The sequence below is a fragment of the Zalophus californianus genome, chromosome 2, assembly GCF_009762305.2.
Source record: "Zalophus californianus isolate mZalCal1 chromosome 2, mZalCal1.pri.v2, whole genome shotgun sequence".
Classification (NCBI taxonomy): domain Eukaryota; kingdom Metazoa; phylum Chordata; class Mammalia; order Carnivora; family Otariidae; genus Zalophus; species Zalophus californianus.
In genome coordinates, this window is record NC_045596.1 from 32,646,934 (window position 1) to 32,781,305 (window position 134,372).

Below are 134,372 nucleotides of genomic sequence, written 5' to 3' on the forward strand. Positions count from 1 at the left end.
CTATCTCCAGGAAATTATATATTTCACAAATTTTGCTATTTTAAAGAAAACTTAAGTATCACAGAGACACTGACCATGCCAGAGCAATTTTACCATTTTTACATGTATATGGGGATTAATGATCTTTAGTATCTGGGTGCATTCCAGGTCATAAGACAAAAGCAAATCTTTACTTTTGTATGTGTTCAGTATAGTTACACGTCTAGCTCCTTTGAAGTAATACAGGTCTGCTCAAATATATAATTAACACTGTTGCATATTATTCCCTCAAAGGAAATGTCTACTAACCCTGTATTCTAGGAAGAAATAAAAAAAAGAATAAGTAAAGCAATGCAATTGCAACCTAATTTCCTAGAGATTCTCAGAATCCCTACTTCTGAATATTGGCCCCGCTGCTATTACATCCATATTTTTCTTGTAACTTAAAGTTCTCTCTGTAGAAGGCCTTTAGTTAGGGGTAAAAAGTCTTACAAAGAAACTGTTTAATAAAGGATGTAAACATTTTACTAAGCAAAAGATGCTAGCTTCATTGCCCACAAAAGCCAAACAGAAAACAATACATTACTAACGTTTTCTATTTATTCATTAATAAAAAGTGCATAGTACAAGCCCTTTATCCCAGTCCAAGTACTCAGTAAAAGATTACAATAAACCCTGGATGGCACAGACATGATTTGTTTGGCATGATTTAAACATTTAAAAACAGCAATTAATATTTAGTACAATCACATGACCACTTTCGCTTTTAACAAAGTAATCATCAGACATGGTAACAAATACATATGCTTTTTCATTTAGAAATATTATGTTAAGACTAAACCTACTATTGCAACAACAAAAATTTAACCCCTTATGTGTAATCTCTTCATTTCTCCTTCAAGTTGCTGTTTTGTGTCTTAAGCTGATGAGCTGGTCAAATTTTAGCACGTTTATTTAGAGTGACAGGCTTTAATTCAGAGTGGTAAATTTCCAAGGTTCCTTTGAAAATAAAAGAATTCAGTAATTCTATAAACACTATCACATCACATACCACAATGACACCAAAAGTAACAATGGAATAGCTGAACCTAACAGTTACTTCAGAAAATCTCTGCAAGTTATTTAAAATATGACTTGCTGGCCATGGGATAGTGCTTGGATAGATACATGATAAAATCTTTTACTATACACTGTTCCAATGTTAACTTTTTCCATATGGAAAGCAAGAAAACATTAGTTTGCATAAGGGACATTACATGACTCTAAAACAAAATAAACTTAAAGTTATTTGTGGATTATTTAAGAGCCAAAAGTGATTAAAATATGAAGCTTTATCTTTCTTTTTTCCAGATTATTTAAAAATGATTGTAGCCACAGTTCCGGTGAATGTTTATAAGCCAAGTAATGAATAAGAGTGTGCTCAATAAAAAGGCCACATGTAGAAGCTTTAGGAATTAAATAGAATAATATAAATTACTAGTTAGGTTAACAGGAACACTTTATATGCAGTAGTATGCGGTCTTTCTCAGGAATGTAGAGAAATTTTACAAGCAAAAAAACCAAAACTAAGTATTTCTCTAGGAACTTTTGTTGCTAATTAAATAGATGGTCCATATAGAAAAGGTTAATATACTAGATGTACTGTCAATTAAGTGTATGTGACAGAAAGGAAGAACCAGGAATAAGAACCTAGATTTGTAAGTCTCTAACACTAGACATTCTGTTTCCATGTCAAGCCCAACTGGCTTCAACCAAAGCCAATTCTCAATTACTTGTGAGCCATAGATTCAGTGAATGCATCAGTATCTCTGCCAGAGGTTGGCTTTCTAGCAGCTTAGAGAACAGACTGGTAGGATGTATGTGAAAGCCTTCAAAGTCCAGGGACCAAGAGCAGAAAAGGGAATGCTTATAGAGATTTAACTCCATCTCATGCCATCCCTGCCCTTTCTGCATTGAATACTCTAACAGCTATAAAGCTGGGAAGGCTTCCAGTAGGCCACAGCAAGAGGAAGAACCTCAAATCTATGGTGCTCATTTGACTTACCTGTGTTATGATACCCCTCAATTACCCCACAAGTAATTAAGAGTAGGTGATACTATGTCAAGAAGTTGAGTACAAAGCTAAGATGCACAGAAGGAATGCAAGCAGTCAATATTGGATTACATAATGAAATGATGCCCTTAAAAAGTTTATGGCCTAAAATGTATATAATAATAAAGGGACAAAGAATACCCTAGGAGCATCACATAATTTTATCAGAGACTCTATTAACAGTAAAATGATATAGAGAAGTTTATTAATTCATACAAGTAATTTCTCAGATCGATACAGTGAAAAGCTAGAGTGATCTGGGGGGGAAATCCTTACACTGATAGCAAAATATCTTCTAGCCCCCATAAACCACCTGTAATCACTTGCTAAGAAAAAAATTCCATAACCACATAGGTGATGCAGACTTGTCTTTATCCCATTTGTATTCATTTTCTTTCAAACTGAGCAAAACAATGCAACCTTTTACTTTTTATACATTTCAAAATTTTACTTATATTAATGCTCCTCTCCAACCCAATCCATCTTATTACTAAACAAGAATGAGATAAGGGGTGAGAAAAAGATCCTTGATTGCTTTTTCATTTTCCTCCTTTTCCCTTGGAGTAAACCATCAAATATTTTCTGAAGTCAGAAGGATAACAAAAGACTCAATTTTTTCTTCACAGAAAAAAACAGACTAAATAAGTAAATAGCATTCAAATGTCAGTAACCAAACAGGCCCCCAATATAGCTTTAAGATAGTTCCATTTAGCAGGGAAGTGTTAGAACAGAAAAGGTTCCTGAGAGGCACCCATTTAACAAATAAATTATAGCTTAAATTATTACTGTATAGAATATACCTGGCAAAGGCAGAAAGCATTAACTTTTTTCCTCCTTTCATGAACCTTATAAGGCTATAATGGACTGTAAATCACCCACTATATTTAAATCATGTTTAAAGTTCTCCTAATATTAGACATTTTTGTGGGAATAAAAAACTTAGTAAACAACTTTTCATTTCTTCTCCCCTCTTTTTCTAGCCACACAAGCCAGTTGTAGTGGATGACACAGATTTGTAAAATATTCCAAAGGCTGCCACAGTCCCAAGAACTAGAAAAAACTGCCACCCACAAATAAACTATTAAGGTAAATGCAAATACAGTGTGGTTCTAATTTTTTCATACAATCTCAGACAACCCCAAGTAACTTTATAAATACCTTATGAAAAAAAAGTAATTTTAAAACCTATCAAAACTGTTTAAAATATTTAAAGGCAGGATCTCAAATTTCCTTCAATCAGGCCAGAAATCATCACAAAAAATTATGACCACAGTTACAAACAGAATGAGTGGAATGTTTAAGTTTAGGATAACCAAAAAAGCCCATGTAACTTTTTTAATATAATCACTTACTCAAATATACTGTAAAAAGGAATGGTGATAACACAGGAAGCAAAAATAAGCTTTCAAGTGAAATTTCTAGAAGCTCATGAAAACAATACCATCCCATATTGCAGATGCAAAAGGAAAAACAGTCTAATGGGGTTAAGAGTACTCTGGTCATCTTCGTTCATTTGGTCGTGCAAGGTGTTAACTATTTTCACTTCCCATATCACAAAGTTAGTCCACAGGAGGGGCTGGTGGATCTTGTCCCTGGCATTAGAAAGACAGAAATTATGGAACTGACTTCTTAAATCCCAGTGCCACCAATCTAACACATATAGTAAGAACTGAGCAGCATGCCTCCCCCCACCCTCCAATCCCTAATCATATACTTATTTGAACTTTTCATATGTTTTTGCACAAGGGAACACTAGCTTAACACTATAATTCACCAATGTTTGTCTTATTTCTCCCTGTGGCATGGAAGAAAGGAAAACTATGTAAAAGTAAAATGATATGGATGAAACTGCTCTCCCTGACAGCTCCAGAGATGACATTTAAACCAATAAAGGTAGTATCATCCCTCTTGCTTAAGGTGCCTGGGCACATTACAAAGTGAAAGAAGAGACTTTTGCTTCTCACTACAGAATGTCAATGAGGAAGCATGTGGCTGCAGTTGCTACTGGCAGGCATCCTATGACCACAAAGGGAGCCCACTTTGGAAGGAAGCTGATGGAATGAAGAAAGAAAGTCAGTCTTTGATGATACTGTTAAACAATCTAAAACCCTGACCCTACCTCTCTGGATTTTCTAATGTATAAACCAATACAGCCACTTGTTTAAACCAGGTGGAGCTGATCTTTGTTACTGGCAAGAGAAGGTATTTGAACTGGAAAGGAAAGATCAGAGCTTTTAGGAATCTTCAGGAAGATTCCATTTATTTACTCTGACATGTTATATGTGGCCCTGGTTGAGGGTGGTCAATTTTCTACTTGAAATTAGTATGTTTTCTTGCTTACTCCTAGGGCAGTGGGCCTACTACCCAAGAACTGCTGGCCTACAATGAAGTAAGGTTTAGGAGGTGTCATCTTAAATTTCTGTCCCTTTTGATGGCTTCTAGGCCAGCTTATTAAGTTGGATTTCTTTAGATGCAAATGTTGAGGAAGTTGCTCTTTGATATGAAAGTAATAAAACTGTACCTAGAAAGTAAGAAAAAACACTGAGGAGAAAGCATCTTATCAGGACAATATATAAGCTATTTTATGGATAACTTCTCCAAGAGAAACAAAAAATAAATTTAAGGCAAATTTTTATATAGTGCTAATGATGTATTCTTTCATAAAGTCAGCATGGCTACATATCTAAATGTTCTATTCCTAAACAAACCAAAGCACTGACCAATCATCATTCCAGATTTGCTTTCTCCTACGTAAGGAAATAGTTTAACTAAAACTTCTAATATTAGCAATACAAGACTGTGGAAAAAAAAAATTATTTTAGGAATTCCACATGGTGAAGGTTGGAGAAGGGAATTAGTGGGATAATTTGGTGTTCAACAAGTGAATTCATCATGTAAATATCTTTAAAGAGGTAACACCCAAGTCAAATAGAAAAGAAAAAAATATAAATACAGGTTCTCAAAACAATTACAAGGAATCCTTCAATGAAGTTTCTGTTAAAGACAGCACCAAAAACCCCCTGTTGGGTCACTTTATTTATCATATTTTTTATCTAGAAGGTTCTAAAAATGGTAGTAATCATGACTATCAAGATTTACCAACATGAATGAGCCTACCTCTCCTCTGTCAGTTCAGTTGACCTATTATGATGCAGAACTGGAAGAGTTTAAGAGAATTTGGATGGGAAAACAAGAGGAAAATGGGATTTCACCAGATAGGCTCAGGGCCTCTACTGTATTTAATAGCTAGGACAGAAGGGGAGAAAACGAAGTAGAGGGAAAAACATTTGAACTGTAGCTAGTAAGAGAATTTAGGGAGCTGGAACCATGAGAAGCGAGGGATCAACTGTGAGGAACTAGGGAGTGGAAGACTGAGATTTGAGAAATACTGCTATGGATTATTATGAACTGGATCATTTTTTTATTAAAGAAAGACTGGAATGTGAGTGAAGATTGGAATGTATTTTAAAATTCTTTTTGGGCTACTGGTCTGTGCTTTTCTCTGTATGTAACTGCACGAAGACTAAGCCATTTGGGGTTGCAAGATTTACAAGGACTACACTGGAAGAACTTATTCCGTGAGTTAAATCTTCCCTTTGCTAATTCTAGTATTTCAGTCAAAACAAATTCCTTCCATTCCAGGCCACACCCATCCCCTACCCAAATGAATTTCTAATCCACAACACTTACATTATGAGGACTGGTTGGCTTGCCAGTTAGGTTGGATCCTCTTAGATTAGGAGGTCTCAGTAGAAACAAGATCACTGCAATAACCATCCAGGCCATCAAGATCATGGTAATACTGATGCCATTATCACCAGAGGGCCCTGGTACTAAAGACAAACAAAAAATATATTTGCAACAAAAACCGCAGCATGGTTATAATATTGTTAGATGATGTAAAAAGAAATCCTAATGTTTAAATGCTAATTTCAAAAATTGTATATTAAAATTGTATAAATAATTTTAAGAAATGCAATTATGAAATATTACATCTTCAATTTCCCTTTCCTCTTGTGAGAAAATCTAAATAGTAAACAGTATAAATAGTCATAGGACAAAACCTATTATATAAGGATTTTAATATAGTGGTTCTTAATATTTTGGTGTGATAGAATTCTTTGGGAGTTTAAAAAAATTAAGGACTCTTTCTACTCTAAGAACCCATATGTACACACTCAATTTTGCATATAATTTGGGAAGGTTCATGAACTCACAAAACCACCAATCCTGAGATCTACAAAACCCAGGTTAAGACCACCTGATGTACAGTAAAAACACTCTACTTCAGGAGGGGAAAGTTCTGTATTTTAATTATAGAAGCAGCATGAAAAAATACCAGAGTGTAAGGAAAAGGGACCATTTGGGTTGTATAATACATAAATTAAAGATCCCTTTCACGATATTCTCAAACAAAGAGATAATAATTTGGCCTTCTTTTTTTGCAAAAAGAAGTTGGATTCAGATCTAGATAATCTAAAGTCTATGCATTTATCAAGAGAAAAAAGTCAGGGCTGTGTGTGATGGTAGTAGTCTCTCCCAGCTCCTTAAGGCAGCCATATCTTATTTAATCCATTGTAACAAGTATCTAGCATAGTGCCTGGCCCACAGTATGAGCTTAACAAATTTCTGATAAATAAAACAGACTTATAGTTGATGTACATTAGAGAACTCAGTTGTCAAAAATGAAAATTATAGATTAGATTTCTAAAGAAAAACAGTATATCTACATGGTTACTAAAATAGCTCATCAGGACTGTAACTGTAGTTTTGGTCTCCCTGCCTGGAGAAAAAGTAAAAGAAATCCAGACAAGAAGTTGAAACTAAGCTGATACACTGCATTGGGGTACGTGGGCCCAGGTCTCACTCCCAAGAAAGGGAAGGGATGGGTGGCCTTACATGAGGCCAAAGGATTAGTGACCAAAGGGAACAAAAGCCAAGCACACTGCTGGGCTGGCCCAAGAGCAGGCTGGACAGGAATGCGGCCCCTTGTTCAAACCCCCATCACTTCCCCAGAAACAGATAACATAACTCCAGGTCACCAAAATTGCATAATCACACAATGCATCAGTGTTTTTTTCCTCTATATCCATATCCACTCCTTTCTTTGTTCTCTCCTACTATACTAAACCTGCCTCCCCTCATAACTAAGACAAATTTCTCCACTTAAGCTTTGAATCCCATCACTCTTTTAGAGATCTTATCCACTATCCTCTCTCTCAGGTATTCAACACCCCACTCCGTTCCAGCCATCCTGTAAATCACTTAAACACAATCAAGTTTCCACCCTCTTAGGGAAAAAAAAATCCCTCCCTCAAACCCTTTCCCTGTCCAGCTATCAAAGCTAACATCTTAAGAAATGACTATATTTCACTACCCCCCATTCACTCTTCAGGTGGGTACCCACCTCCATCCTGCAAACAGCTCTTCAAAAGGTCACCTATACACCTCCATGCTGGGAAGCCTCATGGATAATTACAGTGCTCATTTTCCATGACCGGTCTCTCCTTTTAAAGCACAGTCTTCCTTTGTCTTCTTGCCTTACCACTGCGTACTTTTCTGTCTTACACTTCCCACTCCATACATGTTTGTTTTCCTCTTCCTGGCTTTTAAATTTTGGAATTCTCATGGTCAATTTTAGATTCCTTTCTCTTCTTGCTCCACACACGGTCATCCTCAGCAGTGGTTTCATTTACTTTCTATATGCAGACCACCTCTAAATTTATATATACCAACCCCAGCTCTTCTGAACTTCAGACCAAATATCCAACTGTATGTCTACAACTATTTTTTTTATCTTCATACCAACAGTTTTTTTTTTAAAGATTTTATTTATTTATTTGACAGAGAGAGAGCACAAGCAGGGGGAGCATCAGGCAGAGGCAGAGGGAGAAGGAGGCTCCCCGCTGAGTACAGAGCCTGATGTGGGACTCGATCCCAGGACCCCAGGATCATGACCTGAACCGAAGGCAGACACCCACCCGAGCCACCCAAGCGCCCTTTCATACCAACAGTTCTTAAACTGTAGTATACGTTCCAGCGATTCAGCAGCTTCTTAAAAATGCAGATGATTAAATCCCACCTTGCACTTAAAATACTCAATATCCCAAACTAAAATCATGAAAATCTCTTCTAGCCCCATCCTCCATGCCCCATGAAGTTGGGTCTCCATTAGGCCAAAAATTTAAGAAAACATCTATTGTTCTCTCTCAGTGACCTTCTATTTACTCCATTTTGAAGTTTTCTGTCAATTTTAATTCCTAAATATCACTCAAACCTTTTTTCTTTTTTTTGAGAGAGAGAGAGAGCATGTGTGCATGCACATATGAGTGGGGCAGGGGGAGGGGCAGAGGGAGAGGGAGAGAGAGAATCTTAAGCAGACTCCACGCTCAGTGCAGAGCCGATGAAGGACTCGATCTTATGACCCTGAGATCATGACCTGAGCTAAAATCAAAGAGTCAGACGCTTAACCAAATGAGCCACCCAGGCACCCCCATCAAATTTACTTATAGTGGCATTCCATACCTGCTGAAGCTAGCATCACTTCTTGTCTGGTTTATTGTGACAGCCTCTTAACAGATCTCCCTATACCTATTCTTGCCTTCTCTAATTCTATCCTCTATGCTGCTCCAAGAGTGCTGTTTTTAAAAAAGCAAATACTATTATTTTTATTACTAAATAATAGCTAAAATTTGAGTGGTTACTTTGAACCAGACATCATCTCTGTTAATCCTTTTAAATTTTTTTTTTAAGTAGGCTACACAGGGCTTGAACTCACAATCCTGAGATCAGGATCTGAGCTGAGATCAAGAGTCGGACGCTTAACCAACTGAGCCACCCAGGCGCCCCAAATATTAATCCTAACAATCTTATTTTATGGTAATTACTATCATATTTTCATTTTCTAGATGAGGAAACTGGGGAAAAAGGAGATTAAATACCAATGTCATACAGTTAGTATGTGGCCAAACTGGGATTTTAATACAGCTGGTCTCATTCCAGAGCCTGTGTTCTTAATCCCTTTGCCACGTCAGAATCTCCGACAATACTGCAGAGTGAGACAGAGCCCTGAAAGGTATTTGTCCTGTGAGTAGTAAAATTGGAAAATACAGATTTAAAAGGAATTTTTGATGAATAAATTTATAACTAGCAGTTAGGTAAAATTAGATTATTTAAAGTTAGTCAAAGAAGGATAACTGTGACTTCTACATATTATCACTTCTTATAGTGCCCCTCTCTCTCAGAAATAAAATGCCAGGTTAATTATATAGAAGTACAACCTCAGGGGCACCTGGGTGACTCAGTTGTTAAGCATCTGCCTTAGGCTCAGGTCATGATCCCAGGGTTCTGGGATCGAGCCCCACATCGGGATCCGTGCTCGGCGGGAAGCCTGCTTCTCCCTCTCCCACTCTCCCTGCTTGTGTTCCTGCTGTCGCTATCTCTCTGTCAAATAAATAAATAAAATCTTAAAAAAAAAAAAAGTACAACCCCAATGTCAATTCTTATATATTATTCAATTTGGAAAATGGGTCTTTTTTTTTTTTTAAAGATTTTATTTATTTATTTGACAGAGAGAGACACAGCAAGAGAGGGAACACAAGCAGGGGGAGTGGGAGAGGGAGAAGCAGGCTTCCCGCCGAGCAGGGAGCCTGATGCGGGGCTCGATCCCAGGACCCTGGGATCATGACCTGAGCCGAAGGCAGACGCCCAACGACTGAGCCACCCAGGCTCCCCAAGTGGGTCTCTTTTTTTGAAAGATTTATTTTTTAAGTAATCTCTACACCCAACATTGCGACTCAAACTCACAACCCTGAGGATCAAGAGTTGCATGCTCTACCAACTAAGCCAGCCAGGCACCCCAAGTCTCTTAATTTTTGATACTCTTTGCACATAAAATACTCTTTAATTGAACCTCAGATCACAAATTTACTAATTCATGTCTTAGACAAAGCAGCCCTAGCAAAATGTCTACTCCTCTGTAAGACTCTCATAGTGAGGGGCGCCTGGGTGGCTCAGGCGTTAAACATCTACCTTCGGCTCAGGTCATGATCCCAGGGTCCTGGGATTGAGCCCCGCATCAGGCTCCCTGCTTGGTGGGAAGCCTGCTTCTCCCTCTCCCACTCCTCCTGCTTGTGTTCCCTCTCTCGCTATATCTCTGTCAAGTAAATATATAAAATCTTAAAAAAAGACTCTCATAGTGATATTATGGTTTTCAGTTCCCTATAGCTGTCTCCTAGCTTGGTTCTTATTGCTGCCTTTCCTTCCTGCATAATGCTGTCAGAAAATTCTGCTTAGGACACTGCTTGTAATACATCTGCTGACTCACTTTTTACTGCTGACTTCTTCAACTCTGAATTCCTCAGCCTGACCTTTCCTTGTATGACTTGGCCCTACTCATCAGATTAACTCTTAATGTTTCTCAGAAAAAGCATCCCCCTGCTCTAGTCACCCCCATTATCTTCTTCCTTCTTTAGTTAGTGGTTCCCTGGCCTGTGATGGTATCAATACCACAGATTCTATAGCCCTGCCTCACACCATCTAAATTCTGGAGCGGCTCAAGGATGGGGTCAGGAACCAACAACATTTGAAAAGCTTTCCAAATGAATCTGATGCACCAGTTCAGTGCTAGTTTGGCTGATGGCATTTGCCAATTTTGCAAAGTCAGTACTTGTGGGGTAACTCATGACTTCTCCCTGTCTGGTATGTTCTTCCAAATAACCTCCATATCACCTACATCCCTCTCTTCTGTAAAAATCGCCATTTTCTCAGTCCACTCTTTCCTTTCTACTCTGGACTACTGTGGCATTTCTAGTTTGAAGGAATGGTTTCCTATTTGTCCTCATTAGGATATTAACTTTTTTTTTTTAAGATTTTATTTATTTATTTGAGAGAGAGAGAGAAAGCACAAGCCTGGAGGAGAGGCAGAGGGAGAGGGTGAAGCAGATCTCCCACTTAGCAGGAAGTCCGATGCGGGGCTCGATCCCAGGACCCTGGGATCATGACCTGAGCCAAAGGCAGATGCTTAACCAACTAAGCCACCCAGCATCTCAGGACATTAACCTTTTATGAACTGAGACCATCTCATAGCTGTTTGACTCCATTACCTCTTAGCTATGTAATCTCTCTGTGCCTCAATTTCTTTACCTGTGAAATAGAAATATTACTATAATCTCAGAGAGTAGTTGTAAGGATTGAAATGATCAGTACATAAGGAGCAGTTAGTATAGTGCCTGGTACACAGGAGGTATTTGGTAAACACTGGCCATTACCAATATTATGCATGCAGAGAAGTCTGAGTGCAGATATAGGCTGGTGTGACTAACTAGGCTGGATAACGTGCTGAAGTGGGAATGGAAAAGGGTCAAATACAAATGGTACTAGGATGGAAGATGCACAACACATGGTGACTGACCCGACTGACAGTAGAAGGGACAAGAAAAAGAAAGTTAAGGATGCCTCTAAAATTTCTGAAGTGTAGTAATGTGTAGTAAAATTTCTCTACTTAAAAAGGTAGAAGGGGCGCCTGGGTGGCTCAGTTGGTTAAAAGTCCAATCTCAGCTCAGGTCTTGATCTTAGGGTCGTCAGTTCAAGCCCCACATTTGGCTCCATATTGGGTGTGGAGCCTACTTTAAAAAAAAAAAAAAAAAGAAGAAGGTGGTGGTGGCTGGGGTACCTGGGTGGTTCAGTTAAGCATCTGCCTTTGGCTCAGGTCATGATCTTGGGGTCCTGCGATCGAGCCCGATGTTGGGCTCCCTGCTCACAGGGAAACTGCTTCTCCCTCTCCTCCCTGCTCATGCTCTCTCTTGCTATCTCACTTCTCTGTCTCTCAAATAAATCTTTTTTTTAAAAAAAGGGCTAAATGGATATAGTTTTCCTAATCTTCAAAGTCTGATTAGATAATTTCTCTTATTCTCCAACAACTCAAGGCCCATCTCACAATAAAGAATAATAGCTGAATCAATTAGAGTTGAACCTCTTGACCACAGTCAGTGTTTTTTTGTTTATATTAGTCCCACAAAATTAAGATGGCTCTAGAACGTATTTTCACATGGGCATACTGTGCCAGCTTATTTAAATATCATTTTGGGAAATCTTTTATTTTATTTTTTTCAGAGAGAGAGAGGGGGGGAGTGAGCAAGTGGGGGGGCGGGGGAATGGAGAGAGAGAATCTTAAGCAGGCCCCAAGCTCAGTGCAGTGCCCAATGTGGGGCTCAATCTTAAGACCCTGAAATCATGACCTGAGCCAAAATCAAGAGCTGGTTCCTTAACCAACTGAGCCATCCAGGTGGCCCATGGGCAAGGTTAATAAAAATAATAAAAAAAAAAAACTAGAAACAAACCTAAATGCCTGCCAAGAGTGTCTGATTAGTAAATTATGGCACAATTATACAATGTAGTATTATGAAGCTGTAAAAAATATTTAAGGAAGTCTCCATGAGATATGCTATTTGTTTTTGCCCAGAAAAAAAAGCAGATAAAAAAACTGTGTACAAAGAAAGGGGGCAAATAATACACATTTTGCTTGTACACACGTAAGTTCTGGAAAGATACATAAAAAGCTAATGAAACCTGGAGACAGCACCTGGGTAGATGGGAGCATATAAATAGGAAGACAACTTTTCACTGTATATTAATTAACTTCTTGATTTGGGAACTATATATATAAAAAATTAAATACACTGAACTAAACAAAAAAAGTAGCCCTAAAATATTTCAGGGTTGGAGATACTGGGTATCATACTGGGTATCTGAACTGACTTGGACTTCTTGAAATATTCAGAAACAGAGATGAATGGAGTCACTGAAGGGTTTCTGTGATTATTTGCAGTCCCTTATGACAAAGCACTTCATAAAGTCTCAAAACAGGTATGCTACTCAAACTCCCATATACTACATGCAGCAAATACAAACAAGTATAAGGAACAGCTTTTTTTTTTTTAATTTTTTTAAAAGCTTTAGTTTTAAGTAACGTCTACACCCAACATGGGGCTCAAACTCACGACCCCGAGATCAAGAGTCACAAGCTCTTCTGAATGAGCCAGCCAGGCGCCCAAAGGAGCAGCTATTTTAAAGTCAGTATAGAGAGGTGAATAGGCTCTGTCCACTTTGGTTTTTATTGTGGTAACTTTTTGGCACTTACAAATATTAAGGGGCACAATCACATGGTAGATAGAAAATCTGTTCCCTCACTGCCTAGAAACTATTTGCCTTAAGAGAGTAAATACTTTTTTACTCTATGGTCTGGAAAGATCAGATCAAAAAATGTAAAGGACTCTACATCAAAGTACAGCATTCTATTTTGCTTAGGGTTTAAGTCTTTAGTTACAAGGAAATGTATTACAAATAACTTGCCAAATGGAATATTCACAATAAAACCATTAACTTAGCTGGACACCAGGAAGATGAAAGAGTAGAGAGGGATGCTCTAAAAGCTGGTAGATCCCAAAGGACTATTTCTTTAAACTGATACAGGTTTCCAGTGGAAAAGTAGAAACAGAACAACAGTAAACGTGGTGCATTAGCACCAGGAGCTTTAACTTCACAATTCTGGGGTTGTAGAGAATAATTACATTATCTTCAGCACAGTTACTGGTTTTCAAGTTGATTTACTCCAGAATTAAGTTAGTGATAGAGCCGGTTTCCATACAACACTTTATCTGAAAGGCAGTCTTTCTGAAGAGTTAGCACACTTGCTCTACAGAGCAAAACTATGGGTGAACACAACAATGAAATGGACGTTAGCTCAATATAAAGAATCATGCAGCAACTGAATCTGCTAATACATTGCAGCTAAATTCTGCTACCACACAAAGTAATAAGCTCCATATTCAATTAAATCATCTGAAATACATGCAACATGATACCATGGCAGGCACAATGGGTATTGTGATATAATAAGAAATAAAGATTTGGTTTTCATTCCAGTTCCTGGCACAGAAATCCTAAAACCCTTGGAATTTCCTGAGACATAGGAGAGAAATGTCATTTGTTGTTATTAATAATAAACCTGAGTGTATGCAAATGAGGTCACCTTGGTAGGCCCCTAGAAAGCTTCAGAATGGGGTCTGGTTGCCAGAGTTGGACCATATAATTAGAGAGCTGGAACTTTCAGCTCCACTCCCTAACCTCCAGAAGGAGAGGGGCAGGAGATTTAGTTAATCACCAATTGCCAATGATTTAACCATTCATGTCTACAAAATGGAACCTCCATAAAAACTCTAAACAGTGGGGTTCAGCTTCCTAACTGGTGAATACCTCAAGGTGCTGGGAAAGTGGCACACCCAGAGAAAACAGGGAAACTCTGTACCCCTCTACCACATTCCTTGCCCTGTGCAACCCTTCTATTTGTTCTTGAGTCGTACCCTTTATGATACACTGGTAATGTAAGCAAACTGTTTTCCTGAGTTCTGTGAGCCATTCTAGCAAATTACTGAACCTGAGGAGGGACTGTGGGAACTCCTGATTAACATATATTTATGAAAACAGCATAAACTCACTAGAGAAAATTTAGAATACAAAGAAAATTCTATTGCCCACAGGAAACAACTGCAAAAAACCATTTAAAAACATGGCTTTCAGAAAGGATTTCCACCAAATGCTAAAAGCAGCAGGGGAGAAAAACTGGCCAATATAACTAAATTAACATTTAAACTCTAGAGTTTTGTCTTTATATTTAGATTAAGGAAATGAAATTTCACTCCAAGAAATAGAGTGTATTTGGTTTAAGGTGCAGCTGGCTCAAGCATCGCAAATACCACAAATGTAATAAATACTTATTTTGCCATAAGGAGTTCAATAAGATTATTTTCAACTAGAAGAACAGGTTTTAGCTTTACCTACTAGGGGAAAATTCTGAGCTGCTTATCAGGGGGCACACTGTAGATTAATGAATGCTACTGTAAAAGCAACATAAAGAAATCAGGAGTGGAGGAACAACCACCCATCATCCCAAAAACTAACACAAAGTCCACACATTACCATTACCTTCTTGTCCAGAGGCATATGATTACCACTCTGTTGCACCAACAGACAATGTTCTGACAAAATTTCTACTTTGGGCTGAGCACTGTACTAGCTCCTATTTCTCTAAGTTGTTATATTTAAAGAATTTAATGGGACATCCAGTTTACACAGTGGTAACAGTAATTAACAGTGTAATAACAAGTCCCTTTATAATAGTACCTTACTGTGTTTTAGCTTCATATACAAAATAAAGTGGAGCTCAGCTTCAGGGATGATAAGTATAAGCAACTAGCCTATTAATAAATGCAATTTGGTAATACGCAAAAAGCCTTAAAATGTACATAAAATGTAGCAGAGGGAGTTAAAATGTTGGGATTTAGAATGGGATCAAACTTGAGTTGTTACCAACTTAAAAGAGACTCTAATAAGTTGTTATATGTAACCATAATGGTAACCATAAAACAAAAACCTACAGTAAATACACAAAAGATAAAGAGAAGGGAAAATAAGCATAACACTAAAGAACAGTCATCAAACCACAAAGGAAGAAAGCAAGAGAAGAAAGGAACAGAAAGGAACTACAAAAACAGCCCGAAAACAATGAACACAATGGAAATAAGTATATACCTATCACTAATTACTTTAACTGTAAACAAACTAAATTCTCCAATCAAAAGATATAGAGTGGTGGGGTGCCTGGCTGACTCAGTCAGTCAGTAGAGCTTGTGACTTTTGATCTCAGGGTCATGAGTTTGAGCCCCACAATGGGTGCAGAGTTTACTTGAAAAATAAAAAAAAAAGGCACAGAGTGGCTGAATGGATTAAAAAAAAAAAAAAGTGGCTCAGTTGTTAAGCATCTGCCTTCAGCTCAGGTAATATCCCAGGGTCCTGGGATCGAACCCCGCATTGGGCTCCCTGCTTGGCGGGAAGCCTGCTTCTCCCTCTCCCACTCGCCCTGCTTGTGTTCCCTCTCTTGCTGTGTCTCTGTCAAATAAATAAAATCTTAAAAAAAAAAAAACAGACTCATTTTAAATGTAATGACATACACAGACTGAAAGGAAAGGCACAGAAAAAGATGTTCCATGCAAATAAAAACCAAAAGAAAGCTGGAGTAGCTATACTTATATCAGATAAAATCAATTTTAATACAAAGACTATCAGAGACAAATAAGGGCATTACATAATGATGAAGGGTTAAATCCAATAAGAGGATATAACATTTGTAAATATTTATAGGAGCACCTAATATATAAAGCAAATATTAACAGACCAAAATGAAGAAACAGACAGCAATACAGTAATAGGGGACTTCAATACCTCACTTACACCAATGGATAGATCACCAGACAGAAAATCAATATGGAGGGGCACGTGGGTGGCTCAGTCATTAAGCAACTGCCTTCAGCTCAGGTCATGATCCCAGGGTCCTAGGATCGAGCCCCACATCGGGCTCTCTGCTTCTCCCTCTCCCAATCCCCCTGCTTGTGGTCCCTCTCTCACTGTGTCTGTCAAATAAATAAATAAATAAAATCTTAAAAAAAAAGAGAGAGAAAATCAATATGGAAACACTGGCCTTAAATGACACGCCAGACCAGATGGACTTAACTGTATATACAGAACATTCCACCCAAAAGCAACAGAATACACATTTTTCCCAAGTGCACATAGAACATTCTTTAGAACAGATCAGATGTTGACCACAAAACAAGTCTTAATAAATTTAAGAGGACTGAAATAATATCAAGCATCCTTTCCGACCACAGCAATATAAAACTAGAAATCAATTAAGACAAGGAAAGCTGGAAAATTCACAAATATGGAGAGATTAAACATGCTACTGAACAACCAGTGGGTTAAAGAAAAACAAATTTTTTTAAAGACAGTATTCACCCACTTTTATTTTATTTATGTATCTTTGTATGTATTTTTTTTTGATGTACTGTTCCATGATTGTTTGCGTATAACACCCAGTGCTCCATGCAGAACGTGCCCTCTTTAATACCCATCACCAGGCTAATCCATCCCCCCACTCCCCTCCCCTCTAGAACCCTCGTTTGTTTCTCAGAGTCCATAGTCTCTCATAGTTCATCTACCCCTCCGATTCCCCCCTTCATTTTTCCCTTCCTACTTTTTTTCTTTAACATATTTGTTTGAGAGGTACAGGTCTGTGATTCATCAGTCTTACACAATTCACAGCGCTCACCATAGCACATACCCTCCCCAATGTCTATCACCCAGCCACCCCATCCCTCCCACCCCCCACCACTCCAGCAACCTTCAGTTTGCTTCCTGAGATTAAGAATTCCTCATATCAGTGAGATCATATGATACATGTCTTTCTCTGACTCACTTACCTCGCTTAGCATAATACCTTCTAGTTCCAACCATGTCGTTGCAAATGGCAAGATTTTTTTTTTTAAGGCTACATGACAGTCCATTGTATATATATATATACCACATCTTCTTTATCCATTCATCTGTTGATGGACATCTTGGCTCTTTCCATAATTTGGCTATTTTTGACATTGCTCTATAAACACTGGGATGCACGGGTAAATACCCAGTAGTGCAATTGCTGGGTCGTAGGGTAGCTTGATTTTCAACTTTTTGAGGAACCTCCAGACTGTTTTCCAGAGTGGCTGCACCAGCTTGCATTCCCACCAACACTGTAGGAGGGTTCCCCTTTCTCTGCATCCTTACCAACATCTGTCGTTTCCTGAATTGTTAATTTTGTGAGGTGGTATCTCATTGAGGTTTTCATTTGTATTTCCCTGATGCCAAGTGATGTTGAGCACTTTTTCATGTGTCTGTTGGCCATTTGGATGTCCTCTTTGGAAAAAGGTCTGTTCATGTCTTCTGCCCATTTCTTGATTGGATTAGTTGTTCTCTGGGTGTTGAGTTTGATAAGTTCTTTATAGATTTTGGATACTAGCCCTTTATCTGATATGTCATTTGCAAATATCTTCTCCCATTCTGTCAGTTGTCTTTTGGTTTTGTGGACTGTTTCCTTTGCTGTGCAAAAGCTTTTTATCTTGATGAAGTCCCAATAGTTCATTTTTGCCCTTGCTTCCCTTGCCTTTGGCAATGTTTCTAGGAAGAAGTTGCTGCGGCTGAGGTCGAAGAGGTTGCTGCCTGCGTTCTCCTCTAGGATTTTGATGGACTCCTGTCTCACATTTAGGTCTTTCATCCATTTTGAGTCTATTTGTGTGTGGTGTAAGGAAGTGGTCCAGTTTCATTCTTCTGCATGTGGCTGTCCAATTTTCCCAACACCATTTGTTGAAGAGACTTTTCCATTGGACATTCTTTCCTGTTTTGTCAAAGATTAGTTGACCATAGAGTTGAGGGTCCATTTCTGGGCTCTCTATTCTGTTCCATTGATGTATGTGTCTGTTTTTGTGCCAGTACCATACTGTCTTGATGATTTCAGCTTTGTAATAGTTTGAAGTCCGGGATTGTGACGCCAACAGCTTTGCTTTTCTTTTTCAACATTCCTCTGGCTATTCAGGGTCTTTTCTGGATCCATACAAATTTTAGGATTATTTGTTCCATTTCTTTGAAAAAAGTAGATGGTATTTTGATGGGGATTGCATTAAATGTGTAGATTGCTCTAGGTAGCATTGACATCTTCACAATATTTGTTCTTCCAATCCATGAGCATGGAATGTTTTTCCATTTCTTTGTGTCTTCCTCAATTTCTTTCATGAGTATTTTATAGTTTTCTGAGTACAGATTCTTTGCCTCTTGGTTCGATTTATTCCTAGATATCTTATGGTTTTGGGTGCAATTGTAAATGGGATCGACTCCTTAATTTCTCTTTCTTCTGTCTTGTTGTTGGTGTATAGAAATGCAATTGATTTCTGTGCACTGATTTTATATCCTGCCACTTTACTGAATTCCTGTATGAGTTCTAGCAGTTTTTGGGGTGGAGTCTTTTGGGTTTTCCACATGAAGTATCATATCATCTGCAAAGAGTGAGTCTGACTTCTTTGCTGATTTGGATGCCTTTTATTTCTTTCTGTTGTCTGATTGCTGTGGCTAGGACTTCTAGTACTATGTTGAATAACAGTGGTGATAGTGGACATCCCTGCTGTGTTCCTGACCTTAGGGGAAAAGATCTGTTTTTCCCCACTGAGAATGATATTTGCTGTGGGTTTTTCATAGATGGCTTTTATGATATTGAGGTATGTACCCTCTATCCCTACACTGTGAAGAGTTTTAATCAAGAAAGGATGCTGTACTTTGTCAAATGCTTTTTCTGCATCTATTGAGAGGATCATATGGTTCTTGTTCTTTCTTTTATTAATGTATTGTATCACACTGATTGATTTGTGGATGTTGAACCAACCTTGCAGCCCAGGGATAAATCCCATTTGGTCGTGGTGAATAATCCTTTTAATGTACTGTTGGATCCTATTGGCTAGTATTTTAGTGAGAATTTTTGCATACGTATTCATCAGGGATATTGGTCTGTAATTGTTTTTGATGGGGTCTTTGTCTGATTTTGGGATCAAGGTAATGCTGGCCTTATAAAATGAGTTTGGAAGTTTTCCTTCCATTTCTATTTTTTGGAACAGTTTCAGGAGAACAGGTATTAATTCTTCTTTAAACGTCTGATAGAATTCCCCTGGGAAGCCATCTGGCCCTGGGCTTTTGTTTGTTGGGAGATTTTTGATGACTGCTTCAATTTCCTTAGTGGTTATAGGTCTGTTCAGGTTTTCTATTTCTTCCTGGTTCAGTTTTGGTAGGAATGCATCCATTTCTTCCAGATTATCTAATTTGCTAGCATATAGTTGCTCATAATATGCTCTTTTAATTGTATTTCTTTTGTGTTGGTTGTGATCTCTCCTCTTTCATTCATAATTTTATTTATTTGGGTCATTTCTCTTTTCTTTTTGATAAGCCTGGCCAGGGGTTTATCAATTTTATTAATTCTTTCAAAGAATCAGCTCCTAATTTCATTGATCTGTTCTACTGTTCTTTGGGTTTCTATTTCATTGATTTCTGCTTTGATCTTTATTATTTCTTTTCTCCTGCTGGGTTTAGGCTTTATTTACTGTTCTTTCTCCAGCTCCTTTAGGTGTAGGGTTAGGTTGTGTATTTGAGACCTTTCTTGTTTCTTGAAAAAGGCTTGTATTGCTATATACTTTCCTCTTAGGACCACCGTGGCTGCATCCCAAAGACTTTGAACAGTTGTGTTTTCATTTTCATTTGTTTCCATGATTTTTTTTTTAATTTTCTTTAATTTCCTGGTTGACCCATTCATTCTTTAGTAGGATGCTCTTTAGCCTCCATGTATTTGAGTTCTTTCCAACTTTCCTCTTGTGATTGAGTTCTAGTTTCAAAGCATTGTGGTCCGAAAATATGCAGGGAATGATCCCAATCTTTTGGTACTACTTGGGACCTGATTTGTGACCCAGGATGTGATCTATTCTGGAGAATGTTCCATGGGCACTTGAGAAGAATGTGTATTCTGCTGCTTTGGGATGGAATGTTCTGAATCTATCTGTGAAATCCATTTGCTCCAGTGTGTCATTTAAAGTCTTTATTTCCTTGTTGATCTTTTGCTTAGATGATTTGTCCATTTCAGTGAAGGAGGTGTTAAAGTCCCCTACTATTATTGCATTGTTGTCCATGTATTTCTTTGATTTTGTTATTAATTGGCTCATATAATTGGCTGCTCCCGTGTTAGGGGCATAGATATTTACAACTGTTAGATCTTCTTGTTGGATAGACCCTTTAAGTATGATATACTGTCCTTCCTCATCTCTTATTATGGTCTTTGGTTTAAAATCCAATTTGTCTGATATAAGAATTGCCACTCCAGCTTTCTTTTGATGTCCATTAGCATGGTAAATGGTTTTCCGCCCCCTCACTTTCAATCTGGAGGGGTCTTTGCCTCTAAAATGAGTCTCTTGCAGACAGCATATCGATCAGTCTTATTTTTTTACCCAATCTGATACCCTCTGTCTTTTGATTGGGGCATTTAGCCCATTTACATTCAGGGTAACTATTGAAAGATATGAATTTAGTGTCACTGTATTGCCTGTAAGGTGACTGTTACTGTATATTATCTCTGTTCCTTTATTATCTCTGTTCCTTTCTAGTCTATGTTACTTTCAGGCTCTCGCTTTGCTTAGAGAACCCCTTTCAATATTTCTTGTAGGGCTGGTTTTGTGTTTGCAAATTCTTTTAGTTTTTGTTTGTCCTGGAAGCTTTTTCTCTCTCCTTTTATTTTCAATGACAGCCTAGCTGGATATAATATTCTTGGCTGCATATTTTTCTCATCTAGTGCTATGAATATATCGTGTCAATTGTTTCTGGCCTGCCAGGTCTCTGTGAATAGATCTGTTGCCAATCGAATGTTTTTACCATTGTAGGTTACAGACATCTTGTCCCGAGCTGCTTTCAGGATTTTCTCTTCATTTCTGAGACTTTTGAGTTTTACTATTAGATGTCAGGGTGTTGAACTATTTTTACTGATTTTGAGGGAGGTTCTCTGTGCCTCCTGGATTTTGATGCCTGTTTCCTTCCCCAAATTAGGGAAGTTCTCTGCTATAATTTGCTCCAATATACCTTTTGCCCATCTCTCTCCTTCTTCTTCTGGGATCCCAATTATTCTAATACTATTTCGTCTTATAGTATCACTTATCTCTTGAATTCTGCCCTCGTGATCCAGTAGTTGTTTATCTCTTTTTCTCAGCTTCTTTATTCTCCATCATTTGGTCTTCTATATCACTAATTCTCTCTTCTGCCTCATTTATCCTAGCAGTTAGGGCCTCCATTTTTTATTGCACCTCATTATTAGACTTTTTGATTTCGACTTGGTTAGATTTTTAGTTCTTTTATTTCTCCAGTAAGGGTTTCTCTAGTAACTTCCATGCTTTTTTTTTTAATTGTCATTTCCTTTTATTTTTTTTTAAAGATTTTTATTTATTTATTCATGAGAGACAGAGAGAGAGAGGCAGAGGGAGAAGCAGGCTCCCAAGGAGCAGGGAGCCCGATGTGGGACTCGATCCCAGGACTCTAGAGGTGAAGGCAGACGCTTAACCATCTGAGCCACCCAGGCGCCCTCTTCCATGCTTTTTTTCAAGCCCAGCTAGTATCTTTATAATCGTCAATCTGAACTCTAGTTCCGACACCTTACTAATGTCTGTATTGATTAGGTCCCTGGTAGTCGGTACTGCCTCTTGTTTTTTGGAGGTGGGTGTTTCCATCTTGTCATTTTGTCCAGAGGGGAATAGCTGAGAGAACAAAATGCTAACAGGATAACAATGACCCCAGAAAAATATACACTAAGCAAATCAGAAGAGTCCCGAAACCGGGGGAAAAGAAAGGGAAAAAAAGAAAAGAAAAAGGAAAAAAGGATATGATCAAATATGATCTGGCTGGTGAATAGATCAGTACCACACACTAGATTTTGGGTGTATTTTCGTCTGTTAGAAGAAACTGCCTCCCAAAATTTTGAGGAAAGAAAAACTTATATATGTACAAAAATAAGGGTAAATACAATGAAGGGATGAAATATGACTGTAAAGATGAAAATTATAAAAGATTTTATAAAAGGAATTGATAAGAAATTGGTTGAAAAAAGAAATTTTTAAAAAAAGGGAGAGAATGTGATCAGGCAGGAGACTAGAACAAAGCCATACACTAGAGATTTAGGGTATATTTTGGTCTGTTAGAAGAAACTGTATCCCAAAATTTTAAAGAGATAACAACTTACATATATACCAAAAATAAGTTTAACTACAATGAAGGCATAGAATATGAATCTTCCAGAAAGTGGTTGCTATTCTGTTCAGAGAGTTGCTGCTCTTCTTCGATTTGTTGAGTTCATAGGTGTTCAGAATGGTTTGATAGTTATCTAGCTGAATTCCTGGGACCAGACGAAATTTAGGTCTCCTACCCCTCCACCATCTTGCTCATCCTCCCTATTTATTATTTTTGAAAGTAGGCTCCATACCCAACATGGGGCTTGAACTCAGGACCCTGAGATCAAAAGTTACATGCTCTACCAACTAAGCCAGCTAGTCACCCCAGAAAAAATTTTTATAAAATCAAAAAATATCCCAAAACAAACAAAAATGGAAGTATAACATTTTATGGGATGCAGCAAAAGCAGTTCTAGGAGGGAAGTTCACAGTAATAAATGCCCACCTCAAGAAATAAGAAAAGTCTCAATCTAATTTTACACCTCAAAAGCTATTAAAAAAAGAACAAATGAAGCCCAGAGTCAGTAGATGTAAGGAAATAACAAAGACTAGAATAGAAATAAATGATACAGGGGCGCCTGGGTGGCTCAGTCGTTAAGTGTCTGCCTTCGGCTCAGGTCATGATCCCAGGGGCCTGGGATCAAGCCCTGCATCGGGCTCCCTGCTTGGTGGGAAGCCTGCTTCTCCCTCTCCCACTCCCCCTACTTGTGTTTCCTCTTTCACTGTGTCTCTTTCTGTCAAATAAATAAATAAAATCTAAAAAAAAAAGAAAAAGTTAACAGAAAAGATCAATACAACTTAGAGCTGATTCTCTGAAAAGATAAACAAAACTGATATTTATTCAGACTAACCAAAAAAAGAGGGACAGGACTTAACTAAAATCAGAAATGAAAGAGGAGATGTTACAACTGATACTAAAGAAATATAAAGGATCATAACAGACTACTATGAATAATCATACACCAACAAATTGGAGAACCTAGAAGAAATGAATAAATTCCTAGAAACATAGAGCCTGCATGATAAAACAAGACTGTATCATGAAACAGAAAATCTGAACAGACTGATAACTAGTAAGGAGACTGAATCAGTAATCAAAAATCTCCCAACAAACAAAAGTCCAGCACCAGATGGCTTCACTGGTGAGTTCTACCAAAGATTTAAAGAAGTATTAATACAGTACTTCTCAAACTCATCTAAAAATAGAAGAGAAGTTAACACTACTAAACTCATTTTATGAAGCAAACATTACCCTGATATGAAAACCAACAAGGACGCCACAAGAAAAAAAGTTACAGGCTAATGTCCCTTATGAACACAGATGCAAAAATCCTCAACAAAATATTAGCAAATGGAATTCAACAAGTCATTAAAAAGATCATACATCATGATCAAGTGGGATTTACTCCACGGATGTAAGGTTGGCTCAACATCCACAAATCAGTCAATGTGATATACTACATTAAAAAATTAAGGATAAAAATCGTATGTTCATCTCGATAGATACAGGAAAAGCGTTTGACAAAACTAAACATTCATTTATGACAAAAACTCTCAACAAAGTGGAAATGTCCCTCAACATAATAAAGCCTACAGCTAACACCATACTTCACTGTGAAACCTGAAACCTTTTCCTCCAAAATCAGGAACACGACAAAGATGTTCACTCTTGCCACTTTTATTCAACATGGCATTGGAAATCCTAGCCAGAGCAATTAGGTAAGAAAAAGAAATAAAAGGCAACCAAATTTAAAAGAAAGAAGTAAAAGTGTCACTATTAGCAGATGACATTATATATAGAAGACCCTAAATATGCCATCAAAAAAGATGTTAGAATAAACAAAGTCAGTAATATTGTAAGATACAAAATCAATACACAAATCTGTTGTGTTTCTATATGCTAATAACAAACTAGCAAAAAGAGAAATTAAAAAAATAATATCATTTGGGCGCCTGGGTGGCTCAGTCGTTAAGTGTCTGCCTTTGGCTCAGGTCATGATCCCAGAGTTCTGGGATCGGGACCCCTTCTGGCTCCCTACTCAGTGGGGAGCCTGTTTCTCCCTCTACCCCTGACTCTTGCTTTCTCTCACTCTACACACACACACACACACACACACACACACACACACACACACACACAATCTCAGTGGAATAGAATAGAGCCCAGAAATGAACATGCATATATGATTAATTAATTTACAACAAAGGAGTCAAAAATATACAATGGGGAGGGGCGCCTGGGTGGCTCAGTCATTAAGCGTCTGCCTTCGGCTCAGGTCATGATCCCAGGGTCCTGGGATCGAGTCCCGCATTGGGCTCCCTGCTCCGCTGGAAGCCTGCTTCTCCCTCTCCCACTCCCCTGCTTGTGTTCCCTCTCTTGCTGTGTCTATCTCTGTCAAATAAATAATAAAATCTTTTAAAAAAATATATACAATGGGGAAAGGATAATCTCTTCAATAAATGGTATTAGAAAACTGGACAGCCACATGCAAAAGAATGAAACCGGACCACTATCTTATACCATACACAAAAATTATCTCAGAATGGATCAAAGATTTGAAAGTAGACCTGAAACCACAAAACTCCTAGAAGAAAATACAGGCAAATTATCTCCTTGACAAAGGTCTTGTCAATGACCTTATGAATCTGACACCAAAAGTAAAACCAACAAAAGCAAAAATAAACAAGTGGGACTAATAAAAACTAAAAGACTTTTTTTTTTTAAGATTTTATTTATTTATTTGACAGAGAGAAAGACAGCACAAGCAGGCAGAGTGGCAGACAGAGGGAGAGGGAGAAGCAGGCTCCCTGTAGGGCTCAGTCCCAAGACCCTGAGATCATGACCTGAGTCAAAGGCAGATGCCTCACTGACTCAGCCACCCAGGTGCCCCAAACTAAAAGACTTCTGCACAGCAAAGAAAACAACCAACAAAATAAAAAGGTAACCTATTGCATACAAGAAAATATTTGCTCTTTAAAAAAAAGGGGGGGGTGCCTGGGTGGTACAGTGAGTTAAGCATGCAACTCTTGGTTTCAGCTCAGGTCGATCTCAGGGTCATGAGATCGAGCCCTGCGTTGGGTTCCATGCTCAGCAAAGAGTCTGCTTAAGACTCTCTCTCCCTTTCTCTCTGCCCCTTCCCACTGAGCATGTGCTCTCTCTAAAATAAATCTTTAAAAAAAAATATTTGCAAATCATATAAGGTGTTAATATCCAAAATATATAAAGAACCCATACAACTCAATAGCAAAAACAAACCATCTGATTTAAAAATCATCAGAAGACTTGAATAGGCATTTTCCCAAAGAAGACACAGATGGCCAACAAGTCAAAATCACTAATTATCAGGAAATGCAAACAAAACCATAATGAGGTATCATCTCATACCTGTTAGAAAGTCTATTACCCAAAAGACAAGACATAAGTGTTGGTGAGGAGACAGAGAAAAGGAACCCTTGTGCACTGTTGGTAGGAATGTAAATTGGTACAGCCACTATGACAGTATGTAGGTTCCTCAAAAAATTTAAACAAAAACTACCATTATATGATCCAGCAATTCCACTTCTTGGTTTTTTCCAAAGAAAATGAAAACATTAATTCAAAAAGATATATGCACGCCCATGTTCACTGCAGCACTATTTACAATAGCTAAGAAATGTAAACAATCTAAGTGTCCATCAATGAATGAATGGAAAAAGAACTTGCAGTATATATATACACAATAGAATATTATTCAGCCATAAAAAATAATGAATTTTTGCCATTTGTGACAACATGGATGGATGTGAAATAAGCAAGACAGAGAAAGACAAATACCACATTATCTCACTTATATGTGGAATCTAACAAAACAAAACAAGCTCTCAGACACAAAGAAACTACTGGTGGTTGCCAGAGGGAGGTGAAGGGTAGGAGAAGATGAAGTGGAAAGAAAAAGTAAAAAACAATTTAATTAATTAAAAAATGTGCATACAAAGGATGTTTGTTCAACTATTATTTGTAATAGCAAAAGATGTATCAGCAGCCTAAGATTCCAACAAAAGGAAATAATTTAAACACTGGTATATCCTGGGGCGCCTGGGTAGCTCAGTCAGCTAAGCATCCAACTCTTGATTTCAGCGCAGGTCATGATGTCACAGTCATGAGATCAAGCCCGAAGTCGGGCTCCACACTCAGCAGGGAGTCTGCTTGAGATTATCCCTCTCCCTGTGCCCCTCCCCCACTTGCTCGCAGGCGCTCAGGCTCTAAAATCAATCTTCTTTAAAAAAAATAAACAAACACTGGTATAGCCCCATAAAGTACTATTATTTAGTCAGTTACTATTTTTTAAGATAAATATATACTGATATGTTTATAATACAGTAGTGAAAAACAACACATACAAAGTATCCCATTTTCGTAAGTGTATCTGAAATTAACTGTGCCAGGTTTCACCCTCCTATTAATATCATACTTCTATTCTTAGTCAAATTATGGTCTAAGACAGAACTGGCTTAAATGTTAGTTATTAATTCCCCCCAAGTCATTTGTGTCCTAAAAAAAAGATGTCTCACCTAACAGCCACCAAATCTAGGGGCACCTGGGTAGCTCATTCGGTTGAGCCTTCAACTCTGGGTTTTGGCTCAGGTCATGATCCTAGGGGTTGTGAGATTGAGCCCCAAATCAGCTCCATGCTCAGGGGGGAGTTTGCTTGAGATTCTCTCCCCTTTTCCTCGCCCCCTGCCCCTCCCCCTACTCACAGACACACATGCTCACTCCCTCCCTAAAATAAATCTAAAAAAAAAAATAGCCACCAAGTCTCTCAGCTATATTCACAATGCAGGATCCATCTTCCTGCTCTCATTCTCACTTTACCATCAACACTGCCCAAAAAGCCGCATTAAGAAACCTCCCAACTGCCTATACTCTCTCGAGAATGACAATGTCAGAGCCAAAAGGCCCAAAGTTTCCAAACCATAGGAAAGAATGGCTTCCTTCCTTCATTCAGAAGTTCCCAAAGCTGCCAACAGATGCAAAGAGATGCTAGAGAAAGGGTGAGGGGTTTGTGCTAGCAGCCTTGATGGTCCGGTTCAACCAGCTAAAAGTGCACTGTTACACATATGTTTGCCAAGAAAAAGGTCTGAAAGGTTCTGCACCAAGCTGTCAATAATGGTTATCTTTTAGTATTGTGGAAGTTTTTTCTTATCTATGATTTTAAAATTTTCTTCAATGACCAGAGTTTTTCGAGGCAAAAAAAAATTTTTTAAGTTAAAAAATGAAATATTTAAGTAGGAAATACATTATTGAAAACCATTTCCTTAAACAGCAAACTGTAAGAAAAATTTCCAACAAATATTCACAGTTATCGGTCCTCTAATTCTGCCCCCAATGCCAAGGTTCCTCCTGTCTCACCATTACTTACATTCCTGAAGACATTCTGTGTCTGTGCAGTAGGACTGGGACTGCCTCAACTACAATGAATAAGAAGAAAGGAAAGTTAGCCATTGGACTTAACCAAAAATGGATAATCTTTATTAGAAAAATCATGTTTTATTTTTTAATGAATACTACCATAGTAGATATACTGTACCTTCAGAATCAAATACAAACACAGACTACATTGAAGAGCAGTCCAGCTTTGGGGGACTTTTTTCTACTCAAAATAATTTTCAAATATACTGTGATCTAGTGTAATTCACTCATCTAAATTAAGGAATTTAAAAAAAAAAAATCACCTGTGACAGAAACTCCTGCTGCATGTTTTAGACTTCTCAAAGGAAAAGCACTAAACTGTAGAGAAAGACTACTAGAAAGAGTAAACCTTGTTAATGAGATTTTTTTTTTCTCATTGACAATTAGAAGCAGATAGAGAAAAAACAGATTCTATTTGTAGAAAGTTCATCTTTGAAAGGGAGCAACATATTTTTTCCCCTTTTTGCTTATATCTGCATAAACAGTGGCTGGATAAATAAGAAACTAATAAAAATGGATACCACAGGGATTGAGAGAGGATGGAGGAGCAGACTCTGACAGAGATGAAAGCTAAAGTTTTTAATGTCTATCTTTTTACAAAATTTAATTTTGGAATAATGTGATTATCAATTTTAAAAAGAAAATTTAAAAAGAAAAAACCGATTGTAAACATCATCCTTTTATGTTCACCCTATGCTGAAGCATTTTAGGATGTTTAGAAATGATAATATGGGGAGCCTGGGTGGCTCAGATGGTTAAGCGTCTGCCTTCGGCTCAGGTCATGATCCCAGGGTCCTGGGATCGAATCCCGCATCGGGCTCCCTGCTCCTTGGGAGCCTGCTTCTCCCTCTGCCTCCCTCCCTCTCTGTCTCTCATGAATAAATAAATTTAAAAAAAAAAAGAAATAATATGATAAATCAAAGAGAATGAGGAGCATGTAACTTTTCAAATCAGCTTTGTTACTATGTAATAACACCCTCCCTCCATTACAGCAATGACTCATTGCTTGGGAAAGCAACAACGGAGGGCGCCTGGGTGGCTCAGTTGGTTAAGCGACTGCCTTCGGCTCAGGTCATGATCCAGGAGTCCCTGGATCGCGTCCCACATCAGGCTCCCCGCTTGGCGGAGAGTCTGCTTCTCCCTCTGACCCTCCCCCCTCTCATGTGCTCTCTCTCTCTCATTCTCTCTGTCTCAAATAAATAAATTTTTAAAAAATCTTTAAAAAAAAAAAAAAGAAAGAAAGCAACAACGGAGCGGTTGTGCCTAGCTGGTTAAGTATGAGTTCTGCAGAAAGACCTGCACTTCAAGTCTGAAACTGCAACTTTCTAGAGTTTCAAGGCCTTGGGCAAGGTCTTTAACACTTCTAAGCTTTAGTTTCCTCACCTGGTAAACGGGGATAATGCTACCTATATTTGAGTACTAGGGAGGATTAAAATAGATAATGCATGTGAAATGTAGTAAGAACCCAAGGAATGTTAGCTATTATAACTACTGTGCCACACCAATTACAACCTCATCTAAACAATTACTGCAATTAACAACTACACAAATCATTTTGTAAACTGTTCTCTAAGATGACTGGACTTGCTTTGGTGTGTACCTAAAAGTCATCCTACTTGAATTAAAATGGGAAAAAAGATCTTAATGTAAAAATATGCTGTATATCCTAGCCCTAAATATGAAAGGAATTAATCAAAACCTCTTTAAAAATTATACATTCTATGGCCATTATCAAAAAGACAAAAAACAAGCGTTGGCAAAGATGTGGAGAAAAGGGAGCCCTAGCACTGTTGGTGGGAATGCAAGCTGGTGCAGCCACTATGGAAAACAGTATGGAAGTTCCTCAAAAAATTAAAAATAGAATCACCATATGATTCAGCAATTCCACTTCTGGGTATTTACCTGAAGAAAAGGAAAATACTAATTTGAAAATATATGTACCCCCCCACTTCACTGCAGCATTATTTACCATAGCCAAGACATGGAAGCAATCTAAATGTCCATCAATGTACAAATGGATAAGGAAAATGTGGCAAATATATATACAATGGAATATTATTCAGCCATTTAAAAAAAACGAAATCTTGCCATTTGCAACAACATGGATGGACCTTGAAGACAATAGGCTAAGTGAAGAAAGTCACAAAGAAAAAGATAAATACTGTATGACCCAGATCCATCAGAGGAATCACTGTGTGACAGCTCTAACCTGATGAAATGCATTTCTTAAGTAATAAGCCTTGAATGCTAAAATGATTCCTTGATCCATGGGCTGCAGATTGGGTGCTGTGTTAGCAGGCATGAAAACAACATTCACCTTGTCGCAGATTACCATCACAGCTCTTGAGTAACCAGGTGCATGGTCCATGAGCAGTAATGTTTTGAAAGGAATCTCTTTTTTCTGAGCAGTAAGTCTCAGCAGTGGGTTTAAAATATTCAGTAAACCATGCTGTGAACAGATGTGCTGTCATGCAGGCTTTGTTGTTCCACTTATAGAGTACCAGCAGAATAGAATTAGAATAATTCTTAAGAACCCTAGAATTTGGGGAACAGTAAACGAGCACTAGCTTCAACTTGAAGTCACCATCTACATTAGCCTCTCATAAGACAGTCAGCTTGTCCTTTGAAGCCAGGCACTGACTTCTCCTCTTTGGCTAAGAAAAGTCCTAAATGGTGTCTTCTTCCAATAGAAGCTGTTTCATCTACATTGACAATCTACTGTTTAGTGTAGTTACTGTCATTGACTATCTTAGCTAGATCTCCTGGGTAACTTGCTGCAGCTTCCAGGTCAACACCAGGGGCTTTACTTTACCTTGCACTTTTTGTTATAGAGATGACCTCTTTCCTTAAAACTCATGAACCAACCTCTGTTAGCTTCAGACTTTTCTTCTGTAGCTTCTTCACCTCTCTCAGACTTTGTGGCATTGAAGAGAGTTAGGATCTTGCTCTGGATTAGGCTTTTGCTTAAGGGAAGATCGTGGCTGGTTGGTCTTCTATCCAGACCACTCAAACTTTCCCCATTATCAGCAATAAGGCTGTTTTGCTTTCTTATCATTCATGTGGTCACTGGAATAGAACTTTTAATTTTCTTTCAAGAACTTTTCTTTTGCATTCACAGCTTGGCTAACTGGCACAAGAGGCCTAGCCTTCAGTCTATCTCGGTTTTTGACATGCCTTTCTCACTAAGCTTAATCATTTCTAGTTTTTAAATTAAAGTGTGAGATGTGGGACTCTTCCTTTCACTTGAACACTTAGAGGTCATCGTAGGGTTATTCACTGACCCAATGTCAATACAGTTGTGTCTCAGGGAATAACGAGGACTGAGGAGAGGGAGAGAGATGGGGGGGTGGAGGGGAGTGGATAGCTAGTTGGTGTAGCAGTCAGAACACACAACATCTATGTATTAAGTTTGCCATCTTATATGGGTGCAGTTCATGGTGCCCCCAAATCAATTATAATAGTAACATCAAAGACTACTGACCACAGATCACCATAATAAACACGACAATAATGATAAAGCTTGAAATATTACAAGAATTACCCAAATGTGACACAGAGACACGAAGTGAGCAAATGCAGATAGAAAAATGGTACTGATAAGACCTGACTCAATGCAGAGTTGCTACAAACCTTCAATTTGTAAAAAACCCAGTTTGTGCAAAGTGCAATAAAGTGCAATAAAATGAGGTATGCCTGTAGTTTAACTAAAACGTAGCCACACTCATTCATTTACATATTGTCTATGGCTGCTTTCACTACAACAGCTGAGGTGAGTATAGAGACATGAAGCCTAAAATACTTACTACCTTGCCCTTAAATCACTGAACCTAGAAAATAACACATGGGATAAGAGAAAAAAACAAGTATTTCTGTGTAGCTATATAAAAATGTTCGTATAGAAATGTGACATGCTCATGAATTACATCTACATAATAATAATGACACAACAATCATTTGTTCACTTATTCAAAATATTTATCGAATGCCTATTCTGTGCCAGGTATAGTTCTAGGTACTGAGGATATGATATGAAAAAGACAAAGTTTCTACTGTTGCAGATCATACAGTCTTATGGGGGAAGTCAGACAATTAACAAATAAATATATCACAAAAATGTCAGAGAGCCTTGTAGAGAACAAAAACAGGATAGCATTATATCTAAATCAGGCAGCAGACAGAGGCAGTAACACTTAAGGGGCTATCTACATGATAGTGCAGATGAGCATTCTGGGCATTCTAGGCAGAGTAAACAACTAGGAAAGGCAATGAGGAACCACAACGCTACTGTGGCTCGAGCATAAGAGCCACATTACTTAGCTGTTGTACTTAACCCCAGAACCAAACGCTCTATGTGCTCAAATCATCACAGTATGCTATTGATGTCATTTGTCTGACTGCCTCCAACTCTTAGACATACCAATATGCAACAGATACCTTTATGGTTCATCAATGTGGAACTGGAATACTTTCTCATTATATAATATTTAAGATACATTTAAATAAAAATATTTTAATGTTAAAATTTACAAATTACTTTTAAAGTGATTTATTATAATTTAAATAATATATATATTACAATAAAAACATTATGAATACTTAGAAATTAATGTGGATTAACTCACTGCCCCATGTATTCTTTTCTAGTCTTAAAATATGCACACTTTCAAATAATTACATTTATGATAATAAATATTGGAAACTCGTATGTGGTAGGTACTGTACTAAGAACTTTAACTTGTTGTGTTCTTTAATCTTCAACCAAGGGCTGGAGGCAGTTTTTCTTTATATATTTATTTATTTGAGAGTGCACGTGCGCGGGGGGAGGAGGAGAAAGAGAGAGAGAGAGAGAGAACAAGTGGCGGGAGGAAGGGACAGAGGCAGCAGGAGAAGCAGGCTCCCTGCTGAGCAGGGAGCCCCACGTAGGGCTCGATCCCAGGACCCTGGAATCATGACCTGAGCCAAAGGCAGACGTTTAACTGACTAAGCCACCCAGGCACCCCAAGGAGGCAGGTTTTATTACTGCTATTTTACCAATGGACGAAACTTGAGTTTGGGGAAGGTCAGCTAGCTACCCAGTATGAACTCCCAATTATAAATTTTTTTTCTGAAGGCTAAATTCTTTTTTTTTTAAGATTTTATCTACCTATTTGAGAGAGCGAGCGAGCACTGGAGAGAGCAAGCACGAGTGAGGGGCAGAGGAAAAAGCAGGCTCCCCACTCAGCAAGGAGCCTGATGTGGGGCTCCATTCCAGGACCCCAGGATCATGATCTGAGCCGAAGGCAGATGCTTAGCCGAATGAGTTACCCAGGCACCCTAAAGTCTAAATTCATTTTTTTTATTATTAACATATAATGCATTATTTGTTTCAGGGGTACAGGTCTGTGATTCATCAGTCTTACACAATTCACAGCGCTCACCATAGCACATACTCTCCTCAACGTCCATCACCCAGCCACCCCATCCCTCCCACCCACCTCCACTCCAGCAACCCTCAGTTTGTTTCCTGAGATTAAGAGTCTCTTATGGTTTGTCTCCCTCTCTGGTTTTGTCTTGTTTTATTTTTCCCTCCCTTCCCCTATGATCCTGTCTTGTTTCTCAAAATCTTCGTATCAGTGAGATCATATGATACTTATCTTTCTCTGACTTATTTTGCTGAGCATGATACCCTTTAGTTCCATCCACGTTGTTGCAAATGGCAAGATTTCATTCCTTTTGATGGCTGCATAATATTCCATTGTGTATATATACCACTTCTTTATCTATTCATCTGCTGATGCACATCTTGGCTCTTTCCACAGTTTGGCTACTGTGGACATTGCTGCTATAAACATCGGGGTGCATGTACCCCTTCAGGTCCCTACATTTGTATCTTTGGGGTAAATACCCAGTAGTGCAACTGCTGGATCATAGGGTAGCTCTATTTTCAACTTTTTGAGGAACCTCCAGACTGTTTTCCAGAGTGGCTGCACCAGCTTGCATTCCCACCAACACTGTAGGAGGGTTCCCCTTTCTCCGCATCCTTGCCAACATCTGTCATTTCCTGACCTGTTAAATTTTAGGTTTTGATTTGTATTTCCCTGATGCCAAGTGATGTTGAGCACTTTTACATGTGTCTGTTGGCCATTTGGATGTCTTCTTTGGAAAAATGTTCATGTCTTCTGCCCATTTCTTGATTGGATTAGTTTTCTTTGGGTGTTAAGTTTGATAAGTTCTTTATAGATTTTGGATACTAGCCCTTTATCTGTCATTTGCAAATATCTTTTCCCATTCTGTCAGTTGTCTTTTGGTTTTGCTGACGGTTTCCTTTGCTGTGCAAAAGCTTTATATCTCGATAAAGTCCCAATAGTTCATTTTTTGCCCTTGCTTCCCTTGCCTTTGGTGGTTTCTAGGAAGAAGTTGCTGGAGCTGAGGTCAAAGAGGTTGCTGCCTGTGTTCTCCTCTAGGATTTTGATGGACTCCTGTCACAATTTAGGTCTTTCATCCATTTTGAGTCAATTTTTGTGTGTGGTGTAAGGAAATGGTCCAGTTTCATTCTTCTGCATGTGGCTGTCCAATTTTCCCAACACTATTTGTTGAAGAGACTGTCTTTTTTCCACTGGACATTCTTTCCTGCTTTGTCGAAGATTAGTTGACCATAGAGTTGAGGGTCCATTTCTGGGCTCTCTATTCTGTTCCATTGATGTATGTGTCTGTTTTTGTGCGAGTACCATACTGTCTTGATGATTACAGCTTTGTAATTGAGCTTGAAGTCCCGAACTGTGATGCCACCTGAAGTCTAAATTCTTTTTTTTTTTTTTTAAGATTTTATTTATTTGACAGAGAGAGACACAGCGAGAGAGGGAACACAAGCAGGGGGAGTGGGAGAGGGAGAAGCAGGCTTCCCGCGGAGCAGGGAGCCTGATGCGGGGCTCGATCCCAAGACTCTGGGACCATGACCTGAGCCAAAGGCAGACGCTTAACAACTAAGCCACCCAGGCACCCCATGTCTAAATTCTTAACACAATTTCAGGGCGCCTGGGTGGCTCAGTCAGTTGGGCGGCTGCCTTCAGCTCAGGTCATGATCCCGGGGTCCTGGGATTGAGTCCCGCATTGGGCTCCCTGCTCAGCGGGGAGGCTGCTTTTCCCTCTGCCTGCCTCTCTGCCTACTAGTGCTTCTATCTCTCTGTCAAATAAATAAAAAAATCTTTAAAAAAAAAATTCTTAACACAATTTCATTCTACTTTACAATGTACAAAATTCTGTTATCTTAACTTTAGTTAACATATCATTACATTCTCTCAAGCACAATTCTGAATGATTACTTGATGAACTAATGTACTGTATAATTGAACTGAAGCAAATTCAGACTAAAGTGAAAATAACCCTAGGTATAGTTATTAAATAGCCTCTAAGACCAATATAGCCAATGTTTTCCTTCTGCACTAAAAGAGAGGTCTCTTGAGGCGCCTGGCTGGCTCACTCCATACAGCAAGTGACTCTTGATCATGGGATCGTGAGTTCGAGTCCCACACTGGGTATAGAAATTATTCAAAAAAAAAAAAGAAAAAAGTGCCATGGGAAGAAAGAGTAGGCTTCCCTTTGGGACTATGATTAAAAATGGTAAGGTACTATTTGTCCTGCTATATAAGTTTTTAGAAAATTAATTAATTCACATATAATTATTGAAAAGAGAAATTATGTCAGTTTAATGTGGAAGCCGTGCTGGTTCATAATAAGTGATTTTTCCTAGGTAAAGGAAGCCAGAAGAGTGGGAGAGAAGTGATTTCAGCAGGAAAGGATAAACCCTTTGGCTCATGCTGTGCAGGCAGGAGCTCCTTCAGCTTTAAGAAAATTAAAAATGAGTGCCTGCAGGCATGTCCATGTGCACAAGCGCGCACACACACACACATACAACCAAGAATGAGAAGAATTTATTCATTGGGAGTCTGGCTGAGTGCAGCACTTCATCCCTAGTTCAAGCTGCAGTGAATCTCTGGGACATTTCACCGAGAGCTGTGGCTGGATCCTGCTCTTCTGGCCGGTCTTCTTTGAGTTCCTGGTGACACCCTTCATGTTCACAAGCAGGCAATGCTGCAGGCTCTGAATAATGAATGAGGTGCCAAAGTATCATGACCACATTCCTAATTCAACACTTAGTGTTTTTCCAAACCAGTGTTTTGGAATATATATTCAGTGTTCAGATTCAAACAACTATGATGAATAAATTACAGTCTTTAAAAAATTAAAAAACCACGTGCACCTGGGTGGCTCAGTTAAGCAACTGCCTTCGGCTCAGGTCATGATCCCAGGGTTCTGGGATCAAGCCCTGCGTCGGGTTCCTTGCTCAGCAGGGAGCCTGCTTCTCCCTTTCCCTCTGCCTGCCGCTCCCCCTGCTCATGTTCTCTGTCAAATAAAAAAAAAAAATCTTTAAAAAATTCAAAAACCACCTATTTATTACAAGAGAATTCCACTGTTTTTATGGAACTCTTTAAACAAAGGTCCAATTTACAATACATCTCAGTTTTCTCTTGACTTATTTGGAGAATACAGTGGTACTACTGATGCTAATTTTGGCTACTCCAAAAGGACTCTGTTTATGAAAACAAACAGAAGAAAACCAAGGATAATATGTGAAGGAAATAGAAATGTATCTACAGGATGGTCATAGACTTCAAATATTTTCTGTATTACAATGGAGGGGTTGAGGAAGGAACCACATGTGGACTATCTATGGCGAATAGTTGCTGTCCAGGTAAACTTTCATGTTAACACTGATACCAGGATCCCAGAAAAGAAATTAAAGTAGATTTAGGTCTCTCCACCTAACTAGGATGGTCTTGGAAAGTTTTTTGTTGTTTTTTTTTTTAAGATTTTATTTATTTATTTGACAGAGAGACAGACAGCGAGAGAGGGAACACAAGCAGGGGAAGTGGGAGAGGGGGAAGCAGACTCCCCGCTGAGCAGAGAGCCCGATACGGGGCTTGATCCCAGGACCCTGGGCTCATGACCTGAGCTGAAGGCAGACGCTTAACAACTGAGCCACCCCAGTGCCCCGGTCATGGAAAGTTCTTGAAGTGAGTTAGCTTCCAAAATCACAGAGACAGCACAGTATGAGTAGAATAATTTCTTCATTGGGGAAAAAGGCAGAAAACAGAGATTAAAAGAGACTGAAAGAATAAAAGAGATCACCTGGCACAGAGATTTCGTGTTAGGGAACACTGAAGAATCTAAATAATTTGTTAGGATATCCCAGAAGCCTAATAGAAAACCTTGGCTGTCAGAGGCCTACAGGAAAAATGTACAGCAAAGAGAAGATTCTAACGACAAAAAGATCTTCTATGAGGAATCTTAGTTTGGAAAAAATTATTGAAAAGAATTACAAATGTACCTGTTAAGGAGACTGAATGTTTGTGCCCCAACTTCATATGCTGAAGCCCTAAATCCCCAATGTGATTGGTATTTCGAAGCAGGGCCTTTGGGAGGTAATCAGGTTTAAAGGAGGTCATAAGGGTGAAGCCCCCATGATGGTACTAGTGCCCTAGAAGAGACCAGAGCCTTCCCCTTCTCTCCGTGCCATGTGAGGATACAGCAAGAAGGCAACTGTCTGCCAACCAAGTAGAGAGTTATCACCAGACACCAAATCTGCCTGCACTTGATCTTGGACTGTCAAGACTCCCAAACTGTGAGAAATAAATGTTTGCTGTTTAAGTCCCCTGTTTGTGGTATTTTGCTATAGTGGCTCGAACTAAGACAATACGTAAACAAGAACTTATTTGCTATTTTTTGATGTCTGCTCAAGAACCTCACATATATTGGAAGTCCCCTCCTTTTCCATGAACAGGAGCTGCCTCTGCACTGGTGAATAGAACAGTGGTTAAAAGGGAAGCTTTAAAGTCAGAGGTATCTGGGTTCAAATTCTGTGTCTGTTACTTTCTATAAAGTTTCAAACTATAAAAGACATAAATATAACCTATTGATGTCACTGGGCTGCTTGGTTCCTGTCCCAGATAAACCAAAGAATTAGACACCCCAGACAAGAATGGGGAGATAGAGTTTAGTGAGTAGATACCAAGTATATATAATACATTTTCTTTTTTTTTAAAGATTTTATTTATTTATTTGAAAGAGAGAGAGAATGAGAGATAGAAAGCACGAGAGGGAAGAGGGTCAGAGGGAGAAGCAGACTCCCTGCTGAGCAGGAAGCCCAATCTGGGACTCGATCCTGGGACTCCAGGATCATGACCTGAGCTGAAGGCAGTCGCTTAACCAACTAAGCCACCCAGGCACCCCTATATAATACATTTTCAAGAGAGAAAGCAGGTCACTGCTGGAGCAAGAATGGCCATGGCCCCAAGAAGCTCTAGCTGCAGCCTTCTAAGCCTGCTTTTTGTATATGTAAATATGGCTTTGATTGACATTTTTGATTGACAGCTGGTTATAACATTTTGGCTTCCGCGCATCTGCCTACCCATGATGCATTCTGTTGTAACTGTATTTACTTATGTATTGTATATTTATGAGTTTCTAATGAGTTTTTGCCTGGACCTTAGGACAAACTGCACCTTTTGTATGCCTGCTCAGCTCTTGGAAGTCCCCTTGTGGCTTCAGAGCCAGCTCTGTGGCTAGGCCTTTCCTGTTCTGTTAGCCCTTGGAGGTGCCTCTGAAGGTGTGGCTGTTAACCCTCAGGGATGGCTGCGAGGGTGTGGCCAGCATCTCCTTTATCCCTCCTTGTTCATGCCCAACTACCTACCCAACATCATGAACCTTAAAGCATTGTGAGGATTAAATGATATAATTAAATATATATAAAACTAAATATGTATATTAAAAACCCAGTTCATGGCCCACAGGATTTTTGTTTTTAAAGATTTTATTTATTTATTTGAGAGAGAGAATGAGAGAGAGACAGACAGCACAAGAGGGGGGAGGGTCAGAGGGAGAAGCAGACTCCCTGCTAAGCAGGGAGCCCGATGTGGGACTCGATCCCGGGACTCCAGGATCATGACCGGAGCCGAAGGCAATCAGTTAACCAACTGAGCCAACCAGGCGCCCCAGGATGTTTTTAGATCATAGCATCATAGCAATAATATACAGACAAGAGGGGAAAAGTCCTTTTAATATTAAACAGGGCTGCCTGTTTGTGAAATAAGCATGATCAAATTTATCAGTACTTTTTTTAAAAAAATGAAATTCTAGGGCGCCTGGGTGGGTCAGTTGGTTAAGCAACTGCCTTCGGCTCAGGTCATGATCCTGGAGTGCCGGGATCATGTCCCACATCGGGCTCCTTGCTCAGCATGGGGTCTGCTTCTCCCTCTGACCCTCTTCCCTCTCGTGCTCTGTCTCTCATTCTCTCTCTCTCAAATAAATAAAATCTTTAAAAAAAATAAAATTCTAAAACCAACAACACAAAAGTACTTTCAAAGCAATGACTAAACAGTTGGGTCAATGTCTTCTCTAGCTAGACCTCACACAGCTCACAGTGGTAAGGTTGGCTTGAAAATCTCTGAGCAGTGAGATTCTTGTGGCTTTCCTCAAAACATAAATACAGAACATTTCTTACATTCTAAAGTGATTCTATGTTTGTAATGTTCTAGTAGTTCTTAGGGATAGAGTAGTGACCAAAATGGACAAAATCCTACCACACAGTAACTCTTTGTTAACATTCTGGTTAATATATTCCAGACATACATATTTGTAATACAGTTGATCTCTGAACAACACAGTGGTTAGGGATGTTGACCCCTGTCAAAAATCCGTGTATAAGTTTTGACTCCCCCAAAACTTAACTTCTAATACACGACTGTTGACTGAAAGCTTTACTGATAACAGTTAACACATATTTTGTATGCTATATGTACCATATACTGTATTCTTATAATAACGCAAGCTAGAGAAAAGAAAACGTTATTAAGATAATCATAAGAGAAAATACAGTATGGTACTGTATCTATCCAAAAAAACCCTGTGTATATGTGGACCCACACTATACAAACCTGTGTTGTTCAAGGGTCAAGTACATATACGTATGTATTGTGTGTGTGTGTGTGTGTATAAAATTTTACAAAACAGAACCCTCTCCATGTTACTTTGCTATCTTTTTGCCATACTCAACAACTAGTCACAAAAAATTTTTTTAAAGATTTTATTTATTTATTTGGCACAGAGAGACACAGCAAGAGAGAGAACATAAGCAGGGGGAGTGGGAGAGGGAGAAGCAGGCTTCCCGCCAAGTAGGGAGCCCAGTGCGGGGCTCAATCCCAGAACCCTGGGCTCATAACCTGAGCCGAAGGCAGGCGCTTAACGACTGAGCCACCCAGGCACCCCACAAATCTTTCTTTTTTTTTTTTTTTTTTTAAGAGAGAACACAAGAAGAGGAAGGGGAAGGGTCAGAGGGAGAAGCAGACTCCCCACTGAGCAGGTAGCGCGATGCAGGGCTCGATCCCAGGACCCTGGTACCATGACCTGAGCCAAAGGCAGACGCTTGACCAACTGAGCCACCCTGGTGCTCCTGATCACAATTAGTTCTTAATGACTAAGTAGCATCTCCACATATTTTCCTATAACATTAACAAAAATAACTTGCAACAACCACAATAATCCATGCACCTTTTAATCTCCAAGACTTCAAATAACTGGGTTAAAGGCAAGTCTGAATATTTTGAAAATATTTTTTAAACGTCTAACACTAACAGGTTGGGTTACTCTGCCCAAATGATATACTTTCTCCAATCCTACAAAATACCTTCTGATTTTGAGTTTAATTAATTTACTGAACCAAAAATCAACACACAATTTAAGGCCACTGATAAGAGAACAGTATAATTCATATGCTATACCTTTACGGTACAAGCGATTTTGATTTTATACATATACAAGGATATATACATATATACACACATATATATATGTATATTTATCTGTAAAGATATATAAATGCATAGATATGTGACTGAGAAGTCCACGAGCTAAACGCAACCTCTAGCCAAGCAAGCAATAGTGATCATGGGGTCAGAGAGGTGAGGGGTAGGCCACAGGAAGTTGCCAAAGTCAAAAGACTTTGACTTTTTGCTCTATTTTTCTACATTATTTCAAGTATTCACAATTTAAATATTTACATCTTACTCGTGTTTCTAAAAGACAAAATTCCAATACCATTACACTGTTAAAAATGCTGAAATCTTAATCCCTAATGTGCTAGTATTCGGAGGTGGGGCGTTTCAGAGGTGATTAGGTCATAAGGATGGAGCCCTTATGAATAGGACTGATGCCCTTTTTTTAAGATTTTTTTTTTTAATTTGGGAGTCTGCTTGAGATTCTCTCTCACTCTCTCTCTCTCTCTCCCTGCCCTTCCTGGCTGCACTCACATGTGCATGCGCTTGTTCTCTCTCTCTTAAATAAATAAATCTTCAAAAAAAAAAAAAAAAGATAGGGGCACCTGCTGGCTCAGTCGGTTAAGCATCTGACTTCCACTCAGGTCATGATCTCAGGGTCCTGGGATTGAACCCTACTAAGGGCCCGGTACTCAGCGGGGAGTCTTCTTGTCCCTCTCCCTCTGCCCCTCCCCCCCCAATAAGTTCTTAAAAAAAAAAAGTATAACAACAAAAAAATTTAATAAAGAGGGCACCTGCCTGGCTCAGTCGGTAGAGCATATGACTCTTGATCTCAGGGTGGTGAACTAGAGCCCCACACTGGGCATGGAGCCTACTTAAAATAAAAATTTTAAAAAGGGGGCACCTGGGTGGCTCAGTTGGTTAGATGTCTTCTCCCTCTCCCTCTGCCTGCTGCTGGGCCTGCTTGTGCTGTCAAATAAACAAAATCTTTAAAAAAAATTGAAAACCAAAAAGTATAACAGAAGTGCTGTATGCAACTTTTTAGGCCAGGTCTTAAGAAGCATCCAGCTGCTGGGGCACCTGGCTGGCTCAGTCGGTAGAGCATGCAACTCTTGATCCTAGGGTTGTGAATTCAAGCCCCATATTGGGTGTAGGGATTACTTAAGGAAAAAAAAAAAAGTATCCACCTGTTGCCTAGTTCTCTCCCTCCCCCATCCTCCCTTGGGATGGATACTCAACCTTACAACCAAGCCACCATGCTATGAGGAAGCCAAGCAGCCACATGAAAAAGCCATATGGAGGTGTTCTGACTGACAGCACTAGGTAGGGTTTCAGTCATCTACCAGTATCAACTGCCAGACAGTGAGAAAGTGAGCCTCCAGATGCTTCCTGCTCCTAGCCTCTGAGTCTTACAGCTAAGAACCCAGACATGAAGCAGCACACAAGCCATCTCCACGATGCTCTGTATAAACTTCAGACACACAGTTTGTCAGCTTAATAAAAGGTTGTTTTATGCCACCAAGTTCTGGACTAATTTGCTATGCTGATATACAGCTGGAATAATATAAAAAAAACAGTTAATAGTTCATATTCAGTAAAGAAGCAATGACGGTTTGGAGAATATAGGGAGATTTTTACTTTCTCTTTTGACACTTAGTATACTGCTTGAATTATTCAATTAAATATACTGACATGCAATTATCATTTTATCTTTTAAATAAGGCATAACCTCACTTCCTAATTGGTAAAGTGAATTATACTTTATCACAGAAGGACTAACTAGTCTTCCAATGCCTGGATGATACTGATAAAAAGTATTAAGATTTGAAAGAAAAAAGTTGACAAAAATTTCCTTTACTGACTAAAAACCCAAAAGTTAGTGAGATGATTAAAAAGGCTTTGTAACCACATGTAAAATGCTAAATATTATTATTAAATTGGGGAAATATATATATATATAAAAATACACACCCACCACAGTATCTAAATACATATTTGTTAGAAAGATCTGGGGAGATGCATACCAAATTCTTTTAGGGAAGTAGAGAATAAGCCAGATACAGGGAAGTGAGTGACGAGAGTTTAGTCCTACTTTTAATGTACTGATTTTTTTTTTGAAAGAACGTATCTGTATATTTCAATAACTAAATATTTTACAATTTAACTTTACAATTAAAATAAATAAGAAAAGATAATAGCAGTAGCTATATTTGCTAGGTGGAGAGGTTTCTCAAGAAATTTTTCAGGCACACATATTTTTCTTCTGGGAAAAAGGCCAATCTTAATGTGACTTATTTAAGTACAGTGAACCTTAGCCACAATTTATAGGGCCTTTGGGCCTATAAAAAGGAATCTGACCAAGGATCTCCCAGATCACATGCTTATAGTACTTTAATATGAAGATAAATTTAAGTAAATTAAAAATGTAGAAGTCTCAGTTACACAGTTTAGAGCTGAAATACAGAGTTCAACAAACCAAGAAAAAGGGGGGGATTATCTGTATTCCAAATCTTAGGTTACAACAGAGAACAGGAAAAACACAGAGCATAATCCAAGTTCATATTACTAAATCTATCTGTTCGTTCTTTCTGGAACTATCATTAATAAAAGAAACTTTATGCCAAGAGACAGCCAGTCAAGGAGAACAGGAGAAGGAGGTGGCAAGAGAGCAGAAGAGAGTGAAGCCAGAATAATTCTGCAAATGGCTTCAATGGGAATGGAAAAAGTCCCTCTGCAGGCCATTTTTATTGTTTAAAGGAAGTATTAGTCATAAAAAAAAAAAACTAAACCCAAAAACAACTAAATACAGTAGTTCTAAGGAAGTGCCTTTTTTTTTTTTTTTTTTTTTAAATACTAACCTCACAAGGGACATACACAAAATACCAGACAACTTAAAAAAATGATTTATGGGGTACCTGAGGGGCTGAGCTGGTTAAGTGTCCAACTCTTGATTCTGGCTCAGGTCATCATCTCAGAATCGTAAGGTCGAGCCCCGCATGGGGCTTTGTGCTCAGCACAGAGTCTGCTTGTCCCTCTCCCTCTGGTCCTCCTCCTGCTCCTGCTTTTTCTGTCTCTCTCAAATCAATCAATCAATCAATAGAATCTTTTAAAAAAACGATTTATAATTAGATTACAGTTTTGTGTTGGCATCTTTCTACACATGTAGTAGTATTCTACTACTATGTCAAGAAAAATCTGTACTTATCACCGGGCATATTCCCATTATTAAATCAAGTAATGAAACATAGAATAACTTGATAAAGATATCTGATTTTATTTTTATTTTTTTTAAAGATTTTATTTATTTATTTGAGAGAGAGAGAATGAGAGAGAGAGCACATGAGACGGGAGAGGGGCAGAGGGAGAAGCAGACTCCCCACTGAGCAGGGAGCCCGATGCAGGACTCGATCCCAGGACCCCAGGACCGTGACCTGAGCCGAAGGCAGACGCTTAACGACTGAGCCACCCAGGCACCCAAAGATATCTGATTTTAATTGAAAGGAACTCACTGTATATTCTTAACCACTTCTTTGGGTCTTATCAGCCAGTATTTAATGAGTAAAGCACTAATTAGAATAGGATAGAAATAGGGCGCCTGGGAGGCTCAGTTGGTTGGGCGGCTGCCTTCGGCTCAGGTCATGATCCTGGAGTCCCCGGATCGAGTCCCACATGGGGCTACCTGCTCAGCGGGGAGTCTGCTTCTCCCTCTGACCCTCCCCCTCTCATGCTCTCTATCTCATTTCTCTCTCTCAAATAAATAAATAAAATCTTTAAAAAAAAAAAGAATAGGATAGAAATAGACTATAGTGTCAGTAATGCCTCTATTTATTAATGTTTTTCTGAACATTCCTGAGACAAACAGAAACATACATGCACCTAGCAAAATACAACTGTGTTATGAACATGTGTGTAACTCAATGATGTAATTAAGTCACTGGAAGGAGACATGCCAAATGAGTAAGCAAAGCTTTGTCATGAGCACCCCAAAATGGGCATTCTTTGTACTGCAGTCTTATCAATCTTACACTTAAATTGTTTATAATTTATCATCTAAAACACTCCTATAATGCAATCAGAAATACAGTCATTTGCTTTAAAGTCAATAGTGCATAAAATGAATGAAAATCAGATTTATAATCTTTGTACCAGTACAGCTTAGCAGTTAAAGAATCAAAACTTACATAAACACTGATGAGGCAATAGTAAAGAATTTGAATTGCTGCTTGTGTCCATTTTGCCTTAGGAGACACAACAAACTTTTTCTATTTTTTTTTAAAGGTTTTGTTTATTTATTTGAGAGAGAAACAGAGCACAAGTGGGGGGGGCAGAGGAAGAGGGACAAGCAGACTCCCCACTGAGCAGGGAGCCCAGTGCAGGGCTCAATCCCTGGACCTGGAGATCATGACCTGAGTGGAAGTCAGATGTTTAATTGACTGAGCCACCTTGGCGCCGCTAGCTTTTTCTATTTTAATATATATTTTTAAATGCTGATGAGAAAAAATTCTACCAATTTAGAAATCAAAGAAAGTCTTGTTAGAATTATTGGAAAACTAAACATCATAGAATATATCTTCTTTTCAAATCATATAACAATAGTGCATTCAAAAGTTTTATTCCTCAGTGAAAAAAGTCTGCCCTAACTATTGTATATTATTTCACTGCTTATAATGTCTTTGAAGTAGCTTACAAAGTTTTGTTTTTAGGGGTGCCCGGGTGGCTCAGTCAGTTAAGCCACTGACTCTTGATTCTGGCTCAAGTCACAATCTTAGTGTCATGGGCTCAAGCCCCACATCAAGCTCCGAGCTCAGCAGGGAGTCTGCTAAAGACTCTCTCTCTCTCTCCCTCCCTCACCCTCTGCCCCTCCCACGGCGGCGGCTCTCTCTCTCTCTCTCAAATAAATAAATCTTTAAAAAAAAGTTTTATTTTTAAGGTTATTTGACTAGGTAATGCATTCACATAGTTTTAAAATGTGAAAATACAGTGAAGAATCTCCCTTACTGCTTTCTCCTATCCCCTTAAGGTCCCCTTGATCACAAATAAAATGTTTAAAGGTGCCTGAAGGAGACCAACAGGCAGTAGACCTGAGCATGGCACTAAAGAAACAACCCAGTGCCTAGAGCTAAGCTGCCAGGGTTGAATATGCCTCTGCCACTCTCTGGTCAGGTCTGACACCTGGGAAAAGTGACTTAACCTCTCTGTGCCTCAGTTTTCTCATTTGTAAAAGGAAAACTTACATCAAAGACTTTTTTTTTTTTTAAAGATTTTATTTATTTATTTGAGAGAGAGAGAGAGAGAGAGAGAGCACATGAGAGGGGGGAGGGTCAGAGGGAGAAGCAGTCTCCCTGCTGAGCAGGGAGCCCGATGCGGGACTCGATCCAGGGACCCCAGGATCATGACCTGAGCCGAAGGCAGTCGCTTAACCAACTGAGCCACCCAGGCGCCCCATCAGAGACTTTCTATGGGCTTAAACTAGTACCTAGACTAGCTTCAAATTCTCAATGTAACCATTATTACGAGCCTGAGGTAGATCCCTTGGAAACCATTTCTATGTATTTACAAACATATACTGACCTACACACATACCTCCCACACACACTCTCATACTCCAATCTGCAAAGGCATCTCTATGGCTTTCACTATCATTTCTCAGATACTTCTAAAATATGTTTCTTCTTCTAATACTTTGTGTGCTCTCTCCCAAAAAAAGCAGTTCCTATCCCTTCCTATCCATTTCCCCTCCCACAGAGGCAACCACTTTTAAATTTTAGGTGAGTATTTTAGTATTTACCTCCATGTCTTTATAATTAAATATGCATTATTGCTACTTCTTGATTTTTCAGTTTTAAACAATATCCACTGATTCACCAGTATAAAATATGAAGACCTAGTTCTCTCTTTTCTGCACAAACCACACACGTGCACTCTTGCCATTTCCTAATATTTATATCATAAATTTGTTTAGCTCAATAGTCAGTTTTAACATTATGACTATGCAAATGCTCTTCACAGTTGAATCATGTAGTAAACTCTTAATTACTTTTTCTTTTCTGTACTATTTTCTGTACTTCCTTATTCTTTTTTCTCCCTACTTACTTGGTTTCCTATGACTTTTGACAACTTGTTTTCATTTTTCTAGATCACAAGATGCCTAGACTTACCAGGTATTCTATCAATTCATCTTTCTGAAAAAAATCTCTGCTAGAGCCTTGTGACCCCCTCTCAATGAAACCAGCCATCTTGTGGTCCTGGTGTGCAGCTATCACCTCGGGATCTCTGTTCACCATTACCTTGAAGTTACTTTTGCTTCTTGCATGTGCCAGATCTCCTGCTTTCTACACTCAAGTCTTACTTCTTCTTCCTGGGTTTATGCCTTCTTTTTGGTGAGAAATAGTTCATCCTCTAGTAACTATCTAAGAAATGGTACATGAGGTGGCATTTTTGAAGACTCCCTCCTATTTGACCAATACTTTGGTTGAATACAGAATGCTGGAGTTGTAATAATTTCCCTTCAGAACTTAACATCTTTGTGCCAATCTGCTGCTGAAAAGTCTAAAGTCTTTATATTCTTGATCCTTTGTATGTGACCTGTATTTTCCAAGAACAGCAAGAAGGCCAGAATTGTTAGAACAAAGTGAGCAAAGGGAAAGAGTAGGGTAGAGGGGGGAATGATCACGTAGGGCTACATAAATTGTGTTTTTTTTTTTCACTCTAAGTGTTGTGCCGAGCTACTGTAGGATTTTGAGAACATTATCTGATATATCGAAAACAGATCACTTCAGCTGCTGTAGTGAGAACTAAACTTGAAGAAAATGGGGCATGACAGGAGGGTAGAAGCAAGGAGACACATAAGGAGGCTAATTTCAATAATCCAGGCAAGAGCTGATGGTAGACTAGACCAGGATGTTGCACTGGAATTGTAAGAAATGTTTGGATTCTGGATATATTTTCAAGGTTGAGCCAAAAGGATTTGTTTCTGCATTAGCTATGAGGTTGAAAGAGTAAAAACTGACACAAAAGGTATTGCCTAAGCAACCAGAATAATAGAGTGAATAAGAAGACAAGGAAGTTTAAGCTTGACAGCGAGAAAAAAAGTTTGGTAATGCACACATTAAATGTAAGATGCCTACAATTTATCTAGATAGAGATGTTGCATCAACACCTGGACATATAAAATTCTGGAATTTGGGAGCAAGCAGCATCTTGGCTGTTCTTGTTCTACGGCATGACTTTGGCTCTTTCTTGTTTTGGCACTTACCCTTCCTTTGATCCTATTCATTTTCCGTGCCAGGTTCTCCCATGTGAGCCACATACTATCCTTTTAATATGTCTTTTTCTACATAACTCAGAACTTCTATAACCTATAATAAAGAACTTTAACTGATATTATTACTAAATTAGGGGAGGGCGCCTGGGTGGCTCAGTTGGTTAAGCAACTGCCTTCGGCTCAGGTCATGATCCTGGAGTCCCGGGATCGGGTCCCGCATCGGGCTCCCTGCTCGGCGGGGAGTCTGCTTCTCCCTCTGACCCTCTCCCCTCTCATACTCTCTCTCTATCTCATTCTCTCTCTCAAATAAATAAATAAAACCTTAAAAAAAAAAAAAAATAAATTAGGGGAAAAAAGTTAATTTTAAATTGTGAATGAATAGGCCTTTATTAAAACAGAAAGGAAATAAAGGTGAAATCTTAACTGCTCCTAAGCTGAATATATCCTTTGGCAAAGCCCATCTATTTCCACAGAACAGGCAAAACGAATCTGCACCGCAGCATACAACTAATGAGCAAACCATAAATAATCATTAAAATCCTCAAGTTTCCCCAGGATTTTACTTGCTATTAGCACTTTAAATCCTCAGGAATTGATAATACTCTAACCTACAAGAAAATCCAATTTGATTACATGAGGTAAAAAAATAACAAAAATTCCAAATTAGTACCTAAAATTAATGAGATGCTACTCTACTGCAAGGATGAACTAAATGTCTGTTTTTAGAAAGATGGGAATAAATTTCTGCTCCATCATCATACTGTAATACATTATTGTATCCATGAGTGTCCTGAACATGCAGACATCTAAATTCTGGTGGCTATAACTAATACACAAAAATTATACCCTCAGATAAACTGCTTTTAAAATAGAGGCTGGGCAGTTAGACTTTCAAAGAGTAATAAGATAAAGGTACTAAAAAGTATAAGAGCAGAAGATAATGAATGGGAGGTAGAAAAGCCTAACATATTATAAGCTGACAATATTTAAATGAAAAAAAGATAGTTTTTTTTAAATATTTTTCTGATTATAAGATATATTATCACAGAAAATACAGAAAACTATAAAAAAAAGTCTCACCTTATATTCTACAATCCAGAGATAAACAGTTAACACTTTGATGTATTTTCTTCAAGTCTTTTTTTTCCTGTGTGCACATATATATGGTGTGTGTGGGTACAGAAAAGCAAGACCGTACTAAATGCCATTTCTATATCTTGCTTTTTATTCATTTCATATATGAATTTCCCTTATGTTATTATATATATTTTTTTAAGATTTTTATTTATTTATTTGACACAGAGAGAGACAGCGAGAGAGGGAACACAAGCAGGGGGGAATGGGAGAGGGAGAAGCAGACTCACCGCACAGCAGGGAGCCTAATGCAGGACTTGATCCCAGGACTCTGGGATCATGACCTGAGCTGAAGGCAGACACTTAATGACTGAGCCACCCAGGCGCCCTATTATATATTCTTTAAAGACGTAATTATTTTAAACATCTGTATAAAATTCCATCACATGAACATACCATGATATAACCACTGCCCTACTGGTAGGCAATTAGGTTTGTTTATAACTATTCACTACTAGAAATAATACTACAATATAGAGTATTACACATTACTGAATTTAGAGAAATTAGACCTTACTTCTGAATTTCTGAAATTAGAGATTTTTTTTTTTTTAAGGATTTTATTTATTTGACAGAGAGAGACACAGCGAGAGAGGGAACACAAGCAGGGGGAGTGGGAAAGGGAGAAGCAGGCTTCCCGTGGACCAGGGAACCCAATGCGGGGCTCGATCCCAGGACCCTGGGATCATGACCTGAGCCGAAGGCAGATGCTTAACGACTAAGGCACCCAGGCGCCCCTGAAATTAGAGATGTTTTTCAAAAGATATTCTTTCAGTAAAAAAAAAACATTTTGAGAAAGCACTTAATAGCTACAAAGTAGATATGGCCCCCAAATGCTGCTTGATTTGGAGTTTAAATAAAAGAAGAAATAAAAATTATAAAGCACAATTTAAATCAAACAAATGTCTATCAAACCTCATCCGCAAGTTTCCTTACTGAATTATTGCTGTTTCTCCTCCCTTCTGGCATCTTCAATTCTGCTATCAGGAGATATCCTCAGTATCTGCTGTCTGTACCTGTTGTATACCAGGGGATCACCCATCCAGGATCACCCAACAGTGATTTATAGCATGTGAAAATATCCAGCACAGACTAAAAACTGTGGACTTTTAAAGGTTTGTAAAATCTAAAATCTATATTCACATCAGTACTTTCCACTAGAATTGCTATAAACAATGTTCCATCAGGCATGAATGTATGCATTAAAGACAAAACAAAACAAAAGCTAAATATGGTTTTCCTGACAGTCTACTAAAGAGGACAGAAATGTACAGGGAATCATAAAAAGTAGGGCTTAGTTTTAGCCATCTCTAAAAAAAAAGGCAGCAGAGCTAAGAGAAAAAAGCATGATACTATGTTAAAAATAAAAATACTATACTAAGAAAAAAAGAGGTAATTCATATTAAAAAACTGATGTCCTGGGAAAATTTACCAGTTAAATTCAAGTCTATTTTTTTATTTCTAGTATCACAGTAATTTGAAAAAAAAAATTGCCTTGGGGTGCCTGGGTGGCTCAGATGGTTGAGCGTCTGCCTTCAGCTCAGGTCATGATCCCAGGGTCCTGGGATCGGGTCCCGCATCGGGCTCCCTGCTCCTTGGGAGCCTGCTTCTCCCTCTGCTTCTCTCTCTCCCTCTCCCTCTGTCTCTCATGAATAAATAAAAATAAATAAAATCTTTAAAAAAAAAAAAAAAGAAAGAAATTGCATTATGTTTAAATTTAGACATAAAAACTACCAGCTATTTAATGTCATAAATAGGAGAAAATATTTTAAATATTCTCTCCTCAGACTCATCTATTTTTACATCAAGTTATCAGAGATATGAAATTGCCATTCTATCTCTATAGCCAAAAGTCTAACTTGTAAGTTCTTATTTTATTGATTTCCCTCTAAGACATTCTTTAGGATCATAAGTCCTAGCATATGCTGACTCAAAGGGGAATATCATTCACAAGAAACATACTTCTGGTCACTATACATAGACACTGAGTCAGCAGAAAACCTGCTTATTAACCACTAAAAATTCAAATATTTGAGCAAATGTTTATTCCTGGCTTTATTAACTGGTCTATGATAATATATCTCTGTACAAGAGTATTCTAGAACAATAAAATGTTGTCTAATATAATAATAATATATCTTATTGTTAATAATAGTTAAATTTCTTCTTTCGCATATAAAAAGTATAAAGTATAATACATAAAAAGTTCTGTATTTAAGATTCTAGACACTTGGGAAAGTCTTAAAAACCTTACAAATTCAAATCTCATTATCAATTCAATGAGACTATCTAAAGCCTGCTGTTCAGAAACCTGCCTCTGTAGAATAATTGATTTGGATTTGGAAATGCTTTATATAGAGATTTTTATTGTCATGTCATTTGTTAGAGTAGGATCTGAACCATGTCACAACAGACTGTGACTTCACAGCAATTTATCAGGTAAACAAGCTCCATATAGCTAAAGGCTATATTCCTTAATACAGAACAGAAAAGGCTATACCCACATTACTTACCTATGATGGTGAGATCACCAACATAAATCTACCATAGATGACAATCTGTTTTTATCTCTAATAAAAGAATTGCTGGCAAGTACTTTGACCATTATGACTTAAAGCACTGTGGAATTTCAATTATGAAATAATTTTAGTGACCATCAGATGAAAATAACCCATTCCCACAAATATAGGACAGAAGGGGTACAGTTCAATTCCAAATAGGACTGTCCAATTCATCTCACCAGATTGATCAGCCTTCTCATTGCATGTTCATGAGAGCAAACACATTCACAGGGATCAAATCCACCTTCTGCCATGACTGCCCAGCTTGATTTAACTCGACTGTTTAAATCTAGGAGCAAGAAAAAAAATATTAGACAACTACTGAGCGTTACTCTTTCTGTTGAGCTATGAAAAATTCATATTATTGTAAAGACTCATAATAATTCTCTTAAACTATGGATAGTTCATATTTATTAATGGCCTATATTTATGAATTTATTACTAACCATATATAAATTATGAGTTATATAAATTATGAATATATAGAAATGGTTACCTACCCCTTCTACCATCAGACTAATTTCCTACAAATGTGAATGTCTTCATATGCTCTATCCTGCCTCTCCTGTGAAGCAGTTGATGCTAGAGTCCTACTCTGCTTAATTTTTTTAACTTTGTTACCCATAGTACTGCTATAGACTGAATGCTTGTGTCCCCCATAAAATTCATATTGTTAAAAAGGAGACAGCAGGCCCAAAAATGGGAGTCACTCATGCTAAAGCCCATGTCAGCAAACCAAGACCTAATACCCAATCTAATTGCAGTTTCAACTTTTAAGAACTATAGCCAGTCAACATGGAATTACCTAGTCAGCACTAGTGAGATAATACATCCATAGACCCCTTCCATTCCCCTTAGGAAGGTGACCTTGCCTAAAACAATATATTCTTTGCTAATAATTTCCTTTTTCCACCCCCTTTCTGCCTTTAAAAACTTTTCCTTTTCTACAGCTTGGTGGAGCTCCTTTCTATTTACTAGATGGGATGCTGCCCAACTCATGAATTGTTGAATAAAGCCAATTTGATCTTTAAATTTACTGTTTAATTTTTGTTACTTAACAAATTTGGTGAAAGCGGTAGGATAAACGAGACTTCTGATAGTTTTGGGGACAACAAGAAACACAGGTGTGGTATCCCATGAACTGTTCCAAGTTCTTTTTTTCTAGCCATTTCTGGGGGCCATTGGGAATTGGGAAGTTCCTGTCAGTTCTGAGCTCTGCTCTCTTTGTGTTGAACTTCTAAACTAACCAGCTTTGCAGTCCAGGGCTTAGTGGGTCAGCTTGAGCTGACACACAGTTCCGTCTGGAACCTGAGTCCCTACCTCTTGGTTCAGTCCACAATTCCCCAGTTGTTTGGAATACCCTTCCTCAGTTCCAGTCACAGTACCCACTTACTGGGATTTGGTGGTTTAGTCCTTTCCTCAGTTCCAACCCACAGTCCCCACTTACTGGAGTCTGCTGGTTAAATGCATGCTGAGAACTAGTGATGGTATGCAGGCCTTCTCTTGGCCAGTCCACACAGTAACACCTTTTGGTTGCTGCTGGTATGTTAGGGTGCACATGTTTGTTTGTCTTATTTTGTGTAGATAAAGGGTTATAGCTAACAGAATCTCAGAAGTTAAAAAAAAAAAAAAGCCACAAAAACTGGTGGGCACTGACAGAACACTTACTATTAGAGTACCCATCACCCAACTCAAAAACTCCTGCATTAAAAGTGGGTCATTGAACAGGTTAGGTTGACCCTAGGTCACCTGCCAACCTCAAGAAAATTCCTGTACAATGAGTTACACTGTAACACTGTACAATTCTCAACCCAGAGGCACATCCCTTTTAGGTATTAGCTCAATTCCAAGAAACCCAAAGTTGGCTAATGGGATCCTTAAACCAGAGAGGCAAGCATGCTTCCTTCTGGCACCCCCGCTTATTTTATGCCTAAGAACTATGGTCCAAAAGATATATTGACAAAAGTGGCAAAATCTTACTAAGCTTTTTTGTGTCCTGACAACCTGGCTTGGTAACCATCAGATTGGCAGCCCCAAAATGTGGCCAGACAGAAATGTAGATTACATCCCTCTTACCGCTAGATATAGCTGCACAGAAAAGGTGGGTTAAATTCTAATTGTGGCTAGGGTCCTACCAAACTGTCCTCAGAGGAATTACAACCTAGAATTACAATGGCCGTTACAAGAAATGTTCCAATTAGATAAGATCATTAAAGAAGTGCACTTAAAAGCGAGGCTTCCAAATCAAACAGAATGGGATGCCTATTTTAATTGGCATGCAAGAGACTCCAAAAGCCTTCAAAATTCCAAAATAGCTTCATTGAAAGATTTGTTGTAAAAGGCTAGTGAAAAACTAAAGATGTAAAAGGTACCTAAAAGCAAAAGGCTTTAATTCTTACCGCTTCCCTCTATCTTCCTTTATTTGAGAACTCATCCGAGTACTCCTCTATCTGAGCTGCCTTTATGGACTGTAAACAAAAGTCCACCAAGTTAATGACCTTACAGGCACCCCTTACATACCTGACCTCAAAGGAGGGCTCCTCCAAATGGGAGATTTTCTGGTAAACTGCTACATTATTCTCTTAAATAGCCAAGGAAAAAGTAACATTAAAAATCTTGCCAAATTCTGGTTAAAAACAGAGTTACAGATGGGATCCCAGAAAAACTGGCAGAAGCTGGCTAAGGATAAAAATTCTTACCAGAGTCAGCTCTCCCAGAAGTCTGTAGGACCCGGTAAAGAAAGGGAAAGAATTTATCTTTTGCACTCTCCTTGGGGATCCCTCTTACATTCATGGGGGGGGGTATTCGATATGGCCAGAAATGTTTGGTGTTTGTCCCAGGTGAAAACGGACAAGATACCTAAAAGAATTTTTAAGTAGCTCTGTGACTGGCGATTGGCCAGATTGAAAGCTGATATACAGAGCCTGATAATATTTTTTAGGCCTCCTCCCATAAGCTAAAATGAAACTAGGTACCCAGAAGGAAAGAAAAAAATCTTCTGAAGCCTTTGTAAAAGTATTTACTAACAGGAAAAAAAAAAAGTAATTAGATGGGTGGATCAACCTACGATTATCATTTAAATTGCAACCCAATTCTTTGAGGAATTGAGAGCAATTGTCTACATTTTACAAATCTTGGCAAAATTAGAAATGCAGCTCTAGAGGTAATTCAAAGTTCACCTACTCCTTTTATTACCAATTCCAAAACCTCTATTTATCTCAAAAGGCTTACTGACCTTAAGGAACCAAAGAAACCAAAGTCCTCGGAGGAACTTGCACTCTTCCCCAGTGCCTTTGAGATGTAAAATATTAACTCTAGACCATCCCAATTCCTAAGACTGAAAATAAAAGGGGGGGGAGGGCTTTTTAAAATTCAAATTGCAAATAAGGCTCTGTTGTCCAAACTCTAGGCCAGAGCCTCCTTAAGATTTCTTTTCTCTACAAATACAAATCCCTTTTTTTTCTTTAGTAATCTCTACACCCAATGTGGGGTTGGAACTCATGACCTTAAGGATCAAGAGTCGTATGCTCTTCCTACTGAGCCAGTCAGGTGCCCCAACAAATACAAATCTTAAAAGTCTTCTCCATGGGGCACCTGGGTGGCTCAGTTGGTAGTGCATGCAACTCTTGATCTCCAGTCGTGAGTTCAAACCCCATGCTGGGCGTAGAGCCTACTTTAAAAAAGAACTCGGTTTAATTGGCTTAAAAAGAAGTGCTTATGAAGTATTTATAAATCTCAGAAATATAATAGAAATGAACCCAAATGTTTTTCAAGTCACATGATCTAGGATAATTTTCAGTATAAAACCTAGTTTAAGTATGTTGGTTTAACTAAAATAGACATGTCTTTCGGGTTATCGGATTAAATATAAAACTTATATACCAGTCAAATAAGTTCATTTTATCCCTCACAAAATCTGTCAAAAAAATAGCTTGGGGCAACGGCTGGCTCTGTCTAATGTCTAATGGCTTTTGTGTGTAATCTAAACATAATTGTTAAAAACAATTAAAAAGACTAAGTAAAAAGTTTTGTTAAACTTTAGTTTCCTCCAAATCTTTTTGATAACCTGAAACCTTTAAGTTCTGTATTTTAGATAGTGATTTAAGTTAAATTCATTAAATATCCATATCATTTCCAAATAAGATAAAATATTGAAACACTAATTACTGAACACAGGTTTATTGATTTTTTACTTCCTTCTACAGGGGAACTAAAGATATTTGGGGAAAGCATGTTTCTAGAAGTTATAGAAAGTAAAGTCTGCCAAGTCACAGGATGCTAATGCAATGACAGCTCTCAATTGTTTACTTCTTCACTTTCATTAGAAACTAAGGTTTTGGGGCACCTGGGTGGCTTAGTCGTTAAGTGTCTGCTTTCGGTTTGGGTCATGATCCCAGGGTCCTGGGATCAAGCCTCGAGCCCCATGTCCCCAGTCGGGCTCCCTGCTCAGCAGAAAGCCTGCTTCTCCCTCTCCCACTCCCCCTGCTTGTGTTCCCTCTCTCGCTGTCTCTCTCTGTCAAATAAATAAAATCTAAAAAAAGAAACTAAGGTTTCTAAAGGTTAAAAACTTTAATATATGTTACATAATAAGGGAAACATCTCCCTATGCAAGGAAAGTAGGATGTATCTTTGGTAAAGAAGGCATGTAAATTGGGACTGGATCCTCAAGTATGGCTAAGACACACCATGCTACTGTTCCCAGTTTTCTCCCACTCTTCTGATTTAGAATCACCAAGAACAAAGACTGCCCTGGAATCTCCTTGGAAGGGATTATACCAGGTCCTCCTCACTACCCAGATGATAGGGACTCGAACCCTGGATACACATCCCACAGCTGACAAAAACTACACCTGACAACTGGTCCTAGACAAACACCAGAGACCTCCAAATCAAAATGACTAGGAAGATTAGCTGACATCGAGGTGCTTCCTCCCAAGACACTGGAACAAGACTTCATGTTTTAACTAAACATGAAACCCTTTCATTTCCCCTTTCTTTTCTTTACTGTGATACTGGCCTGGAAAGATGATGCTATCATCCATATCTCCCAGGCCACTGCTGGGCGGGGTGGGGGGGAGGAACCCAATGGAATTTAGAACAACTTTTTAAGTGAAAGAGAAAACCTAACTGACCTGTGGCTTGAACAAGCAAACACAATAATTCCTGTGAATTAATCTATTAACAGTACTACCTTAACGGGAATGGTTTGTGCCCAGACAGGGTTTGTCTTTATGGTGGTTATCATTCTCCTGAGGCCTATAAATGCCTAGACAGCTGGCAATGCCTCTTTGGTTATCAAAGTGTGCCCGTTCCACCTCATTGGTCAACTCCCCTGAATTTACACTGCCGAGTTAGAAAAGACCTACCAAGGCTTTCATGATCCAAGATTCACTTTCTTTTTTTTTAAGATTTTATTTATTCATTTGAGAGAGAGAGAGACAGAGAGAGCACAAGCAGGGGGAGAGGCAGTGGGAGAGGGAGAAGCAGACTCCCCAATGAGCTGGGAGCGTGACGTGGGGCTCGCTCCCAGGACCTGGAGATCATGACCTGAGCTGAAGGCAGATGCTTAACCATCTGAGTTACCCGGGCACCCCTCAAGACTCACTTTCTTTGGCAGGGCCCTACTTCCAGTTAGGAGTAAATCTAAATGAGGCTCCAATTAGAAACCTCTCCTTAACTCTTAAAAGTATTACAAAATCCACAATAGCTGTCCAACAAAAATCCTTACACTATCTGGCCACCGCTGTTATTTTTGTTTTTTTGTGGGTTTTTTTTGTTTGTTTTTTGCAGTTTTTCTTCATAATAGGATAGCCCTTATTTATCTTTTAACTGAGCAAGGAGGTATCTGTGCTGTGACCCCCACTACCTGCTGCACCTGGATTAACATTTCTGGGAAAGTCGAAACTCAGTTACATAAGATCACTGAGCAAGCCGTGCGGCTTAAAAAAAAAAATGACCTCATTCAACAGGATTTTACTTTGACTTACTTGATTTTGATTGGTTTTGGTCTTGGGAACCATAGCTCTGAAGTACATTCCAAACACTGGGAAATCATCCTGAATAATAATCATAATAATCTCCCTGGCACATTATATTCTCAAAAGCTTACATGCATGTTCTTAGCTGCTAACCACCATGCAAATGATCTCCCTAAGACGGGAACATCAGAAAAGGAACAAAGAGGGGCGCCTGGGTGGCTCAGTCGTTAAGCATCTGCCTTCGTCTCAGGTTGTAATCCCAGGGTCCTGGGATCGAGCCCCACATCGGGCTCCCTGCTCTGCGGGAAGCCTGCTTCTCCCTCCCCTTCTGCCTCTGCTTGTGTTCCCCCTCTCGCTGTGTTTCTGTCAAATAATAAAATCTTTTAAAAAAAAAAAAAAGGAACAAAGAGGGGTGCCTGGATGGCTCAGTTGGTAGTGCATGTGACTCCTGATCTTGGGGTTGTGAGTTCAAGCTCCACGTTTGGTGTGGAGATTACATGAAAATAAAATCTTTTTTTCTTTTTTTAAGATTGTATTTATTTATGGGAGAGAAAAAGAGAGAAAGTACAAGCAGAGGGAGGTGCAAAGGCAGAGGGAGAAGCAGACTTCCTGCTGAGCAGGGAGCCCAACTCGAGGCTTGATCTGAGAACCACAGGATCATGACCTGAGCCCAAGGCAGATGCTTACCTGACTAAGCCACCCAGGTGCCCCAAAAACAAAATCTTAAAAAAAAGTGAACCTCAAATTGTGGCCTATCACAGAGATTAAGCAAAAAAGAAAAAAATGTCACAACCTGTGAATACCCCAAACAAAAAATGGACAGACACTGGGACCTGAGCCAAAGGCAGAAGCCTTAATCCCCAAAATGGTGGTATTTGGAGGGAGGACCTTTGAGAAGTAATTAGGTCACGAGAGTGGATCCCTTATGAATGGAATTAATGTCCTTAAAGAGACATGAGAGAGATGATCTGTCTCTGTACCATGTGAAGATACAGCAAGAAGGCATCCATCTACAAACCAGGAAGAGGGTTCTCACCAGACACTAAATCTGCCAGCATCTTGATCATGGACCTACCAGACTCCAGAACTATGACAAATCAATGTTTGCTGTCTAAGCCACCCAGTCTCTGGTATGCTGTTTTATCAGCCCAAACTAATGAAAAGAACTTTGCAGCCTTTTTAAGAAAGCCCTCTGAAAGAAAAAAAGTTATCTAAAATGATACCAAAGTTGAGTGGGGCAAGGGCACATTAAGTAACTTAATAATAGCCAGGAAATAACTGAGAAGATTTTGAAAAGAGTAGCAAGTGAGACACCAAGTTGGACTACAACTGATATTTAAGATGGAAGAGACAGATCAGTGAAACAATTCATGTATTAACTTAAAGGAACTTCATTCATTCAAAAATTAGCACCTGTATTAGGCATTAGAAATATAAAAATGAGCAAAAACTGATACAGTCCTTCCCCAACAGTGTTCACATTCTAATGGTCAAGACAGACATTAACCTAAATATTTTTTATCTTTTTAATTATGTTTTTAATTCTAAGATTTTATTTATTTATTTGGCAGAGAGAGCACAAGCAGGGAGAGTGGCAGGCAGAGGGAAAGGGAGAAACAGGCTTCCCACTGAGCAGAGAGCCTAATGTGGGGCTCAATCCCAGCACCCTGGGAACACGACCTGAGCCAAAGGCTAACCAACTGAGCCACCCACACGCCCCTAACCTAAATATTTTTTTTAAATTATAAATACAAACTTGTATATGCTATAAAAGATAAATGGACCAAAGGACTGAAAACACAAGCCACAAAATGAGAAAAAATATTTGCATATCATGTATCTGATAGAGTTTAATATCCAAAATATATAAAGAACCCCTCTAACAAGAAAAAAATAACCCAATTTTTAAATAGGTAAAGGACTTGAATAGACATTAAAGATATACAATGAAAAATAAGCATATGAAAAAATGCTTAATGTCATTAATCATCAGGGAAATAAAAATCAAAACCATGAGATATCACTTCATACCTATTTGGATTACTATAATCAAAAAAAAAAAGTGATGTGAAGAAATCAGAAAACTTCTTGGGGTGCCTTGGTGGCTCAGTTGGTTAAGCGACTGCCTTCAGCTCAGGTCATGATCCTGGAGTCCCGGGATCGAGTCCCACATTGGGCTCCCTGCTCAGCAGGGAGTCTGCTTCTCCCTCTGGCCCTCACCCCATTTGTGCGCTTGCTCTCTCTCATTCTGTCTCAAATAAATAAATAAAATCTTTAAAAAAAAAAAAAGGAAATCAGAACACTTCCATATTGCCGGTGGGAAGATAAAATGGTGTAGCCTCTCTAGAAAACAGTTTGGTGGTTCCTCAAAAAGTTAAACACAGAGGGGTGCCTGGGTGGAACAGATGGTTAAGTGCCTGCCTTCAGCTTGGGTCATGATCTTCAGGTCCTGGGATCAAGCCCCATGTCTGGCTCCCAGCTCAGTGGGGAGTCTGCTTCTCCTTCTCCCTCTGCCTCTCCCGCTGCTGGTGCTCTCTCTCTCTCTCAAATGAATAAAATCTTAAAAAAAAATATTATCAATGACCCATCAATTCTACTTCAATTCTAATTCTACCAAAGATTTGAAAATGGACTCAAACAGATACTTGTATGCTAAATATTCACAACAGCATTATTCATGATAGCCAAAAAGTAGAAACAACGGCCATCAACTGATAAATGGAGAAACAAAATGTGGTATATACATGCAATGGAATACTATTCGGCCATAAAAAGGAATGAAGTTATGACACATGGATTACTCTGTGAAAACATTATACTAAGTGAAGTAAGTCAGACACAAAAGAACAAATATTGTATGATTCCATTTACATGAAATATCTAGAACAAGAAAATTCATACAGACAGAAAGTAGAATGGTGGTTTCCAGGGGCTGGGGAAAAAGGGAATGGAGAGTCATTGCTTAACAAATACAGAATTTCTGTTTGGGGTGATAAAAAAGTTTTGGAAATACATAGTGGTGATAATTATACAACACTGTGAAGGTAATTAGTGCAAATGAATTGTAAATTTGAAAGAATGGTTAAAATAGCAAAATTTGTTATTCAATATATATATTATATATTTTACAATTTAAAAAAAAACATTCTGGTTGTCCAGAACCAGAGAGCTTGGGAAGAAAGGGGGACTGACTGCTAACTGGTACCTGCTTTCTTTTGGGGTTAAGAAAATGTTCTAAAATTGATTATGGCGATGGTCACACAACTCCATGAATATACTAAAAACCACTGCATTTTAGACTTTAAATGATGCATCGTTATGGCATGTGAATCAGGTCTCAAAAAGGCTGTTACTTAAAAAAAAAAAAAAAGAAGAAAAACAAAGCACCTGGCTGGCTCAGTCAGAAGAGCGTGCGACTCTTGATCTTGGAGTCATGAGTTCAAGCCCCACATTGGCCACAGAGATTAAATCTTTTTTTTTTTTTTTGAGATAAATGGTGTTTAGAGAGCACATACAGGTTCTAAACTTACCTAGGGAGTCAGGGAAGATTTTATCAAGAAGTTAACTTTGAGTTGAAAGTGGAAGGATGCACTGGAATACAATATAGAAGTAGAAGGTGTGAGGATTAGGGGCTGGAGGGCATTCCAGACACAAAAGGAATAGGAGTATAAAGGCCCTGGAGCAAGTAAGGAACTCAAAGAAAGCCACTATATGTTGGAATCCGGACAGCAGGAAGAGTCATCTGAAACCAGACCACCAAGGTCAAGGGATGGGCCACACAGGGTCTTCTAGGCCATGTTCAAGATTAGGTCTTCCTCCAAATAGCAATGTAAAGCTTATAAAGGGTATGTTTCGAAAAGATCACCTTGGCTGTATTATGGAAAACTGATAGGAAAACTAGTCAATACAGGAAGCCTACTCAAAATGCTCTTTCAATAGGTCAGAGATAATGGTGTCCTTTCCAGAATTATCTAGGTTTAATTACAGCATATTAAATCACTGGGGGGAGACAAATTATTCCATAAATGATATAGGGCACAGCTGGCTCCCCACCCTCATTCCTTACACCAAAACAAATTCTAGATTTGTTAGTGATTTAACTTTTTTAAAAAATATTTTATTTATTTATTTGTCAGAGAGAGAGAAAACACAAGCAGGGAAGTGGCAGGCAGAGGGAGAGGGAGAAGCAGACTCCCCACTGAGCAAGAAGCCTGATGCAGGGACTCAATCCCAGGACCCTGGGATCACGACCTGAGCAGAAGGCAGCCGCTTAACCAACTGAGCCACCCAGATGTCCCAGTGATTTAACTTTTTAAAATAAGGCCACACAAACAGTCAACTAAAGCAACTAGAGCAATGGATTAGAATAGAATATCCACAAATTGACCAGTGGTTTTTAAGGGGAAATTAGAATATGATAAAGGTGCCACTTTCAACCACCAACTATTTAATAAGTGGTATAACATTTTTTTTAAATTGAAGTATGATGCATACATAAAAGACTGGAAAAATATACACCCAAGTTAGTAAGTGGTTAGCTCTAGGGAAAAGAATATAATTTTAAGACAGACTTTCACTTTGTCAATTTTTAAATGAATTATAATGAATGTGTATTCATATATTAAGACTTTCAAAATACAGAAGTTTAATTTTTAAAAGTCACAAATGTATAACTATAAGAAGACTACTGGAATACTTGCAAAGCAACATAAATCCAAGACACTATACAGGACCAATAAATTTGACAGTCAAAAATTGTAAGTTTCTATAAACCAAAAATATACTGTAAAATAAAAAGACAAAGAACTTGGAAAAGCACTTGCAACACATATTTGATTAATTTCCTTAATTTACAGTGAACTCTGAAAAATCAATATAGAAAATGGCCTTACAAAAAATGAGGAAAGATCATGTTCACAGGAAAATACAGAGCCAATAAACAAAAAATATAAGAGGTGCCAAATCCAGTTATCACTTTCATCTATCCAAAGATTGGTAAAAATTAATACATCTAGTTAACTTGGATGTCCATAACCAAATAATCATTCCGCGTTGTTGTATAAGGATGTTCAGTTTATGAAAGCAAAAAAATGATAAAGCAAAGTGTATATCCTTCATGTGGTTCTGTTTAAATAAATGATAGTATGAGTACATGAAATCCTATACAGCTGTTGAAAAACAATGAAGCATGGGGCACCTGGGTGGCTTAGTCAGTTAAGCATCTGACTTTGGCTCAGGTCATGGTCTTAGGGTCCTGGGATGGAGCCCTGCAGCTGGCTCAGAGCTCAGCGGGGAGTCATCTTGTCCTTCTCCTTCTGCCACTCCCCCTGCTCGTGCTCGCTGTCTCTCTCTCAAATAAATCAATCTTAAAAAAAAAAAAAAAAGAAGAAGAATGAGGCAAATTTCTTTGTAATGATTTGGGGAGGTATCCAAGATAGACTGAGGTGAAATCAAGTTTCAGAACAGTCAGGGCAAACCTACTTCCCATCTAGCATCTTCGGAGATCTGTATGTCTGAGCTAAGGGGAGGTGGAAATTGGAAGGGGAAGAGGAGTCGCAGGCCATCTAAGCTGGAGAGCCTAACTCTTCCAGAAGGTAGGGAAATACCAAATACAAACTCTGCCTACTTCAGTTTCATATGAGCCCAATTTTTTACAAAATGATTAGCCTTAAGTCTTTTTTTAATCCATTTGATTAATAAAACTAGATTCCACCAATACCACCATCACCCTCCACCTCCAAAAAGCCCACAGCTTTTTTTTTTTTTTAAGATTTTATTTATTTATTTGACAGAGAGACAGCGAGAGCGGGAACACAAGCAGGGGGAGTGGGAGAGGGAGAAGCAGGCTTCCTGCTGAGCAGGGAGCCCAATGTGGGACTCGATCCCAGGACCCCAGGATCATGACCTGAGCCGAAGGCAGACACTTAACGACTGAGCCACCCAGGCGCCCAGCCCACAGCTTCTTGAGGGCAGGAACCTACCTTAGTCATCACTCTGTCTCCAAACACCTCCTTCACTGCTTAAGCCACAGCAATGAATAAATATTTGCTGAACCTCTGACGTTTATTTTCTCTGTATCTATAAATGCCAGAAGCATGTAAATCAACTATTTTATTTTTTTTTAAGATTTTATTTATTTAGGGGCACCTGGGTGGCTCAGTTGGTTGAGCAACTGCCTTCGGCTCAGGTCATGATCCTGGGGTCCCGGGATCGAGTCCCACATCGGGCTCCCTGCTCAGCAGGGAGCCTGCCTCTCCCTCTGACCCTCTTCCCTCTCATGTGCTCTCTATCTCTCATTCTCTCTCTCTAAAATAAATAAATAAAATCTTTAAAAAAAGGTGTTTAAAAAAGATTTTATTTATTTACTTGACAGAGAGACAGTGAGAGAGGGAACACAAGCAGGGGGAGGGGGAGAGGGAGAAGCAGGCTTCCTGCTGAGCAGGGAGCCCAATGAGGGGCTCGATCCCAGGACCCAGGGATCATGACCTGAGCCGAAGGCAGACGCTTAACAACTGAGCCACCCAGGCGCCCCTTATTTTTTTTAAGATTTTACTTATTTGTCAGAGAGCGAGCGAGCACAAGCAGGGCAAGTGGCAGGCAGAGGGAGAAAGAGGCTCCCCACTGAGCAAGGAGGCCGATGTGGGACTTGATCCCAGGACCTTGGGATCATGACCTGAGCTGAAGGCAGATGCCTAACTGACTGAGCCACCCAGGCATCCCAAATCAACTATAATTTTACTTTATTTTATTTTTAAAGATTTTATTTATTTGACACAGAGAGAGAGAGTGAGAGCGGGAACACAAGCAGGGGGAGTGGGAGAGAGGGAAAAGCAGGCTTCCTGCTGAGCAGGGAGCCCGATGCGGGGCTTGATCCCAGAACCCCAGGATCATGACCTGAGCCGAACGCAGATGCTTCACCGACTTGAGCCACCCAGGTGCCCCTCAACTAGAATTTTAAAGTATATGCCAGTATTAACTAACATCCAGTAAAATGAGAAAATGTATTTATACATAGGACATTCTCCAATAGTGCTATGCTTCTGTGGAATTTTCTTCACATAAACTTGAGCTATTTTAAGTACTATGCAGTTTTCAGTTAGTAGTTTCCACTTTTAAAATTATTTGTTTTTTTTGAAAACAGAATGGAAGAGTTCTTTTTTGGCCAAGACCTCAGAACAAGCGTCAATGCACACCAGCAGCTAAGCAGTAGGGCAAAAAATTTAACCAATCCCACCTCACATTTAAATCTGTGTCCAGAGACATTAAGAAGCTGCTCTATAGTGGGCAAGACAGAACTCCATCATTACTGAATCAGAATTCTGGTATATCAGAATTTATTTGGGGTGTTTTACAAATACCTAGAATTTATTTCAGAGTACAGCAAGGTATTTTACGAATACCTAAGGGTATTAAAACAATGGTTTTGATGTCCTTGTTGCACAGTTGTTGTTCACCTCCTCAATATATGTCCCTACTACGAGAACAATGCTAAATAATACCAAAGTCATGGACTTGACTCTTAAAGACAACCAGCTTTACTGCAATTGGTCACAAAATGCCTAAGTCATGAAAATATGAACAATACACTGAAAAAAATTAAGATCCAAAATAATCCAGGGGAGGAAGGAAGGAATTACATGTGGGCATAGATAAAATAGATGGAATAAAATAGGCCATTCGTTGATAATTATTGAAGTTGGGTGAAAGCTACTAGAGAGTTCCTATATAATTCTTTTCCCTATTCTGAAATTTTTGATAAGCATTTAATTTATACATCTGTATTTTCCTGTTACAATTAATATTTGCAACAGCAATCTGTGGGCACAAATTAACCAACAGTTTATAGGTTGGTTAATTTAAAGAAAAGGTTGGTGCACACAACTAAAGCTCTCAAACCATCCTCTCCTTAACTCCTATCATAGAAAAGAAGTCAAAGGATACACTCTGAATGTTGGGAGAGCAATCGCAATTCCCCATATCCCTCAGATCCAGGTCATTTCCTCCTTCCGCTGCAACTAGCAGACCTTCCCTGGTAGAGTTCAGCTGTAATAAGTCAGTTGAGTCATCCTGTTTCTATAAGCTGAGGGAACTTTCCAGTGCTGTTAACCAGTTTATGATCTGCTGTTAGAACCTTAAACACTCCAGCTCATGCTGGGTGGGTTTAATTTACCTTATTTCACCTTCAGGAAGTCAAATTTAATCGCCTACTTATAAACTTTGGAAAAGGTGAAAAAGTAGATATTGTAGTTTCACTATCCTATTTTCTAGAATTATGCCCTGGAATTACATGTTTATATACAGGACTGATTCCTTGGGAAATAAACTTCTTAAAAGTGGTTCTTTAAAAAAAAAAAAAAAAGATTTTATTTATTTATTTGAGAAAGAGAGAGCATGAGCTGGGTGAGGGCAGAGGGAGAAGCAGACTCCCTGCTAATCTGGGAGCCCAATGCAGGGCTCGTTCCCGGAACTCCGGGATCATGACCTGAGCCAAAGACAGATGCTTAATTGACTGAGCCACTCAGGCACCCCTTAAAAGTGGTTCTTAATGAGGCTAAACATTCTTAATAGCAAATCATAAAACAGCAAAGTTATCAGTGTTACATATTTTTATCAGATCACTTGGTATCAGTGGGTATACTTCCCCAGAAGTATACAGAGTAAAATGGAAAATGTCAACTTTCCCATTCCTCCCTCCCCAAGGCTACTCCCTTTCCCCAAAGGTACCACCACTGATAGTCTGGTATGAATACTTGCATGTCTTTTCATATGTATGTACACCCTTATAAATACATATATACATATATCATTTTGGTGGCTCTTACGGATCATATTATACATATTCTGCAACTTACCTTTTTATAGCATAAAAAACCTTCAGACCAGGGCGCCTGGGTGGCTCAGCTGGTTAAGCGTTAAGCTCCCTGCTCAGTGGGGAGTGTGCTTCTCCTTCTACCCCTACCGCTCCCTGTGCTCTCTTTCACATAAATAAATAAAATCTCAAAAAAACAAAAAACCTTCAGACTTTTCAAAACATATAACTCTACTTCATTCTTTTTAATGGCTACATACTACTCCAAAAACATGAACACACAATTTTAGCATTCCTTTAGTAGAGATTACTTAGGGACTTGCCAATGTTTCTTAAGTAAACTCTACCCCCAACAGGGTTTTCAAATGACCCTGAGATCAAGAGTTGCATGCTCTACTGAGTGAGCCAGCCAGGCGCCCCATGGACTTTCCAACTTTTTATAATACTGCAACAACCGTCTTTGTGCCCATATTTTTGTGGGGCTAAATACCAAAAAAAAAAAAAAAAAATTAAATATCTAGGCCTACAGTCATTCACAAAAAGCCTTTGCCAATTCTATCAACAGCACATAGGACATGTTACTAAGTGTGTAACACAGTAATTACATACAGTATTATTTTCACTGATAGTACAAAACATATGGATATACTCAAAATTATCTGTGCCAGAAAGTCAGGTCCCAAAAATATATCTTTGTTTTTATTTCCTAATTCCAATAAGGCTACATATCTTTTCAAGTTTATTGGAATTTATATTTCTTCTTTCTCAAACTTTTGTCTTACTGATTTTAGCAGCTCTTTATAGCTGCTTTTTATATTTATTTATTATAGCTTTTTATTTAGTATTAATCCATTGTTATATCATAGTAAGACTAGAATGTTTTATAGGTTATTTGCTTCCCTTCCTTCTAGGTGGTTCCAAAGCCAGATTCATAAGAGACTATTTTTACATTTTTTCCTATTTAAATATTTATGTATCTTAGACTATTAGCTAAACAGTTAATAAAATTACAAACGATAAAAAAGATCTAGGGGCGCCTGGGTGGCTCAGTCGGTTAAGCATCTGCCTTCAGCTCAGGTCACGATCCCAGAGTCCTGGGATGGAGCCCTCCAACAGGCTCCCTGCTCAGTGGGGGAGTCTGCTTCTCCCTCTCCCACTGCCCCTCCTCGCCGCTTGTGCTATTTCTCTCTCACTTGCTCTCTCTCTAATAGATAAAACCTTAAAAAAAAAAAATAGATCTAAAATCCTAAGAGAGTAACTGAAAATAACAACCAATGACAATATGAAATAATATTTGGAAAGTATTTTAATTTTCTTTAATGTTTTAACTAACACACTGATTTCTTCCAGAGACATGCTGACAGAACTAAAGTATAACAATAAACCTTAGATTTTCTTTTGATAATTTTACTTAAGCTCTTTCATTTACCAAAATTGGAGCTATTTTTTGTTGCCATAGAGGTTAAGAACTCACATGAAAGAAAAAAATGTCTTCCAAGCCATTAAAGATTTAGAGAGGAAAGCATTTCTATGTTAGTATGTGTATATGAGTGTTCATTTTGATTCCTCTTACAGAAGAAATATTTCGTTTGGTTACATCCTTTTAAGAAACTATTATATTCTAAATTCCTTTAAAAGAGATAATTTTACAAATACCTAGGAGTAACAAGAATTTCCAAAATGGAATAAACGTTAACACGTTTCAAGGTCATAAAAGTCATTTTCAAATGAGTTAGCAATTTTTATAACACACTGCAAAACAGTAAATATTTCAAAAGTGCTTTTAACACAAAATGGTTGGGAGACTCAGTCATGAATTTTTAAAGGAAATAATCTAGTCATATGCTAAATCATCTAGTCATACGCTAAATTAACCTACAATAGTTCTTACTGTATCTTCAGACAAAACCCTGAAGATCATTAAAAATTAGGGGCTAGTAAGCAAAATGGTAGATAAATCTCTTAAGTTTCTAAGAGACAAAAGAGCTAAAATAGCCAAGAGAGTCTCTAGAAAATTTCTGGAAAGGTAGAGCCCAAGAGAAAAGATAATTCCCAAAAGAGTCACTATAGCTAATTAACAAACATAAAAAAGTCACCCTTGGGCACCGAGCTAGCTCAGTCGGTAGAGCATGGACTCTTGATCTTTAGTTCAGCCCCCAACAAAACTGGGGGATAGAGTTTACTTTAGAAAAAAAAAAAGGGTCACCTTAACTGTCATCAAATACATGCAAATTAATGTGAACTTTCACTTAAAAAACAAAACACAGAAAGTACAACAGTACACTGAAAGTTTACTCATACACTGCTAGTCCTGCAGTTAACTGCTACAACACTTTTAGTAATTTGACAGTCTCTATCAAGAACTATAGGGTTGCCTGGCTGGCTCCTTTGCAGAACATGCAACTCTTGAACTCTTGATCTAGGGACTGTGAGTTTGGGCCCCACACTGGGTGCTGAGTTACTAAAAAATAAACCTAAAAAAAAAAAAGGACTATAAAAATGTTCGTATCAATGGGGTGCCTGGTGGCTCAGTCGTTGGGCATCAGCCTTGAGCTCAGGTCGTGATCCTGGAGTCCTGGGATCGAGCCCCGCATTGGGCTCCCTGCTTAGCGGGAAGCCTGCTTCTCCCTCTCCCACTCCCCCTGCTTGTATTCCCTGTCTCGCTGTGTCTGTCAAAAAAAAAAAAAAAATGTTCATATCAATGACATGTGTGTTATTTGTGGTTTATTTTTAAATACTCCAACGGGAGGGGAAGCACAAGAATGGAAAGGACTAAATCGTCCATATAGAATTCCAAATAATTTACGTAGATTGAACCCCTCTAAGAGGTAAAGCTTAACTCTCCTCTGACCTTGAAAGAGAAGGTGACTTTATAGTGGAGAAACCTAGCAAATACTACCTTAACCAAAAGATCAAGGTATACATCATTAGTGATAAATCACATTGCTATCATGTACCCTTTAATAAGATGTGATGAGAAAGGCAGTTCATCTCTGTGGTATTCTTCCCCCAAAACATCACACTAAGTCTTATCATGAGAAAAATCATCAAACCCAAATTGAGAGGAATTCTATGAAATACCTAACCAGTACTCCTCAAAACTGTCAAAGATAAGAAATTCCTCAAAACTGTCAAACAAGGAAAGCACACAAAACTATCACAGACCAGAGAAGAAAAAGCAGACTAACACTACTTCCAGGTGATCCTAGGAGAGTCCTTGCAAATGATAAAAAGAAACAGATTATTACTGACATTCTGTTTATCTTAAATTAGCATTATTGGGCAATGTACTTTCGGGGCACCTGGGTGGCTCAGGTGGTTGGGCGTCTGCCTTCGGCTCAGGTCATGATCCTGGCATACTGGGATCGAGTCCCACATCGGGCTCCCTGCTGGGCGGGGAGCCTGCTTCTCCCCCTGCCTCTGCCTCTCTCTCTGACTCTCATGAATAAATAAAAAAAAAATAAAACATTTAAAAAAAAATATTGAGCAATGTACTTTTAATTCCCCAATTTTCCATCGTTCTCCAGAAACTTTTTGGGGTACCCTCCCTGTAATTCTACCAAGAGGCTAATAATTTTTACTTGATGTAGAATACTACATATTAGGCATTTCTGACCTTCCAAGCAAGCATTCAACCCCTTTACATTTTATGACTTGAAGTCTTCAGTCTCTGCTGCCCCTGCTCCATTGAGGTCCCAACATAAACTGCATGCATGACTTGGAAAGGTCTTTTCCTTTCCTTTTTCAATAAATCCTCCTGGCACCTACATCAAAACATAACAAAATGGCAACTTATCCTCTATACATCTCATATTCAGCCCTTAAAAAAAGGTGGGGGAGGGGGTGGGCAAGCGCCTGGCTGGCTCAGTCAGTAGAGCCTGCAACTCTTATTCTTCGGGTCATGAGTTCAAGGCCCACACTGGGTGTGGGTGGGGGAGAGGAGGAGGAGCAGAGAAGGTAAAGGGTAGGGAGAAGGGGAGGAGGGGGAGGGGGAAGGGAGGAGGGGAGGAGAACAGAAAAGAAAAGGAGAGAAAACAAAGCAAAGCAAAGCAGGTTTAAGAACCCAGAATTACTGCAACTTGATTTTTATTTTTCTCAAGGCTGCATTATGAAAATATGTACCCTTATTTATTTAACCTCCCTGCTTTGTTGCCAATCACTAGTTTTTTCTCTTCTTCAATAAAGGTTAGTTCCCTGCCCTGCTTCCAAGAGCAGTATTACTAAAAATTCATTTCCCTCATAAGAAATGAGTCAGAAATCCAGGATGCTCGATGTGACAGTCTTACCATTAAGGGGGAAAAAGTATGTAGAATTACTATATGCCCAGAATTTAAACACAGGGAAGAATTATGCTACATTACAATGATTGTACTGGTTCTGTTAAGGTGATCAGATGACATTTTTTCGTTTTCGTAAGTTTCTATACTACATTTTACTGCTTGAATCAATTATGTATTTACATAGGGTATGTAAATTTGTATATATTCATACATTCATAAACATTCATACATAAACAAATGATTCTACCAAAAATACTAAAGACTGATGCGAAAACTCCCACACATTACTAACTTAAATATAAATTTTTATCTATAGAGAGATGTTTGCAAATGATCTAAAACCTGAAGAATTTAGTATTTAAAAATAATTATATAATTGGTTGCCTCTGGAAAGGGGGCCTAAGTGGCTACGGGGCAGAAGAAGTAAGGACACTTCACTGTACACCATTTTGTGGCTTCCGAAACTATTCAAAAAATTTTTTTTTACAAGAACCATATAGGTAAGCTTCTTGTTCTTCCCCCCACCAGAACCATTAGCTCTAGGAACAAATAACTGCATCTCAATTTTCTCTTGGACTAAATATGCTAAATTTTCTTAACCCTCTATCTGACCCTTTGTCATCACTGAATTTGTTGGCTAGAGTTAATATAAAAGTGTGGGACACCTGGGTGGCTCAGTTGGTTAAGCCTCTGACTCTTGACTTTGGCTCAGGTCATGATCTCAGGGTTGTAAGACAGCCCCATGTTGGGTTCCATGCTGGGAAAGAAGACTGCTTAAGATTCTCTCTCTCCCTCTCCCTCTGCCCCTTCCCCACCTCCCTCTCTCAAAAAGAAAATTGTGTGTGTGTGTATACACATACATACATATATATAAAAGGGTTTTTAAACTTTTTAAGTAAATGTATTACAAAATGAACCAAATCCCATCATCAACAGGAAAGAACTAAGTATATAATGGAATACACGATGGGTACTTCTAAAATCAGCCTCTGCCCTAAATCTGGGGTAATCATTCTTTGCAAACTCAGTTTGGAAAAGTTTACCTTTCCCTAAAGAGTACACTTACCATGATGAGCACTGAGTAATGTACAGCATGGCTGAATCACTATATTGTACACTCGAAACTAACATAATGCTGTATATTTACTACACTGGAATTAAAATTAAAAACTTAAGGGCGTCTGGGTGGCTTAACCTGCCTTCGGCTCAGGTCATGATCCTGGAGTCCCGCATCAGGTTCCCTGCTCAGCGGGGAGTCTGCTTCTCCCTCTGACCCTCCCCCCTCTCATGTGCTCTCTCTCTCTCTCATTCTCGCTCTCTCAAATAAATAAATAAATAAAACCTTTAAAAAAAAAAGTTTATCCTTCCTTTCTCCTACTCACTCTCCGGTAGAGGCTTTAACAAGAAAATCAAAACCCTGAAACTGTAAATACCACAAACTCACAAAGTACTAATGTTGATATGATGTTTTGTCAAACTGAGTTTAAAATAAAGGTAAATGGGAATGCACTTTTAAATGCATTTTAAAAATACACATAAAAAAAGAGCACAAGGAAAAAGACAAGGACTAGACTAGTTTTGTTACAGGTATTTTCCCAAGGCACATCCAGAATCAAAGACATCTGGATGCACACTATAGCTGGGATGGCAAAGAGAAAAAAAGAAGGTGGAGGAAGCAGAAGGGTAAGAGATAATACTACGACCTAGTAAATAAGAAATAAGTTCTTTCTTATAGAATTTTCTGAACATACCAACCATGAAATTTATTTATACATCAAAGTCTGAATTACAAATGACAGGATTAATAAATGGTCCTAGGAAAACCTCCTAGCAATTAAGAAGGGAAAAAAACCCATCAGTAATTCTAGAAGACAATTTAGTTGACTATTTGACCATTGTGGAAGAACTACCACATACAATGGAAAATACCCACAAATTTAAAACATAATACTGTTTGCATTAAAAAAAAAAAATCCCAAATAAAGTAAAAAGAGCAAAAGAATTGGAAAAAAAACACATTTGACTAATATGGCTGGCAAAGGCATCTTAATAACATAGAGCATATGCAAACAGATTCTTAAGTAAGCTATAGACTGCATTTGAGACTACACACTATAATAACTTTTATGGCAATATGAATCTAGAAGTTAAAAAATGTTCATGCCCTCTGAATTAATTCTGCTTCTATCCAAAAAAAAAGAAAAATCTGAAATACAAAGATTTATGTACAAAGATGGTTCTCGTAATTTTTATAAGAGTGAAAAACTGGAACAATCTAAATGGGTAAAAGGGAATGTTTAAATTATGATACATACTGTAAAGTATTATGCAGCCAAATGTTTCATTTTCCTTCATAATGACATGCGGAAATGATCACAATATTAAAGTGTATCAAATAGGATATAAAAATAAGCATAGTACATGCACATGGTTAAAAAGCACAGGAAAACACATGCTCAAAAAAGTTGAAAGAATGCATACCAAAAATTCAACATTGGGTATCTCTAGGTGACAGGATTTTACCTTCCGCTTTATACATTTTAAGTATCATATAATGATCATATATTAACTCTTACAATAAGGAAAAAAACTTTGGATGCAGTACCTAAATCCAGGAAAACTAACTCAGATTTATTAGTAAATGGCAAAAAGTAAATAAAGATATGGCAGGGATATGGTGAAGAGATTTAGGAGACATCAATCAATTGCAATGTACAGACCTCGTTTGAATACTGATTCAAACAAATATTGTAAAAGAACATTTATGCAAGAACCAGAAACTTTGAACCTGACTGGATTAAAGGACATTTAGGAATTACTAATTTTTTTTTTTTTAGCATAACTACAATGTCAATTATCACATCTAAAAAGAGTCCTTATCTCTGAGAGATCCCACTCGGTATTTTCAGTTAAAGAAAGATAATGCCTGGGATCTAGTTGAAAATAATCCTGCAAAGGGAGAAGTATAGACAAAATAAAACAGCCGTGAGTTAAATAATTGTTGAAGCCAATTGATGAGTACAAGGAATACAAGGAATCATACTATTTTATCTTTTAGCACCAAAAATTTCAAACATACTTAAGGTCTTTTTCTTTCCTCTTTAAATTTTTTATTGTTATGTTAATCACCATACATTATATCATTCGTTTTTGATGTAGTGTTCCATGATTCATTGTTTGTGCATAACACCCAGTGCTCCATGCAAAACGTGCCCTCTTTAATACCCATCACCAGGCTAACCCATCTCCCTAACCCCCTTCCCTCTAGAACCCTCGGTTTGTTTTTCAGAGTCCATTGTCTCTCATGGTTCTTCTACTTAAGGTCTTTTTAAAATAGTTTTACAGGGTGCCTGGGTGGCTCAGTCCGTTAAACATCTGCCTTCGGCTCAGGTCATGATCGCGGGTCCTGGGACTGAGTCCCACATAGGGCTCCCTGCTCAGTGGGGAGTCTACTTCTCCCTCTGCCCCCTTCCTCCCCTACCCCGGTCGTGCTCGCATGCGCTCTCTCTCTCTCACACAAAAATAGATGGGAAATAAATAAATAAATACATACATACATACATACATACATACAGTTTTACAGAAAAACAAAACACTCTTCTGTTTCCCCCCCAGGCAAACATAGGGGGCTCTTCTTGAGAAAGCATGGGTTAACCAAGGCTGATTCAAGGTCAGAGGATGAAAATTATCTTCTACAGTGATTTTAAAAAGTGATTTATGATGAAATCATCTTTTCAACTAGCCAACCTTTTTTTTTTTAAAGATTTTATTTATTTATTTGACACAGAGAGACACAGCGAGAAAGGGAACACAAGCAGGGGGAGTGGGAGAGGGAGAAGCAGGCTCCCCGCTGAGCAGGGGACCCAATGCGGGACTCGATCTCAGGACCCTGGGATCATGATCTGAGCTGAAGGCAGACGCTTAACCAACTGAGCCACCCAGGCGTCCCTAGCCAACCAAATCTTTACAGTGATCAAGAATTCTATCAAAATTCTTTCTATTTAAAAAAAAAAACAAAAACCCACGGGGTACCTGGGTGCCTCAGATGGTTGGGCATCTGCCTTCGGCTCGGGTCCTGGTCCCAGGGTCCTGGGATTGAGCCCCACATTGGGACTTGGAAGGGAGTCTGCTTCTCCCTCTCCTTTTACTGCTCCCCTTGCTTGTACTCTCTTGCTCTCTCTGTCAAATGGATAGATGACGGGCACCTGGTGGCTCAGTCATTAGGCGTCTGCCTTCAGCTCAGGATCCAGCCCCACATCGGGCTCCCTGCTTGGTGAGAAGCCTGCTTCTCCCTCTCCCATTCCCCCTGCTTGTGTTCCCTCTCTATGTCTCTTCAAATAAATAAAAACTTTAAAAAAAAATGCATGGATGAAAACTTTTAAAAAATAAAAACCCACAGCAAAAGCAAAAGGCAAAGTAACAATTTTTAGAATGCATACAATTTGTTTTTTAAGACAGAAAAGAGAGATGATGGTCAATGAAATGGGGAACTCAGAATAAGTATTCTATGCATTTTTTCTAAAAAGCATCAATTCTACTGATGAAAGCTCCAAAGTTATAAAACCAAGAAATTGAAATATGCCAGAAACTGCTAGAACTGCCTCCAGGGCATTCAGGGAGCCTACACCTGAGTTTGCTTTCTACTCTATTTTTAACCTTATTCCCAATTATATCACAGAGGTAACTGCTCACCTCTAAAAATAATTTTCTTCTAGAAACAGCTTTCTGAGCCCAAGTTTTTATGCAGAAGTTTTTATCCAGTAATAAATTAGACAACTGACCAAATGAAAGACTTTGGCTACCTTTCATACTAAACATGGAGAACAAAATATTTGTCTAATTTTTTTTTTTAGTAATACTATCATTACGATGCTAAAGACTAATATACTACAACTGAGTAGGTGGGATTACTTTCATCAGATGACCCAACATCTCAATGTAATAAGGTGTTCAAATTCACTCATATACAACACTTTTTTTGCAACATATTCACTTGCTCTATTCTTTTATCAGAAATGGATCTCAATCAAACATAGCCATACCTATAGTTTTTATTTGCCTGTAGGTTGGCTAACTACTTTCACATGCTAACAATAGTCCTTCTGACAAAGTCAAAGCAGGAGAATTATCCCTGTTTTTAAATGAGGAAAACACGTTCAGGGAAGCTAGCAATTTGACCACGGTCACACATCTAATATGAGATAGACTCTGGACAGGAAGTCACAATGTAAATTCCTGACCAGGACTCATTCCACATCTGTCTGATATGACCAATCCTGCTAGTGACATTTGTTTCATGCTTACAAAGATCACTTCAGACCAACTATCAACTGACTTCCTATTACTTCTTACTAACAACACACTTTTAAACAGACTTGCACCTCTGACGGGAAGTGGGCAAGGAAAGGATGCATACACAAGTTCAAATTAGTCAATCATTTGCTAAAAATTGTGCTGAAGTTATGCCTGGGAGAAGTTAAAGACATTTTAAAAATTTGAATGTTGAAATAAACCCCATTATATACCCTAAATATCACAATTCTTTGTTCTTAGGAGTTAAGACTCCCTGGATTCTATCATGACAAGTTTTAAAACTCAAATTAATAGCCAAGCAATTATAGTTACAAATTCCCTATAATATTTCCTGTACTGATCCAAAAGGATAACCCTATATTGTTCCACTTAGAATGAGCCATTTGCAATAGAAAATACAATTAAAAACCATATATATCTGAAATTCTTACAAAATATTTTTACCGGATAACAAAAAGCTTTAAGATACTCTTTCAGAGAGAGCATACTATTCAAAAGGAAGAGTCTAAAGCAGGCTAGAAAGGATAACAACAAAATACTTTCCAAAGAGTGGAATGCTAATGTATACAAGAAACAAGGTGATTGTGACCAAGAGGCTTGTGCAAGGTATCACTGTAGAGATAAGATATACATTACAGGATGATAAGTCTCTGCTTACTCATAATTCAACAGATCACAACTTGACAACTGGTACTATTAAAACTGGGGATGCAGCAGTTCTCACCTACTCATTTAAAGAGAAAAGAACTGAGGCCCAGACTTACCCAACGCCACAAAGCAGACATGGGATTCAAACCCATGTCTTCTCTCACTTCTCCTTTCCTCAGAAGGATGTATCTAACAAGTCTTCAGGGGACTAAGTAACTGGAAGAGGAGTTTAGAGGAGGATATAAAAGAAATAAAAGGCATCCCCTACCTCTAAGAGCCTGCAATCAAGTTAATTATTAATTATAATTAACTCATAGAATAATAATTACATACCAGTATATAATTAACAGCCAAAATAAATGTAACAGACAAATGACTTCTCAGGAGAAAGCTCAAAATCGAAGAAAAGTACTACTCTCAACTAACCTTCTATCTCATTGCTTCTAAAAGCTTAACTCTTCAAGGTCATCAAGCTCTTTAATTATTCTGTATCTCGGCAGCACAGGACTCATAGGTCCATCCCCAGGGCTGCCACCACTTTTCTAGAAACTCAGTTAATGTGACCCTATTTCCCTATGTCTGAGACACTACCTTCTCTTTCTTCAGTGACCTTTTTCTCCCTTACCTATTCGACTGTATTCTACGAATCACCTTAGGCTAAAACATCATGGGAGAGCAGAAAGAATGCATCTTAGATATTTCAAGTTATGGCACTACTGAGAAAAGGATAAATTAGCTTCCCTGTGACTTCAGTTTCACTATAAAACAGGAGTGATAACTGAAACTACTCTTTTTAAAGTGCTGTTTTGAGGATCAAATAAGAATGTGTAAGAGTGCTGGGGCACCTGGGTGGCTCAGTCGTTAAGCATCTGCCTTCGGCTCAGGTCATGATCCCAGGGTCCTGGGATCGAGCCCCGCATCGGGCTCCCTGCTCAGCGGGAAGTCTGCTCTCTCTCCCACTCCCCTTGCTTGTGTTCCCTCTCTCGCTGTGTCTTTCTCTGTCAAATAAATAAATAAAATCTTAAAAAAAAAAAAAGAATGTGTAAGAGTGCTTTATGAGCTATAAAATGCTCTGGGCCAATTCAACTCTAAGCCCTTAGATTTGAAATTTATCTTCTACTCTCAGCCCAAGATCTCTGTATACTGCTTTGGCATGTTTGTATTCCCCTGAGGCTCAGCTATCACTCTTCTGCATAAAAGAGAAAGAATAGAAAAAGTCTTCTGTTCTAAATCTTGGTCCCTCACCTATGAATTTCCTTTTCTGGCTGTTCCTTACTTTTGTACAATCCCAATATTCTCTTGAGGTCTGGGGTAAAATTTATCATGAATGGCCAAACAAAACTTTTCAGGGTGCCTGGGTGGCTCAGTTGGTTAGGCGACTGCCTTTGGCTCAGGTCATGATCCCGGAGTTCCGGAATCGAGTCCCACATTGGGCTCCCTGCTCAGCGAGGAGCCTGCTTCTCCCTCTGACCCTCCCCCCATGTACTCTCTCTCTCTCATTCTCGCTCTCTCAAATAAATAAATCTTTAAAAAAAAAACTTTTCAAATGAATGATCTTTCTTTATATTCAATATCAACCAAAATTTTTATATTCTGAAAAATGTTTTCTAAAATTTCTACTCAAGAGTACATATTAGTCATATTCTGAATAAAAAATTCTTAAACTAAGGAAAAAAGGCTGTTTTTCCTAAGTTGGAAACAAAAATTCAATAAAAGATGACATAAAAATTCCATACTATGTGATCCCAAATTGTAGTGGATAGAAGTTATAGTTAAGAAATTGGTTTTCAATAGCTGTATTACAAAATATCAGTGTGTTCTGAAACTGTGAAGTATATCACAATAAGTTTGTGAATGATTTACAAATAAATCATTCAAATAAATTAAAAGTGGAATCAAGACTTTTTCTCTCATTCATCTGCTTGCCTATTTGATTTCCTCAACAGAAAGGAGTTACGGTAAAAAAAAAAAAAAAAGAAAGGAGTTATGGTTTCTGCTCTCCCACCTCATGTCACTCCTCTCATCCATGCTATGCCTAGATAACATCTCTCTACATAGATGCACATAAATGCCATTCATGAGGACAGGAAAAATATTCAGAACCACTGTGATAAAGAAACCAATTATTATCAAAAAATGAAATATGAATAAACACCACTGTTTTTTCTAAAGTCTTCAAAATTTTAAGCAAGTCAGTTTCCTGTACATTACCTTTGCTAAGAGTAACAAAGAAACAAAATAGATATTATGCAAAAAAAAAATTAACTTATATATTTAAAGGTATAAGATAAAACAAGAGAGCAGCCAGAACACTGACCTCTAAGTCTGGTGCATATACCATGAGGATGCTTACTGCACTCCTTTCTTGATTTGAAACACCTTTATTAGCTGTTAAACTCTGAAAACACTGTACATGTAGTACTTGTCAGTAAGTGCAGTCAAGCAAAAACCAGCTTCATTTTGTATTTTTACAAAGCTGAGACTCACATCTGTGCTTTGATCTAAATTTAAAAAAGGAAATGAAAATTCAGTATGAAAATAAGCAATGAGAAGGTAACTCTCTCCAAAACAAAAGCACTGAAGTTTAAAATGTTATAAACAAAACATAAACCCTATTATATATCTAAAAATTGGGTATTAGGGCACCTGGGTGGCTCAGTTGGTTAAGCGACTGCCTTCGGCTCAGGTCATGATCCTGGAGTCCCAGAATCGAGTCCCGCATCAGGCTCCCTGCTCGGCGAGGAGCCTGCTTCTCCCTCTGACCCTCTCCCCTCTCATGTACTCTCTCTCTCTCATTCTCGCTCTCTCAAATAAATAAATCTTTAAAAAATAAAAAATAAAAATTGGGTATTAGTTTAGAACCAGGATTTTAATTTTTCAAAGAAATTGAATTTTTTATAAAGCAATATACATTTATAGTTTTAAAATTCAAATACAAAAAGGTTAAAACAAATGCAAAGTAAAAGATACTCTCCTCTCCTCTGAGGCAGGCAATCCCTATTAAAAACTCTCATGCAGGGGCGCCTGGGTGGCTCAGGGTGGCTCAGATGGTTAAGCGTCTGCCTTCGGCTCAGGTCATGATCCCGGGGGGGGGGGGGGGTGTTCTGGGATCGAGCTCCGCATGGGGAAGCCTGCTTCTCCCTCCCCCACTCCCCCTGCTTGTATTCCCTCTCTCCCTCCCCCACTCCCCCTGCTTGTGTTCCCTCTCTCGCTGTGTCTCTCTGTCAAATAAAATCTGGTAGGCTCTCAATACAGCAAAGCAAGAAAAACTAGGAGTGTTTGCAGAGGTCATCTCCTGCAACTTTGCCCGTGCAACCTCAGGCAAAAAGACCAACAAAACAATGGACTTCATTAAGGACTGGATTGGAAATGGGATAGCATACACTATCTTGCCCTTAACAAAAACATGGCCTTTCAAACCAAGTACTGTGTACAGTTCTAAACTCTAGTTCAAGGCAGTCGGGTACAACGATTAACAGATGTGTTTAAATCCAACTTTCCGCCCCTTACCATATCACAGTTCCTTCACTTGTAAAATGGGAGGAGGAATATCTACCTAACTTGTTCCACAATTAAATGAAAAACACGTAATTTTTTTCGCATAGTACCTAACACATAAGACTGTTCCCCAAAACGGTAGTTATCATTACTACTATAAAGCAAGAAGTAATCTCCCAGAGAAAGGCCATTACAATACCAAGGGACATTCTTAAACGTTGATATGCATTAAAATCACCTCAAGGGCTTGTTGAAAATGCAGATTCCTAGGACCCATTCCTCCCAGGGATTAATTCTGCAAGTCTAAAGTAGAACGTGGGGGGGAGAAAAAATTAAACATAAAAATAAAACATAAAATAGAATGTGGCCATTCTCTTGCCCAAACATCAAGAATTACTGAAGTAAGAGAATCAAGCCACTGCCCTATTAAAAAAAAAAAAAAAAAAAGGCTAAAAACTAGGATTCTTCCATACAAAGAACTGATCTAAAACAGTATGTTCGAGGCGCCTGGGTGGTTCAGTTGGTTAAGCGACTGCCTTCGGCTCAGGTCATGATCCTGGAGTCCTGGGATTGAGTCCCACATCGGGCTCCCTGCTCAGCAGGGAATCTGCTTCTCCCTCTGACCCTCTTCCCTCTCATGTTCTCTCTCTATTCTCTCTCTCTAATAAAATCTTTAAAATAAAATAAAATAAAACAGTATGTTCAGCAATTAACAGTATGTTCAGCACCTGTTCAGCAAGTTCATTCATTCAACTAACATTGAGTTCCTACTATGCAGTGAAAATAACAGACAAGGTCCCCATTTTCTGAGTTTAATTTCTAGTGTAGGAAACAGAATATAAAAAATAAGGAAATTCCAGATAGTACAAAACGTTATGAAGAAAATAAGGGAATGGAGAGATAATTAGGGAGCAATCTCCTCAAAGATACAACATCTGAACTGAGACCTGAATGACATGATGGAATCAGCCACAGCAAGATCTGGGAGAATATTGAAGCCACGAGGTACGGCAATCGTAAATGCCCTGAGGCAGGAACAAGCCTGGCAAGTTCCAGGGACAGTGCCAGCAGGGCTGGAAAACAGGAAGAAACTGACGTGGCCAGTCTCCGGGGTACTAATCTAGGCAGAGGGATATATGGTGAGTTAAGGGAAGGAGGCAGGGCCAAAACATGTAGTTTGGATTTTATTCTGAACATGATGGAAGGCTTTCCAAAAAAAGGGTAACATAATCTGATTTACACTTTAAAGGATCTTTTACCATGTTGTGATTTGGTAAGAGGAATGCACCATAAAAAGCCAAAGGGGAGGCCAGGAGACCAGGATGTTACTACAATAGGCCAGGTAAGAGATAGTGAGAGTTGGCAAAGGTAGAATCAGTAGCAATGGGAAGTGGTGGCCAAATTTAGAATACATATTTAAACACTATACTTAAAGGCAAATCAGAGAAAAAGTACTAAGTCACAAAATAAGTAGAAAGCATCTGGAACTAATTACCCAAGAGATAGGGGATAAAAATTGAGATTTAAAGGTTTTACGGACGTTTATGACTAAGGGATGTGAATGGGTTGTTAGCATATTTAGGATACTTCCTAATAAGTATTTATCCTCTGAAGCTGAGGTGAAGGGGACATTTCCTTCTCTTTTGGCACCACCAAGAAGGCAATGGGCTAAACGGACATATATCCAACACAAGTGTGATTCATAAAGTAAAATCTTTGGGGACCTCACCGACAGAGGCCGAGCCAGGTGGTCAGCATTCGGAGCATAGTGTAGCTATCAAACAGAACTAAAGCTTTACCTGAATCGAATCACTAAATCAGCAAAACCCTTTTAAACGTTCTATCATCAGCTTAGGCCATTCTGTCCCTGCTCTCCCAAGAGTTAAACAAGAAAACCTTATAGTGACACACAATGCATATTAACTTCTTAATGCTATCACAGAAGTCTGGGAGGAAATCTTTTAAAATCATGATTTTAGAGACCCCTGGGTGGCTCAGTCGGTTAAGCATCTGCTTCGGCTCTGATCATGATCCCAGAGATCAGTCCTGCATCAGGCTCCTTGCTCCAAGGGGAGCCTGCTTCTCCTTCTGCCTCTGCCTCTCCCCTCTGCTCGGTCTCTCTCTCTCAAATAAATAAAATCTTTAAAAAAAAAATAAAACCATAATTTTAATCATTATGGTTTGGCAAACATACAGTGAATATACCCTAATTTAAGGTCCAAAAGTCCCTCTCCATGAAAATATAAATTTTGTTACTCCAAAGTACTACCACGTAGAAGAGCAGGTTACAGAAAAAGCATATGCAGTATACCATTTTTGTGTAAAATGTATAACTGCAAAAAAGAAGTCTGGAAGGATATAAATCACTACCAACATTTTGATCATTTCTGGATGGCAGGATTATTGACTTATTTTCTTCTTTTTTCCTTATTAACTGTAATAATTCTCCAATTATAAATTATTTCATATAAGCCAGAACATTCAATTCAGGTTACATAAAAGGTAAAAAAAAAAATTTTTTTTTCAAGGAAACATAATTTCATTTATCTAAATCAGCAGGATTCCAATTGTGGTATTAAGAAAAAAGATCTCAATTGTACATACAGGAGAAAGAAATTTGTTAAGAGGTCCATGATCTACCACACAAGGAAACACCCTTCAAGGAAGTGGTCTAAATGCCTAAGTACTCTTCCTGAATTTCATAAGGGGCAATCAATTAGCACATACTTTTGTTGTTCTTTCTTGCCATTTACCAAAGAAACACCTCAATCAGTTCTCTGGGGACAAGAAAAAGGGGAGGGTTTTTTTAAACACCAAGTTAGGGCAAAAAGGGGGTTTGGTCCTCTGGTCTCCTTTGTGCTGTCCAGGGGGCGCGGAAGGTAGCAGAGCTTGAAGCAAGCTACACTAGAGGAATCTGCGTGGCCGATCACCTGAAGTGGAAGGGAACGCAAGCTTTCTGCAACCTCCACTGAACTGGGCCATGAGACCGCCTCCTAAGGGTCTCAAGGCTAAAACACCATCCAAGTTATTGTGTATGTAGAGCTGCCAACGATTTCTGATAATAATACAAAAACTGGAAGGTCTCTTCAACAAACACAGGTATTAAGTGCGTGAGGCTCATCCGACTCTCGAAGCGAAACCAAGACACCTTTTCTTATTAAGGCCGTTATCTTCGATTCTGCAAACTAGGAAAACTCAAAACATCCTATTGACTTTCTACAGCTAACAAATATCATCTTGGCTAAAATCCGAACACACACAGAAGCAGCCACTTTGGAAAACTTTGGCTTTAAACAGCAACACTGGACTTCAAGTGCTCCGGTAACCAGCTTATCGCACATTATATCTTTATAACGGGTGCTACCTCTTTACTGTCAGCTCTGGTTCCACTTACTGAACAAACATAAAAAGGGAATACTTTCAAATCGCACCACAATAAGGTCTAAAAAAGCTCCCGCTTTCTGGATGGCAGCTTTCCTCTTTCATCAATCACAACAAAGGACGCATCCTAATGACTTCATCAAACCTAGAGAAACGGAGGTAAATGATACAGTGTGGATTTCAGGATTTGTGGGGTTTTCCTTCCCGCTACGACTCTCTTCTTTTTACTCCATTATACGCCTCCACCCGAGCTGACTGCCTTGCCCTAAAAATAAAACCACCCGTGGCTGCCGTCTACTTTCCTAAGCCCCGACCCCGGTTTCCTGCAGAGAAAGCCAAATTGCAGGCTCTCTGCCTCGCTCTTCGCCGGGGGACGCGGGCTCGGCAGCAGCCGGCTTTTCCCAGTGAAGAGTCACCAGCCCGGCCGGAGAACCACCGAGCCCGAGAAGCCAGCTCCGCTCTGCCGCAGCCGCCGCAGTCCCCCAGAGCCTGAAGAGCCCCCAGGAAAAACAGGGTGAGGGGAGGGTGGGCCGGCAAACGGCGGGGGTAGAGGGGAAGACACTCACCCGCCCAGACAACAACCGACGGGGCGGGGAGGATGGGGGCCGGGACCAAGGCTCGGCAGAAAGACCGCCTGAAGCTTCCGGAACGCTGCGGCTGCTCGGGACGCCGCGGCCGCTGCTGCTCCTGGCCGCTGGCTTCCTCCCCTCCTCTGTTTTGATTCGATTGACCACGTCACTCTAAGCCACGAGACCCGGATCTGCCGGCTCCCGCGGGCGGCCGCGCAACAGATTGCAGCGACTCAAGATCCCAGCCGCCCGCCTGCAGAGCATGCGCGCGCTTCGCGCCTGCCCAGTGCGTCGGAGGAGGCGGGGCGGGCGCGAGCGACACGCTATTCGTGGGGGCGCAGAGCTCTGGGGTTGCAGTTCCGGTTGGGAGGGGTGGGGCCGAGCGCTGTGAAGTGAAGAGGGCGAGGCCGGGTGTCTGTTGAACTGGCCCGCGTAACCTCTGTTTCGTCTTTGGTAAACAATGTCCTTTGCTGTACGTCTCCTTTTGCCTGATTTGGTGGCTTCCTCTGACCTGAGTCCTTAGAATATCGAGGGAAGAAGTAGAGGTGGGCGCAAGTTCGTGTCTACTGAGAAACAGTACCCCTGTAGAGTTGTGGGGTTTTTTGTGTGTGTTTGGTTTGTTTTGGGGTTGTTGGGGGTTTTTTTTGCTCACTTAGGCCCGGGTGAAAATTGGAGATGAGAATTTAGTCCGATGCACAAAAGTATGTCAAATGTAGCAGTTATTGAACCACTTTACTCTCCCTAACGTTTTTGCACCCGGAAAGCTGTCTAAAATTAAGCTCAAGAGAAATATTAAAGGGAATCGGTCACCAACCATGGCTTGCTGGTCCGGAGATAGTGAAGAATGGGCAGGGGGGAAGCTTTGTTGAGCGGCACCCCTAAGCCTTTGTTGCTGTAATAAGGATACTATTTGGGAAGTAAGAACCTCACTTCTTTTGGACCTAGTTTGGTGCTTCCTACGCTCCCATTCTGACATTCTTAGTTTCCCAGCTAAACCTTTGGAGCCCTGGAAATTTCCCAATTTGGCAAAACTTAGGGCTACTCTTTTTTTTGTTTGTTTTTTTACGAGAGAGAGAGCACAGAGGAAGAGGGAAAAGCAGGCTCCCTGCTGATGCGGGGATCGATTCCTGGACCCTGAGATCATGACCCGAGCCCAAGGCAGACGCTTCACGACTGAGCCACCCAGGCGCCCCAGGGCTACTCTGTTTTAGGTCCATGAATTAACAAACTTTAATTAGAACAGGGCCAGTGGCAAAATAAAAGTGTAAGTTCCAAACAAAGATTTCACAAAGGCATATCCTCTGCCTATCTTGCAGAAGAGGTGAAAGTTAGCTGTAAAAAAACAGTCTTCCTTACTCTGACTTGGATGACCTTTTCACCTTTCTGAATTACTACCCAGCCACTTAGTAAATCCTCTCACCTGAGTCACCTTCAGCAAATTAGTAATATAATCTACAAGATCTTTTTAATGTACGTGGAATGTTGCACAAAGATAAAGATTTCTAGAAAATTAAAGGTTTCTGGTAAAACTCAAAGTGTTTCCTTGTTAATTAACAGATTATAAGTAAATAGAAGTCAAACTTCTTGGCTGTTCATCTGCCATCTTGAACTCTATTTACTCAAATTTAGAGAACTTGAGGTGGAATCTAATGCCCTAATGAAGTTCATGTGCTGACACTATAGCAGAGGGTTTTTAATTTGTGGAACTTTAATTGTGGAACGTCTTATATGCTTGGGTGCACTCACGTGCACAGATGTGTTTGAGAACACTGTTTAAAACAGTAATGTCACAAAACTAGAATTGTATGGGTTGTGGCAAAATTATCGATATTTGCTTTATAAAGTATATTACAGGAAAATTAAGATGTTAGGATCCTTGGTAGGCAGCTGCCAAGGTAACCTCCAATGATTCTCGCCTCTGGAAATGTAGTCCCCTCCAGCCTTTTGAATCAAGTCTAGTCCCATCCATAGAATACAGCTGAAGGTGTGTGACTTCTGAGACTAGGTCATAAAGGCACTGATTGCAGCTTTCCACCTCATTCTTTTGGATTGCTTGCATTGGAGAAGTTAGTGTACACACCACTCCACTCGAGCAGCTCTATAAGGGGACCATGTGGAGAGGAACAAGAGCCTCCACTAATGGCTGCACCACCTTGCTAGCCATGTGAGTGAACTACTTTGGGCTGATCTTGTAACCCCAGCCAAGCATTAGATGACTGCATTCCTGCCCAGCATCTATTTGCAGTCTCATGAGAGAAAGGGCCAGCTTTATACCCACAGACAGTGATATGGGATCTTACATGGTTTATGCCCAATCGTAAAGTTCAACCTTTCTAACCTTTAAACAATAGAAAAACAAAAAGTGTGTGTATGATTCTATACGTAAAGAAATTTGAAGAATAACAGAATTCCTACCGTAGTACCTGGAACATAGTAGATACTGAATAAATACTTTTTAAATTATTTTTTATGTATTTGGGGGAGGGCAGCAAAAGCAAGTTTTATTGAGTGATAGTAAAGTTTATTGAGAGTATGAAGCTCCCAAAGAGGGAGGGGACCCAAGAGGGTTGCCCAATAAATACTTTTTTAAAGATTTATCCATTTTAGAGAGAGAGTGGGTACAACTGCACTGGTCAGGAGGGGCAGAGGGAGAAAATCTTCAAGCAGACTCCCTGCTGAGTTCAGTGCCCAAGGGAGGGCTCAATCCCATGACCCATGAAATCATGACCTGAGCAGAAACCAAGAGTCGGATGGATGCTCAACCAATTGAGCCACCCAGACGCCCCTGAATAAATATTTGCTGAATGGACACATAAAATTAAAGACACACCATTTAGAAAATACTGGGAATAAATATTGATAAAGAAGTAACACCATAATATATGAAGGACTCATACTCATCAGTAAAGAAGATATTAATGCCTCTAATACTTGTGTAGGTATAGAGTAGGAACTGAAGGTTTACACACAAAAAGGAGATACAAATAACTAATATTTGAAAATCTTCAATGTTGGGTGCATGGGTGGCTCAGTTGGTTAAGTGTCTGCCTTTGGCTCAGGTCATGATCCCAGAGTCCTGGGATCAAGCCCTGCATCAGGTTCCTTGTTAGGTGGGGAGCCTTCTTCTCCCTCTGCCTGCCGCTCCCCTTGCTTGTGCTCTCTCTCTTTATCTGTCAAATAAATAAAATCTTAAAAAAATAGAAATCTTCAATCTCATCAAAATGTAAATTAAGGGCGCCTGGGTGGCTCAGTTGGTTGGGCGACTGCCTTCGGCTCAGGTCATGATCCTGGAGTCCCAGGATCGAGTCCCGCATCGGGCTCCCTGCTCAGCGGGGAGTCTGCTTCTCCCTCTGACCTTCCCCCTTCTCATGTGCTCTCTCTCTCTCATTTTCTCTCTCAAATAAATAAATAAAATCTTTAAAAAAAATGCAAATTAAGGGGTGCCTGGGTGGCTCAGTCAGTTAAGCATCCAACTCTTAATCTCAGCTCAGGTCTTGATCTCAGGGTCCTGAGTTCAAACCCTGCATTGGGCTCCATGCTGGGTGTGGACCCTACTTTAAATAAATAAATAAATACAGAAATACAGAAATAAATGCAAATTAAAGTAAACTTTCCTTTTAAAATTATTACTTTATGGAGATGTTAAAGATTTTTTATTTTAAAGTAATCTCTACACCCAACATAGGGCTCAGACTCACAACCCTGAGATCAAGAGTTTCATGCTCCACTGACCAACCCAGCCAGATGCTCCTGGAGATATTTTTAATTAGGAGTATTTAATATTAGTACTGTTAGCTCTACTGGTAGAAATTTTAAGTTGGCAGTCAGCTTTTTGGAAATCAATTTGGCAATATATATGAAGTTCTATAAAAATCTCATCTATTAGCTCAATTTCACTTTTAGGAACTTAAGTAATTTAAAAGTTAATAACATTATAAAGATATTAATTGCATTTATATGATGGAATAAAAACATGGAAATAACCTATGTGAACAATGGTAATGGAATAGATAACTTTGTTGCATTGTATGTTAGGATCTAAGAAACTTGAGTATAGAAGTAATTTAAAATAGATTTTAAGAAAGTTAATCACATTTTATATGATGGAGAAAATATCTAGAAATAATCTAAACATGTAATGGAATGGATGAATATGTTAAATTATGTGTTAGGGACTAACAAACTTGAAAGTTTCTCCCCTTTCTGAACCAACCCTACTTTGATTCTTGATCTAGAAGAAGAAAGTGTTCGTAAGTAATATATGCTTTATATATTCATAAAAGCATTCTGGAAGATATTCCTAAAACTACTGACATTGGTTACTGGGGGGAGGGGGTGCAGGTGGAGTGAAGTAAGTGGTGAGAGACTTCTTTATGACTTTTTTTTTTAAGATTTTATTTATTTATTTGACCTAGAGACACACAGCGAGAGAGGGAACACAAGCAGGGGGAGTGGGAGAGGGAGAAGCAGGCTTCCCGCGGAGCAGGGAGCCCGATGCGGGGCTCCATCCCAGGACGCTAGGATCATGACCTGAGCCGAAGGCAGCCACTTAACGACTGAGCCACCCAGGCGCCCCTTCTTTATGACTTTTTACCCTTTTGTATGGTTTGAATTTTTACATATCCAATACATTAGTTTTGCAATGAAAATAATATTTTTTTTTTTACCTTTTTTTGTGTTTGTATTAGGCTGCCTGTCTGTATACAGGCTACCATAACAGAATACCACAGACTGGATGGCTCAAACAACAGAAATTTATTTTCTCAAACTTCTGGTGGTACAAAATCCAAGATCAAGGTGCCCACAGGGTTGGTTTCTGGTGAGATCTCTCTTCCTGGCTTACAAATGGCCACCATCTGGCTGTGTCCTCACATGGCCTTTCTTCTGTGCGCAGGCCCTCCTAATGTCTCTTCTTATAAGGATGCCAATGCTGTTGAATTAGGGCTTACCCTTATGAACTCATTTAACTTTAATTACTTCCTTATAGGCCCTATCTCCAAATATAGTCACATTGGGTGTTGGGGCTTCCAATATATGAATCTGAGGAGACATAATTTAATCCATAGGAGTGGTTATATATATATAACATGAAATTTACCATTCTAACCATATTTGAGAATACAGTTCTATGGCATTAAATATATTCATGTTGTGTAAAAATCACCAACATCTATTTCAGGAACTTTTTCATCTTTCCAATTAAAACTCTGTGCCTGTTAAACACTAATTTCCCATTCCCCCTTCTCCCCAGTCCCTGGCAACCACTATTCTACTTTATGTCTCTGTAAATTTGACTACTCTTGGAACTTCATATAAATAAATCACAGAAAGGTGCTTGGCTGGCTCAGTCAGAAGAACATGTGACTTTTGATCTTGGAGTCGTGAGTTCGATCCACCTTTTCAGGTGTAGAGATTACTTAAATAAATAAGACTTAAAAAAATAAATGAATCATACAATATTTGTCCCTTGTGACTGACTTATTTCACTTAGCGCAATTTATTTTTTTTAAAGATTGAATTTTTTGAGAGAGAGGGAGGGGGAGGGAGAAAGGAAGAGAGAGTCTTAAGCAGACTCCACAGGACATGGGGCTCAATCTCACAACCCTGAGATCATGACCTGAGCCAAAACCAAGAGTCAGATGCTTAAACTGATTTCACCACCCAGGCACCCTCACTGAGCATAATTTAAAGTCATCCATGTAGCTTATAGCAGAATAGCCTTCCTTTTCAAGGCTGAATAATCTTCCATTGCATGTATACACTACATTTTGTTTATTTGTTCATCTATTGATAAAAACTTGGGTTGCTTCCACCTTTTGGCTTATTGTAAAACTTCTGTGAATATGGGGGAGTACAAATATCTATTCAAGTCAGTGCTTTTAATTCTTTTAAACATATACCCAGAAGTGAAATTGCTGGATCATATGGTTATTCTACATTTAATTTTTTAAGGAACCATCATACTGTTTTCCACAGTAGCTGCACTATTTTACATTCCTACCAGCAGTGCATGAGGGTTCCAGTTCCTCCACATCCTCACCGATACTTGTTACTTCCTCTTTTTTTTTTATATTATTCATCCTAATGGGTATGAGGTGGTATATCATTATAGCTTTGATTTGCATTGTCCTGATAATTAGTGATGAAAATCTTTACACGTGCTTATTGGCAATTTGTATGTATCTTCTTTAGAGAACTGTTCAAGTACTTTGCCCATTTTTTAATTGGGTGGCTCATTTTTTTGTTGTTGAGTTGTAGAAGTTCTCTATATATTGTGGATATTAATCCCTTATCAGATATATAATTTGCAAACATTTTCTTTCATTGCATGGGTTGCCTTTTCACTCTGTTGACAGTGTCCTTTGCACAAAAGTTTTAACTTTTGGGGCGCCTGGGTGGCTCAGTCATTAAGCATCTGCCTTCAGCTCAGGTCATGGTCCCAGGGTCCTGGGATCAAGCCCCGCATTGGGCTCCCTGCTCAATGGGAAGCCTGTTTCTCCTTCTCCCACTCCCCCTGCTTATATTCCCTCTCTTGCTGTGACTCTCTCTGTCAAATAAATAAATAAAATCTTTAAAAAAAATTTTTTTTAAAGTTTTAAATTTTGATAAAGTTCAGTTTATCTATTTTTTTCTTTTATTGCTTATGGTTTTGGTGTCATATCCAAGAAATCATTACCAAGTCCAATGAAGCTTTTCCTCTGTTTTCTTTTTTTTTTTTAGATTTTATTTATTTGAGAGAGAGAGAGTGCACACACAGAGGCACAGGGAGAAGCAGACTCCCTGCTGAGCAGGGAGCCTGATGAGGTGCTCAATCCCAAGACCCTAAGACCATGACTAGACCCAAAGGCAGACACTTAACCAACTGAGCCACCCGGGCGCCCCCATCTGTTTTCTTCTAAGAGTTTTATAGTATTAGCTATTAAGTTTAAATCTTTGATCAATTTTCAGATGATTTTTTTTTAATATATAGAGTAAGATAAGGGTCTAACTTCATTCCTTTGCATTTGGATATTCATTTTTCTGAGCACCATTTGTTGAAAAGACCGTTCTTTCCCTATTGAATAATCTTGATGCTCTTGTCAAAAATCATCTGACCATATATGTGAGTGTTTACTTCTGGGTTCTCTATTCTATCATATTTGTGTGTGTGTGTGTGTGTGTGTGTCCATTTTTATGTCAGTACCACAGTGTTTTTATTATGATTACTGTGGCTCTATAGTAAGTTTTGAAATCCAGAAATGAGAGACCTCCAACTTTTTTCTTCTTATTTTAAGATTGTTTTGATGATTCAGGGTCCTTTGAGAGTCCGTATGAATTTTAGGAATGATGTTTCTATTTCTGCAAAAAATGTCATTGGGATTTTGATAGGGAGTGTGTTGATCTGTAGATCACTTTTGGTAGTATAGATGTCAAAATAATATAAAGTCTTCCAATCCATGAACACAGAATGTATGTCTTCATTTATTTGTATCTTTAAATTGTTTCAGCAATGTTTTCTAGTTTTCCGTGTAGTAGTTTTTCCCTTCCTTGGTTAAGTTTATTCCTAAACATTTTGTTCTTTTTGATGCAATTATAAATTGAATTGTTTTCTTAATTTTTCTTTTGGATTATTCATTGTATATAAAAATTCAACTGATTTCTGAGTGTTGATTTTGTATCCTGCGACTTTGCTGAATTTGTTTATTAGTTCTAACAGTTTTTTTGTGGAATCTTTAGGGTTTTCTACATATAAGATCATATCATCTGCAAACAGAGATAATTTTACTTCCTTTCCAATTTGGATGTCTTTTATTTATTTTTCTTGCCTAATGGCTCTAGCTAGGACTTCCAGTACAATGTTGAATAGAAGTCATCAGTGAATGAATCATGACTACCATACAACATATGGAAAAATGCTTATGGACCTATTGTTAAGGGGAAAAATGACACAACATGCACACTATAATTACATCTGGGTAAAGAATATTACACAGGTGAGTAAACACTTAAAAAAAGAATATTAAAAGTGTTAGGAAGTGAGATAATTCCTGATTTTACCATGTTTGAAAAAAATTTTTTTAAAGATTTTACTTATTTATTTGACAGAGAGAGAGAGAGAGAGAGAGAGAGAGAGAGAACACAAGCAGGGGAGTGAGAAAGGGAGAAGCAGGGCTCAATCCCAGGACCCAGGGATCATGACCTGAGCCAAAGGCAGACACCTAATGACTGAGCCACCCAGGCACCCCTGAAAAATTTTTTTAAAGATTTTATTTATTTTTTTAGAGAGAGTGTGTGTGTACACAAGTGAGGGGAGGGGCAGAGGGAGAGGGAGAAAGAGAGTCTCAAGCAGACTCCATGCTGAGTGCAGAACCCAACACAGGCTCAATCCCAGGTCCCTGAGATTATGATCTGAGCTGAAATCAACAGTCAGATGCTCAACCAACTGAGCCACCCAGGCACCCTTCATGTTTGAAATTTTAAAAATATTTCAGCAGCTGAACTATAGTCTGAACTGAGCACATTAAGAATTACTGTGTTTTTTAATATTACTATTCTAAGGATATTGGGCTTTGTTCTTAAAACTAATCCATTCATTCCAAACAGTAGTTGAGATTGATGTTTTATCTCGGACCTGAAGGGTTTGCACCTATTAAAACATTTTACAAACTGTTAAAATGCCTGAGATAACTTGATGTTCAGAGAGGTCTATGTTTTTATGTTTTATCTTTTTAATAAAGTTCTCTACTCTTGGGTGTCTGGGTGGCTTAGTTGGTTAAGTGTCTGCCTTTGGTTCAGGTCATGATCTCGGGGTCCTGGGATTAAGTTCCACATAGGCTCCCCACTTGGTGGGGAGTCTGCTTCTCCCTCTCCCTCTGCCCCTCCCCCCTGCTTGTGCTCTCTCGCTCGCTCTCTCCCTCTCTCTCAAATATATAAATAAAATTTTTTTAAAAAAATCTCTACTCTTTATCATATTTACTTCCAAGTTTCATGAGTAGAAATTTGAATAAGAAAGACATTTCTTTGGGTTAGGAAAATGAAAAGCAAATTATTTGTCTGTTGACATTGGGGATAATGTTTATTAAGTGTGAGAAGCAGTGTGATAGCTTCAGTTTGGTTGCTGTTTGCCTTTCCACATTTCTTCCTTTTAGAAGATATTACTTACGTGCGCATGGCTGGCTCAGTGGGTAAAGCATGCAACTTCTTGATCTCAGAGTTGTGGGTTCAAGTCACATGTTGTTTGTAGAGATCACTTAAAAATAAAATCTTAGAAAAAATAGAAGCTATTATTTCATTCTCTGGAACACGTTAAACACACACACACAAATAAAACTAGGGTTTATTGAGTTCTAACAGTTATTAAGCTATGTCTGTTTTTATTCCCCAATATCTAACTCCTCACCAAAGTATTTCAGTCTCTTTAAAGTTTAAAAGATATCATCTTCTTTGAAAAGGAGCAAGATGGCAGAGGAATAGGAGACCTGGATTTCGTCTGGTCCCAGGAATTCAGCTGGATAGGGATCAAACCATTCTAAACACCTACGAACTCAACAGGAGAATGAAGAAAAGAATAGCAACAACTCTCTGAACAGAAAAGCGACCACTTTCTGGAGGCCACTCACTCACTGTGACTATGGACAAGTTGTTTGAACTCCGAGGGCCTCAATTTCCTCATCTGCAAAATGGAGATGAAGATACTACATTTGTCCTAAGTACCAAATATGAAGCCAATCCGACATAAATTCCTTTACCTTGCAGATTGAGCAACAATCTCTCATTATGATATACTCCCATAAATCACACAGGATTGCATGGTAGGAACAGCAGAGCTCTGCCTTTAATTCTGTTTCTGTGTGTTCGTGTGAGTGTGCGCTCCCACACGCAAACATCGAAAAGAGAGAAAAAGAAATGGGGCTGCCGTCTACCTTCTAAAGTCCTTTTAATAAAAGTGACTAGTGTTAAAAAAAAAAAAAAAAAAGATCATCTTCGGAGCACCTGGGTGGCTTAGTCAGTTAAGCAGCTACCTTCAGCCCAGGTCATGATCCCTGGGTCCTGTTTCTCCCTCTCCCCCACTTGTGCATGCACTCTCTCTCTCTCTCAAATAAATAAATAAAATCTCTAAAAAATTTTAGAAATAAAAGATATCATCTTCTGCTATCAGAATATTCTTTCTCCTAATGTGATATGTAGAATTGTAAATCTTGAAGGGACCCCAAAGCATTACAGGAGGATTTTAAGTACTCATTTCCTGGCTATTATATTACCTCTTTATCTGACTAAATCCACAGACTTCTAGCTTCAGCCACATTCTAAAATGCCACCTATTTAACTTTCCCTTGCTACTGGAAATCAACTTTAAATTGTTAAAAAGAATCTAAATGCCAAATTAATGGGAGATTAAAATAGATGAAAGGATATTCTTTCCTGAACTAGGCTTTAATCTAGGATCAACTATGACTAGAAATCTTTTGGCTCTGGGAAGGAGGCTGCGGACCTTGAGGAGGAAAGACAATTAGAAACTAAACTGGGAAATCAAGGATACTCTGGAATGTTCATAGATTCAATCCCATAGGCAACAACCCACACATTTAATTAAATGGTACAATTTATATTAAAATGCTCTGTAAACAATAATGAACTAGACTATTAAAAAACCAACTAATTCAGGGCGCCTGGGTGGCTCAGTTGGTTAAGCCACTGCCTTCGGCTCAGGTCATGATCCTGGAGTCCCGGGATCGAGTCCCGCATCGGGCTCCCTGCTCAGCAGGGAGTCTGCTTCTCCCTCTGACCCTCTTCCCTCTTGTGCTCTCTATCTCTCATTCTCTCTCTCTCAAATAAATAAATAGAATCTTTAAAAAAAAACCAACCAATTCTGAATGATTTGTAATATTAGTCTTATACACATATTAGCAAGTCTCTACCACAAATGATTCACTTACAGTTCTAATTATACGAAACAGTTTGAAAGGAGTCCAGCTCTAATCATTGTATCAGGGATTGTTTCATTTTAAGTGAAAAGGGGTCCTGTTTTTGAGCCCACAGCTAAGAATACATGATACTAAAGACTACCCTCCCCTGGGAACCTGGCTGGCTCAGTCAGTGGATAGTGGGACTCTTGATCGCAAGGTCGTGAGTTCAAACCCCACACTGGGTGTAGAGATTACTTTATAAAAAAATTAAAAAAAAAAAAAGACCTACCCTCCCCTAACCCATTCTGTGTTTGAAGAAGCATCAGCTTTTGGAATCTATCCCTTCCTCATTGGGTCTAGTGAGAGGTACCAGTTAAGAAAACACAAACCCCTACCATTATCCCCTCCCTCCTATAAGGGAAGACAGGAACAATGAAAGTTGCATTTTAGAGGGAATACAGTGTTCTAAAGAGAGGGCATTCTCTTTCCTTACATTGTGAGGGAGAGTAGAGAATGTCCCCCCTTCCCTAAGACCAGGAAGGGAGTTACCAAAAGAGTCGTTCATAAAGTAGAGGTCCTTGAACCCTCTGAACCATTACCTGCCTCAGTAAGTTGAGAATCCATGATTGCCTCTGGTCTAAGAATTGCTGAGCCATTCTCCTGATGCTGCTAGGGAATAGAAAAAAAGAGACATGAGAGGGGTGCCCGGCTGGCTCAGTCAGTAGGCTCAGTCAGTAGGCACTTGATCTTAGGGTCATGAGTTCAAGCCCCACATAGGGCAGAGAGCTTACTTAAATAAATACATAAATAAAACTTAAATATTTTTTAAAAAGACATGAGAAAGTGGGTAAAGCTGAGAGAGAGGGTGTCAGCTGAGTAGGGGGCAGTCTGCATACCTACTGTTTGGAATGGCAAGTTTCCCAAGACTCAAGTTGTGCTACATGGAATAGCAAGGCCCTAGAACTGCCCCATCACCACACAAGCACAAATGCACGTGCAATGCATACCCGTACCAGCTATGTATTATCTCCAGCTCAAATGGGCAAAAAAACCTCCAACTCCAAATTCTGAGAGAAAAACCAATTCGCCCAGCTTAGTGCACTCATGGTCCAACTAGCTAGGGACTGAAGAGCAATATTATGTGTGCGCAAACTCTTAGAGAAGGAGGCATTGGCAAGCTCATTTAAAGTGGATGGAAAGTGAATGAGAGACATTACAGCACAGTTTATCTGCAACCAATATTTTGATGATAACAATTTGGGAAACTGGCCCATTGTAAGATAAGATATGTTCCATTTCCTAACTAAGTCTTCCATTTTGAGGTAATATTAAATAATTGCCCTATAATATCAAATAAGGTTTATTTTTTTTAAATGTCTATTTTTTTTAAAAGATTTTATTTATTTTTTGACAGAGAGCGAGAGAGGGAACACAAGCAGGGGGAGTGCGAGAGGGAGAAGCAGGCTTCCCGCTGAGCAGGGAGCCCGAAGTGGGGCTCGATCCCAGGACCCTGGGATCATGACCTGAGCTGAAGGCAGACGCTTAATGACTGAGCCACCCAGGCACCCCTCAAATAATGTTTAATGTAAAATTTAATTGCCATTATTACATGACTAGTTGGCAAAAGTGGTTACATATTTTATCTTTCCGATAAATTATTTATGGAAGACACCCACCCCCCCCAAAAAAAAACAAACCTCAAGAACAAAAAGAGAAAGTACTAATTTGGAATAACTGTCATTTTAGTTCATCATTATGTTCCCGACTTCCAGGCAAAATGTTTTTTGGACCGTAAGAAGGTTCACGTATACAAGTAGTCATCATTATCAGCAACAATAGCAAACACCTATAAAGCACTTATAGAAGGTCAAGTCTTTCTGCTGCTGCGGTCATGGTTAAGTTCAAATAAACTGAGTGCCTTCTAAAAGGAAATGATTGTGTGGAGTGCTGGTGCTGGAACAAATGGGAATCTGTATTAAAAATCTTAAGTATGGGGGTAAATGGGTAGCTCAGTCGGTTGAGCGTACGAGTCGATTTCGGCTCGGGATCCTGAGTCAAGCCCTAGGTCAGGATCTGTGCTGGGTGTGGAGCTGCTTCGGATTCTTTCTTTACCTCTCCCTCTGCCCCTCCCCCATCCCCCTTCCCACACAAAAAAGACTACTACTCAGTAATAAACGGGCATGGATTGTTGATGTACACAACATGGATAAATCTCAAATGTATTATGCTGAGTGAAAGAACCCCATGTCAAAGGATAGGTACTGTAGTATTTCATCTATGACATTCTGATAAAAGTAAAAATATAGGGAGGTGCCTGGGTGGCTCAGTTGGTTGAGTGTCTGACTCCAGCTCAGGACATGATCTCAGGATCCTGGGGTCAGCTCTGTGTTGGCCGGCGATCAGCGGGGAGTCTGCTTCTCCCTCCCCCTCTGCCCCTCCCCCACTCATGCTCACGCTCTCTCTCAAATAAATAAAATCTTTTAAAAAAGTAAAACTAGGGGTGCCTGGGTGGCTCAGTCGGTTAAGTGTCTGCCTTCGGCTCAGGTCATGATCTCAGGATCCTGGGATCAAGCCCCACGTCCGGCTCCCTGCTTGTTGGGAAGTCTGCTTCTCCCTCTCCCACTCCCCCTGCGTGTGTTCCCTCTCTCACTGTGTCTCTCTCTGCCAAATAAATAAATAAAATCTTTAAAAATAAATAAATAAATAAAGTAAAACTATAGGAACAAATATAATGCATACAGATCAGTGGTTGCCAAGATTAGGAGTGGAAAAGGGCCATAGGGACAGCAGGAGGGAATTATTTCAGGTGTTGAATTGTTTTGTAGCCTGTCTGTGGTGGTGGTTACAAGAATCTACACATGCAAAAAAAAATCTATACGTGTATAAAATATCATAGATATGTACATTACACTGAAAACATAAATTTTTATGTATTTATTTGCCAGAAAAAATAATTATCTACATAAAGAGCTTCCTTGATGCTTTAAAAAACATTACCTTGTATTAACATATGTATAATAAGTATTAACATATGTATACATCCATGAAGCTAGAACCACAACCACAACCAAGAAAACTAATTTATGTATCACACCCACGTGTGCTTTTGTAATCCCTCCTTCCCCCTCATTCTAGCCCCTCTTCCCCAAGCAATCACTTCCTAGATTATTTTGCATTTTATAGACTTTTATATAAATGTATTCACACAACATGTACTCCTTTTTTGTTTAACTTCTTTCACTCAACATGCTTATTTTGAGATTTATCCCTGTTGTTTCATGTATCAATAGTTCATTCTTTTTTATTGCTGTGTAACATTCCATTGTAGGGTATACCATAATTTGTTTATCCATGAACTTCTCTGGGTTTTCAGTTTGAGCTATTAAAAATAAAGCTACTAGGAACATTTATGCTTTCATGTTTCTTATATAAATACCCAGGAGTGGAATGGTTGTGTAATATGGAAGGCACATATTTAACTTTTAAGAAACTGCCACACTGCCAAAGTACCATTTTACATTCCCATCAGCAACGTGTAAGAGTTAATTCCTTCTTATCCTTACCAATAATTGGTATGGTCAGTCTTTTCAGTTTTAGGCATAGGTGTGGAGTGTTACCTAATTATGGTATTAATTTGTATTTCCCTAATATCTAATAGTTTTCATGTATTTATTTGCTGTTATATACCCTCTTTGGTCAAGTAAGTCTAAAGATTTTAGTGAAGCAGCTTTCAAGAGGTATAAACATAAAGTTTAAACCTCCAAGTATTTACTATTTCCTCTAAGAACTCCTTTTACATATTTGTTTAAATGATAGCTTTATTGGGGTGCCTGAGTGGCTCAGTTGTTAAGCATCTGAAGGTCATGATGCCAGGGTCCTAGGATCGAGCCCTGAGTAGGGCTCCCTGCTCAGCAGGAAGCCTGCTTCTCCCTCTGCCTCTGCCTGCTGCTCCCCCCTGCTTGTGCTCTCTCTCTTTCTCTCTCTCTCTCTGTGTCAAATAAATAAAATGTTTAAAAAATAAATAATAGTGGGGCGCCTGGGTGGCTCAGATGGTTAAGCGTCTGCCTTCAGCTCAGGTCATGATCCCAGGGTCCTGGGATCGAGCCCCACATCGGGCTCCTGGCTCAGCAAGGAGCGTGCTTCTCCCTCTCCCTCTGCCTCTCTCCCTGCTCATGCTTTCTCTTCTCTCTCTCTGTATCTCTGTGTCTCAAATGAATAAATAAAATCCTTAAAAAAATAAAATAAATTAAAAATAAATAATAGCTTTATTGAGATATGATTCATACATCATAAAATTCACCCTTTTAAAGTGTACAATTCAGGGCACCTGGGTGGCTCAGATGGTTAAGCGTCTGCCTTCGGCTCAGGTCATGATCCCAGGGTCCTGGGATCGAGTCCCGCATCGGGCTCCCTGCTCCTTGGGAGCCTGCTTCTCCCTCTGCTTCTCTCTCTCTCTCTCTGTCATGAATAAATAAATAAAATCTTAAAAAATAAAAATAAAAAAATAAAGTGTACAATTCATAGTTTTTTGTATATTCGTAGATGTGTGCAACCATTACTACTGTCTACTCTCAGAACATTTTCATCACTGCAACAAGAAACCCTTAGTAAGAATCACTTTCCATGCACCTCCTTCTTCCGACCGCTGGAAACCACTACTATACTTTCTGTTTCTGTGGATTTGCCTATATTGGCCCAGCAGTGGAATTGCTTGGGCATATGGTAACTCTTAAGTTCAGCATTTTGAATAATTACCAAACTATCTTCCAAAGTGGTTATGCCATTTTACAATCATAATAACAATGTATGAGAGTTCCATGCAGTCCACATATATTCTACATTCTCACCAACTTGTTATTGCCTTTTGTTTTTTAGCCATCTTACTGGATATGAAGTGGTATGTCACTGTGATTTTGATTTGCATTTCCCTAATGACTAATTACGTGGGGCATCTTTGCATGTCCTTATTGGCCATTTGTATGTTTTCCTTGGAGAAATGTCTATTCATATCTTTCACCCATTTTTTAATCAAATTGTCTTTTTATTGTTGATTTTTAAGAGTCATTTGTATATTTTGGATTCAACTCCCTTATCAGTTATATCATTTGTAAGTATTTTTTTTATTCAGTGGATTATCCTTTTACTTTCTTGATAGTGTCCTTTGAAGCAACACTTCTTTGTCCTTTGAAGTGAAAGGCTTCAAAATTTTTAGTTTTGATAAAATTCAGTTTCTGTATTTTTTTCTTTTGTCACTTGTGTTTTGGTATCATACCTAAGAAACTATTGCCTAATCTGAGGTCATGAAAATTTACCCCTATGTTTTCTTCTATGTGTTTTATTGCTTTAGCTTTTAGAGCTATGACCCATTTTGAATTAATTTTTATATATTATGAGCTAGGGGTCCAGCTTCATTCATTTGCATGGGGAGACCCAGTTGTCCCAATACTACTTGTCGAAAAGACTATTTTCCCCCATCTTTTTAATAGTTTTAATCTCTAATTGGGAAACATGTCTATGCAAAACTCATGCATTACTTAATTTCTAAGCTTAGTACCATCTTACTTACTTAACGTCGACCAGAGTTATCTGTCATCTTATGACCTGAATATGAATAGTCATGGTTTTAGTTTGCTTTGACATCCAAGAGATGTCCAGGAAGTAAGCTATATTTGCTTTAAAAAAAAAACAAAAAACACGTTTCAGGGCACCTGGGTGGCTCAGTCATTAAGCATCTGCCTTCAGCTCAGGTCAGGATCCCAGGGTCCTGGCATCGAGCCCCACATCGGGCTCCCTGCTCGGCGGGAAGCCTGCTTCTCCCGCCCTCATTCCCCCTGCTAGTGTTCCCTCTCTCTCTGTGTCTCTCTCTGTCAAATAAATAAATAAAATCTTTAAAAAAATGTTTCTTAGTACAGTAATAGTTCATATTATTCCCTAGAGACAAGAAAACGTTAACTCTTTACAGTGTTATTTAGTTCTATAGTTTCTTGTGTAAACCTATCATTCTTTATTTTTATTTTTTTTAAAGATTTTATTTATTTATTTGTCAGAGTGAGAGAGAGTGCACAAGCAGGAGGAGAGGCAGAAGCAGACTCCCTGCCCAGCAAGGAGCCTGATGTGGGGCTTGATCCCAGGCCCCTGGGATCATGACCTGAGCTGAAGGCAGACACCCAACCAACTGAGCCACCCAGGCGTCCCCATATATCATTTTTTAACTGTAAAGATATTGGTAGAACCTTTACTTATATCCAGTGATGACTTCATTAGAGCTAGAATGTGGGTTCTCCACCTAGCTTCAACGTTTACTTTTTAAACAAAATTTGCATAAGTTAACAGACAATATTTGTGGTGGTTTTGTAGTGTATTAACTTAGTTAAACAAGAACTAGGTCCCAGAAATTTTCTTCCTTACATAGTACAGGTTAGCCTGGGCCACAAGAGACATTTTGGGCGAGAGTGAGATCTGGAAGGCAGAGGTGAAAAAGGAGCAATCTTTAAAAAAAAAAAAAGTTTTATTTCGACATAATTCACTCTCCATCTAGCCATACAACTCACCCATTATCATCTTCTTTGTACACTCGAAGGGTCAGTGCGGCACAGCACCTACTGTTGCAGTTCACACACATTGTCGGCGATTTCTTGGCTCACTTTGGAGGTGTGCGGCAGCAGCGGGGTCCAAAGCAACTCTATCTCCTGCTGGATCTCCTCCTTTAGCTTCTCCAACTCTGACTCCTGAGCCAGCTGCACATTTAGCTTCATAATGAAGGATACTAGCTTCTCTTGCAAGTTACCTGCATCACTGACGTTAAAGGCTTAGAGGTGGTAAGGGACCAAAGCAGATTCTTGCTTGTCCTCCTGAGTTCTAGTTTATCTTTGCTCTCCCCTACTTCACGTCCATTTTTCCCTCTGGACTGCCTGCCATGCTGGCTTCAGGCCCAGCACCAGACACAGAAGCAAAAGCCAGACATAAACTATTTAACCAGTTCCCACAACTGCCTAAGGTCAAATGTTACATCATTACACACTTACAATCTTTGCAAATCCTCCCTGTCAATAAGTCATCTAAGTGTATAATTAATGAAGAGTCAACTGGCTATGCAACCTTCACCCCTAATTCCAAAATGCTTGTCTAGAGAGTGTTTTATCCAATCGTTTTTTTGTGAGCTCTTGTTTCTTACAATAGTCAGCTCAAGATTATCACTTGGATTTTCCCCCATGGTCTGCTTTAGTATATCAGATAAACACCAAGACAGGATGAAATGGCCCAGGGATAAAAAATAAACTTTTAGGTCTACTGAATATAGGAGTACAATGTACAAGACTGGTTAAGCTTGCTAATCAGCCCCTTAGGGTGATAGAATTAATTTAAGGGATATGGAATGCCACTATAAAAGGGTAAAAATTAAAATGTGGTTAAAATTTAGAATGTATGATTTTAAAAATGTATGTCATTGAGGTATCTTTTTTACTTTAATATGTAATTAGTACAGATAAGGTTTTTAATAGAAATTTCTCACCCTACTGGGTAAAATTGAAAACAGAATAATACATTAATTGACTCTTTGACCAGCACTAGTTGGAGATGTGAAATGAGAACTTTTAGAGTTACTAAGCCCAGCCTTCCCTGCTGCTATTGCAGAATTGGGTCCCTCATTTCAACCGATTGTTCAAGGATATCAGGCAACCAACCTGGTTCACTGATAGCAGTTCCAAAACTCAGGGTCATGGAAAGCAGTGGCCCACCCAGTGTCCAGTAGATGGCAAAATTCTTGTGAAAGAAAAGAACAAGTTGGTCCAGGGGCCTAACTTATAGGCAGTATTCCTGGCAGTGATAGAATTAGATACAAATAGAAGTCCTATTCTCTGAGTGTCTACTGGCTCTTGGACTGTTATCAAGGGATTTGCAATCTGGCCTAGCAAGTGGGTCAAAAATCAGTGGATGGATAAAAGGGGTACTGCTCTTTAGAAATCTTTATGTAAAGTCCAAAGCAAACAAGAGTGAAACATGTTGCTGCTCACCAAAGAAACCTGATGCAAGGGGTCAACAAGTTTGATCTCTCTCTCTCTCTCTTTTTTTAAAGATTTTATTTATTTATTTGATGGAGAGAGACACAGCAAGACAAGCAGGGGGAGTGGGAGAGGGAGAAGCAGGCTTCCCACTGAGCGGGGAACCCGACGCGGGGCTCCATCCCAAGACCTCGGGATCACGACCCGAGCCAAAGGCAGACGCTTAACAGCTGAGCTCCTTGATCTCTTGAAGTGGCAACCTGGGTCCATGAAATGAGTTGACATTAGGGAATTCAAGCCATGCAGCAATGGACCTCATGACAAAAGTACCCGTGGTCTTCACTGAAACTCAGACTGTTAATAAAGTTTCTGTTTACAATTAGCCTTTGGTAGTATTCCCAGGGGAGAAGGTCCAGCACATAGCTGGCCAGTAGATAATACTGACTCTTTATCTATTGCTCCAGGGGAACTTAGATGGATATTGAACGAACTTGATACATAGTCTGGGTTGGGTTTGCACACCTAGGGACTGAAGCCACTGTCTTTAAAACTACCAAAAAGCTGGAACAAGAATATTGTGACCGTTTGGCCCTGTTAGTTACATTTCCTCAGATCAAAGCACTCACTTCTCTGCCCACACAGTACAACAATGGGCGAAGAAACATCCCAGTCAATGGACTGGGCTTATCATATTCCTTATCACCCTCAAAGGAGTCAATTAATAGACAATTAGAATTGAACTAAACACAACAACTACTTAAAAAGATGCAGAGGTGACGATGGATTGAAGGACTGGTCTACGAACCTCTAGCTTGTGTTTTGCAACTTAACACGAGGGAGACTGAAGTTGGGTCTCAGTTAAACAAACTGTTAGGCTTTTATAGTTGAAGCAGGGAAAAGAGAGTAGGGGATAATAGAGGTACATAAAGAAAGGTCTTTCATAGTTTTGACAATTTTCTTTTTTCTTTAAGATTTTATTTATTTCAGAGCGAGAGAGCACGAGCAGGGGGAGGGGCAGAGGAAGAAGCAGACTCCCCACTGAGCAGGGAGCCTGATACAGGACTCGCTCCCAGGACCCTGGGATCCTGGCCTGAGCTGAAGGCAGACACTTAACCGACTGAGCCACCCAGGCATCCCAGACAATTTTTCTTTTTTAATGCTGTCTTAGTCCATTTGGGCTGTTAAAACAAAGTACCATAGATTGGGTGGCTTATGTACAACAGAAATTTATTTCTCTCGGGCGCCTGGGAAAAAAGAAATTTATTTCTCTCACAGTTCTGGAGGCTGAAAGTCAGAGATTACAGTGCCAGCATGGTTGAGTTCTAATGAGGGCCCTCTTTCAGTTTGCAAATCACTGATTTCTCATCGAATCCTCACAAGGCACAGAGCAGAGAGCAACAGTAGGCCTCATGACTTTTATAGGGGCACTAATCCCATTTATGAGGGAACAATCCTCATCTAATCTAATCACCTCCCAAAGGCTCCACCTCCTAGTACCATCACATTGCAGGGAGGGTTTTGAGATAAATTTGGGGGGTGGGGATGGACACAAACAATCAGTCCATAACAAACACACTGGACTGGTAGTCCCTGGCCTGGATATATAATTAAGGGCTTCTGAGGCTGATAATGTAAAACAAGATAGTATCTACTAATGTGAACCTAATGCAAGAATTTCAAAGAGCTTGATGGGATAGACTCTCCCTTCCCCCACCTTGCCAAGTTGGGGCTAACTGTACAAATGTTTTGTTGCCTAGTGGACAGGATAGCCCCATTTTCTCTACTTATTCAATCTGATCCCCTAAATTTGGAACGGCTGAAAGCTAAGTCCAAACACATTTCATCTCATTACCAGCTACGTGGACTAGCCCAGAGGCTAAAGCAGAGGGATCCTATTCAGGAGGAAAGGTTTGAATTAAAATTAATGATTAATGAAAGAAAAGTGAAATTATTGCTGAGGGGAAAGGAGCCAATAAATGGCTTTTACAGAAGAGAAAATCTAACAATGCTAGTGAGGCTTAGACAGAGACTTAGAATAAAAGAATAATATTCTGTCTTAGTTTAGACTCAGGTGCCTGTTCCAGGGGAAGGAGCCTGCCAAAATCTCTTCCTCTTTTGAGGGGTGCGTGGGTGGCTCAGTCAGTTAAGCGTCTGCCTTTGGCTCAGGTCATGATCCCAGGGTCCTGGGATTGAGCCTGCATCCCCTGCATGGGGCTCCCTGCTCAGAGGGGAGTCTGCTTCTCCCTCTGCCTCTCTCCCTGGCTTTTGATCTCTCTCTCTTTGCTCCCTCTCTCTCTCTCTCTCAAATAAATAAATAAAATCTTAAAAACAAAACAAAACAAAACCTCTTCCTCTTTTGAAGAGCCAGGAAGTAAGCTGAAGAAAAACTAACAAACTTCCAGGAATGGTCTACATTCTTAAAACGAATAATAAAAGTGGGAAGTTCTAACTGTGACTATATAGAAAAATACTAATGTGGCTATGTCTTTTGGTTTTTGTTTCACAGGACATTGTCCCTACAGAAGAGAATTGGCCTTTCCAAGGAAAAGGTAAAGTTGATTAATGATAGATTGATTACGGTTCTTAATCATTCAGCAGGTGTATACTTTATAGTTCAGATAGCTCTAGATTAAGGAGGCAGAAGAATCATAAAGTCAGTATAAAAATATGAGAAAATTTATGCTGATATTATTTAGTGGTTTAGTTTCTGCTTGAATTCATAATACCTCCTCACTGGTTATTGCAAATGTTTATTTAGAATCTGTGCATGCATTTCAATTGTAAGGCAAGTCAATTTCTGTCGAAACAGGGATAACTGTTTTGCTGTAAAAAGGTCTTGACTGCAGATTAGAATGGTGGACTGAACTGTGACAGTTGATTCCCAAAGGCCAAAAATGAGCCTGCACTGTTTTGCTAAAGTTCCTGCATGGCACTGACCCCTGGTCAAGGCAAGAAACATATCGATTGATAGTGTTGTTTCATAACCGTGGGTCTGAGGAGTTTTGAGGTAGTTGCAATTTGTACCACTTTGTCAAGATTGATTATTAATATCAATGAGACCAGTGCTCTATCGCTGGGCTCAGCTCAGCTGTTGAAACTGGCTATTTAGCAGGAATATACATACATGACCAGTAAAATGTAACAAACTCCACCCAAGACTCCATTTTGGGCTTTTTGCTTCCACGATATTCTGCGCACACACCAGTGGTTCCTGACCTGAGAGAGAAACTGCATCAGGCTTCAATCCTTATGCAAGCAAAACAGCCCACCCTGGCCTCTTGGACCCCTGACAGTGAGGCAGCCTTTACTGTGATGCAATTTTTACTTCAATGCCGTTGATATATTCTTTTTTTTTAACAGACTGTAAATTTGTAAGCACTGTCATTTTGAGCCTTGTGAGTCCTCTTGAGCAATAAAACCCTGTGTAACTATTACTGTCAGTGCATGCATAAATATTACACATTAACTAAAAATATTCTAAGAAAATAAAGGCATGCAGTTTAGGTTATCATCAGGGACTCTGTTGAAAAGATAAGAAAGGAAATAAAGGATGACAAAAGGCTGTAATATTACTTAATTTAGGAGGAACATAATAAGCAGAATATTTTGACTCCAGAACCCCACTACTTAAGGGGGGAGGGTCAAAACTGGCTGTTCCAGTTCCAATTAGAACCATCCTCAACACATAGCAGTTTATTTGAAATTAAAATACTTGACTAAACCTTCAGCTGTTATGATATCATACTGAGGTTGGCCAAGAGCATGGTCAGATTCCAGAGAATGATTTTATGATATCTGAACTTACAATCCTAGAGTCTCCCCTAACTCCAAGCTAAGGGCACCATGTTTCATGTCTAAAATGAGACAGTGGGGAAATTTAAGGAGAGGTATTTGATGAATAAATTGCTATGGTTGGTGAAATACTTTGTAGCATCCCACATGAGTTGAAGTGGGAATAATTTGGAAACCCAATCGTAGAAATATTTTCAGTTCTTAAATATAAGTTATCTAGGACTAGAGCAAAAGTTTTGAGAAAGCATAAGATTAGTTAGATCCAGCAGATAAGAATGAAAAGGAGATGGTATTTGACAATATTTTAAAGCACAGTGTGAAAGCAAAGAAATCGTTTTTACCCTAAAATTATAGAAACCGAGGTACTTGTAGCTGAACCAGGGAAAAATCTAGGACAAAGTTTCCCCTAACAGAATGATCTAGATGGGTGGAGGCCTGCTTTTCCTACTGGAAGACTGACCCTACTTTCAAACATAATTTAGGACCTGATATCATTTTCAACAATTAAATAATAGGACTACTGAGTAATACAAGACAGACACTATGGTTATTTGATGACTGAATAAACATGACACAGGAAAAGAACACACAGTCCTTGGCTTTCATAAATAGTTCTCCACCCAGATACTGAAAATCACAGAAGGAGAAACTGCCATTAAATTATGGATGACTCTGTCCACCAATTACTTGTAAGCAGAGTAAATAGATCATCAGGGAAAGTCTAAAATAAAACCTGATAGGCGTTAGCCAGCAGTAGTTGAACATTTCTGAGGTGCTAGTTCTTGTGCTGTGTGTTAGGTATAGTATGTAACTCACAGCAATGCAATAGATAACATTGTTACTACCTTTTCACAGATGAGGAAACTGAAGACCATAAAGTCACTCCAGTTTTCAGACATCAGGCCATTGTTTAATGACCTATGCAGAGTGGCTAGTGGTAACAATGGAGAAAGAATATCTGAAAGGAAAAAACCAGCTCACTAGATTTGAATCACCAAAAGTGATTACTTCAAATGAAGAATTCATAAGAATTTATTCTAGCTCTTCCTCTATACAGCATGCATATTTTATACAAATCATAGCACTAATTAAATTTCTACTTTTATAAAGTATGTTCTTTTATTCCTCATTCATTCATTCCTTTCTTCATCATCATCATCATCATCCAGTGTTAACTGTAAACTGTGCATTGCCCTAATATTTAAATCTTAATCAAAGAATCAGCCAATAAAAAAATCCTTACCTTCTGCTTCCTGGTATGCTGAGGACTTTAACAGATGCCCACTCCCCTTCAATAAAGCAAAACAATCTCTGCCTCCAGAAATTTTAAGATGCTGCACAACACAAAATAATGCAAAATAAAAATAAGTAGGGGTGACTGGGTGGCTCAGTCGGTTAAGCATCTTTCTTCGGCTCAGGTCATGATCCCAGGGTCCTGGGGTCCTGGGATGGAGCCCCACATCGAGCTCCCTGCTCAGCGGGAAGCCTGCTTCTCCCCCTGCCACACCCCTGCTTATGTTCCCTCTCTCTGTCAAATAAAAAAATAAAATCTTTAAAAAATAATAAATAAAAATAAAAATATGTGAAACAGAGACTGAGCTGTCTGATAAAGAGGCGATTCTTTGACGTTCTCCTTCTTATATCCATCCAAAATGTGCACATTTAAACTCCTATTCTGCGAGGAAAAGAGTAACAAGAGAACCACTAAATTGACATAATGCAAAGTAGACTTTCTCAAATGCAACAGACAGGCGTCTAATACTTTTAATTGAAATTTTACATTTTGACCAGTTTTGTTATATTAATAGTAAATATGCTTCAAACAATATTTCTAAATTCACCAGCATACTTAGGAGATGCTTCCAATGGTTTTAGTAGCACAAAATTAACTTCTAGTTTAAAATTTTTTTGTTAAATATGAAACCAACACTTGAAGTTAAGTAAGATCACAGTTCTTCAAGTGTTCTTGCTTTTGGTTACACTTTTCCATATACATTCATAGTCGAATTTCCCACCATAATCAAGCAACAGACAATTACTGAATATTTGCCATTTATAAGACGTTGATGGGCATTGTGAGAGAGAAAAGAAATAGACGACAGGACATTTGCCTATGAAGAACTACACTGAGTGGGAGAGAAAAACAAATGAAAAGTGAATTCCTTTTAAAACATTCATCCCATGACTCCAGAGAAGCTGTTACTACCTTGGTTCCACAAATACTTGCCTCTCTGGCCTCCCATCACTTTCTTTGGCTGGCTCCCATCACTCGGCAGACCCTTTAACGTAACTCTTCCTCAGTGTTCTCTTGTTCTTCTCACTATACACGGTCACCCTAAATGACCTCAATTCTTCCAAGTCTTCAAATTAACGTCAAGGCAAATGACTTCCAAATCTGTATCTCTTTGTGCTGTGGAATCACATTTCCAATAGCCTGTTGGATTCATTCCAGCGGACTTTGTGGTTATCTCCTCTATGTGCATCGCACCCCAGGTCCAGAGGTAGGCTTCACTGGGCTAAGAATCCTGTCCAACCTCCTTGCTAGTTATTGGTTTAAATGAGCACAAAGCACTCTTTTTGGTCTTGGGGATTGAGTTAGTTCTGGGCATGAGATTCAATCTAGGCATTGACAAGTGAATAAACAGAGAGAACCACATGGAGAGATGACCTCTTTTTTCCTCAATATAGTGTAAGGGAGGAAAACCATTTTTTTTTCTTCCTTTCTAGGTTCTTTGGCTGGTCTAATACTGAAAATGACATGAGACAGATTAGCAGGAGAAAAATTTAATTTCATAATTATGGGAACTCATAAAAATATGACACTCAGAGAAGTGACCAAAGCAGGGAGTTTTTATACCTTTTAGACAAAGACACAATAAATTTGTGAAGAACTGACAAGACAAAGAAGTTTGGACTTGGGGTAGCAAGTTCATGAAGAAGTAACTAGGTTTGTTTATATAGCCTTCTTGGCCCTGAATTTCTTATCTCTGGCAATAAGGATGCCTTATGCCCTCCTGGTACAAGGAGGGCACACTTCACATGGGGGATTTATTTTCTGTCTTCAGGCGGACAAGGATGAGAGTGTCTTTCTTGCACTGACTGTTCCTTAAGTAACTTTAATTCAAAAGAATCAAGATGCCAAAGAAGCATATTTGGGGGCAGCCTGCCCCGAACCCTATCAAATATCTTATCCAGGTATGAGGCCAGAAAAGTTGCAGGAATCTTAAAAACCAGCCTAAAAAAAGGCTGACACAAGGAAAAGAACAGAGCAAGAGAAGGGAAATGGAACTGGAGGTACTTTAGGTTAGCCCTAAAAGCCCATCCCACCTCTGGATTTCTGATTTGTGAACCCATTACTTTCCTTATTATTCCAGCCCATTTGAATAAGGGTTTATATCCCTTGTAGCCAAAAGCATTCCAATTGACATACTCACTGTTGGTTAATGGACTCACCATGGACATAATCACTTACACTAGAAATCAGAGTGATTGAGGATGCCTCCCTCTTTCACAATCACATTGTTCTGTCGTCTCTGCATCCAAAATCTATCTCATCTTAGCTCCTTCTTTTCATTCCCTATTGTCATCCCCCATGGCCATAAACCTTCCTAACTGGAGTGTCTCTACTTTTAATCTTTCCTTTTCTTTCAATTCATTTGACATGTTTCTTTCTGCTAGTAGCTTTTTACATAGAGTGGAAAAAAAATCTTTTTTAAATAAAACATAGACTGATTGATGCCGTAACTTTGCAGAAATTCCAACGGATTTCCATTACCTAAACAGCATTTCCTAAATGTGTTCCATAGAACACATACTGTCCCAGGAAAATATCAAAGAAAGGGTTTTGTGATCAAATACACTTAGGAATTTCATCTGCGGTAGCCAAATTCTGAGATAGCTCCCAATGATCCTTCCTGTCTCTGCGTACTTACTCTCTTCTGTGGTGCCTTCCCATATTGTATCAGAATTGGTTTATGTGAGCATCAGAATATGGGATAAGTGATGATATGTCACTCCAAGTTTAGGTCATAAAGGTTAGCTTCTGGGTTGGTCTTTCTTGGATGACTCATGGTGGGGAAGCCAGTTGCCATTTCACAAGAAGAGGTTCATGTGGCAAAGAACCAAGGCCTTCAGCCAACAGCCAGAGTCTACCCGATGGGCTTATACTCTTTTTCTCTGAAGTGCTTAAAAGAACAATGGTGGAAGAGCCCTTTCCTCCTTATCACCCTGTCCCTTGAGCCTCCACAGATTAACACAACAGACTGTGCTGGAATAGAAAAATAATTATTTACAAAGGAGAACTATAATATACAAGAGACAAGAGGTAACATATCAACAACTTGAGCTTTCCTTTACATTGCAGAAGGGAAAGCACCCAAAGACTTCATTGGGACGGAGCCCTCACGGGGCCCTTCCCTCCATTCCTAACAGGACAGTCCAGGCTCTTGCCCCTGCCTCTGCTCCAAACATCTCCTCTTCAAGATAGTCCTACAACCCCACACTATCCTTGGGAAAAAAAAACCTGGTCCTGCTTCTTCTATAGGAAAATATTTCTTCCCCTGGACCTTTCTCCCACCATCTGCCCGAGTCTAGGTCTTATTGTTTCAAAAAGGGACTATAAAAGAAGAAAGAAGTCAGCACAAATCACTATAAGAAGGCTGACTATAGTGCATATTAATACTAATCTGCTTCTGCTGGGCTGGAATTTTTCTTTTTTTTCTTTCTTTTTTTTTTTTTAAAGATTTTATTTATTTATTTGAGAGAGAGAATGAGAGACAGAGAGCATGAGAGGGAGGAGGGTGGGGGAGAAGCAGACTCTCTGCCGAGCAGGGAGCCCTATGTGGGACTCGATCCCGGGACTCCAGGATCATGACCTGAGCCGAAGGCAGTCGCTTAACCAACTGAGCCACCCAGGTGCCCCTGGGCTGGAATTTTTCATCAGTGAGTGGGGGACCCACTCTTAACGGCTCTGGTCTCAAGTAATTTTCTGAACTTCAACTAGGTGAGCAGCAACACTGCCAGTCTTTTGGTCGTTTTTAAGGTAAGTATATCTCCCAATGACTTGCATTAATCATTTATCTTGAAGGTATCAAAGTCTAAATTCATACTGAAGAAAGAATGTGTCCTCTGTCATCAAGATTCCCCATTGTGTTGGGGCACCTGGGTGGCTCAGTCATTAAGCGTCTGCCTTCGGCTCAGGTCATGACCCCAGGGTCCTGGGATAGAGCCCCGCATCAGGCTCCCTGCTCACCGAGAAGCCTGCTTCTCCCCCTGCCACACCCCTGCTTGTGTTCCCTCTCCCACTGTCTCTCTGTCAAAATAAAAATAAAATAAAATCTTTAAAAAAAAAAAAGATTCCCCATTGTGTTAATAAGTTCCCAGTGGTTTCTTTCCTACTCCTCCAAGGAGCTTGAGGCCATTACCAAATTACTTACTGGCTTTTAAAGTCTCCCTTTTCTCTAACTCAGAGATTGGCACCAGCCTCATTTGTGTTCTTTAGACTCAGACATTCCTGATAACAGGTGAGAAGGAAATTTTTGATACTTTCCATCATTAGGGCATGGTCCAATGAAAGCATAAATCGGGGAAAGGGTGCCTGGTTGGCTCGGTTGGAGGAACATGTGACTTTTGATCTTTGGGTCATGAGTTCTAGATCCACATTGGTTATAGAGATTACATAAATAAACTTAAAAAAATCAGAGAAAAACGAAGAAGTTGATAGCTTGAATGCATAACTCCAGGAGAATATTTTCAAGTTTATTCATTTAACTACTATTTATTGAGTGCCTGCTATATGTCAGGCATTCTGGGTACAACGACAAGTAAGATGTAAAACATATAAAACATGATTCTCTGAGAGCTCGTAGCTTGATAGAGGATTGATGACTGAGAAATGATTTGGCCAGATGTTTTAACTTCCAGTCTAATCCTCAGTTTGCTAAATGAACCACTTTGATTTCCTTGTCCTCAAAGTGCAATTAATAAAATTTCTTCAGAGTCTTGAAACATGATTGCCTAGGCTCTTAAGTATGCAATATTTGATTTGGACAAATATGTGATCCTTAATTCCTGTTTCCTTTCCTAAGTTGATTTCAAAGATAGACTAATAGAAATCAACCTCAAGATCCCTCTTTAAAACTAGATCAAATCCTAAGCAGCCAGCTCTATGTCGCCTTCTCCTGGTTGCCATTAGTTGCCAAGAATTAAAAGGTTCAGAAGGCATTCTCTCAGAGAAAGAGAGAGAAAAAGAAAACAAAATCAACAACAGAACAAATGAATCTCAGCTATTGTGGAATCTACAGTCCCAAAAGTTTAAGAAAAAAAAAGACCTCTAGGGGGCGCCTGGCTGGGTGAGTCAGTAGAGCATGCAACCCAAGTTGTGAGTTGGGGCACCATGTTGGGCGTAGAGCTTACTTAAAAAAAAAGAAGAACCTCTAACCAAATAGTCCAGGCCAGTCTAGTTCTCCATCATCTAGACTCCCTTCAATTCCTTTGTAAGTCTCAACCAAGTGTTCAGACACAATCATTTAGGGAGGGGTAAGTGTGACATTTTTCTACTCCCCTTCCTACCAGCTAGTGCTATGAAACCGTATTTGCATTTCCATGGTAACTCAAAACCCCTACCCCTTGTCCTCCTTCATTATGGATTCTGATGCATTTCCAGTTTCTTTCTTGTAAGGTACAGTTAAGAGAAACAGGATGGCTGAGATTGGAAAAAAGGAGCCAGTGCAGTCCTACAGAGCCACTGATTAATTATAAATTAGCATTTTCCAACATAACATGCTGGAGAGCTATGACATGGAAAACAGTTCCTGTTATATAAAAACAAAAAACAAAAAAACTTGCTTTGACCTCATTTTCTTCTCATTATCCCTTTTCTCCTTTATCGCTTTTTGCAGATTTTTGTTTCTGTCTTTTTATTGGATTTACATTTTTCATTGTGTCCTTTATCTCACCAGTTCTCCTTTCCCCACCCCCCCCTTTTTTTTAACACTGCTTAGGACATTGTAGAAGTGTGTATTTCTAAATTTGTTATGCTGTACTTTTTGTTCTTGAATAGATACTGGGCAAAAGGAGGAGTTCAGGATACAAGAAATTTGTGCTTTTATTCATTTTCTGCCTCAGTAGAGAAATAGTGCCTTCTAGTGTTTGCAATAACATTTTGTGTTTGCACTATTCCTACTCTGAAAAGTAAAATGGTACTTTTACTTTTTGTAGTTCTACCTATTTATTAAATATATTGATAATACTTTTATTTTAGGGACTTAAAAGTCAGGATCATAAAACATTTATTTAATGAGCTGATGATAGCACTTAGTCCAAACATGTGAAAGGATTAGAAAGATGTATTCTACTTAATGCATTCCCCATTTAGCTGCCATTGGTCACCAACTGGTGAGGAAACAAATCACAAAAATATGATTCATGATATTGGCAAGACTGGTAAAAAGATGCCATAAGCAAAGAATTGCAAAAACTGGTTGCTCGAAGGCACCGTGAACGGGAAATGTTACAGAAGGGTTGCTCAAAATTTCTATCCCTCAAGGTAATCCCTTTTGGGTTTTGACATGGGTTTTGAAGGGATTTGATTGACATGTCTTCTTTGGTTCTGCTGTCACCTCTATTTCTCCTAGAACCGGCCATGTTCTTTGGAAGAAGAGCTGTTCTCTCAGAGAGGCAGCTATATTCCTTACGCAATTTATCAGTTGTGAGAAGTTAGCTGTTGTCCAGTATTTCCCAACTTCCTGTGGCTGGATAAGCATTCCCTAAAATGGATTCTCACTTGTTGACTATTATGAAAACGGGAGGAATAACTTTGTGCATGTGTATATCTATGTATTGTGTTAGGGTTCTCTAGATATACAGACACACATACATAGATACAGACATACACATAATTATATAGGTGTCTGTTTTTTGTATCTACACATACACATATACTAATGGGTCTGTTTCTATATATTTCTATATATTTATTTTTTTAAAGATTTTATTTATTTATTTGAGAGAGAGAGAATGAGAGACAGAGAGGACGAGAGGGAAGAGGGTCAGTGGTAGAAGCAGACTCCCTGCTGAGCAGGGAGCCCCATGCGGGACTCGATCCCAGAACCCTGGGATCATGACCTGAGCCGAAGGCAGTCGCTTAACTGACTGAGCCACCCAGGCGCCCTATATTTATTTTTATAAAGAGATTTATTATGAGCAATTTGCTCATGCAGTTATGGAGGCTGACAAATCCCCAGATCTGCAGGGTGAGTTGGCAATCTGGAGACCAAGGAGAGCTGATGGTACAATTCCAGTCCAAGTTCAAAGACCTGAGAACTAGGAGAGACAATTTTCCGTTCCAATTCAAAGGCTGGCAAGCTTGAGACCCAGGAAGAGTTGATGTTTCAGTTTGAGTCTGAAAGCAGAAAAAATTCTCCTTTACTTGAGGGAAGGTTAGCCTTTTGTTTTATTCAAGCCCTTCAACTGATTGGATGAGGCCCACCCCCATTTGGTGGGGGAATTTGCTTTACTTAGTCTATTGATTCAAATGTTAATCTCATCAGAAACAAAATAATGTTTGACTGAATATCTGGGCACCCCATGGCACGGTCAAGTAGATACATAAAATCACAGGTATTATCAACATATACAAATTAAAATATGTTTATTTCTTTAAAATGTTTATAGTGTCATTGTTCTATAAAAAACATATTGTTTCAGTATTCGTTATTTGAGTCTTATGAATTTCTTTCTTCAAAGCAGTAGACTGTACAATCTCTAGAGTTATTGTAGACAGTGTCTTTACCCCACAAATAACTGGAAAGAATATGGAGATAATATTTATTGATCACCAACCATTTATTTGGGATTAGCTGTTAGTACATTTAATTTTCACAATAATCAATTGAAGTAGGTAAGATTACTATCATTTTAGAGGTGAGGAAGCTGAGACTCAGAGAGGTTAAATAACTTGCCCCAAAGTGGCAGAATATGACTCTAGGAATAGAAACAAATCTCAAAACCTCATATTCTTTCTACTCCAATATATTATCATTAACAAGCTCTATTACTGAGGCAAACTAACTTCTTCAGGCCTTGCAAAATGACTGTGAACTAGATGATTTCTTTTTTTTAATATTTTATTTTTTAAATAATCTCTACCTTCAACCTGGGGCTCAGACTCACAACCCTGAGATTAAGAGTTACAGACTGAGCCAGCCAGGCACCCTTGAACTAGATGATTTCTTAGGTCTCAGGCGTTAGAGTTCATGGCAGAGATTTCCAGTTGTCTACCCAATATCCATTAACCGATTCTTCCTTTGCCAATAGAATAGAGATAAACCCATTTAGCATACCACCTTTCACCTTCCATCTTTACCCTTATTCCTACCTGAATACAGACATGCTGCTAAAAGAGAAACATCATGTCCCAGTTTCTTGGTGCAATGTTTGTTTTCTACTGTTCTAGCTAACGATCTTTCAACTTCATTCCAGGATCCAATGTTGGCCTTCAAAGTATAGTGTGTTCACGCCAGGGTAGAAGCAAAATGATGATAGGTGTGCCAAAGTAAATATACATATATTTAAAACCATAGGTTTTTCCTGAATACAGGGGAAACTTTGTCATTGAGGTAATTTGGAAAATACAGAAAAATTGGAAATAAAAAAAACAGGAAGCCTGTTATCCCTTATTTAAGAGAAAGAGAAAACCATTTTTGAAATTTTGCTATGTTTGGGGCGCCTGGGTGGCTCAGTTGGTTAAGCGACTGCCTTCGGCTCAGGTCATGGTCCTGGAGTCCCGGGATCGAGTCCCACATCGGGCTTCCTGCTCAGCGGGGAGTCTGCTTCTCCCTCTGACCCTCTTCCCTCTCGTGCTTTCTATATCTCATTGCCTCTCTCTCTCAAATAAATAAATAAAATCTTAAAAAAAAAAAAAGAAATTTTGCTATGTTTGAATTTCACTCCTGGTCATAGTGGAATGATCAACCGTAAAACTGCATTGAACATATTCAGCAACTATTTTCAGACAGTGTACAATTAACAGCATAGACTGCAGTTTCTGAGAGAAAGAAAACCCATGAGGTGAGTCTCATGATTGATCGGCTCTCTGCCTAAGGAAAATTTCCTAACTGTAGTGCAGAGGGCTTGAATTTGGGCAGAGCATAGAGATCCTGCTGAACTGAGGAGGCAGGCATGAGAATCTGTGGTCTCTGAGTTGGCTAAAATCTCGGGGGCCAGGCACTGGAGAGGAATAAGCTGTATAGAAGTGGGGGGTTCCAGATACATTTATATCTACATATCTAGATCTATATACCTATCTACATTTTTTCCACTGATCTATATAGCACCACACACACACACACACACATATATATATATGTGTGTATATATATCGAGAGAGAGGGAGGGAGAGGTCTAAATATAGATATATAAATATATATAGTTATATATCTTCCATCTAGCAACACATAAAAAGCATTTGATAAAATAACCATTCATGACATAAATTCTTATCAAATTAATAATAGAAATTTTCTTAGTCTGTATAGAAACATGTACAAATACTGCAGCTAGTATCACTTATGGATGGACAAAGGAAGGCTTTCCCTCTAAGACTGGGCATAAAGCTAGGATATCCACATTCAACACACTTAGTATTATTGTATTGGAGGTCTTAGCTAATGCAATAAGGCAGGAAAAAAAGATACAGAGATTCAAAAGGAAGAGGTAAAACTGTTTCTATTCACAGATCACATGATCGATCGCTTACAAAGAAAATCCTAGGGAATATACTAAAAAAGTGCTATAATTAAGAAACGAATTTAGCAGGGAAGCATGGTTAAAGAATCACTTGTATGTCAATACACTAGCAACAAAACTACTGGAAAATATAAAATTTTAAATGCTATTTATACATTTATAGCATTTAAAAATAACATAATTAGGAATAAATTTAGCAAAAGATGTCCAAGACTTCTTCAATGAAAAAAGGTAAAGTGTGACTGAGAGAAATTAAGAATCTAAGTAACAGAAAAATATATCATATTCGTGGATTGAAAGATCCAAAATTGTTAAGATATCAGTTGTGCCCAAATTGATCTTATAGAATCAATGCAATCTTAATCAAAGTCTCTGAAGACTTTGAAGAAATAGACGAGCTGATTTTTAAATTTATTTGGAAATGTAAGAAACCAAAATAGCGAAAACAATTTTGGACATCTTGTTATTTCAACACTATTTGTTGAAAGACTTTCCTTTCCCCATTGCTTTGCTTTGATGCTTTTGTCAAAAATAAACTGATCTTATAAGTGTGGATCTATCTGGGGGCCATTTTGTTCCATTGATCTATTTATTGATTTTATGCCAGTCCTACACTATCTTGATTGATCCATATGACTGTTGTTTCTATGACTGGTTCTAGAGCCTGTAGTCCACAGGGCAAGTACTCAGGAAAGGAAGATGGATGTGACGTGGAGGAGGCAAGAACAAACTGAAATTTGTGAGGTTGAGCTGGACATCCATGGGATGGACTAGAACTCAGGTAGGTCTTTCATCGCCTCCAAGCTCCCAACTTGAGTGATGGGGGTGTAATGCAAGGAATCCAGCTGATACTTTTCATCTAAGAGCTATTCAGGCACCCTCCCCAGGAGGTGAAGAAGCTGCAGGAGATCTGGCAGGAGCTAGAGTTGCAGTACTGTCCACACTAGCAGGTGAGCCAGCAGATAAGAGACAACTGTAACACTTGCTGGTGCTCTGCCTGACATTACAAGTATAAGAAGAAGATGGCTGCTACTTCACTTCTGCCTTCTAAATCTCATGCAGAGAAATCCCTCATGGCCCTGGAACCATGTGTGGGGCAACTATTCTCCATAGTTCTCTCACTTTTCTGCACATTTCAGAGCAAAGGCAGTGTCCTTTTTTTTTGGAATATTTTTTTTTTAAGAATTTATTTATTTATTTGAGAGAGAGAGCATGAGCAGGGTGGGGGAGAAGAACAGAGGGAGAGAGAGAAGTGGACACCCCCCTCCGAGCAGGGAGACCAGCGTGGGGCTCGATCCCAGGACCTTGAGATCATGACCTGAGCCGAAGGCAGATGCCCAACCAACTGAGCCACCCAGGTGCTCCTATTTTGAAATATCTTTTAAAAGATATTTGTATAGTGAACAGTCTTGAAAGAAAGAGTGTCTTACTCTGGGGCAGAGGGTACATTTATTTGCTCTCCAATATAATAAGACAATAATGGAAGAATGACACCTTCCAAGGCAAAGATCGGGGAGGTTTGCTTGCAGCCTATTATAAAAGATTGGGAGTTTTCCTAAGCTCAAAGTCTCTCAGCTGTGACACAAACTCATTACATGTGTAACACCCACCAGAGTCTACCTCCACGTTGCCCTTGTGGGACTTGGTGGGGGGTGAGTGTGAGGGCAAAAGAGGCTGTATGAACATGAAGCTCATGCTGACTGCTTATGCCGTGAAAAATAAAGTCCTCTACCTCTAACCTGGGTATCTCTGGGATCTGTCTTCTGCCAGATCCACGAACGGTGGCAGGGTTTTAAGAGGGTAAAATCTGGAAAATGTGGTTCCAGTTTAGCTAAACTGACCCAACACAAATCCACTGCAGAGAGACAAAGGGAGAGAGGACTGAGGGGCGAGCGAGCGAGGGGGTATATGGTAAAATGTTAGCAATTGGTAGATCCAGATGAAAGCTATGCGAGTGTTCATTACACTAATCTTTTTTTTTTTTTTTGAGAGAGAGAGAGAGAGCGCAGGGGAGGGTCAGAGGGAGAGGGAAAGAGAGAATCCCAAGCAGGCTCCACGCTCAGCACAGAGCCGGATGTGGGGCTCAATCTCACGACACTGAGATCATGACCTGAGCTGAAATCAAGAGTCAAACATTTAAGCAACTGAGCCACCCAGGCACCCCTACGCTATTCTTTCAATTGAAATTTTACAAAGTAGAAAGCCAAAAGGGAAAAATCACCCAGACTGCTATGTGAGACGGTAGAGTGGGAAGAGCTGAAGCAGGGATATTATTAGTTTGGAAGTCTTAAGCAGCTAGCCAACCCACAAACCAGAAATCTAGGAGCCATTTTGCCATCCTTTCCCACATCCAAACTATCACCAGGTCACCAGGTTAATATAACCTCTTAGCTTAAATTTTGGCATAATCTCTTTTTCAGTACCAATACCTGGATTAGAGCAAGACTAATAACATCATCTCCTAATTAGTGGTCTTACCTCCAGTCCAGCCATCTCCAAGTCATCCTTCAAATTGCTGCCAGGATAATCTTCAAAGATCTTTTCTGACCATGTCATTTCCCCCCACTCAAAACCCTCTGCAGCCAGGATGAAGTTCAAATTCCTGTACACAGCCTCCATGGCATCATGATCTGGACCCCACACTTGACTTATACATGTACCAGAACAATGGTCACATCTTTGTTTTCCCACACACATCACGCTCTTTTCAACGTGGTATTTCTGCTGCCTGGAATGTCCTTTTCACCTTGATTTCTCGCTGCATACCTATTCATCCTTTCGTATCTGGTGACTGCAACACTCACTGGTGCTGAGACACTTTCCTGAACCTCGCCCGCGGTGAGAATTTCCTCCTCTGCACGATTTCACAGCCTTGCCCATGCTTCAGTTGTTTCACACATCACACACTGTTATATTATTTATTGACATGGCTGTCTTCCCAGCGAGGCCATGAGTGTCTTACAGGCAGGGACCGACTCGTAGTTGTAATCCAATGCAAAGGACAGGGACTGCATGTGGCAGGTGTTCTAGAACAGCTCATTGAAGTGGACTGAAAATCCTGTCACAGTAAGAGAATTTAGGAAGGGCAGAGAAGAGATGAAATACTGAAAATGCCAAGCATAAACTTTGCGTGGCTGAATTCTAAGATGCCCACCCAACGAATCAGCTCTGAGTCACTGCTTTGAGCTTTGAAAACACATAAATGAAGCAACTGAATATAGAATTGTAACCACCTTCTTTGAAGAGGGTTTCTTGCTAGCTGTTTGGGGAAGTACAAAATGATGACAAATATCTTTTTTAAAATAGGAAATCTAGGGAAATTCGAGTCGAGTATTAAAACATAAGGCTAGTTCGTGAACAGAGAGAATGAGTAACTTGGAAGAGGGAAAATGGTATACACAAAATTTCTATTATTTTTTTAAAGATTTTATTTATTTATTTGACAGAGAGAGACACAGCGAGAGAGGGAACACAAGCAGGGGGAGTGGGAGAGGGAGAAGCAGGCTTCCCGCAGAGCAGGGAGCCTGATACGGGACTTGATCCCAGGACCCTGGGATCATGACCTGAGCTGAAGGCAGACACTAAATGACTAAGCCACCCAGGCGCCCCAAAATTTCTATTATTAATATAGTATCTCTTTTCCCCCCTGCATTATCATTTTGTACTTTCTGAGAGAGGAACTCAATTTCTATTCCTACCATTTGGAAGTTCCTCCATTTTAATCTAAAAAAGCTGAAATCAGAGAAACAAAGAATAGAGTGGTGGTTGCTAGGGGCTGGGGCTGGGGGGTGGAGGAAATGGGGGGATATTGGTCAAAGGGTACAAACTTCCAAACTTTGGTGATTATAGCTAATAATACTATCTTATATACTTGAAAGTTGCTAGGAGAGTAGATCTTAAATGTTCTCACCACAAAAAAGAAATGGTAATTATGTGACAGGATGGAAGCATTAGCTAATTCTTCGGTGGTAATCACTTTGCAATATTTAAGTGTACACCTTAAACTTATGCAATGTTGTATGTCAATTATATCTCAATGAAGCTGGAAAAAAAGGTCTTCGTTTTAACAATAAAGTTGTTGAATTCCTGCCTGAAACTCTACATTTTAGAAGAAATATTGTAAATAGGGTACTTTATAGTTATTATCTTTTATGTAGCAAAACAGCTCTAAAATGCTTTGAAATAGGCAAAATAATTTTAAAAGCAAGGTTTTGTACTAAACTGTCTATGATATATTTTAATAAATTAATCCAAAAAATACTATCTTGTAATACCAGTGTTTAAAAGTACCAATACATAAAGGCAGGGTCAGGAAAATTGATGTCCTCAGCAAGAAGAACAAGGAACAGAAGGTGTAATGATAACAGATGACAGAGGAAAAAGCAGAATTCATCGGCTCCTACTTGCTTTCATTTTCCACCACAAAGAATTATCTTCAAATTTGAAAAGGTAAGAGCTACACATGAAAGAGAGAATTTTAGTCCAAGGCAGGTGAGGATGTAAGAAAGCATCCAGCCCTTTAGTGCTAACTTCACTTCTCTGGTTTACTGCGAGAATCTGAAGTGTGGTGGTAACTTTGTTGGGAACCGGAGAGGTGCCAGAAGACTGGAGATGGACAAATGTCCTCATTTTCTAAAAGAAGAAACTAAAAGCCTGTGAACACATTTTTTTCCTTGGCAAAATTCTGGAATGGAAAATTAGACAAATGGTTTGTGAATCTTTTAAAAAGTGGTGAAAATAAGACACAGCATGAATTCACTAAAAAAATAAGTGGCTCTAAATGAAGAGTTCTTCCTTTCTATTAGGGTTTGGACTCTTCCTGGTCTGACCCTTACAGAGTGACACAAGGGAAGAAGGTCGGCCTGGGAGTGGGATGAGGCTGAATTCCCTTCCCAGCTTCTCCACTTACCAAAAGGGAGACTTGGGGCGCCTGGGTGGCTCAGTTCGTTAAGCAGCTGCCTTCAGCTCAGGTCATGATCCTGGAGTCCCAGGATCAAGTCCTGCATCGGGCTCCCTGCTCAGCAGGGAGTCTGCTTCTCCCTCTGACCCTCCCCCCTCTCGTGTGCTCTCTCTCACTCTCTCTCTCAAATAAATAAATAAAATCTTAAAAAAAACAAAACAAAACAAAAAACAAAACAAAACAAAAAACAAAAGGGAGAGTTGGACACTCAAATTCTCAGAGCCTGACTTGTAACCCAATGTGATGGAGCTTCTTTGGGCTAGCTCTGCTCTCACCCAGGGACTTACTTGAGACCAATCTCACACATGTGGTCTTATTACAAAATGACAACAACGATTCAAACTTTGAAGGCATTGATAATAATGGTGATTATGTTATACATGACACAACAAAACTTTTTAAAAATCTCCTTGTCTAATCTGACTCTTTCCTTAAAATTCTTTCCCTTGGGAATCTACATCATCTCCTTCACTTCTAACTCCCTCAAAACAAACAAACAAACAAACAAACAAAAACACTCTCCACAGCTTCTGCAGGTATACTTCTGCTTTCAGTAAAACGCCAATATTTAGAAAATGAATGTCTGGTTAGCTAAAACCGAACCATACTCACGTGAATTCTTCTGTCACATCAAAAAATAAAATAATAGTACCTATGTCAGAAACTTTTTGAGAGGCCTAGCTTAAAGATTCTATATGAAAAAGTTTTGGTCTCATCACTTAGTAAGTAGTAGCCATTATTATTCATCACTACTCTCACCACTGTGATGGAGCAAGAAAACAGTATGGACCCTCTATATCCTTAATTTTTCTTTTTTTTTTTAAAGATTTTATTTATTTATTTGAGAGAGAGAGAGAGAGAATGAGAGATAGAGAGCACAAGAGGGAAGAGGGTCAGAGGGAGAAGCAGACTCTCTGCTGAGCAGGAAGCCCAATGTGGGACTTGATCCCAGGACTCCAGGATCATGACCTGAGCCAAAGGCAGTTGCCCAACCAACTGAGCCACCCAGGTGCCCTATATCCTTAATTTTTCAAGGTATTTCACAAATCTTCATGGGCAAGGAGCGTTGGAGATAGTATAGTTCATTGGAAGTTCAAACAGTTTATACTAAGGTGAGATAGAAGTTTCTAGTAGTTTGTCAGAGGTCTCTATGGCCCTATTCTGTTAAACATTTTCATGAATCATTTAACATAAAGGAGCATATTGGACATGCTAATCAAATTTGTAGTTAATACAAAATGGGGGGTGATTAATAGATGACAAGCTTAATGACAAAACAAAGATTCCAGAAGATCTGAAAAGGCTGATACAAAAAAGTAATTCAATATGGCTTAATGTAAAATTGAGTTTCCCCGAATGGTTACCTCTTACATAAGCATAGTACAGTAACAAAGCCAAAAATTTGACATTAGTACAATGTGTGTGTATAATTCTGTGTCATTTTATCACATGTGTAGATTTGTGTAACCACTGCTATAATCAAATCTGTTGGTGTTGACATTTTACCTTTTTTTCTCCATTTATGTTCCTTTACCATCCCACATTTATAATTGTCTTACATATTTACTCTATATACATTGAGAACCACATTAGACAGTGTTATAATTTTTGTTTCAGTGGCCAAACGGAAAACCTAAGATAAGAAAAGTCTCTTGTATTTAGCTATATTTTTGCTTTTTCTGTGTTCGTTCTTCCTTCCTGATGTTCCTTCTGTTTAAGAGAACTTCCTTTAGCCACTCTTTTAGGGTATGTCTAATTTGTGAATTTTATGTCATATTCTCTTTGTTTTCCTTCATCTGAGAATGTCTTTTTTTTTTTTAAGATTTTATTTATCTATTTGAGAGAGAGAGAGAGAGAGCACGAGCAGGGGTAGGGGCGGGGGAGAGGGAGAAGCGGGCTCCCCACTGAGCAGGGAGTCCAGTGTAGAGCTCAAAAGAACTCTGGGATTCCGACCTGAGCCGAAGGCAGCTGCCCAACAACCGAGCCACCCAGGCGCCCCACATCTGAGAATGTCTTGATTGATCCCTCACTTCCGAAAGACATTGTCTCTGGATAGAGAATTCCGGTTTGACAATTCTTCTCTTTCACAACTTCAAAAATGTTGTGCCATTTTCTTCTGGCGTCTTTGACTTCTGATGAGAAATCTGCTATTATTCCAGGGCGCCTAGGGTGGCTCAGTTGGTTAAGCAACTGCCTTCGGCTCAGGTCATGATCCTGGAGTCTCGGGATCGAGTCCCACGTTGGGCTCCCTGCTCAGCAGGGAGTCTGCTTCTCCCTCTGACGCTCTTCCTTCTCATGCTCTCTCTCTCTCAAATAAATAAATAAAATCTTTATATTAAAAAAAAGAAATCTGCTATTATTCCAAGTGCTTTCTCTCTATAGTAATATTTCATTTCTCTCTGAGTGCTTTCAAAAATTTTCCCATGTCTTCAGTTTTCAAAAGTTTGATTATGATGTGCCTTGACATGGATTTCTTTAAGTTTACCCCGTTTGGGGTTCAGTCCGTTTCTGGCAATTGCTTACGGGTTTTTCAGTTGGTTGGTTGGCTTTGCCAAATTTGGGAAATTTTCAGTTATTATTTCTTCAAATACTTTTTCAGTCCTGTTCTCTTCTTCCTCTGTCCAGGACTCTGAAAACATGACTATTAGACTTTTTGTTGTAGCCCCACAAGTCCTCAAGATTTTGTTAATTTTTCCAAAAATCCATTTTCTCTTATTGTTCAGACTGTGTAATTTCTACTCTTCTACCTTCAAGTTCACCGCTTCTTTCAACTGTCCTCTCCATTCTTCTGTTGAGCCCATCCATCCATTAAGATTTTAATTTTGGTTATTGAATTTTTTGGCTCTAAATTTCCATTTGGTTCTCCTTTATATATCCTATTTCTCTTCTAAGACTTTCTGTCTCTTTGCAAAACTTTCTGTTTTGTTCTTTTTCTTTAAACATGCTCATAATTGCTTGTTGAAACATATTTATGATATCTGCTTTGAAATCCTTGTAAAATAATTCTAACATCTGTGTCATTTTGGTGTTGGCATCTGTTAATTGTCTTTTCTTCATTCATTTTGAGATCATCCTGGCTTTTGGTATGAGCAATTTTTTATTGAAACCTGGACATTTGGGGTATTAGAAGACTCCAGATCTTATTTATTTGTTTGTTTGTTTGTTTGTTTGTTTTTAAAGATTTTATTTATTTGTTAGAGAGAGAGTGAGAGAGAGAACACAAGCGGGGGAGTGGGAGAGGGAGAAGCAGGCTTCCTGCTGAGCAGTGAGCCTGATGCGGGGCTCCATCCCAGGACTCCAGGATCATGACCTGAGCCAAAGGCAGAGGCTTAACGACTGAGCCACCCAGGCGCCCCTCCAGATCTTATTTAGATCTTGTGTTTTAGGAGGCCTCTCTGCTCTGGTAGGTAAGGGGTGGGGGCGCTACTTCATTACTGCCAGGTGAGGGTGAAGTGTTGGTTCTCCTCTATTATACCCTGGGTGGAGGAAGGGGCATTACTACTGAGTAAGAATGGAGTTCTGGCTTCCTACATGGCCTCTGCTGATACCGTGGAAGTGTGTATGCATTGTTACCACTCACAGGTGGTGAAAGTCCTGACTCTATTAGGCCTCTTCTGACAGCACTCAGCAAGGAAGAGGAGGGATGTCTTGGGTACAGATGGAAGTCCAGGCTCCCCATATGGTCTCCACGGACACCACTGGGAATCCCATGCTCTTAACCACCAAGCTCTTCACTTGGCTTTCTCTGACACTTACCCAGGCAGGGTAAGTGTCATTGGGATGACTCATCACAGCCTGGAAAAAGTAGAAGTCTAGGCTCCCCACTGGGCCTTTGCTGGTGATTGTGTGGGTAGAATCACAGTTTTTTCTTTTTTTTTTCCTGTGATGTTTGCATAAAGTAAAGCAGTTATTGTTTAAAGTTTTTTTTGTCTAGCAAACTATCCCCTTCCTGGTCCTTTGGCTAGAGAGAAAAGGCTTTTCTTGGGAACACAATTTTTTTTTTAAAGATTTTATTTATTTGACAGAGAGAGACACAGCAAAAGGGGGTACACAAGCAGGGGGAGTGGGAGAGGGAGGAGCAGGCTTCCTGCTGAGCAGGGAGCCGGATGCGGGGCTCGATCCCAGGACTCCGGGATCATGACCTGAACTGAAGGCAGACGCTTAACGACTGAGCCACCCAGGTGCCCCGGGAACACAATTTTTTTAAATCTGTGTCCATTCGTAGTTCCAGGTTGCTGGCTTTTCCAGTATCCCGTCTGGAATATACACAGTGAAAAGAAAACCCAGGAACTCACCACCATGTTATCCTTGGGCCTTAACATCATTAGCTGGTCCACTTTCTCTTCTCCATGTATCCAGGGATTTTAGTTGCACTTAGTGGAAGAAATAGGGAAAAGGACATCTATCCCATGTCTTCCGGGATGTAGAAGTCTATGCTAACTTTTAAAAATCCTCATGTTGGGAGCCTGGGTGGTTCAGTTGGTTGGGCGACTGTCTTCGGCTCGGGTCATGATCCTGGAGTCCCGGGGTCGAGTCCCGCATTGGGCTCCCTGCTCAGCGGGGAGTCTGCTCCTCCCTCTGACTCCCCCCTCTCGTGCTCTCTCTCTCTACTCATTCTCTCTCTCAAATAAATAAAGTCTTTAAAAAAATACTTTAAAAAAATAAATAAAATCCTCATGTCAATCCTATCAGGTAACTACTGCTACAGTCATTTCAGATGGGGAAACTGAATACAGAGAGGTTAAGTCATTTGCCCAAGATCACACAACTAGTAAGTGGGGATATGAGATTCAAATCTGAGGCAGTCTGGGGTCAGAGCTCATGCTCACGACCACCACATGGGCTTATGACAATCATTTATTTATTCATCATTACATTTCAGTCAAAGTATCATCACATTTAATTTCATTCATTAATTCAAAAAATCTTTATTGAGCGCCCATTATGAAGCTCCTTGTACTAGATATAAAGAGACAACATTAAAAAGACATGGTCTCGGGGTGCCTGGGTGGCTCAGTCATTGAGCGTCTGCCTTCGGCTCGGGTCGTGGTCCTGGTGTCCTGGGATCGAGCCCCGCATCAGGCTCCCTGCTCCACGGGAAGCCTGCTTCTCCCTCTCCCACTCCCCCTGCTTGTGTTCCCTCTCTCACTGTGTCTCTCTCTGTCAAATAAATACAAACTTAAAAAATATATATATAAAAATAAAAAGACATGGTCTCTGCCATAAGATGATTACAGTCTAGTAAAGGGTATAGAAATATAAATAAATAATCATAGAACATTATGAATGCAATAGGAGATATATGTGGTAGATACAGTGACTGCACAAAAGAGATTGTTAAGTTTGCTTGGAGAAGGAAGGAAAGTTTCACAGATGTTTAATTTGGATCTTGAAAGATTAGGATGTTAGTAAATGCATGAGGTAAAGAAGGAATTCCAAGCAAAGAGAATAGCATACACAAAGGCACGTAAGCATGAAAATAGATAGCATCATGTGTTTGGGAAGCAGTAAATAGAATGACATAGCTGTTGTACTTGGTGCCTGTTGTGGGGTGGAGGGTAGCTTTGTTTTTCCCAAATTATCTTGATACTGCTTATTAAACAATTCCTTATTTCTCTAACAATTTGAAAAGCCACATGTATCACATAGTAAATCTTTTTTTTTTAAAGATTTTATTTATTTGAGAGAGAGAGAGAGAGAGCATGAGTGGGGGGGTGGGGAGAGGAAGAAGCAGGCTCCCCACTGAGCAGGGAGCCCGATGCGGGACTTGATCCAGGACCCTGGGATCTTAACCTGCTGAGCCACCCAGGTGCCCATCACGTACGAAATCTTTATAAACTGTTGGATCAGTCCATTCTTGCTATACTATCTACTCAGAAAATGATTTGATTCTCAATACCTTTAAAGAATTTATTTTCGTATCTAATAGTGTCTTTCTTTTTCAAAGATTCTTAGATTTAGAATGAAATGGTTCAGTGAGGGGGGGGAAGCCCCTTGGAATTTTAGTTGGAATACCATTAAATTGATAAATTATTTTGAGCAGATGGGAAAATCATTAAAATTTTGAGTCTTCCAATAGAGAGATGTGTCTTTTTATTTGAGTCTTCTCAATAAAGTTTCATGTTTTTTATGTGCTATGTAACTATAATATTTATGGCTAGATAATTATTTTAGTTTTATTTTGTGAAAATAATTCTGAAAGTGATTTTTTAAATTATTATACAAATACATAGTGAATTCATGTCAAAGTTTTATTTAATTCATTAATGAGACAATCAGTAAAATTCTGAGCTCCTTCAGAAAAATAGAACTAGGGATATCTGGCTGGCTCAGTTGGAAGAGCATGCAACATTTATTTTTATTTTTATTTTTTGAGAAAGAGAGAGAAGGTGCATGAGAGAGAGCAGGTGGGGGCAGAGGGAGAGGGAGAGAGAGAATCTTAATCAGGTTCCACGGTATCTCATGACCCTGAGATTGTGACCTGAGCAGAAATCAAGAGTTGGATGCTTAATCGACAGAACCACCCTGGTGCCCCAGAGCATGGGACTCTTGATCTTGGGGCTGTGAGTTCGAGCTCAATGTTGGGTGTAGAGTTTACTGAAAATAAACAAAATCTTTAAAAAAGAAAAAGAAAAGAAGAAGTAGAAGCATATAATAGTTAATGGGAAAAAGAATGTTGAAATAAGATTGCTAAATGAGATGCAAAACAGGTCCGTATCCTAAGGGACAATAAAATACAATCTTACTACCAACAGAAGAAAAACACTTTACATCCTATTTATTTCTATAAATTAAGCTCAACTATTACAGGGAAACATCTGGTCCCTAATCAATTATTGGTCAGAGTTACAATTTCTGAGTCAGAGATGATCCTTGGGCAGCTTATTTTAAAATACTCTAAAAAAATACCGAAGCACAGAATAGCCAACACAATACAGGAAAAGAAGGACAAAGTTGGAGGACTGACACTAGCTGACTTCAAGATTTACTACAGGGCGCCTGGGTGGCTCAGTTGGTTAAGCGACTGCCTTAGGCTCAGGTCATGATCCTGGAGTCCTGGGATCGAGTCCCACACCAGGGGTCCTGGCTCAGGTGGGAGCCTGCTTCTCCCTCTGACCCTCTCCCCTCTCATGCTGTTTCTCTCTCCCCCTCTCTTTCTCTCAAATAAATAAGTAAATAAATCTTAAAAAAAAAAGATTTACTATAAAGCTGCAATAATCAAGACAGTGTGGTACTAGTGAAAGAATGGATAAAGAGATCAGTGAATAGAACAGAGTACCCAGAAATAGACCCATACAAATATGTGCAAAAAATATATATATCTGTATGTATAGTGAATATAGTGAACTGATCTTCGACAAAAAGCAAAGGAAATCCAGTGGAATAAAGATAGTCTTTTCACAAATGATGCCGGATACTAAGTATACACATGCAAATAAATGAATCTAGACACTAACCCTATTTAAACCTATCAGAAAAATTAGCTCAAAATGGACTTCACCAAAAAAAAATCACAAAACTATAAAACTTCTAGAAGATAATATAGGAGAAAATCTAGAATTTTTAGATACAACACCAAAAGCATGATCTTTGTAAGACGATATTAATAAGTTGGACTTAATTAAAATTTAAAACTTTCTGCAAAAGATGCTCTCAAGAGAATGAAAAACCAGAAACTTGGAGAAAATATTTGCAAAATACATATCTGATATAGCACTTGTATCCAAAACATAGAAAAAACTTCTAAAATTCAACAGTAAAAAAATATGTCATTAAGGAATTATGAATTAAAACAGTAAGATATATTATTAGAATGGCTAAATTCCCAAATGCTGACAATACCAAATGCTGATGAGGATGTAGAGCAACTAAACTCTCATTGCTCTTGGTGATGCAAAATGGTATAGCACCTTCAGAAGACAGTTTGGTTGTTTCTTTTCCTTTTTTCTTTTAAAGATTTTTATTTATATATTTATTAGGCACAGAGAGAGAACACAAGCAGGGGGAGCAGCAGAGGGAGAGGGAGAAGCAGGCTTCCGCTGAGCAGGGAACCCAGTGTGGGGCTCATCCCAGGACCCCGGGATCATGACCTGAGCTGAAGGCAGACACTTAACTGACTGAGCCACACAGACACTTTTTTTTTAAATAAAGATTTTATTTTTAAGTAATCTCTACACCCAACGTGGGGCTCGAACTCACAACCCTGAGATCAAGAGTCACATACTCCACCAACTGAGCCAGCCAGGCGCCCCTAAGTGGCACTTATTTTTAAATTAGCATATGCTATGTTATTTATATGTATTTTAATGAGATATTCTATTTCCCCCAATAAATTGGTATTTTCATGAGCAGAGTCCATCTTATTTCTCTATGTATCCCTAGCATCTAACATAGTTACTTGTATACTCATAAATGTTGATAATAGTGCCTTTTCTTCAAATGTAAAGCTTTGCCTGGGAAGAAAAATAAGAATAACCTGTGTTTAAAGGCTTGAGATGATCCCTTACATATATGGTCAAAGAATTTTCTTTTCTTTTTTTTTTTTAAAGATTTTATTTATTTATTTGAGAGGGAGAGAATGAGAGACAGACAGCACAAGAGGGAAGAGGGTCAGAGGGAGAAGCAGACTCCCCGCCGAGCAGGGAGCCCGATGTGGGACTCGATCCCGGGACTCCAGGATCATGACCTGAGCCGAAGGCAGTCGCCTAACCAACTGAGCCACCCAGGCGCCCATGGTCAAAGAATTTTCAACAAGAACCAAAACCATTCATTGGGGAAAGGACAATCTTTTCAACAAATCATGCTGGGAAAACTGGACATCCACATGCACAATAATGTGGGACCCATATCTTACACCATATTCAAAAATTAACTCAAAATGGATCAAAGACCTAAAAGTAACAGCTAAAGGGGTGCCTGGGTGGCTCAGTCCTTAAGTGTACTGTCTTCGGCTCGGGTTATGATCTGGGGCTCCTGGGACTGAGCCCCATGTAGGGCTTCCTGCTCAGTGGGGAGCTGTTTCTCCCTCTCCTTCTGCCTCCTCCCCCCTGCTCATGCTCTGTCTCTCTCTCAAATAAATAAATAAAATCTTTAAAAACAAAATAAAAATAACCTTCTGGGGAGGAGGGGAAAAAAAAAATACACAAAATTGTCTTTCCTAATGTTAACAATATACTAATAGGTTAAAGACGCGTAAAAATTCACAAAATTGTTAATATATCTAATTCATAAAAAGGAAGATAAAATGTAGTTGCATCAAATTCTGAGCATAGTGCTTTTGCTGAGATGTTTATATGATAAGTCTGTCTCCTGCTACTTTGGATTGTGCTTTTCATTACAGCTCTGCTATGCAGAGAAGCCTGGCCTCTGTAGGATCTCCTGAGAGGGCCTAAGTTATGCTGCTTGCTAGCTTCAGAGGGCACAGGGAGAACTGTTTGCATATGCTTCCCTAAACCTCTGGAAAGAGAGACTTAAAGCTGGATCATTCACCATAGAAAGGAGCTATTCCCTAGAATAGTACAGTTGAATGTTCAGCTACAGTGATCTGCAAGTGGCAATGAATCTCTACTCCAAGGAACATCAAGAAAGGGAAAGACATTTATATTATTCATAGGGCAATGCCTATAGTGGTCATTCTCAGTTGGTCCTTCTGAGTTAGGTCATCACCCTAGTGGGGAAAGTTGTTACACTGGGCTCACTAATCCTAATGCAGAGCCTACAGAACAGTAGAGAGAGTGGTAACTTTCCTCAATGACAGCAATATCTAGGAAAGTAAGAAATTATTGTTGTACCTTGGTTTAACAGACAGAGTCCTGGCAGAAAGTAGGTGGTTAATCAGAGAATTTGTTAGAGACTATAAAAGTTACAGGAAGCTGACAAAGGCTAACAATAGCAGCGACTGCTTGGCACCTCCAGGCTTGAAAGGGTAGAGGGAGCAAGATTACCAGAATCCTAAAAGAGCTCTAGAAGTAGCTGTAGCTACAGCTGGAGGGGAGAGCTATTGGACAGGAACTGCAGCCTTTGGTAGGGAAATATAGCATTGCTGATCCTTAGCCTCATTTCCTGCCAGAGCCTCCCATTCACTGGCCACACTCAACTGAAATCCAAAAGGTAATGAAGTCTTATTGATGTCAGGACAACGTTGCAGATGATACTTCCAGAATCTAGGGGCACAGAGCAGAGAATTTTGTAGAGCGGATTTGCAGGAACAAACGAAGACTATCTGATCAACTTAATGAGGCTTATATGATTTATGAAATTCTGTATTCTAAATGAATGATAAACAATTGATATGATTGAGGGGTCGAATAGAAGTTAGTTGTGGATTTTATTTAGGGGGAAGTTCTTGGCCTTTGAGATGACCAAAGGAAGGGGATTTTGGAGAGTGGCTTCTAATGGATTGGGATCTTTGCATTGGGGCCCCAATGGTTCTAGGGTCTAAAATAGAGGACTCTGGTTTAGAGGACAAAAAGGAATCAACCAACTCAGCAAAAACAACTGAGATGGTCAGCAGAGGGCAGCCTACGGGAAAGTTGGCTCGTGTCTTAAACGTGAAATGTGAAGGCCATACAGCCATGTCCCAGCTGTAGCTGCGTATTCCTTGGAAAGAGTGAAACTAGAAAGTCCTTCCCTCAAAAAGTTCCCACCTAAAGAACCTCTGTGCCTAACAGGAACCAAATCAGTAACTTAAGACAAGGAAACCTATTCTGTGCTATTAAAACCAGCTAAAACCATACTGCAGATATTCTGAAAGCCACGATGGGGGGAGGTCTGCTCTGTTCTCTAAATTTGGAATAATATAATGTGCATTACAATCAATACTGTGGTGTGCCCTGGCCTGGAGCTAAGTTTAGAAGTTCGACTGTGGATCTAAATGCTGTTTTCCACTCTCGCCGCTAGAGCTCCTTGCCCCAGCTGGGGTGGGTTGGGGAGAGGAGAGAAGATAAGATGGGAAGGACACACACACACACACACACACACACACACACACACAAAATGGGAAGGACAGAATTCAGTGAAAGAAAAAAAGGCAAAATGACCTCAGAGTTATGACTGGGTATTAAAAAAAAAAAAGTTAAATGAGAGGCTTGGGTAGAACAGGGAGTGATGAGAGAAAGAAAGGAAAAAAGTTTCCAAAAAGCTGGTAAAAACAAGGCCAGGAAAAGTCAGTAGGGGAAAAAAAATTGCTCTGCCTTGGGAAGAACAAGAAATTTGAATCTGAAGAGCAGTAACAGTAACTAGCAAGAATTACAAAAAGGAAGACTTGCACATTTCAGATGTTGGCGATCATTATCAGGGGTCAGCAAAGCACTATTATGCCTTGCTGCATTTTTTTTATGGGAATCAACAGATCAAAACACATCGTTCTGTAAGAGGCAACAGAAGAGTTACCAGATTAACTCTCCATCAATCTAAAACCAAGTTGACAACCTTCACATATATAATGTTTATGTAAATTATATACTCTGAAAGTGTGTGACTTTTTAGATCTAACCTTTGTGCCTAAGCAGTACAGTATACTCAAATGTACTTAGGTCTCCTTTATA

The 134,372-nt window shown here is 39.1% G+C and overlaps 1 protein-coding gene and 1 long non-coding RNA gene across 4 annotated transcripts; both read right to left on the bottom strand.

Moving 5' to 3' along the window:
* Nucleotides 1–557: 557 nt before the first annotated feature.
* On the bottom strand, nt 558–84,673 carry SMIM14 (small integral membrane protein 14). Of its 3 annotated transcripts, none has more exons than XM_027599486.1 (5): nt 84,437–84,673; nt 52,143–52,252; nt 28,146–28,194; nt 5,762–5,904; nt 558–3,663 (listed from the first exon to the last, which is right to left on the bottom strand). In XM_027599486.1, the coding sequence occupies exons 2-5, from the start codon at nt 52,215–52,217 to the stop codon at nt 3,631–3,633; spliced, it is 300 nt and encodes a 99-aa protein (XP_027455287.1). In that variant the 5' UTR covers nt 52,218–52,252; nt 84,437–84,673; the 3' UTR covers nt 558–3,630. The 3 variants fall into 3 exon arrangements, with proteins under 3 accessions (XP_027455287.1, XP_027455289.1, XP_027455288.1); XM_027599488.1 differs by lacking the exon at nt 84,437–84,673 and adding an exon at nt 83,921–83,990; XM_027599487.1 differs by lacking the exon at nt 84,437–84,673 and adding an exon at nt 63,139–63,200.
* A 4,534-nt stretch (nt 84,674–89,207) lies between these two features.
* On the bottom strand, nt 89,208–102,224 carry LOC113925014. The gene is made up of 3 exons (XR_003520891.1): nt 101,877–102,224; nt 95,925–95,991; nt 89,208–89,479 (listed from the first exon to the last, which is right to left on the bottom strand). It is a non-coding gene; the product is annotated as an uncharacterized LOC113925014 (long non-coding RNA).
* Nucleotides 102,225–134,372: the final 32,148 nt, after the last annotated feature.

Coding starts and splice junctions, on each gene's coding strand:
- SMIM14 (XM_027599488.1), bottom strand. CDS start 83,975: ATGAAAGAGGAAAGCTGCCATCCAGAAAGCGGGAGCTTTTTTAGACCT. Junction 28,195..52,142: donor TGAGAAGGCTGATCAATCTG/GTGAGATGAATT, acceptor TATTCATTGTAG/TTGAGGCAGTCCCAGTCCTA. Junction 3,664..5,761: donor AGCCAACCAGTCCTCATAAT/GTAAGTGTTGTG, acceptor TTCTAATGCCAG/GGACAAGATCCACCAGCCCC.